General features: G+C 41.8%; 3 protein-coding genes across 5 annotated transcripts in view; 1 reads left to right on the top strand and 2 right to left on the bottom strand.

Moving 5' to 3' along the window:
* Window positions 1-7,691, top strand: part of CCNH (cyclin H) — an 18,941-nt gene extending 11,250 nt beyond the window's left edge. Inside the window, exons 8-10 of one of the 3 annotated variants that reach the window (XM_034774225.1) lie at window positions 30-90; window positions 4,167-4,243; window positions 7,475-7,691. In XM_034774225.1, the coding sequence (XP_034630116.1) occupies window positions 30-90; window positions 4,167-4,220 (115 nt within the window). In that variant the 3' untranslated portion in view covers window positions 4,221-4,243; window positions 7,475-7,691. Of the gene's footprint in view, window positions 1-29; window positions 91-4,166; window positions 4,244-6,224; window positions 6,605-7,474 lie in introns of those variants that run through there. The other 2 variants (XM_034774226.1, XM_034774227.1) reach the window with 2 other exon arrangements.
* Window positions 7,692-12,146: 4,455 nt separating this feature from the next.
* LOC117879146 (DNA (cytosine-5)-methyltransferase 3B-like) lies at window positions 12,147-14,004 on the bottom strand. Its single transcript, XM_034774130.1, has 2 exons — window positions 13,192-14,004; window positions 12,147-12,208 (listed from the first exon to the last, which is right to left on the bottom strand). Exons 1-2 carry the CDS (start codon window positions 13,832-13,834, stop codon window positions 12,147-12,149), a joined length of 705 nt encoding a protein of 234 aa, XP_034630021.1. The 5' UTR covers window positions 13,835-14,004.
* A 13,536-nt stretch (window positions 14,005-27,540) lies between these two features.
* On the bottom strand, window positions 27,541-139,331 carry RASA1 (RAS p21 protein activator 1). The gene is made up of 25 exons (XM_034774895.1): window positions 138,589-139,331; window positions 107,997-108,149; window positions 102,991-103,126; window positions 101,957-102,027; window positions 97,383-97,500; window positions 89,651-89,682; window positions 87,487-87,539; window positions 86,396-86,546; window positions 69,720-69,798; window positions 68,699-68,819; window positions 66,186-66,342; window positions 63,446-63,533; window positions 60,545-60,622; window positions 57,942-58,099; window positions 57,534-57,610; window positions 47,301-47,473; window positions 46,833-46,992; window positions 46,472-46,614; window positions 45,542-45,657; window positions 44,131-44,217; window positions 42,080-42,147; window positions 39,200-39,288; window positions 34,493-34,570; window positions 32,570-32,704; window positions 27,541-28,538 (listed from the first exon to the last, which is right to left on the bottom strand). The coding sequence occupies exons 1-25, from the start codon at window positions 139,011-139,013 to the stop codon at window positions 28,455-28,457; spliced, it is 3,030 nt and encodes a 1,009-aa protein (XP_034630786.1). The 5' UTR covers window positions 139,014-139,331; the 3' UTR covers window positions 27,541-28,454.
* Window positions 139,332-144,179: the final 4,848 nt, after the last annotated feature.

Below are 144,179 nucleotides of genomic sequence, written 5' to 3'. Positions count from 1 at the left end.
TATCTTGTATTTTTCTTTGGGGGGGTTAGAAAGAAGAGGAAGGGCTATGAAGATGATGAATATATTACAAAGAAATCTAAAATGGATGAGGTTAGTGGACATGTTGCAGAAGCACTTTTCATATTTTCTCTAATAACAAATTTTATCATTCTTGTTAGTGAATACTGTTAAAACGTTTTGGAAACTTTCAGTAGTGAACATTTCACAAGCCAAGCAGTTCAAAAATGGCTATTTAGTATCTGGATGTTTTTACAGTAACAGTAAAAACATGTCTCCTAATTTCTTATACATTCTAGCTTATTTCCATCACAACCCCTTCTAGAAAGGGTTTGTGGCCATGAGGAATCTCTGTGATCTAAGTTAAAGTGGTAGTCTGAGAAGGGCTTGACATGGCTTTGTTGTCCACAGGGAGTTGGTGTACTGCTCTTCAACATCTCTCTCCTTTCAGTGTAATATGTTACCCTTTGGTTTTTGCTAGCCTTTACCCTGAGGAGTTTAGACCAAGCTCTGGCAAGAATTCTGGTTTGGTAACATTTTAATTTTTTCTTTACACTTGTGGCTTATGCTATTCTTTGAATGTCTGTCTCATAAATGTAACTGAACAATGCAATAGGAAGAACTACTTTATTCATATGTACAGTTTGAACCCAATAGGATGGAGTAGTTTATTAAACAGCTCCACCTTGGTTCTAATTACAGTAATTTGTGAGAAGCCAAGTACTGTTTTTCACTCTTAGGAAATCAGCTAATTTTCTAGATCTCACCTGTCCCCAAGATGGGAGCCAACACAAAGTAGATAAGTTTCTTAGGAATTCAGTCCAGAAAGTGGGTAGCAAAGAGTGTTGAATGAATGAAGTTCTAGTGGCTTGGAGTACAGAAGGAAAGTAAGGACATACTAAAGGCTAGCTTGTACTACCCTCATTCTTGCAATTTTTTTGTAAATTAGGATTAGGGATTTGGGTTTGTTATGGTAGCACTAAGGAATGGCCATATGGGAAAGTAATAGCAGAATGGAGGTAATTGGTCGTTACAAATAGGAGTTGTGGCTTTGTAGAATATATTCAGGGTAGGACCTTGGAAGGGTGTAAACCCTATTGGATAATGCTGCCCCATGCTAACAGATGGGGAAATCACTGCTCTTACTGGATTCTTGTAAGATTAAAGTCAGAAGGTGGAATGTATTCTGCTTCCACAGCAGTGAAAGGCTTAATTGGCTAGATTAAGTGGAATTGAAGAATTCAGTCATGGTTGAAAATTTAAAGCCTGTTGGGTGAGGTTGACAGTCAAGGTTGTATCCTATAACTAAAATACAGGGCCCTTTAGCGATGTCTGCACATGAACTGCTGTAGCAGTTCAAATGTAGACATTTACTACAGTGATGGGGAGGGTTCTCCCATTGCTGTAGTTAATCCCCCTCCCTGAAAGGTGGTAACTAGGTCAACAGGAAAATTCTTCCATTGACCTCATGCTGTCTATGTCAGGAGTTATGTGGACTTAAGGAGTGTCGTGGGTTTTTTTTGTTTTGTTGTAATATCACTTAGGAGTGTATTAAGGGGGTCTATCTACACTTTTAGTGTAGACCTGCCTCTGTTTCATATAGTTATTGACTCATAATGGAAGTTAAAGTGTCTTACCATATTTCATAAACTTGAGCTGTCATTAGTTGTCTCTTAATTTGAGAATTGCTGAAATTAGCCCATGATTTTAAAAAGTGAATGATTTTTAGTGTCCTAGCAAGACACCTTAGAGGAGCCTGGGTCTTGCTGAGCATCCACCCGTTGAAGGCAAGATGTCTTTAGTGGGGCTTCTGAAATTGCCAAACACTCCTGATGATCTTGGCCTTAATTTTCTAACAATATTCCTATACTAAAAACTGCAAAAATTTGTATATTTTTAAAAAGAGCCATTCCATAATGTTACACTTGTTTAAAACTTGTTTTATGGAACAATGGCGCTTGGTAAAATTTAAGATTTGGTGTCTTGTCTGTTTTTCACATGTGAAATTTTCTTGAAGAAAAGATGAGAAATGCAAAACAAAATATGAATTAACCAGATAGCTAAAAACCATTCTCTTGCTCTGTACCTGTTTAAAACCACGTCTTTAAGAAAACAGAGGCAATTACTACCAGAGAGAAATCACATTGATTCTTTTTTTTTCTGACCCATATAAGCTTATTGCTATGCTGTAACCACCACCTGATGGTAGACCTTTAAATAAGAGATCTGCTTCATGATTTCATATATCGCCTGCTTTTCTACTGCAGTGGGTCATGTTTACTTTTTTTGTTGTTTAAATCATAATGTACCCTAGAATACTGATAGCCACCAAGCCTTCAGGTCTAGGGAGGTGGTGCGTTGAGTGATTGTCCACATGTATTCTTCTACTCGTGTGCATGTGCCTCATGCACGTGAACAGATTTTATTTTATTTATTTGGCAGCAGTGTCTGTTGGGGCCATGCCTCTGTGCTGGATGACCCACTTCTAAAAAGGCAAAGAGGTGCTAGCAAGTTCTTTCAGATGGATTTGAATATCTTTACGTGTGCCAGTTCCTGAATCGCTGGTAGCAGTCGCAGTGCATGAAAGATCCAGGCAGCAGGGACCCCAAAAATAACTTTCAAGAGACATTTTTTAAAAAACTAGAGTATTTTTTCTTTCCAAATCAAGTATGCATTTGTGCATTGTAAATTACCAGGTGCTCTTGTCAGAGTAATTGGGATGAAGTGTTGGTTTTGATTGGAAAAACCCCTCAACACATGGATGAAGTGAAGTCCATTGTATCTGAGGGGCAATTGGTAGCTTGTACATCGTTGCAGGTGCCATTATGTGTGTTGGAGACTGCAGGTCATTCAGTGGCCTCTTCCATTGCTATGAACAGGGATTCATGGTTACAGTCTCTAGAAATCCTTAAGGAAGTCCAGACAATTGAGGACCTCGTATTTGAAAGTTGTGACCTCTTTAATGCAAGAACGGATGAAGCCCTGCACTCTCTGAAAGATTCAAGAGCCACTCTCCATTCCTTAGTTTATATGCCAGTCTTCAGGAGAAAGCAGGCTAGGTCACAATACTACTCCAGACAAAAGACATGTTGTTGTTAGTCCACAAAGATCATAGGAGCTGCAGAGAAAGAAGCAGAGGTTCAAATGCAGAAAACCCTCTGCGGCATTCTCATTTACTGAACTGCCTGCATCAACCTCATGGCATCAAATTTGACTTGCTGACTGCCATATAGAGTTTCTGGAGAATCAGTACCCTTCCTTCAGTTTTTGAGCACTAGAATCTATGACACTAGTGCTGGGTCTTGGAGATCATAAGTGTGGGGTGGTATTCCATTCAATTTTCCAGTTTCTTCCAATCCTCCACTTTTTTCACATCCCTCTTCAGGGACCCCTCATAAGATTCTGCTAAAGCAAGAAATGTACTCTCTTCTAAATCTCAGAAGTAGAAGTGTCCTTGGAGTTCAGTAGGAAGATGTCTTACTCCCATTTTTTTTCTAATCCTGAAGAAGTAGGGCTAGTATCTAATTTAATTAATTCTAGATTTGAGCTGTCTCCGCAAATTCATCCATTGTTTCACATTCAGGATGGCAACCCCATGTCTCTCTAATCCATTCATTAGATCCAAGACAGGTTTGTAGCTCTTGACTTACAAGATGTGTATTTTCATGTATCAATTCACTTGCCACACAAAGACCTCATAGTCCAAGTGGGAGCATCTCACTACCAGTAGCGTCCTTACCCTTTGCACTGCTGAGAGACCAAGATATTCAAATTCTTGGCAGTCATGGCAGCTCACCTGAGGCAGCAAGGGATCCAGGTATAGCCTTACCCTGATGACTAGCTAATTCTAGGATGATCACTGCAATAGGTGAACAATTCTGTCTTTTCATCGCACTGGGATTCAGGATCAACGAAGTCCCAGTTATGGTTGCCAACCCAAAGAATAGATTGCAGAGGGCCTGTGTTAGATTACAGATCAGCAAGAGCTTACGGCAAGAGAGGATCCAGACCATAGTGGACCTCACCCACCATTTGTAGGCTCACCTACAGCCATCTTTGAGTGTGCCACAGACTCTTGGGTCATGTGGCTTCCTGCACTTGTTATACAGAATGCCAGACTCCATTTATGTTCCTTGCAAGCCTGTTTGAAATCTGTATCTACCCAACAGACATTGCCAAGGCATGAGGATGCAGGTTCCCTGAGAAGAACTCTCCATTGTTAAGTTGGTGGAAGGATCCTTTCCAGGTATGCAAAGGAATACTGTTTTCTCCACTTCTGCCTAGCAAGGTGCTGGCAACAGATGCCTCCATGTTAGGACGCAGAGCTCACCTAGAGCACCTACAAAACCAAGCCTTCAGAAATCCCAGAGACTCCCCTTCATAAGCATTCTAGAGGTCATAGCTATTCATCTGTTTTCAGAATTTCTTCTTAGGTTACATAAACGAACAATCCAGGTGATGATTGACACGTATCAGTGTTCTCTCAAGAGAGAGAGCAAGAAGCTACTCAGGGCTAGAGCTGTTGCATTGATCATCAAAGCAGTAGCTCTCTGTCTAACCAGGCTTGCAGAATGTCTGACCTAACAGACCACCACCTCAGCAAGTAATTAGCATACTAGTATGAATGGACTAATTTTATTCTGCAGAATATCTTCTGTGGGTAGTGGATACCAGTCAGTAGACCTGTTTACTATAAACCAGAACAAATGCTAAATATTTGGCTCAATGTGGGGATAAGAGGGGGTTTGAGCCCAAACTCCCTGTCAGATGCTTTCCTTATCTCATGGACTCTAGGGATAAATGGAATCAGTGGATAGTCACTCTCTAATACTGAGAGTCTAAACAGAACAGTAATGATCATGTTTTAACTTCAGTTTGGCCCAGGCAGTTCTGATATGTGCACCTAATAAACTTATCATCTGGGCCTCCAATAACATTACCTGTCTCACCTGATGTGATCTCAGAGTGGAGGTTGCATCTTCCATCTGATAACATACATGCTGGCTTAACTACCCTGAAGCAAGCTGTTCAGCTGAAGTTTAGAATATATTGATGCAGAGCAGAAAAGACTATGCGGCCCAAATGGAGGAGGAAGTTGGGCAGGTCAACACTACCGGTCTCCCAAAATAGAAGATACTGGGGCTTCTATCCCTAAAGCAGTCATGGCAGTCTACTGCTGAACATAGATTTATGGAGTTGATATTCTCTGCACGTCTTCCTATTCAGGGTTACACCATTCTCCTCTGCTCCTACTAGATCAGCTCAGACCAGATGATGAGTGATCTCTTCTGGCCTTACTAAGGAATCTAGATTTCTCAAGGGCCTCATTCATGGGTTCCCCTCCCCCTTCTCTTCCCCCCTCCACCCCCACCACCCGTGTGAGTTCTCCCATCTTCCTAACACCTTAATATAATTTCAGCTGGGTTAATAGGAGCCCTTAGCAACTTGCCCTATACTGTCTATGAAAACAGCCTTTTTTAGAAGCTATAACATCAGCTCACCGGGCTCATCCACCATATGTGGTGGTCTACAAAGACACTGATCCTCAGGCCTTACCAAAAATCTCAATTTCATTTAAATTTGATGCTTCATCTGCCACTTTTTCCCCCACACTGCTCCAACCACTGGGAAGCTAAACTGCACATCCTTGACAGAACAAAACCTTTAGTGCAGGGGTGGGCAAACTTTTTGGCCCGAGGGTCACATTGGGGTTGCAAAACTGTATGGAAGGCTGGGTAGGGAAGGCTGTGCCTCCCCAAACAGCCTGGCCCCTGCCCTGTAGCCTCCCAGGCCCGCAGGCTGTAATTTGCCCACCTCTGCTTTAGGAGCTCCTTGATACAGGTAGGGTGAATAGTCAGTCTTTTGGGTGGATATTGTCTGACCTAATGGGCATTTAATTATATTGCATCATACTCTGAGTTAGCTAGATTAGATCCATCCATGCAGCTTAGAGCCTATTCCACCTGGGCTCAGGAATCTTCTGCAGCTTTTCTTGGAGAGCATAACAATTTCAAAACTTGCAGAGCAGCTACAAGGGGATCAGTGTACGCTTTCACCCAGTGTTACTTGAGGACTGAGTATCTGATGCCCGTTTTACCAGTTATTTAATTAGGATTTCTAGCACCCACCTCCGACTGAGGTTGCTGCTTGATAGTCACTATAAGTGCAATACATGTGGACGATAACTCACAAAGAATGGTTACATACATTTACTGTAATTCTTAAAGGTGTTGTCCACAAGGATTCTACTGCCTGCCTTCTTTCCCTGATTCTACAGTCCTTGATGGAGTCCTGGTCAAGTTGGATTCTGAATTGGCAAAGGAACGGGGAGAAAGTTGAGTCCACTTTGCCTTTTATGTCCTTAGTGAGAGAGAGAGAGGATATCCAGGGTACAGGGACAGTCCCAATGGACACTGTTGATCAAAATAATCTGATCTCAGGAGTAGGCATACCACATGTGGACACCACCATCAAAACCCCTAGAATTACTGTGAGAGTAAGTATTCATTCTTCCTTTGCTGTGCTTCTAGATGTTGTACTATTCACATACTGTGTTGTACAGAATATGAATACTAACAAAAGTAGCCTCTGGGTGTGTAAAACTAGTTCTACACAGTGACAAGAGTGAGTTACACCTTTTTCTGAGGTTGTGGGCATGGTTCAGTATCTTAAAAGGATATAAATTGTTGTAAAAGAAACCCTTCGTGTTTAAAAGTACGTTTCCACTTGGTTTTGTGATGTAACAGTTCATCTATGCCATCTAGTCATTGCTTTGTTTATATTTAAACATCAAATTACTACTCCATGTGCTTTGAGAGGTATCACATAGCTACCCCTGTAGTATTTGGAGTCTTTATAGTAGAGCATATACAGTAAAAGCTTTAGTATGTGCCATGTTGGGGGGATTGGGAGGTGCCAGGAAGTAAAAAAATTCCAATTAAGAGGGAGGGAGTTTGGGTGCAGGAGGGGACTCGGGGCAGAGGTGCCAGATCTGGGTGGTGAGATGTCCCCGCTGCTCCTAGGCAGAGCTGGCTCCGCAGTTCCCATTGTCCAGGAACCTCAGCCAATGGGAGCTGTGGGGGGCGATACCTGCGGGCGGAGGCATTGGACAGAGCAGTCTAGCCATGCATCTGCCTAGGAGCAGCAGGGACATCTTCTGGAAGCCGCCCAAGGCAAGTGCTGCCCTGATCCAGCCCCCCTCCTGCACCCAAACTCCCTTCCAGAGCCTGTGCCCTGAACCCCTCGTGGCCATTCCTCCACCTATGAGCAGCAGGGACATGTCGCCACTTCCGGGGAGCCAGGTATGGAGCCTGCTGGCCCTGCACCTGCTGGCCTATAAATTGGACTTTCAGTGATCAGAAATACTGGTTTGTAGAGCTTTCCAGGTGATAAAGTGCTGGATAACACAGCTTTTACTGTACTGTGTATGCTTGTAATAAAGAGATTCAACTTGATTCTTTCTTCCCACTCATTTTAGGAAGAATGGACTGATGATGACCTTGTAGATTCACTATAATTTTAAAAGAAGATGGCACCTGTCAGAACTTCAGGAACTACTTGTCATCCACCTACTGCATCATGTTGGATTCTCATTTGTAAAAACTTTCTCTAACAACTTATGTTAGGTTCCCAGTTTGTCATGGGCTACAGAAGAACTGCCTCTTTATAATAAGTTGATTTGTATTTTATTTAAATGACTCGTCACATACATGATTTTTCTATATATTTACATTTTTGAAAGAGCGTTCTAGAATCAGACATGCACTTTCCTGAAGAGAGATTTTCATGCTTAACTTTTAATCTTGCATGAGCTTTTAATGCATTAACACTTGATGGCAAGTGGGCGATAAAGTATATGCCATGTCTTCTTCTGATTGGCAGCATTACCTGTCAGTTTCTCAGGATCACTAGAAAATCAGAAGTGTACCTCCCAATGATGTGCAAGAAAGACCTGTAAAGTCAGGGAAATTGGGCCAATGTCATAGGATACCTACAAGTGCACGTGGTCAATTTCTGACAAGTCAGAATACTGAATTCATAAACTAAACATTTTCCAAAGCTGCCCTGGAACTCTGCCTGACAAGCTGCTGGAAAGCCTAGTGGGCTGCTGCAGCATGAAACGCTAGCTCCCCTGCAGGTCCACTGGGTATACTGATAGAACCTAAAAACACTGGCTCATCCAGCTCCTGTGCAAGGGACCTTTAAGATGCAGGCTCTATTGCCTTTCAGAGAACTTAGGAATTTGGTTTTGCTCCATGTTGGAACAAACTCAAAATTCTAGAAGAGCAGTACCTTTTTTTGCATACTTAAAGATAACTTATCAGTCTAATGTCACCATTGATGCACCATACCCTTGTTGAAAAGCAGCAGCACTAAGTGGCCTTTAAGGGTTCAGATACTTATCAACTCAGGTGTACCATGAAACCTGGTTTATTTTAAAAAGAGCCCATGGAGAAATTTGGCAATAGAAAATGGACCATCATGAAATAACTTTTTGAAGGGGGAAACCTTACCCTCCCTTTCAGTTATGGAGCACATAGCTCAGGCCTTTAACTAAAGTCAGGGCAAATATTTATAAATACAGCAGTGCTACAGCTGCTTCAGTGCAAACCCTGAGCATAGACAAAGTAAACCAATGACATGCTGTTCAGGATACCTAGAACTGTCAGCCTCTCTACCTCCCCAAATTTCATGGGGTACTCTTAGGGTCACAACACCTTGTCTTGCTTTCAGGTAGAGGTAAGCTGTACTGGTCCACATAGAAGAGCTTTGTCTACAAGAAGTCTGCATGGATTCCTTTTTGGAGGCTGAAGCCAAGCTATAGTGCTTTGAACTATGGGGAGGCCAAAGTGTAGCTGACACATACCAGGCCTAGCCTATTTTTGTGAAGTCAAATTGGCACAACTACAGGGCACACTATACTTTAGACCTCCTTTGTCCCTCTCAAGTGCACCATTCAGATGATAGGCCTAGCTCCCTTTACCTCATGGGAGAGGAAGGAGGTGAAAGTCATACCATTCAACATATCTGGCACCTGTAAGACCTTTTCCTCCTATGACCAGCAGCTGATGAATGCTTTAAGAAGATATTAAAGTCACTAATTCACTCAAAAATACATAACAATCAGACAAGGGTTAAAGCAAAGGCATATACATACATTTCCCCTTACCTAAACCTTTCTGACAAACTAAGTATTCAGCTGTTACCTCCATCTCTGGGCTAGGAAAAGCATATTGCTCTCATTCACTCTCTCCTGTGTGTTAGAAAACATAATCCCACCTATCAATACACCAGGACAAGGTCTAAATTAGCTGTTACTACTCAAGAAAGATCTTGAAGTCTTTGGATAGTACTCTGAAAAAATCTGCTCAATGCTAATGAGACAAAATATAATGCCTCTATATCGGGTGGGCAATAATTTTTGGGTGTGGGGGGCACTCCATGAATTTTGGTAAGTTGTCACAGGCCACACATTTCTACTATATTCATGGAGGTGGTGTGGGGTCTAGGAGGGAGTTTGGTGCAGGAGGGGGGTCTGAGCTGGGGTGCAGGGTCTGGGAGGGGATTCTGACCTGGGGCAGAGGGCTGGAGTGTGGGAGGGGGTGTAGGCTCTGGCCAGGAGGCGCTTACCACAGGCGGCTACTGGCTGGCAGCATGCTCAGGCAGGCTGCCTGCATGCCGTGGCCCCATGCCACTTCTGGAAGTGGCCAGCTGCTGGCACCATGGCACATCTCTGCACGCCCCTAGGAGGGGATGGGGGCAGCAGGTCTCTATGCACTGCCCTCCCCTGCAAGCACCACTCCTGTGAGGACAGTGCTGGGGGCAGCGCGCAGAGACATGCCAATAGCAGCCAGTGCTGGAGGCAGCAGCGTGAAGCCACAGCAGGCAAGCAGCCTGCCTGAGCACCCAGCTATGCCGTCGGACTTTTAGCAGCCCAGAGATCGCGAGGGGGCAGCCAGAGAGCCAAGCAGACCAGACAGAAATGTTAGATGGGTCGGATCTGGTCCGCTGGCTGTATTTTGCCCACTCTTGCTCTATATGAATCCATGGTACACCCACATCTTGAATACTGTGTGCAGTTCTGGTTGCCCCATGTCAAAAAGGATACATTAGAATTGCAAAAAGTAGAGAGAAGGGCAATAAAGAAAGATTAGGGGTATGGAATACCTTCCGTATGAGGTGAGATTAAAAAGACTGACTGGGATTGTTCATCTTAGAAAAGAGATGAACAAAGGGAGATATGATAGAAGTCTATAAAATCATGAATGGTGTGAAGAAAGTAAGTGTTATTTACTTCTTCACATAACACGAGAATCACCCAAAGCAGTTAACAGGCAGCAGGTTTAAAACAAATAAGGATGTTCTTCACACAACACATGGTTAACCTGTGGAACTCATTGCAGAGATGTTGTGAAAGACAAAAGTATAACTGGGTTCAAAAAGAATTAGATAAGTTCATGGAGGATAGGTCCATTAATGACTATAAGCCAAGACTCGGGGACACAACCCCATGTTCTTGTTGTCCCTAAAGCTTTGACTGCCAGATGTGACTAGGTGATGGATGGATCACTTGATAAACTGCCCTGTTGTGTTCATTTCCTCTGAAGCATTTGGCACTGGACACGGTGAGAAGACAGGGTACTGGGCTAGATGGACCATCAGTCTGACTCAGTATGGCCATTCTTATGTTCAAACAGGTAAACTAAGGTGAACCTGGTTAATAAAAACCCAACTCCCTTATTCTCTGCACAAGTAAAAAGACTCTATTAAGCCCCATTGCAACACACTGCAATCTGTTTGGAGTTGTAGGTTCTAATGGCAGATGACTTCTAAAATAGACCACTAGCTACCTGTGAAGACACCAAATCCATGTCTATGGATTTCCACCCTGTCAGAATCTAGACTTATCCAGCTCTTTCCCCTTTACATCCTTCACTAACTCCTCCCTCAACTATCCATCTGTCTCCCTTTCCTGTTGTTACCTCAAAAATCGGTAACAGATAAGTAAGATTAAGGTGCGGACCCAGATTAATATCTCTATTACTTTTAAAACCCATAAGGTAAGTAAAAACAATCCAGTGTAAAGATAGATTTACTAAGATTTATTAAAATTAAACAAATTAACAAAGGCAACAGAATAATAGCTCAGAGGTTTGACCCCAAAAGGGCATAAAGACCGGCTCCCTTCTACCCTTGGCAAGCTATGGGAACTCCTTTACTTGCAGAAAATGACTTTCACTGGCAACTCAGATGGAAAAGCAGACAGCTGGTTGTGACTGCAGACTACTACAGTTGCTGGATTCCAGACCTGTAACTGCCTTAGATAGGATGACAGGAGGGACACGGACTGAAGCTGGATCAGGATACCCCACGATGGTCTTCGGGTAGGTAGCTTGTGAAGAATCTGCCTGTCAATGGGTGCACATAAGTTCTAGGGAAGGGCTGCCTCTGTGGTGGACAGCTCCTGATGCTGAACGTGCTGGCCTTAAATAGACTTGGGCACGTGACCTTTTCCCGCACTTTTCTTAAAAGACCTAACCAAAAGGACGCACAAAATGGAGTCCAAACAACAATTTAACTATGATCGTTGACCCATAAGTTTCACAAAACAGTACATAAGCAGCACAGTATATAAATCAGAAAAATACATAAATTCTAATAAACTCCACATTTCCCCTTCTTGACGGTAAGAAGAGATACACCCTCTTTGCCATCACAACCCAACCACTCTGATTTCATACATAATGATATTTATACCAACTTAAATGGAACAATGAATTTGTTGGATTTCACTCGTTTCTTAATCCAGACAGTTAAACATACCAGATATGTAATAATGACCATTTGAACAATCAAAATCACTACAAAAACAGGGTGCAATAATATATGCCACACTTCGTTATAATCCGCAGACCCTCCAAATAAGTTTTCCCCACCAGTGATTTGATGCAGTATCACTCTGAATTCTTTTAAGAACTCCTTTGATTTGGTCTGAGGCATGATGTAACAAATAACCTCATAAGCATGACCTCTTTTCCTCCCCTTTGAATTTGCCTTAAATGGTATTTCATTTCTGGATGGTGCATAAGATATTTTAAGGCTGATATATTCACTCTTAAGTGAATTGGTTCAAGATGTTCATATAGGATTTAATGTGTCTGTATGGTTTGCACGGTTACTTTGTGAAGAGTGAAATTCACATCACATCCCACTATGGAAAACATTGAACATAGGACAGATGTTTATGAATGGGTTGTGGGGAATTTTGTGGTAAACAATAACAACAAACTCACTGCACCAACTGCGAATACAAATACAACTGTCATCCACTAACACCATACTGGAATGATTAAAATCAGACAGATGCATTTTATACTGGCATTTACCCTCCTTCGAATTAAGACACACATGAGAAAGCTCGATGACTTCTGAGCTACATGTATATCTCAGCCCCTTTTTTTCCAATGCATGATTGCAGGTTAACAGTGTGGTATTCACTATCCTTCTGATGGACCCATTTGCTGAGTTCCATTGGAAGCAATACAGGGTATGTCTACACTACGAAATTAGGTTGATTTTATAGAAGACAATTTTTAGAAATCGATTTTATACGGTTAATTGCGTATGTCTCCACTAAGCGCATTAAGTCAGCGGAGTGCGTCCCTCACTACCGTGGCTAGCATTGACTTATGGAGCGGTGCACTGTGGGTAGCTATCTCTCAGTTCCAGCAGTCTCCACTGCCCATTGGAATTCTGGGTTAAACTCCCAATGCCTGATGGGTCAAAAACATTGTTGTGGGTGGTTTTGGGTACATGTTGTCAGTCGCCCCTCCCTCTGTGAAAGCAACGGCAGACAATCGTTTCGCGCCTTTTTTTCCTGAGTTACCCGTGCATATGCCATACCACAGCAAGCATGGAGTCCGCTCAGCTCACCGTCACCACTGCTGTTGTGGGCAAGTCTACTGTGGGGGCTGCTGTGATCCAAGTAGCCAATGCAACCACTGATGTTCTGTTATCAAGGGTAGTGACTCTGGGAAATGTGTGGGCCTTTTTAGATTTTAGGTGCATCATATTCCTGTCCTTTGTTGCTGGTGAAGAAGTCTTGCAGCTGTACATTCCAGTCCCATCAGCGCTGTAACACCCCATAGCACTTCTGTGGTTGACACATGTAACAGCTCCAGGGCTCTTGCTCTTTTGCTTTGGCCGAGGTACCTTGCCCTACCAGGACCTCCAAGCATTCGACACAGAAGCACCTGCAGCAGCTGGCATTGCTACACAGCAGCAGCTCCTTGCCTTCGCAGCAGACGGTGCAGTGGGACAGGTACCCGTCCTCGTCGTACATGTAGAAAAGCTCTAGGAATCGATCCCTGCAAGTCTGGCAAAGGCTCCCCTCAAACAGCAGGTGGAAAGTAGCTGGGTTTTTTCTCCCGCATGATAAACAACTGTCTTCAAGGCTCCTGTTGTTGTTTGTGACTTCGGAAACCACCCGCTTCTTGCTGCTGTTGCAGAAGTTAGTCTTTAGCTGCTTGGCCGGGGGTTCTGGAAACGTCTTCCCTGCCCGGCTCCTAGCAACCTCCAGGACATGGTGTACGGCTCGTTGATAGGAGACCAGCTTATTAAACGTGGGGTGGTTGAAATGCTGCCTAAAAGCCATCAGACCTACCAGCTTGTCTGCTGAAACCTCGGAGAACTTCCCGTCCCCAAACCATTGCACCCAGCGCATTCCGGAGATTGCCTGACATTTGGACGTGACTCTGTAGGAGACTGATTGCAAGCCACTAGGAGAAGCCCTTGATCTTCCCCCACATGAACTCCCCAATTCCAAAATCTTTCCCATCCTGGTATTCCATCACTTCCCCTGCAACTCTGCTCTCCTGCTAGCCAGCGATGAACTCGGAGGATCTGTTCTGGTCCTCCTGGGTGCTGCTGGCAGACATGGTACTGCTGCTCTGGGAGGCCTCCTTGGAATTCTCCTTAGTGAGGTCGATCAGGGCGCCTGGACAGACATGGCCATCCTCCTCTTAAGAGCACCAAATGGGAGCCAGAGACTCCAGGTCATTCTCTCCTTTAAGTTTCATCTCATGGAGATTCAGTCCTGCCTGGAATATCACGCAAGCTGGAGGCTTCTGCCTCAGGCTGCCCTCTCAGTCAGCAGCACCGCACGGTCGCGCCTACCCCTTGCTCCCATGGCTCATGAAGCCTGGGCAGTAGTAAGGAGCAGTTCAACTATAGGCTGAGCAAGTGCAGAATAGTGGTAGAATGTGCCTTTGGACGTTTAAAAGCTCGCTGGCGCTGTTTGCTGACTAGGTCAGACCTCAGCGCAACCAACATTCCCATTGTTATTGTTGCTTGCTGTGTGCTCCATAATATCTGTGAGAGTAAGGGGGAGACATTTATGGTGGGGTGGGAGGTTGAGACAAATCGCCTGGCATCCGATTTTGAGCAGCCAGACACCAGGGCGATTAGAAGAGCACAGCAAGGTGCGCTGCGCATCAGAGAGGCTTTGAAAACCAGTTTTATGACTGGCCAGGCTTCGGTGTGATAGTTGTGTGTGTTTCTCCTTGATGCAAACCTGCTCCCTTTGTTTATTTTGAAGGAGGGAGGGTGGTTGGCTTACAGGGAATTAAAATAAAGTAACTATTGTTTTGAAACCATGCATTCTTTCTTTATTAATTAAAAAAAAAAAAAAGGTAACAGACAAGGTAGCCCGGGTGGGGTGGGGGATGAGGGAAGGACAAGGTCACATTGCTTATTGTAGCCACACTAAAAATCAAACTGTTTGAATGACTGCCTTCTGTGGCTTGGGCCATCCTCTGCAGTGGAGTGGCTGGGTGCCCAGAGCCTCTCCCCCACCCCTGTGTTCTTGGGCATCTGGGTGAGGAGGATATGGAACATGGGAAGGAGGGCACGTGGTTATACAGTGGATGCAGTGGGGGTCTGTGCTCTTGTTGGCTTTCCTGCAGCTCCAACAGATGCGTCATCATGTCTGTTTGCTCCCCCATCGCGTCCTGCCTCCGTTCTTCATGCTCACTTAATTCTTTCCTGGCCTCTACCACTGAATGCCTCCAGGCATTAAGCTGTACCCTATCAGTGAGGGAGGACTGCATGAGCTCGGAAAACATGTCATCGCAAATGCATTTTTTTCGCCTTCTAATCTGTGATGACCTCAGGGACGGAGATGATAGGGGGAGCGTAGAAACATTTGCACCTGGGGGGAGATAAAAAGGGAGAATAAAATTTAAGATGATGCATTTCTGAGAACAAAAGGGAGACTCTTTCACAGTGAATCAAGCAATTCACAGCAGACAGCACATGTGCTTTAGGTACTAGGTCGCATTTTGCCTTTTATATTGAGTGCCTGCCGGTATGGTGACACAACACACACGGCTGGGCAACAGAATTCCCCTCCCCCCCCCCCGCCGTGTGGCTATTCTCTAGGATGATCCCTTTTAGCCAAGCGCAAACAGCCCAGCATGAACGGGGTCCTTTTACTGTTCCCTTACAAAAATTCCCCTATTTCAACCAGGTGACCATGAATGATATCAGTCTACTGAGGCGAACACAGAACGATATAGACCAAATGTTGCTTGAATGCAACCAAAACCCAGGACCATTCGCTGCCATGCTTTGTGCTGCAATGATTCCAGAATAATTGCTACTGGCTTGGCATGGTAAAGTGTCCTACCGTGGAGGACGAAATAAGGCAGCTCTCCCCAGAAACCTTCTGCAAAGGCTTTCAGAGTACATCCAAGAGAGCTTCATGGAGGATTCCCGCTCCATCCCCAGACATGTGAACAGACTTTTCCAGTAGCTGTACTGGCCATGAATGCATCCCAATTCTTCAGGGCAAATCGAACATTAAACACTATTGCTTTTAAACCCTGTAGTGTACTTACAAATGTGCACTCACCAGAGGTGCCTTCTCTGGCTTCAGGGTCGGGGATCCTGCCTTGGGAGCGTATTGGCTCCAAGGTGATGAAAAGGTCCTGGCTGCCAGGGAGAATGATTCACAGCTTGCTTGCTGTGCATTCTCCTCCTCCTCATCCACAAAATCCTCCTCCCTCTTGCGTGAGACTCCCTCCTTGCAGGTGTCTACAGACAGTGGTGGGATAGTGGTAGGGTCCCCCCTCTAGAATGTCATGCAGCTGATCATAGAAGCGGCATGTATGGAGCTCTGACCGGGAGCGACTGTTTGCCTCCTTTGTCTTTTGGTAGGCTTGCCTGAGCTCCTTAACTTTCACGTGGCACTGGTGTGTGTCCCTGTTGTAGCCTCTGTCCAACATGCCCTGTGAGATTTTGGCAAATATATTTACATTTCTTCTTTTTGATTGGAGTTCGGCCTGCACAGATGCTTCTCCCCATAGAGCAATCAGATCCAGTGTCTCCCTTTCACTCCATGCTGGAGCTCATTTGTGATTCTGGGGGGACTGCATGGTCACATGTGCTGCTGAGTGCTGCGGAGTTTGCCACACTGACCAAACAGGAAATGAAATTCAAAAGTTCCTGGGGTTTTTCCTGTGTACCTGGCTAGTGCATCGGAGTTCAAAGTGCTGTCCAGAGCGGTCACAATGGAGCACTCTGGGATAGGTCCCGGAGGCCAATACCGTCGATTTGTGTCCACACTACCCCAAATTCGACCCAGCAAGGTCGATTTTAGCGTTACTCACCTCATCAGGGAGGAGTACAAGTTGATTTTAAGAGCTCTTTAGGTTGACGGAACGGGGTTGGTTGTGTGGACACAGCCATTTTTAAATTGACCTAACGCAGCTAAATTCGACCTCACCCTTTAGTGTAGACCAGAAAGATGCAATTTCGTGTCCCAAAGCCCCTATCTTACTTGCCAGGACCTGGTCGTCGATGGTGTTAAGGATGCCCACCCCTCCTACAATCTTGGCTAGGGTATCTCTTATTTCTTTCAGGGGGAGTGTTTCGGGGTATTACTCCATGTATCCATGCATCCCATCCTGCTATCAAGGGTGCAGTGTATGAAAAATATTGCCAATTAACTAAAGACATGGAAATTTGGAGAGGCATTACTTTTTTCAATGAATACACTGGGTTTATAATCAACAGCCTTTTTACATCATGCTTAACAATCACAGGACTGATGGGGTTTGCATATGGTTTAGGAATCATCAGGACCTCAGCACACTTTCTAACCCCAAACCGTTTGCACACCAGACACATGTATCATTCAATTTTACATACACAGTCACATTTCTAACACATTTAACAAGAAAAGTTATGTTCTTTTGGTGAACACAGAACACATTCGTAGCACTGCTATCAGAGGTAGAGCATGATTTAGTACAGTTAAAACATTTAATATTTATCTGATAGTGGGATGACGGGGTATATAGATGCGCTTTAACACATCTTTTATAAAGGTGTTGGATCCCATGTAGAGCTTTAGCTTCCCAGGTTTTGTTTGAGAGGGAATATCAGTTTGGATATGAAAACCTTTGGAAGCTTCCCATAACTCTGGTGTTTTAGAACATTCTTCCAGAAAGGCGTCACCAAATAACCATGCGCATTTACTAGTAACTTTCCTTATGAATTTAATCTGTCCCTCTTCATCAATTATGGGATCGTGTGTTTTATTGTTCTCAGTAAATGCTACTAATATTTTATTTCTGGTTTCTTCTTTCCAAACCAGATAGCAATAACTCTCTCTCTCTCTCTCTCTCTCTCTCTCTCACACACGCACACACACACACACACACACACACACACACACACACACACACACACACACACACACACACACACAGAAATTGAGTTCCTCAACTCAGGATTAGGAAACTCAAAATCTATTCCCCAAATGGTTCATCCTCCCAGATTGATTCTTGGGTTTTGTTTACATGGCAATACCAGTGCTCATTTTGATTAACAATTAAAGTAATTACAAATTTTTAAAACGTAGAACACAATGCTATATACAACATTTTTCCTAGCAGACTAGTGGTATCCTGAAATAGAGGAAACAGAAACACAGGTTAGCATTCACCGATTAGCTTTAGCTATCACCTTTCCACTTTTTAAGATGTGTGGAGTGGAACCACTTAAGAATCCTCTTTTTACCATTCTTAATTTCTACCTAATAGGTAGTCAGACTAGCCTTGTTGGTGATTACAATGGAACCCACCCAACGAGGACTTAGTGAATGGTACTTTTCTGAAAAGAATCTGTAAAGGACTTTGTCTCCAATCTGCCACTCAATAAATTTCAGGTTTGAATTTAATATTTTATCTATCTGACAGATATTGTATTTGAATTGGGCAGCAATCTCTCTTTGTGCATTACTGAGGAACTGGAGCAATTGGCTGATGTACTGATCCACCTGTATATGGGGTTGATATTAATCAGGTGGGACCCCTCCTAGCCACCATAACTCCGGGGTTCTCATGAGTCTCCCTGTCATTATCTCATGGGGGATATACCCATGAGATACAACAGATAATCTAACTGCTATGAACACAAAAGGCAACCTTCTGTCCCAATTTTTGCCAGAACTCTCAACGATCTTTCTGAGGGCAGTCTTACTAGTCCTGTTCGTATGCTCCACTAGTCCAGAGCTCTGGGGGTGGCCTGCTGCCTAATATTTAGAGCCAAACAAATGTTCTTAACCAGGTCCCCCACAAAATGAGGCCCCTGATTGAAGTCGATAACCTTTGGGAGGCTGAATCTGGAAAACGTTTGCTCTAATAAGATATGTGTGGTGGTTACAGCTGTGTTATTCCTAGCTGGATAGGCTCCCACCCACTTAGAGAATGGATCCACTACGACTAAGCAGTACCAGTTTCCCTGTCCAGAGCGTGGCAAGAGCCAATGTAATCTATTTGTAGATAGTGCCATGGTTCCCCGATTGGCTGGTGTAATAGTGGACCCACCCTTCACAGTTCGATGGTCTGGATTGTTCTCGGCGCATGGTAGGCAGTTCCAAATGTGCTGTTCTGTAGCCTTAGTCACCTCTGGCCACCATCCGAATATCAGGATCCTTTTAACAGTCTTCTTGACCCCGAAATGTCCCTGTTGATGGGTTAGTACGATCAGTCCCTTTCTGAGGCATTTGGGGATGACTAGAACTGGAATGTTGTCCTTGGCATCATTCTTACTGGCCATGATGAGTTCATTCCCAGTAGGTTCATCACTTCCTCGTCCTGTTTCTGTAGCTCTATTATGTCCAATTGTCTTTGTACTTCTGCGGGTTGTAACTTATACATGATGTCCTTCGATTTCTCCCAGAGTCTCTCAGGACCCATAAGGGCCACTTGTTTTGCTAGGATGTCTACTTTGTTATTTAGCATGGAGATTTCAGCCATGCTTTTCCTGTGTGCTCTTACTTTAAATAAATAGGTCTGTCCTGTCCTGGCTTCAGACAATCTCCATGCATGCACAAAATATTTAGCATGTGCAACCGGCTTGTTATCATCTGAGGTCATGTCTCTAGCTATCCAGACTGTCATCCAATCGAGGAGAGCTCTAATGACCCAATCCGAGTCAAAACATATGATGATGTCGGATTTCTAATATGCTGCATCATGGGCCACTACTACTGCCACAATCTCTGCTGCTTGGGCAGAATGAAGGCTTGCCCTGTTGATGATAACTACCCATATGTCTTGACCCACCTTCTTAGCTTTTTCAAAGGAGACCTCCAGCTGAAAAGGGGATTTGATAGTTTCTACCTCCTCCTGCAGCAGTAGGCATTCATGCTCTTCACCCTGTGTGAGCAGAGTGAATGGGACCGTTGATAGGGTCATTACCTTATCCACCTGCACCTTTCTATTGAGGTGCAGGTGGATAAGGTATGGAGGCCCTGCTTTCGTTAACATTTCTAGACAAGACAATGTATGGACATATGCGTTGTCCATAGCACCACTGGGTCCATCCTGATAAGATATTCCCAATGTTTCAGGGACCAGATAAAAGCCAAACTCTCTCTCTCATAGGGCGAGTACCTCTTTTCAATCTCAGACAGATGTTTTGATCCATAGGCTACAGGCTTAAGACTTGCACCACTCTGTTGTAGCAAGACAACGCTCAGCCCTTGTCCCATAGTGGTGAGTTGCAGATGAAATGGCTTTTTAGGATGCGGGTATGCGAGCACAGGGGCTTGTACAAAAGCTTGTTTACGTTTACAAATAGCTTCTTGCTCTCAGTCTCCCCAGATCCAATCTTGTCCTTTTCTGAGCAGGGCACAGAGGGGTTGAGCAATCTCCACGTACCCATCTATAAAGTCTCTTGAGAATCCCATAAGGCATAAAAAGGACCTCAAAGGAGTGATATCACGCAGAGCTGACAACTTGCAGATAAGCACTATTCTACTTGCGTCTGATCGGTGTCCGTGTATTACTAGTTCTACTCCGAAATAAGTCACTTGCTGTTTTAACAACTGTGCCTTCTGTGAACTGATGAGAAATCCAGTCTCTTGAACGACCGTCAAATACCGCATCTAAGACTTTTAGATTTTCTTCTCTTGATTTTGTGGCTACAATGTCATCCACATAACTGATGACCTTGTCTTATGGCTCAAGTGTTTCCACATTCTTGTCACATTTCTATGACAAAGCGAGGGTGCATTGTGGTATCCTTGTGAATGTTAACTGCTGATTATCATATGTGAATGTGAATTTGTACCATACATCACGATGCAACCGGCCATATTGGAGCATTATAGACACTGGCAGTTTCGACAAGGACTCCTTGTTCTTTTAACGAGACAATGGTACTCCGGATCCCCCTCCTGGGCTGCTTGCGAATATTTGTACTGTCTCTGTGGCCTCAGCTCTGGATCCTCTACCATGATTTCTGTTTGGATCTTACCACAGTTCAACTTGTTCTTAGCAAAGACGTGGGGATATTTGCTGGTGACCTGAGCTAGATCTTCTCCCATGAAGGAATCCCAATCTCGGTTGGAGCTTTCAAAGTGTCCACACGGTGTGAGGCAGACACTGTAAATCTTCCTTCCCCTGGATTAACATCTGATTTGGGATGTCCACAATCATATTCAATTTCTTCAGTATATCTACCTCCAGGATGCCATGCCCATCTAGCCTCTGCATCCCAAAGGTGGCCTCCATCATTAATGTTCCTATTATATACAGGTTGTGTTTTGAGAAGGGAACTGTCTCTCTGACATTATAGCCTTCTAGCACCTTGATCTCTTGGATGGGAAGCTTTTTGATTAGTGGAGCTGCCCTGGTAGAGACTATCGACATTGTGGCACCAATGTCTAGCAGCATTGTTTGCTGTATTTTACCAAACTCCCCTACCAGGCAGATGTCCACCACTGGTCTCCCCATTTGTCGTTAATAGGTGCCACATATGAAGGGGGAGGGAGAGTTTGGCACCCTCATAAGGAGTTTTGCATCTCCCTTGGTCTCGGAGGAGTCACTGCATTTGCTGTTGAATTGTCTCCCTCGTACTTAGACAACCTCCTAAACAGCTCCTGTGTGGGAAGGTGATCGATTTGATCTCAGGCTTCATATTTTAAGAGCCTTTTCCACAGGACTGATCTAAATTCCTTCATTTCATTTGCAGCAGCTCGATTGTAATTGGAATCTCGAGTGTTGGCTGAATCATTATTCCCTTTTCCTTTGAATTCACTGACCTTCTTACTGTCAGCACCTTTGATTGCAGCTACTTTTTTCTTGTTCCCAGAGCCAGGGTAAGCATTGTGTTGTAATTCATAAGTTTCCTGAGCTCAGATTTCTAATTCTTTGAGGCTAGTTACCCTGGGGTTAGCTGGTCCCATAGTTATTCTCTGTGCTCATAGTACACCTTGCACTAACAGCTCCCTGAATTCAGGGGTGTCATATGTTGCCACTCCATTTATGACTGGTGACATTCCAGTAAGCCAATATAACAAATGCTTTCTAGCATGACATTTCTCTGGTCTTTCATTTAATTTCTGTCTGTCAGAGTACATTTTACCCAAGAGATTCTCATGGGATAGTGTAGTTTGGTTACTGCTATGTAGATATCTATCAATTCATCTACATTAGCTAGCTAGACTTCACTTGGCAGAGCCCCAACATCTTCCCCATTCATGCACTCTCTTATCAGGGTGACAGTGTCCTCTTTGCTGATACCGGCTACGCTGCTAATTTTCACAAGCCAGTCCAGGACATTTTCTTTAATAAGGGGTCCCATGTTCTTACCCATTGCCCTAACTTGTTCTGGCCCTAGTGCACGAATTTCATAGCATGTTTCAGGTGCTTTGTTGGGCCCATACCACTGTGGTGGTAACTGGTGCATTTGGAGGATATTTCCTCCCCTCCTCCTCTACCTGAGATCTCATGACCTCTTTGAGGCAGATGGCAGAGTATAGCTATCACTGTAATCCGGAAGTGCTATTTCCCTTTCACACTCATACCCCCTTAAGGCATCAGTATGGATGGCACTTATAACCCCTTGTCCCCTTGTGATCTTTTCAGTTTCTCTTTTAACATGTGTATTCTATGATCTCACAGAGTATGATTCCCAGTAGTCTTTGACTTTTGTCACCTCCTTCATCAGCCCTCTTATTGCAGCCTGGGAATCTTAATTTCTTTGCCAGTATGTAATTTTCTTTTTATTAAATTTCCATTTCATTCTTTGATTTGTTCTTCTAATTGGTTTATCTGCAGTGCTTGATTTAATGTTAGAGCTGATGTGGTTTCTAACTCAGCTTCCTCACCATTTACTTGTCCTTGAGCTTTGGAAGCAGACTCTTGGTGGAGTTTCACCTGTTCGTCTAGCTCTTTAGCTACCATTACTAGACCGTATAAGGCGGCTCTTTTCTTGGTTTTCTTACTAGGGGAGGGCTGAGAGATCACAAATCTCTCCCATGTTTACATTTACCCAATGCATTTTCCCCTGAAAATAAGTTCTTTTCCCATGGGTTCTGATTTTTCCCAAATAAAGTTGACACAAAATTCAAGGGAGTTTTTATTAATCTGCCTTGTCCATCCGGTTGATCCAAAAACCTTTACTGCCATCTTACCCTGTCAGCTGATGTCTTACCCACAAAAATGTTCAGCTTATCACAGAGAGACCAGAGCCTTTCTATTCCTCTGATAGCTCTCGATTTCCGAGCCTATCCATGCCCACCAGGCCGGAGTGGCTGGTGCCCTTTCCTGTCCGCTGGGCTTACAAAGCCAGCACGTGTCTTGCACTCACCGGGCTGTCACAGCCAGAGTGCTGATACAACAGAGCTCACCGTCAGCACTGGCTCGTTGCTCTCACCAGGCTTCCTTGGAACTAGAACCGGCAGCGTTCACCGGGCCACAAAGGCCAGAGTCTGCCAATCTTGCTGGGTCCATTGAGCCGGGGCTTTACTGTGCTTCCTGAACCTTCTGGCCGATGCGGGTACACAGAGCAGATTCTGAGGCATCTCTCAGCACCTCCCACAAAGTCTGTGTGTCAGCGGCCGAGCAGAAATGGCACTCCCCTGCAGGTCAATGGACCTTTTTTTCTCTCAAACCTTTCCTGAGCAGACAATAATGTAAAGAATGGACAACTTAAGAGGGGGCTCTGAGTGGCAGTTAAAAGCGGCAGTTTTAGACAGGGTTTTAAACTGGGTCCTGCTGTGGTCACCATAACTGTTACCTCAAAACTCTGTAACAGATAAGTAAGACTAAGGTTCGGACCCGAATAAATATCTCCATCACTTTTTAAAACTCATGAGGTAAGTAAAAATAACCCAGTGTATTGATAGATTTACTAAGATTTATTAAAATTAAACAAATTAACGAAGGCAACAGAATAATAGCTCAGAGGTTTGACCCAAAAGGGCTTAAAGACCGGCTCCCTTCTACCCTTGGCAAGCTATGGGAACTCCTTTACTTGCAGGAAATGACTTTCACTGGCAACTCAGATGGAAAGGCAGACAGCTGGTTGTGACTGCAGACTACTGCGGCAGTTGCTGGATTCCAGACCTGTAACTGCCTTAGATGGGATGACAAGAGGGACACAGACTGAAGGTGGATCAGGATACCCTGCGATGGTCTTCAGGTAGGTATCTCGTGAAGACTCTTGCCTCTCAATGTGCGCGCAGAACTAGGCATTGTCTGCCTCTGTGGTGGACAGCCCCAAATGCTGAACGCGCTGGCCTTAAATAAACTTGGGCATGTGACCTTTTCCCGCACTTTTCTTCCTGCCATTGGGAGAAAAGGCGTCAAAGACCCAACCAAAAGGACGCACAAAATGGAGTCCAAACAACAACTTGACCATGACCATGGACCCATAAACTTCACAAAGCAGTACATAAACAGCACAGTATATAAATCAGAATAATACATAAATTCTAACAAACCCCACACTATCACCTACCAAAAACTGACATCTTATTTGGCAAAAGAAATGAGCTTCAGACAGCGCTAGCTCTTTCAGCTATCAACTTCCAGTTCATTTAGACATGGCCTGCATCCTACCATTATCACATTAACATGAATGACTACTTCACGTTTAACTTTACACCTTGCTTACTGAAAGTCCATACTCTCAAAAAAAGTTCTCCAATCTTACCTGTTCAGATATTGGTACATGCTTTCTTACTTGTACATGCAGATTAAGCTAATTTTTCACTAGAATATTGTTTTAAGGCCACACATCCCTATTTACCTTCCTGATCTATTCTCTGAAGCTGTCCAACTTGCTCCTGTCCTAGAAGATCTTCTGCTGTAGGTACTCCAGTTACCTGGCTTAATATCTGCCGAGTCCCTCCTACCACACTGATGTCCTCTACCCCTCAAAAATGAAAGGAAAATGGCAGCATCCAGTAGCTCTACCAGTTTTTCGGTAACACTGCTACCATCTCTCTACCCATCTGTTTCCTCTTCTCTCCCACTCCCTCGCCCATGTTCCCCCTCCCTCATTCTGGAATAATGGTGTTATAACTAGACTTGGAAGGATTAGATTTTTAGCGATGAACGTCAGTTAACATCAATTCCACCATACACAGACTGAAAAAAAGTTTCCAATGAAGATAATCAAAATTTAAGAAAGAAAAACGCTGCTTGAGAAGGTAAAGTTTGATTTAAGGATATTTACTTTATATAGTTTGCCATGTGAGGGTGACAATTTATGTTTTAATAGTTAAGGCTTTAAATTTTTGAATCTCACTGTCATTACTTATTATCTGACATCCCCATAACTTCCTTCAACTGTGAACAATTACATAGATAAATACATAAGATGTGCTTAAAAATAAAGTCAAAATTATAAAAAATAAAAATAAAATGTTGCCAAGTCCAGTGATGTTTGACTGTCTTTCCGATCAATTGTGTTTGTCAATTCATCTCAAGACTCAGCTTAGAGGACTATTTAATTGTTACACAAACAGAATAGTTTTGAATACAAATGCTGGAAATATCCATTTTTGTTGCATTATAGGGAGATATTTCGTACTTTAGTTTCAACATGAAGAATTCTCACAAGTATAAAAAATTAATCATGTAATTAAAAAAATTAATTGCATGATTGATCGCGCTGTTAAACAATAGAATACCATTTATTTAAATATTTTTGGATGTTTTCCATATTTTCAAATATATTGATTTCAATTTCAACACAGAATACAAAGTGCACAGTGCTCACTTTATATTTATTTTTATTATAAATAGTTGTACTGTAAAAATAAAAATAGTATTTTTCAATTCACTTAATAGAAGTACTGCAGTGCAATCTCTATCATGAAAGTTGAACTTACAAATGTACAATTATGTACAAAAAATAACTGCATTCGAAAATAAAATGTCTAACTTTACAGCCTGAAAGTCCATTCAGTCCTACTTCTTGTTCAGCCAATCACTCAGACAAAATGTTGTTTACATGTGCAGGAGTTAATGCTGACCGCTTCTTGTTTACAATGTCACCTGAAAGTGAGAACAAGTATTCACATGGCACTGTTGTAGCTAGTGTTGCAAGATATTTACGTGCCAGATGCACTAAAGAGTCATATGTCCCTTCGTGCTTCCACCACCATTCCAGAAGAGAGACATCCATGCTTATGATGGGTTCTGCTTGACAATGATCCAAAGCAGTGCAGACCAACATATGTTCATTTTCATTACCTGAGTTAGATGACACCAGCAAGGTTGATTTTCTTTTTTGATGGTTCGGGTTCTATAGTTTCTGCATTGGAGTGTTGCTCTTTTAAGACTTCTGAAAGCATGCTCCACATCTTGTCCCTCTCAGATTCTGGAAGGCACTTCAGATTCTTAAACCTTGGAACAAGTGCTGTAGCTATTTTTAGAAATCTCACATTGGTACCTTCTTTGCCTTGTGTTAAATCTGCAGTGAAAGTGTTTTTAAAATGAACAACATGTGCTAGGTCATCATCCGAGACTTCTATAACATGAAATATATGGCAGAATGTGGGAACAGGGAAAAATTAGCGGGTGCTCCGCACCCACCAGCAGCCAAGCTCCCTCCTCCTCTTCCACCCCTCCAGCGTGCTGTGTCCCCACTCCTCCAGCGCTTCCCACTCCCCGCCCACCGCCTAACAGCTGTTTGGCAGTGCTTAGGACATTCCTGGAGGGAGGGGGAGGAGCGGATGCGGCACGCTCAGGGGTGGAGGTGGAGAAGAGGCAGGGTGGGGTCTTGGGGGAAGCGGGTGGAATGGGGGCGGGGCTGGGAAAAGGCAGGTGGGGCAGTGACTTTGGGGAAGGGCTGGAATGGGGGTGGAGTAGGGGCAGGGTCAAGCACCCACCGTGCAGAGGGGAAGTTGGCGCCTATGATGCGAATGTTCAGCATATCTGGAATGTAAATACCTTGCAATGCTGGCTACAAAAGTGCCATGGGAACGCCTGTTCTCACTTTCAGGCGACATTGTAAATAAGAAGCAGTCAGCATTATCTCCCATAAGTGTAAACAAACTTTTTTGTCTTAGCGATTGGCTGAACGAGACGAAGGACTGAGTGGACTTGTAAGCTCTAAAGTTTTACATTGTTTTGTTTTTGAGTGCAGTTATGTAACAAAAAAAAAATCTATATTTATAAGTTGCACTTTCATAATAAAGAAATTGCACTACAGTACTTCTATGAGATGAACTGCAAAATACTATTTCTTTTATCATTTTTACAGTGCAAGTATTTGTAATAAAAACAATACAAAGTGAGCACTGTACACTTTATATTCTGTGTTGTAATTGAAATCAATGTATTTGAAAATGTAGAAAAATATCCAAAAATATTTAATACATTTCAATTGGTATTCTATTGCTTAACAATAGGATTAAAACCGCGTTTAATCATGATTAATTTTTTTAATCAAGATTAATTAGAGTTAATCACATGAGTTAACTGAGATTAATCAAAAGTCCTAATAAAAAAACAACCATAAGCAAAAACACTGAAACTGAGTTGGTACATCGAAACTCCCACTTATCCTTTTGTGGCTGGATATCAGAGGAGAGTATGAAACAACAGCTGCTATTTTGAGGTCCCCTGCTAAAAATAGGCAAGATGAGTTTGAAATGTTCACTCTGAAGGTTTGCTTTGCATGTAAGTAGACTACAAAGAACAAGTTCACAAAACAAACTTCAAAAATTCAAATTTATCCAGTTGTCAGAGATTCTAACTACAAATTGATTTTATTTGAAAAACTGATTTTTGAAACACTTAAAAAGTATTTTCCAACAGTTATAGAAATCATGTCTGACTTACATTACACAACACTCCAACCACGCTATACTTTATAAAAGGGTTTAATGAATGCATGCATGTCTGATACAATGATCAATAAATTTATTGAGTTCAAATTATTTACTGTTGTAAACATTTTACAAAAGCATTGTGATTTATCTGGATATACAATCCTTGATGGAAGAATTATTCAAATAGACAGAATCAATGGCACATTAAAAAATAAAGCTGACGAGACCCATTCTGCATATTCTCTTTCAACATAATTCCAGCAAGAGAAACAGCATGGTATAAAAAGTGTACAGCAAAAGATTGTTCCTACGATAATGTCAAATTCTTGAAACTGTAAATACAAATTAAAGTGGTTGAACAGTCAAAGTCATAATTGTAACCAGTCAAATTACAGTAAGAAACGTTTTCAATCCAGTTATACGTAGCTGTCAAAATAATGTGTTTTGTTCCTTGTCAGTTGACTATAAATTCTTTTCCAGACAGCAAAACTTTGGCAAGGTGTTGAAAATGACTTTTAAAGTTCAAGACACAGTCACAGCATTTTCTTTGTGGAAGGTGATCTGTACATCAAGGCTCAGAGGTTGTGAAAATTGGTTCCATGTGGAAAAAAGTGCAAACATCCTGCACAGATAGCTTAAAAAGCTGCTGGTAGAAATATTCCCCAACAGAATCTTTGTTTTCTTTTTGCATAGTTCACACATCACTGGGAATGTGAAAAAGGTGTGCTATTTTTGGCAAGAGCAAGAAGGAAGTGATATTGTGTGAGTTGCCATGTTGGGCATGCTGGATCCATGAAGAAGTCTAGGTAGAAGGCTGCTACCTGATGTTATTAGACACTGAATACTGATTTTGTTTTTGCTGAAGCAGTTCTGTAATAGCTAGAAGCTTCTTTAAGACATGCTGTAGAAAGAAAGTCAATAATAGTAATATTATGCACAAATAATTAGGAAAATATCACATCAGGAAACCAAATTTTCTAGATACATTTCTATGTAAACTTCTTCATGAGACTTGCTTTTATACATTAGTGTGCACAGCCTTCTATTACACAGTTTAAAGTAAAATGAAAGAACTGATCCGACTCCTTGGTCTTTAAAGCAATGCCCTGAGCTGAAATGTGACTGTAAAAATAACATTTGACGTAGAGAGAGAAATACACCAACAGTCTAAATTTAAAATGTTTATTTATTTTTTTTTAATTACAAACTTAAGCTCGGATATAAAAGTCGAGTTCTCTCCTTCTCAAACATCAGTGAAAAGGATTTTTTACGCTAAGATGAGTTCTTAGTTACCTCACAGATAAGAACAGAATTTGGACAGGCAACTGAAACAATGCACATAAAGGATAAAATACAGTTTACTCTTTTGGGGGTTGGCTCCACAGGATTAACAGATGTAAAGACTGAATTTAGTTACTAAAATAACCAGATGCAACTGGAGCAATTATGCAGAAAAGGTGCAATTTTTACATATTCACTTTTCAGGGTAGAATTGTAGGTTACTACGGCAGAAAGTGGTCTGTAGCACTTAACTGAAAAGTCCTCAACTGCCTCATGCTGTGGTTCTCAAGTGCCAGGTCTTTTCCTTCCCCACCAGAAATAGGGGTTTAGAAAATTTTCCTTAAAGGAATTAAACTTCACTTACAGGAATACACACATATCAAAAAAGCTACAATAGCACATCCACAACCCTCAAATACTTCAGATTCTCTCCAAAAAGGTGTTTTAGTTTATTTTATGCTGCTTAAAGTAGTGTTCAAGAACAGGTGTCAAACTGACAACCATGTCCCCATGTCTATAGCCACACACACACACACACACACACACACACACACACCAACACCATTTTAATGAAAGCTTCCCCAATCCCGCCTTATTAGTCATAAGACTGAGACCTCCAGTCCTATCTGGATCACCCTAAATAAGGCCATTGGACTATAACCTATGGACTAATTCTGAAAGAACTCTTTGCAACTACAAAGCTCACCATCTCTACTATAAATGTGATCTCATGTCTGTACGTATATTTATCTTTTAACCAATACACTCTCACTTTTCTTTTTTAATACATTTTAGTTTAGTTAATAAGAATTGGCTGTAAGCATGTATTTGGGTAAGATCTGAAGTATTCGTTAACCTGGGAGATAATGTGTCCAATCGTTTGGGATCGGTAAACTTTCTTATATGATGAATAAGATTTTCAGTAATCCTCATCATATTTGACTTGGGTGTCTGGGGTGGAGGCCTAAGGCTAGGTTGCTTTAAGGGAAGTGTGTTGTTGGTCTCTGGGTAACCAGTAAGGTATTATAGAAGCTGTTTTTTGCTGGTTTGGTAAATCTAAGTTTTGAAATATTCACCAGCTTTGGGGATTGTCTGCCCCATTCTTTGCAGCTTTGTAACTTCAGCGTCACTCCCTGGTACCCCGGTCATAGCTGGCTATACACGTTAGTCAATATAGTGGATTGACTGAGTGACTTTTCTCATAGGCCACTGAAATTTGGTTTTAACCTGGACTGGATTTGAACTAGTGATATGGAAGTGAAGTATTTTCCAATTGTCTTTCACTAACAGCTTATATAGGGCACGAGAAGGCAGTACTTGGACTAATTAAATTACACTTTTCTGTACACTCCACTATAGCAGCCAGCAATACTTGTTTCATACAGTGTAGTAACTAGAATTGCCTAGTGGGGGAACTCTAACAATAAAAAGATTGCTCTTTGCAGTTAGTAGTCCAAAGACTAATACTGCTTGTTATCTGTGAAATTTGAGATGGCTCAGGGCAGTGAAAGTTAAAATGAATATTATATTATAATTATATTATTATTAGGGCTGTCAAGCAATTAAAAAAATTAATCATGATTAATTGCACTGTTAAACAATAATAGAATACCATTTAAATATTTTTGGATGTTTTCTACGTTTTCAAATTTATTGATTTCAATTACAACATAGAATACAAAGTGTACAGTGCTCACTTTATATTTATTTTTATTACAAGTATTTGCACTGTAAAAAAACAAAAGAAATTGTATTTTTCAATTCACCAAATACAAGTAGTGTAGTGCAATCTCTATCACGAAAGTTGAATTTACAAATGTGGAATTATGTACAAAAAACCCTGCATTCAAAAACAAACGTAAAATTTTACAGCCTTCAAGTCCACTCAGTCCTACTTCTTGTTCAGCCACTCGCTCAGACAAACAAGTTTGTTTACATTTGCAGGAGATAATGCTGCCTGCTTCTTGTTTACAATGTCACCTGAAAGCGAGAACAGGCGTTCTCGTGGCACTGTTGTAGCTGGCGTCGCAAGATATTCACGTGGCAGATGCGCTAAAGATTCATACGTCCCTTCATGCTTCAACCACCACTCCAGGGGACACACGTCCAAGCTATTGAGGAGTTCTGCTCGATAACAATTCAAAGCAGTGCAGACTGACGCATGTTCATTTTCTTTATCTGAGTCAAATGCCACCAACAGAAGGTTGATTTTCTTTTTTGGCGGTTTGGGTTCTGTAGTTTCCGCATTGAAGTGTTGCTCTAAAAGCATGCTCCACACCTCGTCCCTCTCAGATTTTGGAAGGCACTTCAGATTCTTAAACCTTAAACCTGTAGCTATCTCTAGAAATCGCACATTGGTACCTTTTTTGCGTTTTGTGAAATCTGCAGTGAAAGAGTTCTTAAAATGAACAACATGTGGTGGGCCATCATCCGAGACTGCTATAACACGAAATATATGGCAGAATGCATCTAAAATAGAGCAGGGGACATCCAATTCTCCCCCCTAGGAATTCAGTCACAAGTTTAATTAACGCATAATTTTTTTAATGAACGTCATCAGCATGGAAGCATGGCCTCTGGAATGGTGGTTGAAGCATGAAGTGGCATACAAATGTTTAGCATATCTGGCACGTAAATTCCTACAAAAGTGCCTATTCTCACTTTCTGGTGATGTAAATAATAAGAGGGCAGCATTATCTCCTGTAAACAAACTTTGTTTGTTTGTCTTAGCAATTGGATGAACAAAAAGTAGGACTGAGTGGACCTGTAGGCTCTGAACTTTTACACTGTTTTGTTTTTGAGTGCAGTTATGTAACCAAAAAAAAAAAAAAAATCTACATTTGTAAGTTGCACTTTCACGACAAAGAGATTACACTAAAGTACTTGTATGAGGTGAATTTAAAATACTATTTCTTTTATTTTTACAGTGCAAATATTTGTAATAAAAATAATATACATTTTGATTTTAATTACAACACAGAATATATTTGAAAATGTAGAAAAACATCCAAAATATTTAATAAATTTCAATTGGTATTCTATTGTTTAACAGTGTAATTAAAACTGCAATTAATTTTTTTAATCGTAATTATTTTTTTTAGTTAATCACATGAGTTAACTGGGATTAATCAACAGCCCTAATTATTATAATTTATATTATATTATAAAGTTTAAGCAGAACAATTATTGAAGGTCCAGAGAGTTTTCTTACTGGAAAAGAAAAACTTGCATCTTTTGCTTTCAAAGATAATACAAACCAAGAAACTGAAATGAAATAGCAGTTGAAAAGATAACAAACAACATTCACTTTTCTAAATAGAAAAAAAAAAGCATATACCATATTAGTAGCCCTCAGAACCTATCAGAGAGGGAAAACTGGTTTCTGGTAAGCAGGCCTCCTCCAGGCACTTAAAAGACTTTTTGGTTTTGCTACAGAGCACTTCTAGCCATTTTGAGTGAACAGAACAGTATTTACCTTTAGAGCTACCTCATCCTCCTAACATTATACTGATGAAGTAACCTATCTAAAGCTATTTATCTTAACTCCTTAGTACAGAAATATCAAATAAGTATTATTAAATTTGCATCAGTGCTTAGTGTAAAAAATTTCAACTATCTGAGATGGGGGCTTTCTGCTATAACAACTCTTACCTGCATTACGCCTCGCTCATTACTGAGCGTCCGAAGCTCATCTGAATGTGCCACACAAATCTCATGTAAGGCTGCTAGATCACGAGACAAGTCAGTTCTAGAATGCTCTGTAGTGTCTGGAAGTTCAGGTACATTCTTTAACAAGAATGATAAAAGTGTGTTTAGAATTCAAAAGTATTCATAAAATAGCAAAGAAAGTTCCATTACACTTCTCTCCACTAATCAACTGTATTGTGCAACACATTACTTTCAATACTGCAGGCAGTTGCATCATAACATTCATCATATCATTCTCAGTTAGCCAAGCTTTCTACTCATGCTCTGATACCAATTATTTGCCCTCACTCCACCAATATTATTATTTAGCTCTTAAAAAAATATCTGAATGTAGTTAGAGCCTACTCCTATATTGCATCCCCTGTACTTAATTGGAATGGCCACTCCAGTGTTGCTGATCACTAATGCACCAATTTCTCTTTCAGCTGAAAGGAAAATGATCTGGTGTTGCCATCTAGGCTACCTCTTTGAATTGGCTAGCAAGGGATTCTCTGGGTGGCATTTTCATGCTCTCTACCTCTTCCCCTCAAGCTAGAGATGATGCATCCATTTATTTAATTTTCTATATTCAAAGATAGCAACAGCAAAAATGGGAGAGCAGAAATTAACTGGCAAGTTAATGAAAACAGTGGTGGACCAGTATACAGTAATCAGATACCATTAAAATAATAAATCAGTGACTCAGTAACCCTTGTAAATAGCAATTTCTATTGACTATGTATCAAAAAAATAGTAAGAAGTATCTTCCAAAGTTACTTATTTAGGCTCCAATTCATGACAGCATCCCTATTCAGCAAAGCATTTAGGCACAAATTTTCATGCTTTCCCGAATCAATCCTCTAAAACTGAGATTCCTGAAAAGTAAAGTCTTATACGCACTGCTACTCCTGTTATAGCATTTGCATGGTATTAAGTTACATTGTTTGATTTAAAGTATCAGGGGGTAGCCGTGTTAGTCTGTATCTACAANGGTGGGGGGTGTTTGTGGTTGGGTGGCCCTTTTACCTGCAAACCGGCATGGTGGGTTCAGATTATATGGGGTCCCAACCAGATCGCAGGGCTCCACGCACCTCTCCCACAGGCTCCAACCCAGCAAATGTTCTTGGACATTTTATGAGAATTATCATTGTTATTAAATGTGCATTGGCCCTTTTCCCTCCAATTCTTTCTTTCCCATCTCCATTAAAACAACAAGGAGTCTGGTGGCACCTTAAAGACTAACAGATTTATTTGGGCATAAGCTTTCGTGAGTAAAAACCTCACTTCTTCGGTTGCATCCGAATAAGTGAGGTTTTTACTCACGAAAGCTTATGCCCAAATAAATCTGTTAGTCTTTAAGGTGCCACCAGACTCCTTGTTGTTTTTGTTTGATTTAAAGTGATCTGTAAATCTCAATTCTCTTTAAACCTTGACAATTTAGAATAACGCATAGATTGTCTTAAATAGCCAGGTGAAGACAAACATTCAGCACCTTACTAACTTAAAATTCAACTTTTTTTCTTCTATTAGGGTCAGATTTGCTAACCTCCACAATGGATCCATGTTGCCATGTTACCTTACTCCTACAGATAAGAATAAGAGTTTTTTTTTTTTTAAATATGGTTTTGCAATATGTTGTTTTTGGTAAATCTTTGCACATTAAGTTAAGATCAGTGATCTGCCTTGTTTCTGAATATTGAGACCTTAAAGATAAGTTTTAAGTTAACAATATACCCTCTAACTAGGGCATTTGAGACAATACTCAGAAGTTGCTGGATTTCAGAGGTATTTAATGAGAACCTTTAAGATTTGTTATTACATTATTCTTTGATATGTATAAATCTATATAACTTCTAGCTTAGATTGTAAAATTTATAACACTCTTACCCCAAGTTCATCTAAAAACATGATCATGCGATGTTTGTTACTCTTGATAAATGGATTTACCCCCTCCATGTAAGGCTCCTAAAATTTAAAAAGTATTATTAGAATAAATAGAACCAATTCAATCATATGTACCTACTTACAATAAACATTCAATAGTTTATGGACCCTATGACTTTGCATATAATTTCAGAATGGATTGGGTTCACTTCCTATTTGTGCCTTAAATTCTCTAGTTGCTACTCAGGTCTGAACATTAAATAACTTTAATTTGCTGTTGCAGTTTTTGCACTCCAGATGTAGTCACAGAGTTTGCCTGTAGATATATGCTGGCTGTGCTATATATGTTTGGAATTATTCAATTCTGAAACATGTTTCAGGCAATACCTACAAAACACAACAGCAATAAGAAATGTTTCATATCTGGGGACTAAATATCTTCTTTTTGTCCTTTTAAAAATGGTTAAATTTCAGATTATGTTTTTGTGCTAAAACAAGGGTATATTTAAAAGGTCAAAACTGCTTGAAATCATCCTTCAACGTATTAAGGTCCACAGATCCATTACAATGGTATTTCAGACCATTTGCAGTTTGGGAACTGAATCAGAATGGTCAGTTGCTCGCAACAGGAGACTGTCCCATCCCTTGAAGATTCTTCCATTGTTTTTGGGGACCCTAGCAACTCAGCCAGACCTCTCTGCTGCAGAGCTTTCCTGAGAAAAATTCCAAACTTTATTGAAAGTGACTAACGATTTAGCTCAATAATATGTCTAATTCTCAGCTGTGTTCCAAGGTTGCATTTGCCTTTGGAGAGACTGTCCCCTCAGTGGCTTTTGCAGTGGCTAGTTGTGAGCTAGACCAGGAAAGCCAAAGGCAAAAAAGAAAGGTTTGTATTTCCTGCTTCATCCCCTTCTCGAGTGTCTCACTGGGGAGCTCAGATGGCTCTGTCCAATTTACTCCAACCTTCAGCCCAGTCTAGACAGGGTCACTTAGTTTCCTCCCCAGGCAGAAAAGGAGCTAGGTATGTTAGTGAGGCTGACTCTGTTGAGCAAAATGCAGGAGCAGCCTCAGCAAGCCAGTCCTCATGCTCCCTGGAAAGAAACAATAGAGGGATTGGGATTTTCTGCCACACCTAAAAGATAAGTAAACTATTTGGCTGTTGCTGCCTCTGCAAGTTGCCATACCCTAACTATCGGGCTATTGTTCCCAGCTGCTGCTGTGGGTCACCATGCTCTTAGGTCCAAGATATTTTTCCCAGCTTCTACGGCAGGTTACTATGCCTCAACTAGCTTTACCTTCTCCTCCAGCAGCTACCTGTGCAATGACAAGAGAGACAGCAACCCATATGCAGAAAAACAATCAGACAATTAGGAGCCTTTTGGCTGACTTTTTTTTTTCCTTTCTTTCTTTCTTTCTATATCCCTGGCCTCCATTTTATAAGGCCAGAAAGTTCCTCAGTGCACACCTGTCCATATTCAACCTGGTGTCACTATTAAAGGTGAAAGTGACTATCTTCCCTGTATTCAGGGACACAGTGTTTCTCAGAGGGGAGGTTTTTACATGAGAGAGTGTCTCCTTCACAGGCAGGGATCACCTGAGCCTCTTCTTTGGGCATGAAAATAAGTGGCCTCAAAACCAAACAGAGAAAACAAACAAACAAACAAAAGAACCATCATCTGATACACTAAGTTCCTCCCAAGCTTTCAGGAACAATGACAACATGGACGGACAATACTGTAAGCGTGGTCCCACTCAGCCTTAAATATTTCATAGACTAACAGCTTCAACCTGAAAAAGACAGTGGGATAACCAATCTACCTCATGTAGGTATGTAGGGTTCTGGGCCCTGAAGTCAGACCATAAGGTAAATCAGTTCCTAGCTCTCTTAGTGATACGATGGAACTTTATGGAAAACTGAAGGTATTCAGCATCACTGGAAAAGTTGATTTACAATCCTGGCTCTTGCCAATAATATAGAAATGAATACTGGTCATATAACAAGTTGAAGCAGTCCTGAAGTAAAACAAGAGTCAATATCACTCCACAAGTGGTAGCTAGAGTAAGTGTGTCTGCCATGCTGTCTCCCCTCCCTCCATTTGTGCTGCCTTGTAGAGTGTGAGGCTACATTAACAACAATATGTTAATCCTTGAATTAGCACTTGGCTGAGTCCTCATCATTTAGCCAGTAAAGCATTCCCTGGGAAATATCCCACCCTCTTATTTCACCACCTCAACCAAGCTTCACAATCATCATTGCTATGTACAGTATTAAATTGTTTGTTTAAAACTTATACTCTGTGTGTGTGTGTGTGTGTGTGTGTGTGTGTGTGTGTATGTATGTGTATATATATATATAATGACAAAGTTCCTCCTCTATCTTGGTGGGTCCTGCGCTTATTGGCGGATTTTCTTGCCTCAGAGATTCACCAGGTGGGTTGGGGAACAGCCCAGAGACCTTCCCCTCTGGAACAACCCACAGTCCAGGTCAATTGGGAGGAACCCGGGCCCGCCCTCTACTCCAGGTTCCAGCCCAGGGCCCTGTGGACTGCAGCTGTCTACAGTGCCTCCTGTAACAGCTGCATGACAGCTACATCTCCCTGGGCTACTTCCCCATGGCCTCCTCCAAATACCTTCCTTATTCTCACCACAGGACCTTCCTCCTGGTGTGTGATAACGCTTGTGCTCCTCAGTCCTCCAGCAGCACATCCTCTCACTCTCAGCTCCTTGCGCCTCTTGCTCCCAGCTCCTCACACTCGCCCTACAAACTGAAGTGAGCTCCTTTTAAAACCCAGGTACCCTGATTAGCCTGCCTTAATTGATTCTAGCAGCTTCTTCTTAATTGGCTCCAGGTATCCTAATTAGCCTGCCTGCCTGAACTGGTTCTAGCAGGTTCCTGATTACTCTAGTGCAGCCCCTGCTCTGGTCACTTAGGGAACAGAAAACTACTCATCCAGTGACCAGTATATTTGCCCTCTACTAGACTCCTGTACCCCACTGGTCTGGGTCTTTCACAATATAGTCTTTTGTCTGGTGAAAAAAGCTTCCCTGAAACTTAATCCCGCCCTCATTTACATTAATTCTTATGGGGAAATTGGATTCACTTAACATCTTTTCGTTTAAAGTCGCATTTTTCAGGAACATAACTACATTAAGTGAGGAATTACTGTATATGAAAGTATCCAAGCAAAAAGCTCAAGTCATTGTATTATAATGCAATTAGCACGCTCAAGAAAAGGAAGGGGTGTGTGTGTGTGTGTGTAACAAATCCCAACATTAACTGCTTCCTTAGGATCATGACATTAGAACCTCATTCTCATTACAGAACTGTCCAGACTGAAACTCTGCAGGAGGTATCATACTTTCTATCCAATACCATTAAACCTCCAATAGCTACTATCTCCAATCAGATGAGTTTTGAAGTCGGGAGCTTTCTTGGAGGCGATTCAGTATTGTGCTTTTAATTCAGACAAATAGTCCTCACAACTGTCATTACAGTCATTTACAAAGTAAATTTAAGAAATATTTTCCCTTCTGTCAAGTATAAAAAGCCAGTCTTTCGCAGCATTGAATCTCTGGACAGAGAAGGCATGTCTCCTGTGTTGAGATCTGCTAGGCAGCTACGTGGCCATCAATAAATAAATTCACCAACATTCTACTTATTGGTCAAGTCAATCTTTTAGCCAATGCCATTTATTGGCAGAAGGCTTCTCCGGACCTAGTATCCAGGGGGAGATGGAAAATATATAATATAACCTATTTTGGATGTCCATGTTTAAAAGATGATCCCACTTCCCAACCCTGAAGCACACTACTGTGAAAATCCCATTGTAATGGATCTGTAGACTTTAGTACAATAAAGTATAGGAAAATTTCTGTTCTCACCTCAAAAATTCCTTTCTTTGAGTAATAAAGTCCAAAGATCCAGTCTGCCCTGGAGCCAATTTGACATCCAGAGCAAACATGGAAATTGCCATACGAAGATGTGGGTCTGTTTTCATTAGGGAAAATGTCTCACATTCTGTAGTAGAAGCTGTCATGCCTTCTCCTCAAACTATAGTTAACACAATCTGTAATTTACGAAAGCATAGCTAATTATCCTAGCTGTGGAAATGGTCTCCAGTGAAGGGAACTTTAGCAGGCAGAGCACTCCTCTGCTGCCAGTGATGGACAAGATTGCTCCTGCCCCCACCGCCAGAAGCAGAAGGAAGGACAATTGTAATGGATCTGTAGACCTTAGCACAATTAAGAAAGGAAATGCTCACAGAACAGAAACCAAAAGAACCAACCAAAAGATGAATATAAGAAGCTTACATGAAACACTCCACTTCTCATGGGACTTATGATCGGAACATATCAAGAGGGAGACTTGCAGTCTCTCCCCCTAAATTTAGTTAAGATTTGTAGTGAGCACTTCTGGCATACACTATGCAAGCAAAGCTTTTTGTAAAAATCAGCACCTCCAGAAAGAAGGAAATTGATTTGCTTCTGAAATCATCTCAATGGAATCATTTGCTTGCTTTTGGGAACAAAGATTTTATACATCTGAAATATTTTATAACTGGGGTTAAGTTTTCATACCATGTGGACCAAACTAACATTACAATACACCTGATTAATTGGAGAATCATTGATTTTAGGACTTGTTTCACCTATGCTATATATAGCAGAAATTTTACATTCTTTAATTATAGTTTAACTACACATAGTCACCTTAGCTCCAAACTCAACCAGATTTGCTAAGTTCTGCACAGACTTGGCGACCAGCGTCAGTGTTCTTGCAGCAGTGGAAGAAGGAGAATCTGAGAGAAACACATATCATAGCTGATTTCAATTGAAACTACAATTAAAATCTTGTATGGTTAGTCACGCCAAAATATTAATTTTCTATTCAATACTCAAAGAGTGATCCTGGTATTACAACCAAAATAAAGATGCAGTTTTATTACAAACGGAGTTGCATAGGAACGGGGGCATGAAAGGAAATCAATGTGGCATTTTCACACCAGACTTCCTACAACAGTGGATAGTTTTTTCTACCTGTGGGAGGAAAATCCCACCATCCTTGGATACACTCCTCACATACTCAAATGAAAAAGCAGTGGTTTCTAAAAAGGCTGCTAGAGATGAACACTAAGGCTTTGTGTGTTAAGTAAAAAACAAAAAACTTCCATAAAAATTGGAAGTTTTCTTTACAGCAGGATGGTGCTTCATCATCAGATTAACGAATGTTTTTCAGTTCAAGAATATACCTAAAGAGAATGACGACACTGGAGCTCTTTATTTTACATCCACATGCAAGTGATCCTGCAGTGTCATGTAACTCTGGCTACTAATTTATATTTTAAATAAAAAAAGTACTAACCATGCCCATTTCCTTTCAATGGAAAAAAGAACACAAGCTAGACATCATATACCAACTTAATTTTTATCTGTCAATCTGTACAGTAAACATATACAGGCTAATCAAAAGGCAAGGATTCATGTGCTGAAGATATATCTCAAGCAGCTAGGATTTCTTTGTGCCCATCCCATTGCCAGAAATGGGACACGGTGAAAATGTTAGTACCAGGAGATGGTTATTAGTAGAGAGCCACCTCTGCTATAATTAAAGTTGAATATCACTTTGTTTAAATGGGACTATTCTAAAGGCTATTCTATATGACAATACTTATTCAGAGATTGTCATGTAATTTGCAGTACATCCTGGGGGTGCTGCAAAGTATTAGTGGTCCAAAGTTGGGGTCTCCTGAGCAAGGGATTCCTGATGTACTGTTCCCTAAAAAAAACTGTATTTTAAAATGAAATTCTTGTAGCTTTCCACACACATCTGGGGCTCAAATATGGCTCTAATCGTCCCACAGCTAATTTCAGTCAGTTGGCCTTTTTCTCAGCTAGTGCACAGTACTACTTGCTCTCTGCCTGCAGTCTGTTTTTTGGAAGTTTTGCCCCAAGACCAAAATTTCTAGTTTTTAAATTGCTCTAAAATCCATATGCAGAGTCTCATTTTACTTCAGAAATACTGTCAAAAAATTAGCATCGATTAAATAAGGGAAGATGAAAGACAGTTATAACATAATCATGTTTCCTGAACAACGGAACTCAGTGTGATCAAAAGAGATCAAGTCCCTAGATCATTTGGTCAAGTGTTCCCGATATTCAATCATCCTAACAGGAACTGTTCATAACATTTATTCTTTTGTTGTTGTTGCTGCTGCAGCAGAGTGAAGGGATGTAGTGGGAAGAGAGTTTAGAGTAGTGAAGGGGAATGAGGGGTGTATGTCAGAGCAGGGCACATGGAGGTTGAAAGGAGGGATTAGGATTGGGCAGAATACAGGAAGAGGGGTTTGGGGCTGCAATAAAGGGAAGGGGGATTGAGATAAATAGGGAGGGTGATAGGAGAGGGAGATTGGGAGGGAAGGCATGTGGTGGGAGTGCTTTAGGTATGGAAGACAATGAGTCCTTCTCCCTGACCTCCATGTATGAACTAGAATCAGGGGGTTCCCTGACTCACTGGCAGGAATGAACACCTCTCCCTGCACCCTCTTCCCATGGGTGAGCCAGGAACAGGGGTCTTGCCAACTCACGTGTTCTGTTCTAAAGTGTTCTGTAGCATTTGTAGAGTTGTAGTATGTGTGTTGTTGGTGGACTGAGGCACCACAGAAGGTTGCATCTTGGGGGTGGCATGTATCTCAAACTCCAAAAGCCAGGAAATTCAAAGCGCAAGTTTACTCACTCCCCACATTTTGGAAGGGAATGAGACAACTCTATGTTTCTGGGCATTTAATTATGAAACAAAATTAAAATACTATTTGAAGGCAAAACAAAAGTTTAAGTAATTTGTGATTGTTACTAGACCAGGGGTTCTCAAACTGTGGGTCGGGACCCCAAAGTGGGTCACCAGGACTGTCTTAGACTTGCTGGGGCCTGGGCCTGAGCCCCACCTCCCACAGCCTAAGCCTAAGCCCCACCGCCTGGCACCCAAGCCGAAGGCCGAGGGCTTCAGCTCTCAGAGGCGGGGCTCAGGCTACAGTCCCCTTACATGGTGCTCAAGCCTTAGGCTTTGGCCTCCCCACCTGGAGCGATGGGGCTGGGGCTTGGGCTTTGCCGCCACCCCTCTCCCCACCCAACCTGGGGCAGCAGGGCTCAGGCTGTGGTCTCCCCTCCTGGGGTCATGCAGTAATTTTTGTTGTCAGAAGGGAGTTGCGGTGCAATGAAGTTTGAGGATCCCTGTACTAGACCAATCATGTTCAGATCGAACAATATATCATTAAGAGAGTAGGGCATATTTTACAGGCTCTTAAAACGAGAGACTGTGGTTAAGCCAGAAACATAGACTTTATCATCTACTTCTGCTGTATAATAGAAATTTATACATGAGAATGATAACAAAAAGACCGATCCAGCCAATTAAAATAGTTTTTTGGCCAGTGTTCAAAGCCATGTAGCAAGATGAAACATTAAAGATATAATTCAGCAAGAATGGCCAATAGTCTGTCCTGAAAGATATAGTGAGTACAGTGACATATTAAGGTAACCCATTTCAACGATTGTACCATTACCACATATTCAAAGTCTGAAGTGCATAGTCACCTGAGATGATATTGAACATCCTTGGGTTCAGGATAGCAGGACAAATCAGTCGGAGAAAAACGAAGCCACTGAAAGGGGAGAAAAGTGTTTTATTCAATAATTAAGTTTTTGTATTTAGCGTAAAATTGTATATTCATTTAAGGTGGTGTGGAAAGAGTAATCTCTTTAAAACAGTTTAACTAGTCATTTTAGATGCTGTGAATATGTTTGTTAATTAAGAATATCTTGCTATTATCACACCTGCAGTGAAGACTGGTCTTGCTCTTATGCTGGGCCAGGTCTATGTCCTTGTGCATGGGTTTTTGAGCTCCCGATGCTTGTTTGGGGAAAACACATGACTAAGGCAGGCAGCACCTTCCAAAGTACAAAATGGCCTTTAGCCATGAAAGTCTGGCTTTCCAGTCCAATGCTGAGTATTTCAGCTCAGTATTGGTCAGTTCAGCACCCAAGTAAATCAGTAGTGGCATTGAGTGTTCTGGAACATTATCATCGGTGTACTCGGTCTTTCTTATGGCCATCACTGCTTCAACCACCAAACTTTCGTTTGGCGGATGGAAGAAATGCAGTGTTTCCCTCTCTACATTGTCAGATGACGCCCTACATTAAGTTGATTCTCCCTGGTCCACTTTGCAGCCCAAGATCTTAGGTCCAAGGTCAAACAACAGAGGAAAAATAGAGCTGCTAATCAAACCTACTAAGTCCTTAGACATTCCTCCCAAGGTATTCCTTCGTCCCTCTACTATTGGGTCCCTACTGATGCAGCCTAACTCCCCCCCCCCCCACACACACACCAGTTTTGGTTCTAGTTTTTCAACCACTCCGAATGTTTCTGCTATTGTCCATACCAATTTGTTTTTCTAAATTACAAGCAAGCAACTGAGCTCCTCTGAAACATAATGAACTGGCAAATCTGACAAGAACAAATGCTGCATTTCCTAGGACAGTTCTCTTTGCAGCAATATGGAAAAGGAATCCTTTTCCTAATGTCTCCCTTCAGCCCTACATTTCTCTGCCTTAAATCCCAGAGTTTAATAAAGAATGCAGCAGTAAAAAAGAGGTCTCGGTCAGAAGTATTAAAATGGATCTGAAAACACAGAACTTCCTTTAGATTTAAGTCAGCACTTAACAAACACGCAAATGGTTGAGATTTGTGACCTTTGCAGCCAGACTGAGATTTACACTTCTGCAGCCATCTGGCTAGCAAAGGACAGGGTACTGCGAACAGCTGCTTTCATATATTTTTTAATCAGAAGATAAGTAATCATTTTTCTTTCACATTCTAAACCACAGAGCTTTCCCCTTAAGTTTGCCATCTTGATCAGTTACCCCAAAGCACATTAAAGGTGATAATGTGTTAGCGCACAGGCAGAGAAATTAAACATCTGTGCAAAACTATTGTTGTGCCTGTTTTAACCCTTGGAGACAGTGGATTTTATACATCCTGATAAACAATCATTTGCCTGGCAGTTTAGAAAATGCCTTGTAAAATTTAAGCAATGACAAGACTATAATGAATCTGTGTGTTTGATTAAGAAACTATCTTTTGTATTTTACAATCATAAGCGGACCAGTCTTAAATAGACTGCACTGCATTACTACACAGCCTACTGAGAGGTAGTAAGTTAATTTTCTGATATTCACAAACATTAACACAATAGAATGATACTTTTCATATCCAGCTATAGGATATTTTCCTCTTTAAATACATGAAAAGGAAAGTAACACAACAATCTGAATGTACTTGCATTTTATTGCATTATTTGGAAGTTTTAAAATCCAATATTCAAGGCCATATTTGCCTCTTGCCTACACCATTTTACAACAGCATCGCTACAGTGACTTCATCTAAAATCAGGCCCTCAATCCTTAGCTTAAGCATTGTGCTTAGATATTACAATGGTCTTAGATAATGTTATGCATTACAGATGCTGAACTGGCATTGCAAGCCAAACTACCTAGCGTGCTAACAATGCGTGTCACTTCCTCAATATAAGACCTTTTCTTTCTGAACTTTTATAACATGCAAACAAATGAAATAACAAGCAGCTTACCTAACAACTCTGGTTCTCATTGTGGTATTGGTTGGCCACTTGTGTTGGACAGACTTCTGCAAACACCCATAAATATATCTCAATGTCCTGTCAAAATAGTAGAGTTAATAGCCTTGACACATTAAGCAATTTTAAATATTTATTTGCCATAATATATGGTAGGAACTGTGCACTTACAAATACCGTAGAAAGCCTTTCACCAACATAAGGTTTCCTTCTGTCTATACTTTGTATAGGTACTTCATCAGCATTTGTATCATTGCTTTCAAGTAGGGCTTCATTTTGTCAAAAAACAAATGGGATTGACTAAATACTCATTTTTTTAATTCTTATTTGTTTGTGTTTCCTGTCCATTAAAAAAAATTAATTATATGAAATGGTTTAATTTGGTGAATGGAACTTCCATTTAAATTCAATGGGACATACAGATTTGCTTAAAAGTAATCATATCAGGATGTTAGCCTTCTCCCAAGAAGAACACCTGAGAACAAAGTGTGGTGTCCCAGGCAAATACTTCCAGTCTGTTACCAAGATGGCAGCTGAAACTATAACTAATACAAAAGAAAAATTTCAGTGGTATCTGACCATGGATAAATACAGGACCCTGCTTATGATTTATTAATTGTTAGTGATGCAGTAAACTAATAAACTGATTAAAGAAGATAAAAAGCACATAATGCTGACAACTTTAGATAAGTTGATTTACAATTAAACCATGGAGTAAGTGCAGGGTTTTAAATTTGAAGTAGAACTTGTGTTATGACTATCTTGATTCTAAATTAGTAGTGTCAAAAGGCCAAAACTACACCTCTTATTTAAACTTTCAGCACTGGTGATCAGTACAGATGTTTTCATAGTAAAAGTGTCATCTCACCAGAGCCACAAAGTTTTTAGTGATGCCATAATGTCCCCTTTTTCAGCAGGAAGAGGTGGGAAAAAGGTTGTGTTCAATTCAGCCACTTTATAATTGGTCCCTAGTTTCTAGTCCCACCACAGCAGCCTGAGAATCCCTGTCTCCATGATGGGAACACACAATTTTGCCACTTGTATCCCTCCTCACCCCTAACCAGTTTTTTCCTTAATAGTTATGATGGTACTCTTCCTCAATAAGGAAGGAAGAAAAAAGTTACCACTGTTTAATAGCTAATTCATGCACAAGCTGGCAGGAGGCACTTGTGCAGCAAATAGAATTTAACCCTTAGCATATACTGTTTTGCTTTTTCCTGTCACGCAGAAGCAATGTGATATGTGCTCAGACACAGCCCCAAAAACTGAGGAAATTAATCTTACAAAATAATAGATGAGCAGAGGACATGCTGCTACACCAATTTTTGTAAGAAACAATGCTAGTTATGCAAAATGGAATTTCTGATTGAATTTGAACAGCTATTTATACAAAGCACTAACTTACGGAGGCAATATTTCTGCAGCCATGAATATTTTCTCCACCAATTCAGAAAGTATGCTTAGCAGATGAGTTAAGTTAGTGTTCACGTCTTCATTTTTTTCTAACTTTGAAGGATTTAGCTACAAAAAAGAAAAATCAGCAGGTTAAATGAAGTTTCTTTTCCAAAATACCAACAAACAGATTTAGACACCTACAAGATTAAACAAACATTACGATTTAAGGCATGGTGGTAAAGCGTTGTGCTGCCGTACATAAGCCTCAGGGCTGTGGAGCCTCTTGTGACTTATGCTTCAATGCTGGCAGGCAAACAAAAATGTGGCGAGGCAACACTCGAGTTCTAACAGTGTGTGCACAATGCTAAGTGTAAAAACATTCAATATTCATTTTTTTTAACTCAAAATTTATTTTAATTCATTGGGGATGGGTTCACTCATCCCTTTATATTTAAGTCACTGGGTGAAAAGAGGAAATTAGTAGGGTAGGTTTAAATAAACTTGCACTGATAAGCTAAAAATCAGTAAATAATTCAATGACGTTTTAAATAAAAAAACTTACTTCAAAAATCGACTAATCACTCCTTGAATTGACTGGAAATTCTCAAAATTAGGAGAGAGATGAGCTATCGCCTTAGAATAACCTATAATCTATTATGAAAGAACAATTGCTCCAATTTTTAAAAAAGTTCATAAAATTTACATTAAAAAGCAGAGCTGTGCACATTTTTCAAATACATTTTTAGGAAGAGTACCAAATATAGAAAAGATTTTCATGAGAAGTTCTATTTCTAATGTAATCAGAATTTAGTTTCAGAAAGATTAACATTCCCTTAAAGCTAGTAATTCAGACAAAATATGGAACTGAACAATCACTACCTAAATCTTTTCTTCAACTAAGCCAAGTGTTTCAGAACGTAAGATATATCCAAGTTCTCACCTCACAAGACTGCTTGCTTTCCATTATCTTTAAAATAGAGTCTTTCAGCGCATGATGAACAAAACTTGTTGCTGTAGCTTTCATATACTGTTCCATAAGGGTGCTTGCCAGCGTGGTAGCACGAAATAAGGTTGTAGCTTCATCTGAAGAAATAATATTTTGCCATTATGAAATAAATATGTAACTTCAATTCATTTTAAAGGATGAATGGAGGAGGAAGAAAAAAAATTTCCACATGCAAGTGTTATGCACACCTAATAGCTGGATTTACTCACAAAGTGGGAAAAATAGGTGCTGGACTATAATTTTCTCTCCAACATTTTAGTAAATGAAATTCAGAATTAACATATTTTTACTGTACCTTCCATGCTTATTTCCCTGTCATTTAGTGTCCGTAAGAGCAATGACTCAAGCTTTTCATGAAGAAAAATCTTCAGTAAAATGCCAGCCAGTAGTGTTCGGTCCTGTCCACATACATGTGATAAGGCATTGACTACATGCAGCTCCTTCTGTAGTATCAGCTAAAAAGAAAAATTAAACCTTGTAACATTAAGAATTCTAGTATATCACAGCTTCAGACAAACTGACAAGAAGAGCCTATTCCTGCGAAGATACCACTATATATTGCTTGGTGAGCAGTGCATTAACAATTTCATAAAGGGTGTATAATTAAGATCAGCCTTGAAATACCAAACACATTAGCCTTCATACGCTGTTAAACTGCCAGGCCTGACAATTACATTAATTTAATGGGTTATATTTGAAATGTTTTAATTTTGCATGTTAAATAACTTTCAAGGAAAATTAAACTGTCAAAGTAACTTAATACCTCTTTAAACTCACTGTACTCGTCTTCTGGCATGATTTTCTCCATAGAATATCGTGCTCGGACACGCAAAGATCCAGGTTCAATACCCTTTAATGGTATGTGGGAACTCAGCTGAAACCATTCATCTGTTGCATGTCCTTTCTGTAACCGGTTTAACTGACAACGCATAAACACTTAAAGAAAAACATTGTTCAGAGTAAGTTACTTGCAGCAAGGATGGCACTAGTATTAAATATAAAATATTAATAAGTGTACTTATTTCATTCACTGCATTTTACTATAAGTTTATGAATAAAACAAAAGTTAGAATTTCAAACTTCTACTCAGGCAATTTACACCTTTAATAAACCCCTGTAGATGGAGTCTAAGTAAGAGTAATACTTAGAATGTGTTACCAGTTCAAAGCACTATATAGACATTAACAAATTCATGCGTATCCATATAAAAGGGGGAGACAGAAAGGAGAAGTGAATTGCTCAAGGTTACACAGTGAATCAGCGAGAGTTAGAATTACAACTCTGGACCTCCTGATTCTCAACCCTGTGCTCATTCCTCCACACTGTTCAGTCTCACATTACCTTACTTAGTTGTTAGGAAGGACAAACTTTCTCAAAAACAAAATCAGCATAACACAATGGATGTCACACATCTAATCTTTATTATTTTTAGGATTAAATTAAAAATTCATTTAAAACCAGGCTGAGGTGCTAAAGTTAGAAAACTATATTTTTTAATAAAAGAAATAAGACACTTCACACTAAGTGTTTCTCTTCAGGTAACCATTGTGGCCCCCAGTTTCTATGATTTCATCCAGATTATTTACATCTATATCATAGTAATATCTTGTAACCCTAATCAAGGATCAGAGTCCCACCATGCTAAGCACTATAATCAGTGAAGACAAAGGGGTCCCTTCCCACATGTGTCTGACAGCCTAGGTGAATGTCAAAAGTCAGTCCAAGAATGGCAAAATCATTAAAAGGTGAAAGAATGAGTCTCTGTACAGTACCTAGCACAATGGCCTTGGTCCATGACTGGGGCTTTTAGGCACTATCTTAATATGAATAATAAATTATACCACCACCTAAGAAGTCATGCAAGGAACATAGCTAATCAATAGAACTAAAACAGAACAATGACCTTTACCAGTCCATCCACTGCTAGTCACACCCCGCAGCAACTAACTCCTTGACCTGGCAGCTTGGTAGAAAGATGCAGCACCTTTCCTATTGGCTGATTACTTCAAGAATGAGTGTTGGCTGTCCTGAAAAGGCAATTCCTCACTGACAGGCCTCAAGAGACACTAGGTGGAGGTAACATCCTACATAAACACTCCTGTGATGTTTTAAGAGGCATAGCCCAAGTTTCAAGTCATTTTGTCTGTCAGACTGCCTGGACCTTCCATGTAGGTGTCTGTTTCTTTTTCTCTCTCATTATGGGATGTCTATTTTTCCACTGTAAGCACCTCAGGAAACATACTTGTCATCTTACTTCTCTGCCAAACATCATGTATATAGATGGTGCTATGTAACGTAAGGAATAATAATAATCACAGGCCGTCAACTCGCCTCATTTTTGAAGCACTAGGTCTTTTAACATATCAAGGTAACAGGACAGAATACTATCACCTCCACTTTGGGACCTTCCAGTTGCAATGCTAGTATTCATTGGCCTTGATATGGGCTGATATGGAATAATCCATTTATCCAACTCAGGCAAGTAATGGATGAGATGTTTCATCTTCTAGTTGGCTAGTTGCCTGCTGCGAGCGTGAATGGGTTGATCTCTTTGAGCTAGGTAAGCACAATCCTCTATTTACATGAATCTTGGATTTTCAAGAATATTTTCTCCCCAAGTGCAGAGTCTAAATTTTAATGTCTTCACAAGTCATTTATGCAGTTTGGTTCAATATTAATTTTTTTGTTTTGCTGATGCATTATTATTGTCAGGTGAAGTGTACAGGCACATTACCTTACTTGATCGGAACAGTGAGGTAATAAGGCTTTACTCTGAAGTTTCTCATTTTTCTTTTGATTGTGGTAGAATTTCCAAGCTAGAACATCTCCCCAGCTCAAACTTTAAATACTACAGCCCTGATGCTTAGACTTAAAATCCAAGTGAACGACATGACAAGAGGGACTGCAGAGCAGTTGCTCTCTATCACAGAATATGTGTTAATTAGCTTTAAAGGAAAATAAACGTATCCTACCTAGCAACAATTGCTAAGAATGGTGCGATTTGTAGAGACCGTACTGGACACTGTACTGAACAACAGGCTACTTTTAGTCAAATGGAAATGTATTCCTTTCCAGTCTATCCTTTTATGATGAAACATTAACAGTTGATTTTTCTACACATAAAAATAGTGTATGCCATCTTCATCCAAGTGAAAACACAAGATGACAGTTATTTTGAATGATTTGTATATCTAGCTCTCTAAATAGTTCATCTGCTACTGAGCTTATTCCTGACCTGAAGTTACCATCTTTCGATGATAATCCTTGCCAAAAGCAATTATCACAGAGCATTGTAGCTTTCTGTGGGGAACAAGCAGAAGCAGATGAAGTTTAGCAACACATTTTATTTGTTTAGATTTTTAAAGCATCAATAAGGAACTCTTTACTTTTTTTTTTTTTTTTAAGCCAGCCATATGTTTACACACATACATATAGATTTTAAACACAAATTGGTGTCAGAAAAATACAGAAAATATGTATTGAACAAACAGAACTGTTCTCCAATCCAATGTTTTGCAAAATGATTTATGAATACACTACAGGCTCTTTAAATGCGAACATAATTATGAAATTGTGTGTAATGAATATTCATAATGTGCAAACTCCAAAAACAAACACTAAAATAAATATTAAAATGCTATTCTGAAACAACCCTTGTGTTTACACTCACCTTTTGACACATACTGTTGTGCCTTATGGCAAGAGAATTAAAACACTGAAAAAATTGCATCAGTTTCCTAGCCTTGTAACTTCCAATAGTTCAAGGTAAGGGGCCAGATCTTGGCCCCTCAGTCTGATTTCACTGCTGGAAAAACATTCTTAACTAGTTGACTGGGGAAAACACAAATGGAATAGAACCAGCAGTACATAACTGCTACACTCTAGCGTAGGGAGCATTTTAGTGGAATGACTGAGGGAAAGTGAGGTGATAAGAGCACCGCTGCCCCCAGTGATTCCTAGACTCCAGAATGGCTGCCTGGCAGCTTGGCACAAAGTGTGAGAGAGAGACTGAAAGCTTCTTTGGGAAAATACGTTTATACTGCACATAGTAAGTGCTTAATAAGGGGGAATTACTTAGTGGTAATGTGAGGTAAGATAGTCTCCTATTCTCCATCCTAAATAAAAGCACAAGTATGCTATAAGAGACCACCTACCAGGAAGCAAAAAAGACTGTCAATCATCCTGTCTTACATAAGGAGAGGTTCTACTCACCTCTCTGAGGTTAGATACTTCCTCCTTTCCCTAAAAAGAGGGAAGAGAAGACTACAGAAAACCAAATTACCTTTAAAGAAGTTTCACATGTTGAGAGTCATCCCTTCAGCAGTTCGCCTAGCAGTCAGGGATATGGTCTGGGTAAAGAATACCCTGTCAGTTACTGATAAGACTATCATCCTTTTCTGTGAGAGGAGATATATACGGGAAAAGGGCAATATAGAAAATTATCTCTACTAGAGGAGAGAAAGGGGAAAGTGGCTTATAGGTGATTTGAGTTATGGGACAGAATTCACTGGAGTCAGAATTTTTTTGCTTTTATTTCTCACAAATAGCTGCTCTTTATCATGGAGGACAGCAGCCTGTTGGAATAGTGAGAAAAGTAACATCATATCCATGCTCTAAGAGACAGTGTGGAAATGCCACCTTACCTGTTGGGTGGGCCTCAAAGGAGACATCCAAAGATTCCTCCAGAAGGTGAATTATAGCATTCACAACTCAGGTAATCTATTATTGCCCGAACAACATTGCTAAGGTCCAAAAAAGGACCTTGAACATCAACTCAAAGTGGGTACCTGTGATTTCCTGAGAGACTCAGAGAAGCATTCACCTAGTTGTCACAGAAATCAGGAGCAAAGCCATAGACTCAGTGGGAAGTGAAGACTTTTAATTGAGGGTCACCCCCTGGGAATCTACCATAGAGACATCTGCCTCTGGAACAAAACAAGGGTACCACCTAAAGAATAGGGTGATATTTAATATCCATCATGGATCTGACAAGAACAAATCATGCCAAACCAACCTAATTTCCATCTTTGACAGGGTTACTGGCCTAGTGGATGGGGGGAAAGCAGAAAAATTATATATCTTGAATTTAATAAGGCTTTTGACACAGTCCCACATGACATCTCATAAGCAAATTAGGGAAATGTGGTTTAGATGAAATTAGTATAAGGTGAGTGCACAACTGGTTGAAAAACCATATTCAAAAAGTAGCTATCAGTGGTTCACTGTCAAACTTGGAGGACATAATTAGTGGAGTCTAACAGGAATCTGTCCTAGGTCCAATATTAAACATTTTCATTAATTACTTGGATAATGGAGTGGAGAATATGCTTATAAAATTTGAGGATAACACCTAGGTAGGAAGGGTTGCAAGCACTCTAGAGGATAGGATTAGAATTCAAAATGATCTTGATAAATCGGACAATTGTTCTGAAAACAACAAGATTCAATAGAAGAAATTCAATAAAGACAAATGCAAAATACTACACTTAGGAAAAAAATGTTAAATGCACAAATACAAAATGGGAATAACTGGCTAGGCAGTAGTAACTGCTGAAAAGGACTTGGGGGTTACAGTGGATTACAAACTGCCAACAATATGATATAGTTGTGAAAAAGGCTAATATTCTGGGGTATATTAACAGGTATATCATCAAACACAGGAAATAACTGTTCCATTCTACTCAGCACTGGTTAGGCTTCAGCTGGAGTATGATGTCCAGTTTGGGGCCCATACTTTAAGATAAAGACAAACTGAAGAGAGTCCAGAGGAGGAGAACAAAAATGATAAAAGGTTTAGAAAACCTAACCAATGAGGAAAGGTTAATACAATTGGGCAAGTTTAGGGGGACCTGATGACAGCCTTCAAATACATTAAGGACTGGTATAAAGATGATGGAGATCTATTGTCCTCCATGCCCTCTGAAGGTAGTACAAAAAGTAACAGGCTTAATCTGCAGCAAGGGAGATTTAGGTTAGATATTAGGAAAAACTTTTTAACTACAGGGCAATTTTGCACTGGAATAGGTAGGTTACCAAAGGAGGTTGTGAAATCCCCTTTATTGAAGGTTTTTAAGAACGGACTAGACAAACATCTGTCCGGGATTGTCTAAGTTTACTCGGTCCTGTTTCAGCACAGTGGGATGGACTGAATGACCTCTCAAGGTCCCTTCCAGACCTACATTTCTATAAGCCTATTTATCTTAGCTTCTAACTACCTTGTCAGACTCCTCTCCTGGTTAACTACCTACAAAACAGCTTCATTTAAGAGGAACAGCCTTCCAGGAAGAGTCTGTTTTAAACTGATGGAAAAGGGAGGTAGTAAGTTTCCAGACCAAAGAAGCTAGAGTTCTATAAAGCCTCAGTGGGTCAGCTAACTTAGAAGGAAGACCCCGCCCCCTCAATGCATTAAAAGTTCCATCATACACTTTAAACAGCACTGTGTTAAAGCACAATAGGGAACTTTTAGTGAGTATCAGCAGGATCTAGAAATCACCACCCCACACACACGTATTGTGCATGGCCATACCATGTATGGTCTAGACAGTATTTGGTCCTGCCATGCGGGCAGGGGACTGGACTCGATGACCTCTCGAGGTCCCTTCCAGTCCTATAATCTATGAATCTATGAATCTAAGCCTGCAGAAAATTCCTTACCATTGTATGAGTATGCACCTTGAGATATTTGTACAAGTCCAAAGTTTCCTGAAACCTAGCTTGAGTAAATAGGACCTCGCTATGATGGAGCTGAGAATCACGCCTATGAATTCGAGCTCTGCACATGGAGAAGAGCTGACTTGTCCTTATTGATCAACAGGCCAAACAAAAGTGAACAAAAGAGGGACTAGATCTCTTGATGGTTATCTCCACTTAATGTATGGATCACCCTGCAACTACAAGTCATTCAGATGAATGCCTGCCTAGATGCCGGCCTCCCTAAGATGGGCTGTAATCACTTCCATGCAATTTGTGAAGACTTGAGGAGCTGCAGACAAGCTGAAGGGAAGGAGTGTAAATTGATAACGAACATTTGCCATAACAAACCTTACAGATGTCCTGTGATCTTGGTGAATGGCCACATGGAAGTAAGCATCCTTTAAGTTGAGGGCAGCATACCAGTCATTCGAATCTAGGGCCGGAATGACAGATGCTAGGGTAACCATCCTTACCTTACTTCCTCCTGTGCCACTGGGCAGCCCAGTTCTTCCACTGATTATAGTCTTCGCTAGTTGTACTTCTTCCTAGGTGATGCCAGCACATTCGACACCCTCTGTCAGTGTCTTCTCCAGTTCTTCCTTGGCCTTCCTCACTCTCTCTTTCCACCCTCATTACCTAATTCAATGCTTGCTTTGCGTGTCTCCTGTCTTCCATATGCTGTACATGTCCCAACTATCTGAGCCTTCTTTCTTTGACAATATTTTTAACATGTTCTGCTCTGTCAGCTCCCTTAGTCTTATTTATTTTGTCTTTCCATGAAATGTGTAGTATCTCCTTCAGCAATCTGTGATGGGCAGCCTCCAATCACCTTTTGTTGTCCACTGAATATGCCAAGTCTCTGCTCCATACAGTGCTCAAAGCTAAGCTTTAGTTTGACGTGGAGACCTCTGCTTGACCAGATGTCCAACAGGGATGTCAACCCCTTCCAACAGGGTTTTTGCTGCTTCCTGTTCTACCTCTGAGGTAAAGGCAATCATTCCATTCCACATGATACTTAGTAAAGCAATGTCAGTCATGTGACTCATTTCTGCTAACCCATTTTACAATGTCCACAATACCTTTTGTTGCCCACTTCATCATTCATAGACTATCAGGGTTGGAAGGGACCTCAGGAAGTCATCTAGTCCAATCCCCTGCTCAAAGCAGGACCAATCCCCAACTAAATCATCCCAGCCAGAGCTTTGTCAAGCCTGACCTTAAAAACCTCTAAAGGAGGAGATTCCACCACCTTCCTAGGTAACCCATTCCAGTGCTTCACCACCACCTTTGCTAGGCAAAGAGGATTGATAACATACACCCTGGTCTAACTCCAGTCACAATATTGAACCACTCATCCAAGCCTGTACCTGATCTTACTGTGCATCTATTTTCATCATATAAATGCCTTACTACGTTGATTAGCTTGTCTGGTATCCTATAGCTTCTAGCAATATTCCACAAAGTCTCTTTGTGGATACTATCAAATGCTTTCTTAAAGTTGATAAAGTTGATTAAGACAGGCTTTTGCCAAGCAGTAGCTTTTTCAATGATCTGCAGAAGAGTGAATTGTTCACAACATGATATGCGTGGACAGAACCCAGCCTGTTATTCTTGTAATTTTTTTTCCACTATCTTCTTTGTTCTATTCAGCAGGAGGATAGCCAATACGTTTGCCCAGGATTGATGCAGTTTGAGATTTGTGGCACCTTTTGTATTGCTCTGGTGCTTTGTGGTTAGAATGGATACTGCTGATGGAACTGAGGCCAGAACTGCTTTCTCTTAGGGACTGGGGTATAAATACACAAGGTCCTTAGGGATAACCCAGAGTCTTTAAGAGAATGCAGAGTAGAGTCTGAAACCCTGCACACACTGAGAGACTGGGTTCCGAGGAGCAGTGCAGTGTAGCTTCTGTAAGGAGATGCCAAAGTCATACCTCTCTAAACTTTTTAGTCCTGGATTTAAATCCCCTGTAGATAGGCTATTTATGACTAACATGTCCATCTCCCAAACACTTTGGACAGAGGGAATAGGGATTGCTGATTGGCATAGCGTTATTACAGCCAGAACAGTGGGACTTAGGCATGCCCCATTACTGAACTTTGAAACAAAAACAAGTACTTTTTAAAAACAAGTATTACTAACAATAACTATACAAAAATGAACTATGTACAACAACAAATAAAGGAAACACTTCTCTTTTAGAGACACCGGGAAGAAAATGTGATAAGCCACACAAGCTCCGATGATTGACTACAGGTGGTGAGACGGAAATGAGGGAGGGTTGGGTGGCCCAGCCCCTTTATTCCTTCAGCTAGCAACACAAGCGTCCAGAGGGCGCATGCGCCGCCTCGACAGATAAGTTCTCTGGCTTCAGTGCACTAGGCATACATACGTGAAGTGGAATGGACATGTGTAATAATTCGAAGAACTAACCATTAGATTATAAACGCCTTGGGACAAGACCTTTAGGACGATACAATCCAATGCATTCTATATTGCTATTAACTTTCTGGAAAAGAAACAAAAAGGCAACTGATGAGCAGGCTGTGTGGACACCAAGGGGAAAGGAATGCGCTAGGATAGAGAGAGCTGCTATTGCATACAAAGGGGGCACTGGGCCTTAGGGTACCACTCCCAACTCTCAAAAGTGGCAGCTGAAATTGCTGTAGCATGTGAGCCCAAGAGTGGGATGAAGAGGGGCCCCGAATAGGGAAACACAGGAGAGAAGGCAGGCTCATAGGGTACTGAGGCTTTGTTAGAAACCACTGTCTCTTCATTCTCCAAAGAATGTTCACTTTTCCCTTTCCTGTTCCCTTTTCCTTCATCCCCTCCTATTCCCTCATAACCCCACAAGGAACAGCAAAGAACTGGAGAGACCAAAGCAAACTCCATACTGCCAGTCTTGGAGAGATCCAAAAGATCAAGAAAGTTAGCCTAAGTGGAGTCTCGCCTTTTATAGAACAGGATAAGATTGATAGCCTATTTCCTCTTGCTTGATGAGAGGGAATAGCATAATATAGTGTAATAGCCAGTCTAGGATACATCTGATGAGATACATAGTTCAAAAATATCTTTTGTCCAAAGTTATTGTCCATTTTATTGCAGTTGAGAATATATACTATTTCTAAAGCTTTAATATGTCAATAAGGTACTTCTAAGGAATGAATACAGTAATAATGTAGAGTAATTGCAGAAATGTATCTTATGTTGTGCGACTGTTTAAAATTATATTTTAAATTCACAATCTGTGTGTTAAGGCCTAAGATATTATAATCTATTAAAATCATTTAAATTAAATATAAAAAATAATATTAAGCAACATATATTTGTTGCCAGGTTTTAAATAAAGTCAAACCACTGAACTGGTGTAAGTCACTGGCTAAGTTCCTGGAATCAGAGTTTGTTGAAGGGCTAAACCAACTTTTGACAACAGTGGCCTCATCTGCAGGTGCAGAGAAATTTTTTATTTTTATTTTTTTTTGTGCATTTCATATTCAACTTGTTCCGCTGAATGTAAACCAATTTGGAGTTGAAAAAAGCAAGAAAGCTTATTTTCCTCTCCCAACATATGAATAGATGTGAGAGGATGAGATCTACTAGCTCTAAAATCTTGAAGAACATGGTGACCACACAATCAGTTCAAAAGTCACTTACTACAGATATTTCCTTTGCTTAATAAGTCACTTTTAAATGCAAAATGTTATGATAAATTTTATGATAAACATTTTTTCTTCTGTATCCAGCACTTTTAAGGTAGTTGTAATTTTTAAAAATTAAATCGTTTTTGAGAATTTTTAATCAAATCTGAATTTCCATCCCACTAGAGCTTGACACAAATCACAAATAAAAAGATAACCATCTAGTAAATAAGAAATGTACATTTCACCATTTTCTAACATCATAAAAAATGTAAAAGTAACTTACATTTATTCAGATTCTTAAAACTGCTTAAATAAAAGAGAGTGTGTACATATGGCATATCTACCCAGTTGGCAAAAAAAAGTATCTAAGAGCGTATTATATTTAGTTGCAATTCAACATATTTTAATAGCTAACAACCAATGAGAATCAATCTTTCTTCAGGAAAATACAAACTACCAATGCAAAACATGATAAAAATCAATTATTTAAATTGAGGTTTCCTGCTTGCTGATTTAAATCATTATTAAAATTGATTATTTAAATCAAAATATAAATCAAACCACCCTGGACAAGAGTGATAAAAGTTGTGCAAAGGGAAAACAACTTTGTTCTCTATTCCTGTAATATATATATATCTCTCTTTTACAGCAATAAGACTTACGTATATCTGGATCTTTACTTTTCTTTGTTTTGTTACTAAGGCTTATCTCAAATCTGTTGATATCAGGTGAAAGATCACTAGAGAAAAAATTAGAAAATCTTGATTAATATTGTACTCCTTTGGCATTTAAATTAAGAAGCTCAATTATACATTTTCTATTCTTTAGTTCCACCATCCAGAGAAAACTTTAGCAGCCATACAATTGCCGTTATATTACATTAAACAAACATATTTAGGATGCAACAGGAAAAACGTGTGGCTGAAAGAAGATTATGTATACGCAACTATCTAGCCAATTTTTAATTAGAAATCAAAATTTAGTGAATCATCATCAACACACTACCTATAAAGTGTTAAGAAATATCAAGTTTTTAAATGCTATTATAATTCAAAAAGACCAAAACTTACTCAAAGACAAATTCCTCTGACCATACAGGGTTCTGCCCTTCCCTGACATGCGTTTTTGCTACCTGGACACTGTTCAGGTAGATGTTACAATACGGATTAGTGAAGTGTTTTACTGGGAGCGTATGAGCTTCTTCAACATGTAAAATAAGGCTGCTGACCTGAAGAAAATATACAAGATTTAATCTCAACATACAAGAGGGTGAATTTTTTCAGCTCAAAAAAGCTTTTGTTTTAACATATAAGTGCCAGATACAAACTAAAATTTGTTGATCAAACCAAGACAATTACTTAAATAAAGGAAAAACAAAGAATAGGAAATAGTCCAGGAATAATAGCAAAATACTGTCAAAAGGCAGTAGCACAATAGCTTGTTAGAGGAGTAAGTGCGGATAAATTTAAAAAAGAATCACACTCAACCGTTCAGGTCACTGAATTTTTTTTCTTTTTCTCCTAATACATCATCTATTTTTTTGTTCTTTAAGACCATAATATTTATTAGGCATTAGACTTGCTTGTGCTGACTGCTACACCTGCATAGAGTCCTACTGAAGTCAACAGGATTCCAGATAAGCACTGGAGTTTGCACTAGCAAATCCAAATACAGAATCAGGATTTTAGACCCCAGTAGCACTGGGTGCTGTCCGTGGCCCCTGCTCCACGTGATTTATAATCTAAGATCCTGATTGCCATCAGAATACAAACAATAACTTGTAATTTCTTTCTTGAAACACAAACTCTCTCCATTTTCCAAAGGGAAAACAGTTCTATCTGCACTACAGATGCTCAAATTATAGTACCATTTGATGGTCATACTATCTTTAAATTGTGTTCTCATGGGACATTAAAAAATTTACTAAAACATGTGACGTTTGAACTCCTCTCATAGAACTTAGTTTGCATTGAGGACTATTTAGAGTACTACTAAGCACTCTTTGTTTTAAGCTTCATACTTGAAATCTATGGCCCAGTCCAACTCCCATTGGTATCAATGGGAATCAGATCAGATATTTATAGAGTAAACATAGCAAACACAATAGTAGACCAGGACTGTGATCCATCTGTGTTCAGTATCCCATCTCCAACAATAGCAGAAGGAGATACAATAAACCTGGAAACTAACAATTATGCAACAACAGGCCCATAGGAAAATTTCTTCTTAATTTCAGAGGATGGTTTAAGCCAAGAAACAAGTATTCAATGAATGCTACTATGCTCTTGACTTCATCAATATCCTGTATCAGTGAATTCTACATATTATTATATGTGGTGTAAACTGTATTTCTTTTTCAGTTCTAAATTAACTGTCTTTCAATTTCATCGATCTTTTCATGTTCTCGGATTGTGAGTGATGCTAACTGGCATAGAGAAATGGTAAATGGAAGTATCTGATTTATGATTTCTATACTTTTTATTATTTTGTATACCTTTATCATGTCCCCCTCCACTTACTTGTCTCCTCTCTAAACAGTCTTATTTTGTCCCACATCCTTTATATGGAAGTTTTTTTCTCTCTAAACATTCCTGTCACCACTCTTGGACCCTCCTCTCCCCCCATTATTTCTGATATACTATTTATCTTTTTTGACATACGGTGACCAGAACTAAACACAGTATTCTAGGTAAGTACCACTTATGTACAAAATAGCATACTCTTTTTAGGGAGGTTTTTGTCTATTCCTTACGCATCCTAATGTTTTCATTGCTTTTTTTTGTTGCTACTGAATAATGTTGGCCATGCCTTTTTCTGGCATTGTTACAGTTAATTTAGAGCTCACAACGAGTAGTTCAAATTATTCCTTCTAATGTGCATTACTTTGCATTTGACAACACTGAATTTTATTTGCTATCATGTTGTCCATTTACCTAGCTTAGTTAGGTCCTGCAAAAGTACCTCAATCTTCTCCGAGCTTAACGAATACCTAATTTTGTGTTGCCTGAAAAATGCTGCCACCTCACTGCTCACCCCCTCCCCCCCCTTTTTTTTCTCAGATAATTATAACATTCAACACCACCTTCCCTAACATGGAACCTTGTGGCACCTGACTGCCAACTTTCAGTTGTCAAGAAAATTAACATACCTAGTCTTTGTTTTCCATCCCTGAGCCAATTTCTTGCCCATGACAGTACTCTCACCCAATGAATGAAATGAATTAAGATGAAAAAAATGCTATTATGACTTATTATGTACTTGTCTCAAAGCTCAAGAGAACAGAAATATTAGTAGCACATGGCAGATGGCTGCATTCTAGATTTAACATTTAAAAACAAATGGCAAACACAAGGAGTAAACTTTTCAGAAGCACCTACAAGTCATTTTTAAAAATCGGACTTATGCACTTCTGAAAATGTTACCGAAGTTTATCTGGTGATCAGACCTTAGCGCTGAGCAACAAACCTAAAGCCTGCCCATAAAGTGTTTTATTCTATCATATATGGAAGCTGAAACCAATTCTTGAAGCGTAATTACCGCAGGTTTAACAAAATATTGCATCATGTGTACACACACACACACACACACAATTCAGTTTACAAAGGACTCAAAGTAAAACACTAAGATTGACCAATATAGTTTTAGAAAAACTACAATATCTATGCAACTTTACCTGACGTAGACGTTTATTAGATGTCCCAGGACTGGTTTTTCGTAAATTGCAAAATGTCTGCAGAGCTTTCATCCAGTCCTATAAAAGACACACAAGATTTCAAACCAAATGAAGTCTGATCATTCTTCTCAAAGAATGGTAGATATAAGTCTGACAAAATGTCTAACTATTCAAATATTTCATTTAGTCAATTTCTTGTTTTCACATATTATATTTTAAAAGTTATATGTAGTATTCCAAAATTGCTTATTTTGGAATGAAAGCTACGTTTATATCCATCATCTAAACTGCATAAAGCATTTGCAAATCAGGAGGATTTTCTCTTTTAGATATACCAAGCATTAATAATAGATATATAGTGTGACCTTTACCAATTTTCCACTCTAATGATACTGTATTAAATTACACATAGTATTTAGAATGAAGCAAAACATGGTTGCTTCTGAGTAAATAAAACTCACATGCCAAGTACAGTGCTCTAATTCTGACCCTCCCCCCAGTGTTTCAGTTTTGCAGACTCATTTCTAGCTGTAAATACTGCAAAGACAAAAAGAAGTTGATTGAAGAAAAAGAGTGAAGGTGACATCCACAGCCTCCTGTCCATCTGCCTCTGGCTGCTCAACCATAAAAATTGCCCTAAAGAGGCAAACAGGGATTCCCTTTGCAGAGGGATATCTATGGGAGGTATAAAGACACCATAGCTGGCTCTAAACCACGTGTTCCTGGTCTCCGTCAGAGTGGGGTGCTAGAGAGGGCAGTCGTCAGCAGCTTAATGGCCCTTTTCCCTAGGCCTACGTAGGGGTAAGTGCCTTGGCTAGCTTGGGTCAGCTGGCTCAGGCTGAATAGATATTTGGGCTTGGGCTGGAGCCCAAGCTCTGGGACACTCCTCCCTCATAAGGTCTCAGAGTCTGGATTCCAGCCCGAGCCCAAATATCTACACAGCAATTTTTCAGCTCCTCGTCAGCCCGGGCTAGCCATGGGCTTTTTATCCCTGTGTAGACATACCCTGCAATGGGCAAGAGTTGGAGAAGCCCTCAGACTGCTCTAACTTGTGCTGGGGACCAGTTTGGTTCCCCGACAGTCCAAGGATTGCAAGTGAAAAGTATGCAGGCCTTTGCGTCCCATCTCCTCAAGCTGTGCTGAACTCTGTTCCAGTGCAGCTAGGGATTGAACCTTTAGACTAACAGTCAATCTGCATAATTAGATATCACAAGTAGATATTTGTTAACTACATCTCAGTGCAATACAATACTGCCATTAAAAAAGTTGGTTCAATTTTTTTACCCTTCAATTATTTTTCATATGTTTAAAATATTGACATATAATATGGGCAGACGTAATTGTCATAATACTCAGTTTAAAGTACACTGCAGCTGGTCTCAAGTAAACAAGTTTGCTAATCAATTTCTTTTTGTGTAAAAACGTTCCATAATGCAAAAGACTTTCAGACTACAGCTCCACAGGAAGATTTAATAACTTTCTCATTGTAAGTAGGGCCAACCACAGCCGCTGAAGTACCTTAATTATTATACACAATATTTCTGTGGGGCTAAAGAGGACATAATTTACCTTTACTTTTCTAGATCTATTAAATACAGTCCTTCAGACCTTTCCCAGTCATAGGAGAACCTCTCCAACTTCAATGCCACAACATACATTCTACTCCTCATGGCAGTGGGACATTGTGATCAAGCTTGGAAATGGAAATTTGCATGTGGCTAGAGTTCATTTTATTCATAAAGCATCTTTCTAAAGATTAATATTCTTAATTTTATATCATATCCACATATATAAATAAGAGAACTTTGGAAACTGCTGAAAAGGAAAATTAAATGTCTTAGTCCTACAAGTAAACTCTCTTTCCCAGGGTAAATTACAGATGTTAAATTTACAAACACTGCAGCTGAATAAAGTGGGATGGGAAGGAGGTAGTGGAGTACCACCATACTTTGTCAAAATTTAGGGGTAGGGTTTTTTTTTTTTTTTTTTTTGGCCTTTTTAGACTTGTTAGCATTATTGTAGGATATGGAATATAGAAAAATATTTTAAAATGGTGCAAGAACAACAACAAACAAAAACAAAGTTAACTGCCACAGCACTATAAGGAGGAGTACACACAACAAGGTTTTGAGTCACATTAAACTAAAGAAAGTAAACAGAAGAACTGTATAAAGTACATCACTGCTGGCAGCAGTAATTAATTCTGTTGCAGGGTTGATTTCACTTTTTGATAGGTAACAAGGGAGTGAAAGACCCATATTTTGGAGACTTGAGATAAGAATCCCCTTTGCCTTCCCTAAGCCTCACTTGTCACCTCTTCCCTCTCCCTTTAGCACATTAATTCCTGGCTCCCAGGCATTATCCCTGAAAGGCCAAGAGAGGAGACAATGGTTCTGTCCTACTGCTACTACCTCTTTCTGTTATCTCTGAGACAATCTGCAGCACTGGGGATCCAGAGAAAAAACACACCTGGCATTACAGGGATAATAGTACTCCATAAGATCCAGCCACCGACACACAAGAGGGGTTGGGGTGGGGCGAAGAGGGCCAGCACTCAAGTCCTTTCCCACCAAGCGGAGCTGCTTTTCTGAAAGGACGCGAGTATGAAATTGCTAACCCAGGCAGAGAGGGGGTGATCCTGCAATAAGAACCATGCAGCTGGACTCCTGTGCCCACAAAATTCTCAATGTAGAATCTAGGCCTAAGTCTGTAGGGAAACTATTGACCCATGGGTTTGAAAAGTTATTACAATGGACAGGGCTTTAAAAAAAGCTTTATATACTGGTCACTGTCTATATGTAGCATACTTGTTTCCTACTACAAACTTTAATTCCATTAAGTATCAAAACACTCATAGCTTATTTAAAAATTTGCATTCTTTTATATGCCAAAGCGTCTTACCTGTGCTTGTTCTGGAGTTTCTCCTGCAAAGTAAAAGATGTAATGTTCTTCACTAAAGTGCTGAACTACTATCTGAAAACAGTTTGGCCTTTAAAACAAACAAACAAACAAGAGTTTTAGTAACAAAGAGTAATATCTTCAGACTACTGACCAACTGCTTTGCTTGCTGATCTCTGGCAAAATACAAATATTTTTGGAAAATCTGAGCCAACACAGTTCAGTTGTTTGAATACAAACAGCATTAAAAACACAATCATTTTTTCTTCAAAAATATTCATCTTTTTTGGACAGCTGTAGCACTGAAGTGTGTGGGGATAGGAAGCTGAATTTTCACAAAGATAGAAGAAAAATACTTTTTGAGCATTTAAGTGAAAACATGTTTTGATTTCACTGAGTTTTAAGCCTTTAAAAAAAATCGTACTTCACCTGTGTGCAGTACAACTAATATGCTTTAGAACATTTAAGAAACCTTTAGGACAAAGATAGATTATACTGCACTGCACACATGCAGACGGGAATGCCTTTTCTATATAGCACAAAATATGGTGATGTCATCTTGTAAGGTAAAAGAAGCACGCTAAGATTCACTCATGTGGAATTGTCCCCTATGAACATTTTAATGCTGCATGAGATATGGTGCAATGTTGGTGTCTAGTCAAGTAGTTCCACATTATGGAGTTTCTTTCCACTTTCAAAAATCTTAGCAAGTTATGTTAAGCAAGAAAATGCTAGGTTGCATGTACAGCCTTTACTCTGATGCTATAGTACATGCACATCAATTCATTACAATGTATGTATATGACTACTCACACATTCTCAATTATAGTATCATACAACTTTTTTGACAGCTTTAAATACACCTGAACAAACTTCTTTATTCTTGTATACTTGCACTATTTTCTTTGTCACAATGGTCCAGTTTTTCTCTGATAGACTTTTGATAGCAAAGTTATTTTCTATTTAAAGAATGTGTTTAATAATTTAGGCAAAATAGTATCCTGACCCTACACAACCCTATAAGAGGATACATCTGCCCTCTACCCCACCTCATGTGTGGTCATGTAGCTGCTACTCCATTTGGGGCTGAAGTGCAAGGGTTCCAGGAAAGAAGGGGCTACACACCAAATACTCACCAGGTGAGCAAGTGGTCAGGGAAGGGACAAAGCTATGTTTCCTCTTGCACTCCAATCATCAGCCAGTGGAGCTGGCTCGGTAAAGGAGGAGTAAGCTGCATCCCACTACCACCCAGAACAAGAGAACAGCAGGGAAGGAATCATGACTGAGTCTGAATCCCTTCTTCATGACCTCCTGGTGTGACTCAGTTGTGTGTTGTTCCTTACTCAGAGCCAAGCTGTAAGGCACAGTCTAGACCATACACAGCAGCCGTGCATTATCCAATTTAATTTCAACCAGCAGCAGTGTTCAGCAGTTCAGGAGGCAGCTTCAGTTAACTATGCAACTAGTTTAGTTACAAATGTAGGTGGGCTATACATGCCAGCAAGTTTTCACTATTACTATGCAATACTTCTGTCTATTTATATGGCCCTCATCCCAGTGTTATCTGAATGCTTCCTAATTACTTAAAAATAGAATTAACAACCAGATGGAGCAAAGACATCAGAGCTTTATTATTTAAGGAGGACTGGAACTAAGTGTCAGCGATTCTTTCAACAGATATCTTCTCACTGAGTCTCTGCTATTCTCTTACTTAGGGATATTAATGTGGAGGTTTTCCAGAAGGCTCCTCTCTTTTTTTTGGTCATGGAAATGCCAATAATTTCAGCAGACTTGCGTCTAGCAATTTTTCAAAAATGTGAAAAAAAGTCCATTTGATTTAAGTGAATTTTTACATTCAGGTTGCAAAAACTCTTATTTTAATGGATTATGTTATGGTTATGTATCTATTCTTATTTGGTGTAAGCAACTAGTTATAACAGAGAATGGTTTTGAAAAGCTTTTTTAATAACGGATTAACAAAAAAGGTACTAAGAATCATTTCTTGCTATTTACAAATTCAATTTAAAAATTCCACTCTCAATTCTTAACCTTTTTACTACTGACCACCACTATGATCTCCACAACCTCCTGTGAGTAGCAGACTTTGGCCACAAATAGTTCACTGGGCCTTTACTATGTATGTGACTCAATATTGCATGCGTTCTCTGCATCATGTACCTGGTATGTTAAAACAAAAGCAAAGCTGATTGTTCTTTTTGATCTCTTCCTAGTGATTATCGTCTTTCCCAAAAATGGTTTATATCAATTATCCATTCTGCTTTAATATTGGTTTAACATCAGAAGAGCTTTTCTACTTGAACATTAAAACTCAATGGAATAGTTTTTAACCATCTTAACTTTCAGCTGATATCTAAGCAAAAGAGGGCTCATTTCGTTGCAATTTCAACAAGGTTTGGTCTCTATCCAAAATTTTATAATATGACATACGTTATTCAATTACCATTTTAATGAATGCAGTGTGCTCTATTTTTGATGGGTGGAACACACAGTGTGCTCAATGTTGAGTTAATATATTAATCTAAAAGCCTGAGTGGTTATCCTGCCTATTACTTCAAACTAGAAACTTCTGATACTTTAAGAGTTCTAACATTTCCAACATGTTTAATTTATTGCCCTGTTGAAAGAGAAGTATATGGAAATAAATGAAGTTATGCACCTATAAAATTGTAATATTTAAACAGTGTACAACTGCAGACATGGGAACTGAAAGCTACTATCTTACCTGCCAAACAGACTGTCATGAACTCCATAGACAGAACACACACTGAGATCTATTAAACCTTTGGGCTTTGTAGCTCGCTTTTCACTTTCAAAATAAATAAGCTGGGCGTCATTCCCCTCTAAAATAAAGTACAAATTCTTCCATCGCTTTCCTTTGCCTGGAGAAAAACAAACAAAAGCAGTTAAAAGTCCTGTTAACATATTGTAATCTTTTGCAGAATTTTTCCTAGGTCTTAATTAACACTACAGGTAAAAACTGAAGAGGGCAATTTCAAATTGCCAGATTTCAAAACAGAACAATAAACAGTTTAAACATTTAGTACAATCTTTTCTTGCAAATTAAGTTAGTGTATCTTAGTACAGGAAAAGCTCTGTTATCTGCATGTTGAGGGAATGGGGAGTGCCAGTTAGTCAAAAATTCTGGTTAACTACACATGAGTTATATTTACCAATGGAGGGAGGGAGTTTGGGTGCGGGAGGGGGCTCAGGGCTGGGGCACGGGAGAGGGTGCAAGGCACGGGCTCTGGAAGGGAGTTTTGGTGTGGGAAGGGTTTTGGGGTGCCGGATCCAGGCATGCTCACCGCGGGTTGCTCCCCACAAGCGGTGATGACATGTGCCTGCTGCTCCTAGGCGAAGGTGCGGCCAGGCAGCTATGTGCGCTGACTCCGCCCCCACGGTTCCCAGCCAATGGGAGCTGCAGAGCCAGTGCTCGGGGAAGGGTGGGAGCAACACACGGAGCCCCTGTGGCCGTTCCTCCACCTAGGAGCAGCAGGGACATGTCGTCACTTCCGGGGAGCCACGCAGAGCCAGGCAGGGAACCTGCCGGACCCACACCAACCAAACTTTCAATGGCCCGGTCAGCACTGCTGACCGGAGCCGACAGGTTCCTTTTTGACCAGGTGTTCCAGTCAAAAACCGGACACCTGGAAACTCTATTGAAGATTTGTATTGGGAGATAGCAGAAATGTCAATTTCTAGAGCTTTCCGATTGGTAAAGTGCCAGATAACACAGCTTTTACTGTATACAGACTGTATCTAAAAGGGCTCAAATTTGCACAATAGTAAATCCAAACTACACTTTTGGTCTCAATCATGTAATCAGATATGTTCAAATTGACCCCTGTGCAGTTTAAGAGACTTCAGTAGGACTCAGCAAAGCCATAAGGGCTGCCTGCATAAAGTCCCGTACATGTCAATGGACAAAGAGGCCCGTCTTTCAAGATACAATTAGATCTGAACAGTTTGCAAACTAAGGCACTGTCCCTGCAAACAATTCAATTTAATGCAGTGCTTTGATTGAAAATACAAAATAAAGATAAATAAAAAAGTACTGGACTCTGGACACACTACAACCATTCAGAAACTAGGTATTATATTATGTAGCTTGCTCCATGAAGTGCTGTTTATGGCGAAGGTCTCTGAAAAGCTGCATTATTTTCTTGAGAAAATAAATGCTGCACCTCTTTAATTTGTCCCTCACCAAGGCACAAAGGACAGCACATGTAGGGGCCCCACACAGGGGAACAAAGGGCTAAAGAGCAGCTCTGGGCTCACAAGTCCCACGCAGCCGCACCTGCTGGGCATGCTCGCAATGGAGGCAGAGTTCAAAAGGGAAGGGTTCAGCTCAGTCAGAGCAGACAGAGCAAGGGAACAGTCCTACACTGATAGCTCCTGCAGAGGCTGCAGGATCACCAGACCCTGCTGCAGAGCTATCGAAGGCCCCATGAAGAACAGGAATGGAGAGTTGCAATTGAAGAAGAGCCTTTGGACTACTGTCAGTGAGAACCACCCCGGGAGTTCATAAGCTGACTCCGTTTGTGATTTTGGATGGGGCTGAGAACATAGTAACCAATGTCCAGGGAGCAGGATTGGTGGTGTCTGCCCTCTAGGCCGCATAGCCAACTGGCCAGTCATAGGGCACTGGGTTGGAACCCGGTGAAGCAGGGAGGGCTCGGATTCCCTTACCACAGGCCAGCACAGGCTGGGCAGAACGCCCATGGATTCTCGCCACTTGGCGGCACTGCTGGGCTCAGATGTCGTACCCCACAACAGGAATAGACACCCCATATGACACACAGCGCTTAAAGTCTGGATATCACTGGTACCTAGCACGGGACTGACTAACATTTGAAACAATAACAGCAAACAAAAAAACAAAAAAACCTATTTATTGGGTACTTTTAATGAATAATTGACTATTTACAAGGCAGGAAGAGAGATAACTAGCTAACTATGCACAAGAAACTGAGAAAAAAACTCTATATTCCTATTTATCTATCCAGAGATCACAATAGCCCTTCTGGCCACAGCATCGCACTCAGAGCTCATGTTCAGCTGATTATCCACTGTGACCCCCAAATCTCCTTTCAGATTCCCTGCCTGACCAGTATAGAGACCCCTATGCTGTACATGCAGTCTGCTTTCTTTGAGTAATTTTGAACAAGTTATCAAAATATAAGAATGTAATTTAATTTTCAGGAATCTGCTTTATACTTAGAAGTAAAATGTTCTCACTTTTTTTCAGAAGATACCCTTTTTTGACAATATTTTTATAAAAAGCATCCTTTGTTTTTCGACGAATTGTATTATAGATTTCTTTTCCATCCACTGTATCATTAAGCACTTGTTCTTGATGCTGGTAAAGAAAAATAATAGCCATCAGTATTTTTCAGTTCAGAAATATCAGATTGATTATAATGCTGAAAATGGAAATATTCTTTATTTTCAAATATCTCTTGTAATCTTATGCTACTTAATAAAAGGACTGATCGGTTTTCGTGATGTCATTTCTAATAACATACCCTCTGTATATTTTCCTACATTTATATCACATCACACTTGGTTAGTGTGGAATAGTTTATGTGGTTTATTCTGAGAGATGGAAAATAAAAATTGACCTGCTCCTACTTGCTAAAGAACACACATGGAGTGTGCCCGTCTCATTATGTATGCATAGAGAAATAGAAAAAAGGATACACAGTTTAGTTATTTCCCATACAGAGAGTGTTTTCTCAAAGTTTACATTAGATAACCTTTTAAAACTTTTTCACTACTGCATGTCTTTTATTAAGGACATTGTGCCTCGATACTTCAGGGAGAAATCTAAAGAAGCCTTGCAGTGAAAAAACAAGGTGCACAGGTCAAAATTAAAAAGCTTCAACAGGTCTGGGTGAGGAAGATTGCACAGTTCTTCTCTACAATGCATCTGCTTCATAATATGGCTATTCTGACCCTCATTTCACAGAAAATAAAGAAACTTAAATTCAGGGTAAATGAAACAGATGTGAGACTAGGACAGTGGAGAAAAAAGCCAGAACAGCTAAGCCAGAAAGTATGTTAAATATATTGGACAGTACATAACCTAAGAGAAAATATTAGTTTTTATCTTTACTCTGATATTATTATTGTCTCTGCCATTTGTAACAGACTGTTCTAACTAAATTATAAATTAGTTGATATCAGTTAGACCAAGTACTGTCTTCACTCTAAAAACCCCACACTCTTTAGAAATATTATGTGGCATTAAATGTCTCACCTGCATTGGGACAGGGTCTTTTAGGTAATATCCTTCAACAATTTGTTCTTTTCTGTAGTGCTCAATGATATCAGCAATACTGTTCAAATAAAAAATTATAAACTTTGAATAAGTTTTTTTTTGCTATAAATCTTTTTTCCAACATAAAATTCACACATTAAATTTCTCACATAAATCTAATAAAATCACATGCTAAGAAAGGCGATCTCACTTGTATCAGCCAGAATACAGGAGTCAGTAATTACATATTTGAGTTCTGCTAATAAAAAACATATGAATCCTAAACTAATCTTACAATCTTACAGAGTTTAAAACTGTTGCTCAAAAGGCTAGCTGATGAGGACATAGAAAACTCAATGATCAAGTAAGGGCAAATACATTCCCAGCCAGGCTCAAAATTGTTATTTTATCAACAATAATTTTCCAAGTCTCATCATCACTAGGGAAGGGGAAGGGGAGACATTTCACTGTGCAAAGCAATTTCTTTCTAGGGGGGCGGGAATGTCAAATAGAAAAGGTCTGTAACACAGATTACACAGCTCATACTTAGAAGTCACTGAGCAATCATGTTAAATTAAATACTCGTCAGCAGAACTCCTCTACAGGGATGCTTGCATTCTAATTACCAGAGGGAATCAGGTTGAAATTGTATTTTGAAGGATCTAGGATTGGGAGGTGGCAATAGATGAAAACTAAAATTCAACATATTTCTTTGACTTTCTTTTACTTATTTATGCATAGTTCTTATTGAAATATCCTTGATTTAAGTTAGAGTGCAATGACGAACAATATGTAGGGATTCTTAGCACACTCTATTATACAGAATATCAACCTGAAAATAAAAACAGTTAAATAATTAAACACGAAATACATGAGCAAACATATTTTAATAAATATTATTAGTTGGAAGTACACCTCTACTCCAATATAACGCGACACGATATAACACGAATTCGGATACAACGCGGTAAAGCAGCGCTCCGGAGGGAGGGGGGGCGGGGCTGTGCGCTCCGGCGGATTAAAGCAAATTTCACCCTATAACGCAGTAAGATTTTTTGGCTCCCAAGGACAGCATTATAATGGGGTAGAGGTGTATGTGAAAATACATTCATCAGGGCATATGTGATGGAATCTTTGGCCAGAGTTACACTTGCCAATGTAAATTGTGCACAAGGCTCTCAGATGAATGGATTAGGTAGAAGAATTTAAACAGAATATGTGTAAGGTTTCATGCGCTAGTTTGTGCATTGTTTATTTCAGAGTCATTAAGTGTCTTCATTTGGTATTGTGAGTTTGATATTTCAAGAGTGAATGGAATGCATTTTGTGTACTTGATGCTTAAGGGTATTTCCCACCAAATTGCTTAGTATGGATTACGTTTTTATTTTAAAGGTCATCTCAAGGGACCTTTCTGGCACTACTACTAACCCCTGTAGCCCTCTAGGTGCAAACTGGCAGGGGTCCCTGTGTCACAGCTGACTTATTAAAAATATCACTGTTCACTTTTTATTAAGATGAAATATAGCAAAAATATTTTCTGCACTCCAGAAATGACATTTTAAATTTAAATTAATAGAGATATCCTATCTCCTAGAACTGGAAGGGATCTTGAAAGGTCATTGAGTCCAGCCCCCTGCCTTCACTAGCAGGACCAAGTACTGATTTTGCCCCAGATCCCTAAGTGGCCCCCTCAAGGACTGAACTCACAACCCTGGGTTTAGCAGGCCAATGCTCAAACCACTGAGCTATCCCTCCCCTTTTACCATCATCTCACTGACTATGATAAGATTATTATGCACTATTCTGTGTTGAGCTGCAGTAATCAGCATCCCTTATCATGAAAGCAACAATGAATAAAGCAGCTTGGCAAAATTCTACTCGCCCACTCACCCAGATTCAGTAACTGACAGGCCACTAATATTTTTTTCTCTCATTGTTGTAAAAGTTGGCAAGTAGATTTTGTGCTAAGGCTGATAAATTCTCATTAGAATTTTGCAAGCTGAAGTGTTATGTGAAAAGAAACTGACACTTACTGTAACTATGGTTCTTCAAGATGTGATGCAGACATGTATTCCACGAAAGTGTGTGTGGGCCCAGCGCACCAGAGCTGGAAACTTTTGCCTAGCAGTACCCGTAAAGGGACAGCAACTCACGCCTTGAGGCTGTGGCACCTCCATTTGCTATATGAGGCGGCGGCACCCCAACCCACCTCAGTTCCTTCTCATTGAAAGCCCAGGAGGAGACTTTGATGCAGAGGGGACAGAGGGTGGGTCGTGGAATACATGTCTGCATCACATCTCAAAGAACCACAATTACAGTAAGTGTTTCTTCTTCTTCTTCTTCAAGTAGATGCAGACGTATATTCCACTTAGGTAACTCACAAGCAGTACCCCATCCAGGAGGTGGGGCTCGGAGTCTACTGAAATAGGGATTGCAGGACTGCCCTTCCAAGGCCTGCATCCACTCTGCAAAATGCGGAATAGCATAGTGGTCCATAAACGTATCTATGGACAACCATGTTGCCTCCCTGCATACATCTAGTATAGAAATGTCACTGAGGAAGCTATCGACATTGCTTTCACTCTTGCAGAGTGAGCCTGTATCCACTGAGGAGGTGTAGCTGAACCTCTCTCATGCGCTGTTTGATACAGGATGTCTGTGCAGAGATTGCTTGCCCCTTCATGCAGTCCACATATGACATGAACGGGCTAGGTGAAGCACGAAATGATTTAGTCCTGTCTAGATAAAAGGCTAGACATCGCCTGACATCCAGAATATGGAGGCACTTTTCTTCCGGGGAAGAGTGCGGCTTTGGGAAAAACACAGGTAAAACGCCTGTTTCAGATGAAACTGAGAGACCACCTTGGATTAAAAACTTTGGGTGTGGTTGCAGCATTACCTTGTCCTTGGCTGACCTGCCTTACACACAGTCCTCCATTAGGGCATGCAACTCACATACCTTTCTCGCAGATATGATAGTTATCAGGAATGCAGTTTTCTGAGACAGGCCGCAAGGGACTTGAACGGAGGGCCATTAAAACAGTAAAAACATGTTTAGGTTCCACAGGGGAAAGGACAGTTACCTGTTCCGTAACTGGCGTTCTTCGAGATGTGTTGCTCCTGTCTATTCCACAGTAGGTGTGCGTGCTCGCCACGTGCACCAGTGCCGGAAGTATTTCCCTTAGCAGTATCCGTAGTGGGGGAGCACCGCTGCGACCCCTGGCGTGGCGCCTCTATATCACGCTATAAGGGGAGCTGCGCACTCCCCCCACCCTCGGTTCCTTCTTGCCAGACAATTCTGACAGAGGGGAAGGAGGGCGGGATGTGGAATAGACAGGAGCAACACATCTCGAAGAACGCCAGTTACGGAACAGGTAACTGTCCTTTCTTCTTCGAGTGATTGCTCCTGTGTATTCCACAGTAGGTGACTCCAAGCTATATCTGATGGAGGTGGGTAGTAGTTTAAAGGTTATCAGGACATAGTACCGCCCTACCAAACCCGGCGACATCCCGTGCTTGGGAGACAATCGCATAGTGTGAGGAAAAGGTGTGGACAGAGGACCACGTGACAGCCCTACATATGTCCTAGATAGGGATATGGGCTACATAGGCGGTCGACGAGGCCTGTGCTCTCGTAGAATGCGCCTTTACGATAGGTGGCGGGGGAACCGCTAAGTTGTAACATGTGCGTATGCACGAGGTGATCCAGCGGGAAAGGCGCTGGGTGGAGACTGGTTGCCCTCTCAGACGCTCGGCCGATGCAACGAACAGTTGCGAGGATTTCCTGAATGGCCTGGTACGGTCCAAGTAAAAGGCAAGCGCCCTACACACTTCTAGCGTGTGTAGGCGGCATTCCTCGTTAGAGGAATGGGGCTTAGGACAGAGTACCGGTAGGAAAATGTCCTGTTCCATATGGAAGGCGGAGACCACCTTGGGGAGAAACGCAGGGTGTGGGCAAAGCTGGACCTTATTCCTATGGAAGACCGTATATGGGGGTTCCGAGGTCAAGGCCCTAAGCTCCAAGACCCGACGGACTGAGGTGATAGCCACCAAGAATGCTACTTTCCATGACAGGTGGGACCAGGAGTACGTGGCCAAGGGTTCAAAGGGAGGGCCCGTGAGGCGTGACAGCACTAGATTCAGAACCCATTGCGGGACTGGGTCCTTGGCGTATGGAAAAGTACGATCTAGTCCCTTTAAAAAGCGGGAGGTCATCTCATGGGAAAACACCGAGTGACCCTGTACTGGAGGGTGAAAGGCTGAAATGGCCGCTAAATGTACCCTGACAGAGGCCGGAGCTAAACCTTGGGTCCTAAGGGACAGGAGGTAATTTAGAACAAGTTGGAGGGATGCGGATGACGGGGAGTCACCCCACTCCGTCGCCCACCTAGAAAACCTAAACCATTTGGCCAGGTAGGTCTGTCGTGTAGACGGTTTTCTGATCTCCAGCAGAATTCTTCTGACATCCTCCGAACACCTTCCCTCCTCCTCGTTTAACCATGGAGCAACCATGCTGTCAAGTGAAGCGTGGCTAGGTTGGGATGGAGAAGGCATCCCTTCTGCTAGGAGAGGAGATCCGGGCGGAATGGCAGCTAACAATTGCAGGAGGGTCCCATACCAATCCTGGTGGGCCCAATCCGGGGCTATGAGGCTGACCCTCGACCTGTCCGCCTTTACTTTCTGTAGGACCTTGCCTATCAGTGGGAACGGTGGAAAGGCATAGAAAAGTTGGTCTGACCACCGTATGAGGAATGCGTCCGAGATTGCCCCCCTTTCTGCCCCTGCCCTGGAGCAGAACTGGGCAGTAGCAAAGAGATCTATCTGGGGAGCTCCCCACTCTCGGAAGAGTTGCTGGGTGACCTCCCAGTGGAGTGACCACTCGTATTGGTGGGAGAAAACCCTGCTGAGGCGATCGGCTCGCATATTGCGCGTGCCGGGTAGGTGAAAACCCTTCAGAGAGATGTCTTGGGCTATACAAAATTCCCATAGGTCCAGGGCTTCCTGGCACAAGGCCGAGGAGCGCGTGCCCCCTTGCCTATTGATGTAATACATCACAGTCGTATTGTCCGTGAGGACTCTGACCATCTTTCCCCATAGGTGCAAGTCTGAATGCTATGCACGCCAGGTGCACCGGCCTGAGTTCCCTGACGTTTATGTGCATGGACAATTCCGAGGTCGACCATCTGCCCTGGGTTTGGAAGCTCCCCGCATGGGCTCCCCACCCCAGGTCCGAGATGTCCAAAACTAGATCTAGTGAGGGAGAGGTCTCTCGGAAGAGGATCCTTTGTAACATGTTGCCCAGGAGGGACTACGATTGCAGGTCGGCCACTACGTTAGGAGGTACCGTGACCACCTTGTCCAGGCCGTCCCTGGCCTGTGAATATTGGGAGGCCAGCCAGAGTTGGAGGGACCTCATTCTCAGCCTGGCATGTCACACCATCAAGGTGCATGTGGCCACGTGGCCCAGGAGTTGAAGGCACACCCTTGCCGTCATCACAGGGAAGGCCTTGACTGAGGCCATGAGACTTTTGAGCATCTCGAACCTGTCCGGGGGAAGAGAGGCCGTGGCTGCCACCGAGTCTAGATGCGCTCCTATGAAGTGTATGCGCTGAACTGGCACTAACATGGACTTGTCCTTGTTTACCACTAGGCCTAGACTCTCGCAAGTGGCCAGCAGGAATTCCATCTGTGCCTGCATCTGGGACCGAGACTTACCCTTGAGCACCCAGTCGTCCAGGTAGGGGAAAATTTGCAGCCCGATCCTCCTGAGGTAGGCTGCCACTACTGCCATGCATTTGGTAAAAACCCCGGGGGCCATGGAGAGGCCAAAGGGAGAACCGTAAACTGGTAGTGGTCCAGGAAGCGAAGGAAGTACCTGTGACCTTCGAAAATATGGATGTGGAAATAAGCATCCTGGAGGTCCAGGGCTGCGAACCAATCCCCCAGGTCTAGGGATGGAATAATAGAGGCCAGAGAAACCATGCGGAACTTGTAAAGAACCATAAACTGGTTGAGGCTCCGCAGGTCGAGGATGGGCCTGAGCCTGCCTTTTGCCTTTGGAATCAGGAAATACCGGGAGTAAAAACCCCAGCCCTGGAATTCCCGAGGCACCTTCTCCACTGTGCCCAGGGTGAGGAGGCGCGTCACCTCCTGGTCTAGGAGGACGTGCTCTGGGTCCTCGGGGATCTCCGGGGGCGGGTGGTGGTGGAGGGGCGGCGAAGCGAACTGCAACATGTAGCCCCTGGAAATGGTGCTGAGGACCCACTGGTCTGACGTTATACTGGACCATTGCACTCGGAAGGCAGATAAACGGTTGCAGTACACAAATTTTATTAACTGGGGGGTTCGCCTGGCAACAGGCCCGGTGGCCCCCCGCAAAGAGTCAAAAGCATCTCTTCCCCTGACTTTTGCCCTTGGAGGGCCCAGGTCGCGGGGCCCGAGCAGGATTGGCACTGGGACCTACGTCTCTGCTTCCTCGGCCTCTTAGGTGGGGGCTCGTATCTGCCCCTAGTTGGAGGAGCCGAGGTCTGTGGCCTGGGTTTGTCCTTAGGTGGTGGAACATAAAGGCCCAGAGTTTGCAGGGTGGTGCAGGAGTCCTTCATCCTGTGTAGACGGGTGTCTGTCTGATCCGCAAACAGGGCTTCCTGTCGAAAGGCAAGGCCTGCATGAGGGACTGGGACTCCACGGACAGCCCTGACAGCGAGAGCCACGACGTCCTGCACATGGCAACAGCGGAAGCCATAGAACAGGCAGCTGTATCTGCCGCGTTCGAAGCTGCTTAGAGGGCCGCTTTTGCCACTGCCGCCCCCTCATCGACCAAAGCTCTGAACTCCCTCTTGTCCTTTTCCTGAAGGAGAGGTTCGAACTTTGGCAGGGACCCCCACAAGTTAAAATCATAGCGGCTCAGGAGGGCTTGATGATTAGCCACCCTGAGCTGGAAGCTCGCCAATGAATAAACCTTTCTGCCGAAGGTATCCAGTCGTCTGGCTGGATACCTTTATCTTTGGGGGTGGGCGCGGGTTGGTCATGTCTCTCTCGGTGGTTTACTGACTCCACCACCAGACAGTTGGGTACTGGATGAGAGTTCAAATATTCGTGCCCCTTTGCTGCCACAAAGTACTTTCTCTCCACCTTTTTTGAAATAGGCGCCAAGGACGCCGAGATTTGCCAAAGCGACGTGGAGATATTGGCCACCCCTTGGTGGAGAGGTAGGGCCACACGGCCCGGTGCCGAGGAGGACAAGACGTTGAACAATGTGTCCGATGGCTCCTCCACCTCTTCAGCCTGGACCTGGAGATTGGAGGCGACCCGCCTAAGGAGCTCCTGGTGAGCCTTAAAATCTTCCTGTAAGGCGGGTGGTGGCACCGCAATGGATTCCTCCGGTGCCGGTGAAGGGACCAGATCTGCCCCCAGGGCATCGGGCGGTACCAGTGGTTCAACCCCTGAGTCCGAGTCCGGGTGCAGTACCGCTGCCTTGGTGCCGGTTGACTTCTCCCGGTGTCGAGGCTGGGATGTTGAGTGCACCTGCGATGCCCCAGCCATCAAACGGGGTCTCGCCGTTGCCGGCGATTGGGGCCAAGATGCCCACTGACACCATTGCCTTTGCCAGTGCCCCACTTAGGGACTTAGTGGAGCCACTTGACCGTGCAGGGTGACGCGGCCTAGGGATGGGCGGCTGGGTGCTGAGGCCGACGAGCGCACGGTGCCGAACAAGTGACGGGAGCGTGCATGGCCGCGTTGGTGCCAGCCTCGAGATTTAGATCTCAACAAGGAAGACCCTGTACCCATCAGAGGTACTGCTTCCAGACTCACCATGGCGACCGTGGCTATAATGGCTAGGTGCCGGTGACGGCCGAGGGGTGCTTCGTGAACGACGCCTGCCGGAGCGATCACTCGAGTCTGAACGTTGATGCCGATGGCGTCGAGACCTGCTTCTATAACTCCTGTAGGAAGAAGAGCGTCGACGCCTCCTGCCTCGGTGCCTGCGACCCCTCTTGGTAGCGGAGGACCCTCGGGACTCCCTCTCAGGTGAGTCGGCCAACGGCATGGGCGTCTGACGCGGGCTACGAGATGGCCTCGCAGAACAGGTAGGCACCTCATCCTCAGAGCGGGGGCAATGCCGAACCGGGGAGGGTCGATGAGCTCCCAGCGGCGGCCTCCTTCTGGAGCGAGGGCCCATCTCGGGCGGTGCACTCAGCACTGGAAGGGCGAGGATATCACACGCTGCCTATGCTGTCTCCGTCGATGGTATCCTCGCCACAGGGGAGGCACGTGCAGACGGGACCGGACTACTCCGCTCAGCACGAGTCGAAGTTCTGGGTCCCCAGGGGGATCCTGGGCTGCCCAACTCAGGTGCGGCCTCACCCCTGTCCTTTTCTCAGCGCCGCTAAGTCTTCCCTTGCTTCTTAACGGGGGAGCGGTGCCAACTAGTTGATGGGGTTTTGCTCGTATGGATGATGCGCCCGGCGCCGGATAGGGTCGGCGTGCCGGGGCCAATGCCAACTCCATTAGTAAGACCCAGAGATGGATATCTCGTTCACGTTTCGTTCTTTGAACGACCTGCAGATTTTACAACGCTCACTTGTGTGAGTCTCTCCCAGACAGCGAAGACACTGATGTGTGGATCACTTCTGGGCATAGAACTGCAACAGGAGTCACACGACTTGAAGCCTGGGGCATGGGGCATGCCCCGAGCCAGGCAAGTAACTAGAAATTTGGACTACTAAGAAGAGTTGTACTACTAAGGTTTGCAGTGCTGCAGTAGAGCTGGAGCACTAAGTTCCAACTACCTTCACTGGCAGCAAGAAGGAACTGAGGGTTGGGGGAGTGTGCAGCTCCCCTTATAGCGCGATATAGAGGCGCCACTCCAGGGGTTGCAGCAGTGCTCCCCCACTATGGGTACTGCTAAGGGAAAAACTTCCGGCACTGGTGCACGTGGCAAGCACGCACACTTACTGTGGAATACACAGAAGCAATCACTCGAAAAACTGGTTCTTGGACTGGCGGATGTAAATGAAGAAGCCCTTTCAGAAATCTCATCACCCTAACATTGGAAAAACTGATTTCCTTTGAATAGGGGAAAGAAATGCTGATACTGCTGCCAAATGCACTCAGAGAACTGAGCGCAAGGCTTGATTTCTGAAGATGTAAGAGGTAGTCCAAGATATCCTGGATGGAGAACCCAGTTGGCCAAGGACCACACTGAGAAACGATTCCATTTTGCTAAGTAGGCTGTCCTAGTGGAGGACTTCTTACTGTTGAGTAGGACTTGTTGGACAGCCTCCAAGCACAGCTCTTCCTCTTCATGCTGCAGCCATGCCATAAGGTGCAGGGAGCTGATCACAGGATGGAGGGTGTGGCCATGGTTCTGAATGAGCAGGTCAGGATGGAGAGAAAGTGGTATGGGAGGTTGAACCGACAGAGCAAGGAGATCTGAGAAATAGCATTGCCTCAGCTACGCTGGAGCAATGAGAATGAGCTTGGCCCAATCCACCTTGATCTTGAGGATGACCTGAGGAATGACCAGAATAGGGGGAAAGGTGTACAGAAGGGTCAACTGCCAGATGCAGTGGAAGACATTGGAAAGGGAGCCCAAGTAGAGGCCCTCTCAAGAGAAGAATAGGTGACAATTTGTTTTCCCTCATCGCAAACAGGTCAATCGCAGGGATACCCCGTGTTGCAAAGACAACCTGGAGGGCGCTTGCCTTCAGGGTCCACTGGTGCCTCAGGAAGAAAACCCTGCTGAGATAGTCTGCAAGATGATTTTGTGCCTCCAGAAAGTCGACTGTACCGGAGAGATGTCTTCTTCAATCCAGAATTGCCACAGGTTGATCGCCTCTAGGCAGAGTAACCTGGAATGCTCTCCCTCTTGTTGGGACACAAAGTATATTGTGGTGGTATTGTCAGTGAGTATATGAACCACTGAGTGTCTGATACAGTCCTGGAAGGCATGACATGCATTGTGATGCCTCGAGATATGGAATGAGGCTTCCTGGTCCAACAACAGGCCCTGCACCCTCATCTAGTCCAATAGGACATCCACTAGAGTGACCATGTGGAATCTTATGTACTTGATGAATTTGTTGAGGTTGACAATGGAAACATTCGGGCAACTGGTCCTCAAATTTAGACACGGCTGGCCAATTGAGGAAATCATACTTGGACAGCAAAGCTTGTTGACTCTCGATCCTAATCTGTAGGGATAATGAGGTATAGATCTTTCTGACCAGAAGAGAGTCTCTGTCCTTGGGGGTAGACTTGAACCTACCCTGCCAGGCCCTGTTGTTCACTGCCATTATCACTGGGAATTCAGGGCTGGATAGGAATAGAACCCTTCAAATCTCTGCTTTGGGAACAAAGTAGCACTTTTCCATGTGCTTAGACAATGGTGGTACCGAGGCTGGTGTACTCAACAGGGCTCTCGCTGGCTTGAGGAGCACATCACTGACTGGGAGGGCCACTCTCCCAGAGATGGCAGGCTGTAGAATATCCACCAGTTTGTGTGGCAGCCGGAGTTCTCCCTTCGGGTACATCTCCCTGGGAGTGAGAGACAGTTTTGACTCAGCCAAGACCCTTATCCTCATCAACGGATGATGCTGTGCTGCCTGGTTTGTCCTCTCCTTCTATTCTGGGGGACTTTAAGGTGTACCAAGACCTTTTACCCTATGTAGCCACATCTCCAGAAATCCAAGCAGAGTTTCTCCAGGAGGGGCTGCCAAAGGTGCGAGCCTTGCATGTCCTGGACCAGCAGCGAGGACGACACAGAAAGGCAGACCAGGTCTGCTGCAGCCTGGTACGTTGACACAGCAGATGCAGTCAGTACTGGCATCGCCCTCATTAGTACTGGAATCAACGGACACTTGAAAGCTAGAACTGGGGTCAATGGTATGGGGTTTCTGTCCTTCCCACTCAGTACCGGGGAAGGGTCAGATCCAGGCCATCCTAAAAGCTGAAACCAGTCCTAAGCCAGTCCTGGGGGAGGCAGGAGTCACCGTGCAACCTGGAGAGGTCCTGATTGGTTTTATGAGACCTCTTCCTCAGCGCCCACAATAGAGAATGGCTCCTTTGCCTTTTTGGAGAGGTGCCTGCCCCATAACAAGCCTCAGCAGTGATCTCCGAGCCCGAGGATGATCTTCAGCCCAAGGAGGGCCTCAGTATCAGGTCAGACTGCCTGGCCTGTTCAAGCAGCTGCTATTTGAGGCGAAGGTTCCAGGCCACCTGAGTCTACTTCTTGAACGATCTACAGATCAAATGCTTTTTAAGGTGGGCCTCACCAAGACAAAGCAAGCACCATGTGCGGGGGTCACTGTTGGGGATCGCCCCTCCACAGGAAGGCCAATGTTTAAACCCCAGTGAGGGCATCACTGTGAAACAGTGTCAACTAACACTATCTACTAGCGATATACAATAAACTAGGATAACACTAAATGGAAGGTTGTGAGACTACAACCACAGAGCTCTGACTCCAGCCAGGGCAGTGAGCAGGAACTGAGAGTGGGGGAATCAGGGTGGCACCACCTCATATAACTAGGGGAGGGGGCACAGCCACAAGACCCACGCGCCACCCCTCTACAGGTACTTCTAGGCAAAAGGCTCTGGGGCTCCATTGTACTGGGCGCGCACACATCTATGTGGAATACATGTCTGCATCTACTCAAAGAAGAACTTGTTTTATTTCCTAATGCTACTTGAAGATAGTCTCTTAACTACAGTGTTGAGTAGCATTATCATACAAAGACTATTTTATTTATCTACATAGATGTAGAGATTCTTTTACAGGTAACACAAACTCGACTCACTCAGACCAACATATATTTACCATATCATTAAAGCAGACAAATACAATGGAATGAGCAACCAAGACACTGACAATTTATAAATGCACATGTCTGAAGAGATCAGGATACGGGAATCTGAGTTTACAGGTGGTCTAAGTTACTTAATGAGTAAACGAACTAAATGTGACTGGGAAATGGATTATGAACCATCACACGCTACAAGACATTGATCAGGTCTGGGGGACAAAATGAACACTAATATTTCTCCAACAGCAGTTAGTAAAGCAAACACTGATGAAACTGAAATATACCAGAAAAAGTACAAATAAGGAGATAATAAAATTAAATCAGTAAGTGACTGGTAAAAACTTACCAGGTGAGAAGTACTATACAAAAATGTGAAGACTGTACTATAAAAACCTGAAGAATTAGAAAAGGTTTATAAGAGAGTTTATAAAGGATTCTGGGATCACAGCTGCATGGAGAGGTAAAGAAGGTTTTTATTCATTACAAAAATATTAACAAATTATTACCAAGATACATAAAATATTGAGTGACACAGAAAGGGATTGCCAAAAGCTTGTTGACAGAGGGTTATTTGGGAGGGTGAAGGTGCATAAGAAGTCCTTCCCTCTTCCCACACATTTTTAAAAAACAGAACAAACATTAAGAAAAATTATGCTGTCTTTTTTGAGCAAAGAAACGTGAAAAGTAATTGGGGGATATTACAAAGAAATTTTGAATGCTGACCACATTCCCTCTCCAGTAATCTCAGAATTTCTATTCTGCAAGATATTTTATGATGCACTGATATGACTGGAACAATTCATCTATGGCAGCAAGAAAAGTACTTCTGCAACAGTCAATATTTTATACTTGTGGGATACAAAGTAAGTTTACAAAGAAAGACATATATGCTTTCCTTAACTCCATATGCAGATTCTGCTCCTATGTTATTATGCAGCAGGAGTAACTTTGTCACCACAGAACATATTCAGATACCCAAGAGTGGAGAGCTGAAAGAAGCATGGCAGGCTATTTTAGTGGGCCTAAAGTGAAAATTTATGTATAAATGAAAGTAGAATGTTCTTGATGTGTTCCTTTACTTTAATGTAAGTTCTACTGCTCAAAAGATAACTGAAATATTCATGTAGAGATTGCTGTACTCTCACCAACCTCACTATCAGTTCAATTTTTATTAAAATGAATTTAGGCAGTTTTAGTTCTTATCACTAAGTTTCCCTTTTTCTTTCCTTTTACAGCTCAAGTAGTTTCATACATTATATTCCGAGCACAGAGTAGAGCCAGAAGCATATAGCACCTCGGAAAGCAGCACTTGAATAGCAACAATCAAAGAGAGATAAGGAGTGGAGGAAAAAGAGCACCAGTGTCCTCCCCACCTCATTAGTCAGCTGCTATCCTGAGTGAAGGGGGGGAAAGCATATTTTCCCACTCCATCCACTCATAAGTGAAAGACGGATGCTCATCAGAAGATAGCGAAGCTTCTCTGCTGCTATGATGTCTTCATCTCACCTACAAAGACTGCAGAAGTTGTTGGGGCTGCATGTGCTCTCCTCCTGGTGGCACTTTGAGCTACCACTAGAATAGAAACCAAGCCATTCTCTCCTCAAGATCCTAACAGGAACGTGAATTTGATCTCTCCTCCAGTGGGTGAAAAATTGGGCTGAGGAAGATACAACTGAGGTTTTTGTATAACAGCAGATCAAACATTTGCTGAAAGAACAGAGGAAATCCCAACCCTGGCAGATGCTACAAATTCTGCAGCATAACAGAAGAGAGTCCAGCAGAAAGACTGCTCCTTACTCCCTCTCAGCCTGGCTGCTTCTGCAATAAGCAACACACATATCTGGCTTTATTTTTGGAGGGGGAAGGGGTGAAGATATACATAGAGAGACTGTTTTTTCCCCTGCCTCAGAGTACTACATTCCTGAGTCGCACATAAATATTCTTTTTCCATCCACCACCCATATCACCTTTGGGTTGCTGCTGGAGTTTTAAACAGCACCAGATTGTTGTTTAGGCAAGTTCTGGTGCTTCCAGTCCCACCTCTTGACAACAAAGTGCCAAAATAATAAGTGAGGAAAAATTAAAATCTCATTTTGGTTTTCCTGGCTAAATTACAACTAATTTTTTTAAATGACCAAGTTTACTCATTAACTCACCATGACCCTGACTTTGCAATGCATTAAGGCATAATACAGATCACCTTTAAAATGGATCTTTTTTGCATACACTTGACAGACGTGGCAAACCAACAAATATAAAATGTTAAAGATCAAACTGCCTTACAGTTGTAGAACTGAGGGCTATTTTTGAAATATATATTAAAGTACTAGTAACAAAACAAATACTTCAGTGAAAAGAAGAGCCCCTAGATGATCTTTAACATATCCCGACAGTAAATTAATTCAAAGACATGAGACCTCTTAAAAATATTTGCATTTAAGTGAAAATAGTGATTGTGAAAGGGTTCTCAGATCTGGGAGAGATGTATCCAGGATTTGTACAAATCTCTCAATTTCTTCCTATACAACATATCTAAAATGCAACCCTTCCTCTCTGTCCTAAGAGCTAAAACATCCATTCACACATTGATTACCTCATATTACACCATGCCCCCACTGTTCCACCAACTATGCCAGGCTCAATGCCCCATTTGTTGTCTTTTCATTCATCTGAAAGTATCTACATTCACATAATGGAGCGTAAAGTGGATCCAGTAGTGGAAATTCAGAGCTTTCTGATTTAGTGATAAAGTATTGCCAAAAAAGCAACTATGTAAGTTATCTGAAATTGCATAAACCCAGTGAGAGTAATTATGTTTTTAATTAGTTAATTAATTACTTCTGCACCTCCCTTGGCAGAGATTTTAGTTGGAAGATTCAAGTGTCATACCCCTAATAAACCAGAAAACTACAGAATGGGCAAAAGAGACTTTACCTTCACAAAAGGCTGAAATTGCAGCTAGCTGAATTTTCAATGAGGATGTCTGGAGGCCAGACTGATTAATGTAGAAGGTACTCAAGCATCTTGTGTATGGGATTTGCATAAGGATCCAATTGTTTAGCCTCACACGATCTTCCACTTGAAGTCATATGATCGTCCACTGAACTTCTCAGCTAGGAGAACTTGATACTTTCTCAGACACACCAGCTACTGGATCTCTACCCACTCAGAAGCCAAGCTGGAAGCGAGAGAAATGCTAGGTTGGGATGGAGAAGAATGCCCTGGTTCTGGGTGATCAGATCTGACAAATTCCCAAATTTATGGGAGAAGCAGTGACCATCTCCACTGGAAGAGGGAGCTAAACTTGCTGCTGCTAAAGAGGTGTTGAAACTCAAAACCACTACATTCTTGAGTTTAATAGGACCTTGGAAATAAGATGTATTGAGAATAGATATATATCAGCAGCTTCCCACTGTGAAGGATGAATGCATCTAATTTTGTCATTTCCATTCTTTTAGTACAGATTACTATCACTTTCCTGTTTATGCCAGTGACAAAACAGATCCATCCTGAGTTTCTTCACTCCAGGGAGAGCTGATCAGTACTTTCTGACCCAGACTTCAATCATGTGTCCAATATAAGAAATCTAGTGATTTTTAAATTTTTTTAATCATGAGGCTATTTTCTCCCTCATGTAAATATCACCCCCACATTTTAACCATTCACACATTTCCTTTATATATCACTGCTAGTTTTATTGTCCTTTGTTCCATCTTATATGTCAACATAGCATTCTCTTAACTTATAATAAGTCATAGAATCATAGAAATGTAGGGCTGGAAGGGACCATGAGGTCATCTAGTCCAGCTCCCCTGCACTGAGGCAGGACCAAGTATACCTAAACCATCCCTGAAAGGTGTTTGTCCAGTCTGTTCTTAAAAACCTCCAATGACCAGGATTCCACAATTTCCCTTTGAAGCCTATTCCAATACTTAACTACCCTTATAGTTAAACAATTTTTCCTAACATCTAACCTAAATCTCCTTTGATGCAGAGTAAACCAACTACTTCTTGCCCTATCTTCAGCGGACATATAGTCCAATTGATCACCATCCTCGATACAACAGCCCTTAACATATTTGAAGACTTATCAGGTCCCCCGCTCAGTTGTCTTTTCTCAAGACTAAACATGCCCAGTTTTGTTTTTTTCCTCATAGATCAGGTTTTATAAAACCTTGTAGCTCCCCCTGGAATGCTCTCCAGTTTATCCACAGCTTTCTTAAAGTGTGGCACCCAAAACTAGAACAATATGCAGCTGAGGCCTCCCCAGTGCCAAGTAAAGTGAACAAATTACCACTGGTATCTTACATACAACACTCCTGTTAATACATCTCAGAATGATATTAGCCTTTTTTTTTTTCTTTTGCAACTGCATCACATTGTTGTCTCATATTCAATTTGTGATCCACTATAACCCCCAGATTATTTTCTGCAGAACTACTGCCTAGCCAGTTATTCCCCATTTTGTATTTGTGGATTTGACTTTCTCTTCTTAAGTCAGTATTTTGTATTTGTCTTTATTGAATTCCATCTTGTTGATTTCAGATCAATTCTCTATTTTGTCACGATCATTTTGAAGTCATATGATCCACAATTTCTATCAGGAGAAACCAGTTTATGGAAGAAAATGTCAGATACTTTAAAAATAAACACCAAATAATTATGCTTTGTTTAGGATTACGAAAGTGTTTAAAACTTTTCAGTCTTTTTATGTAGCCACTAACCAGGTTAGATAAATTCTTAATATTAACATAAGCATATTTTATTTTAAAACAGATCATATTTATATATACACACCAATAATAAACATTGACAGATTACACTTTTTTTAAACATATATAGAAAAACTAAGTAGAACTGTTAGTAGTTTACCTGTTATAGTACCTTCCTCCCATCATAAACTGATTGTTTGGAGTAGGGCATATTTTGAAACGTTGAATATTTTCACTGGTCCGAAAATAGAGTGAATAATCACCAGGCGTATTATCAGAGGGCCTCACAAGAAAGCTGCACACTTGACCAACTGAAACAATATTAGGATTATTAATAAAGTGCCCAACGCTATTATTTTTCCTTCACAGTACAATCAAAGGGCATTTTCCAAATTTCACTGGATACAAATATGAATTGGAATTTGGAACAAATATGTGTATATTTAGTTTGGAATCCAGACATTTGCTAATTTATTTTGCCCTCTTTAAGCTCCCAATGTAGCAAGTAGCCAACTTCACATACAGATTCATAGATTCCAAGGCTAGAAGGGACCACTGTGATCATCTACTAGTCTGCCCTCCTGTTTAACACAGGCCATAGAACTTCCCCAAAATAATTCCTAGACCATAGCTTTTAGAAAAATAGCCAATCTTGATTTAAAAATTGTCAGTGATGAAGACACTCCACTCAGAAGAGAAAAAACATTCTGACAACATGCTAATATAGATTCCAACAATTAAAAATAGTTTTGATCTAATAAAATATTCAAATGGTAAATACTACTTTGGAGTTTATTTCACCATTTTAAACTTTCTGCTTTACCTATGTTTGAAAGCCTGATATTTTAAATCCTGAAGAAACATTGTCCTCCAATAGAAAAAACAAAATTTACACTATTTATGACACTACCTTCCATATAGTCTTATTCAGATTACTAAATTATAGCTTTTATTAATAGCAAATATTTAAAGTATTTATTACTCAACAAGTAGTGATTAGCTGTTATAATAAAAGTTATTTGACCCGCTGTGTTTGATTGTCTAATACTTTTTTAAAAAAATTATATTAATTATAATGTTTAACTCTTGTAACGTATTATTTGCATTATGGTGATGAAAGTCAGGATCTGGAGCTCATTGTGCTGGGTCCTATTCACACAAAGACAGAGTCCTGCTTTAAAGATTTTACAATCTAATGTATATAGAGTATTATTCTGTGTTGCCTTAACCCCAGCAATGAAAGACAAATACCTGTCATCAGCAAATTGTAAGCCTCTTGTTTGGAGATCTTCCCATGGAACCATCTTAACAAAAGATGAAGAGAACAAATAAAAAAGCAAGATTATCAGCAGTCTCTTTTTGGTTCTGTTGGCCTTCAAGGCTCTGGCTTCTATGAATTAATCTTTAATTAAAGACCTAGTAGGTGGAGTAATTCAATGGAACATAAAATTATGTTACACAAATATCCAGTTCTTTGACAGAATATTTAAACATCTAAAATTAACTGTGAATAAAATTAAATATTTGAAGTAGACATCAAAGTACAAAAGTTTTAGCTATATAAGCTGTCATGTACAAAGTGTATATACTAGATAGATTCAAATAATTACCAGAAAAATTATCTATTGTGATCTATGGCACTTTAACTAATTCTGAATGTAAATGCCCTATCATTACTCTTCATAAGGGGCAAAATACCCAGACAAAGTAGCTGGAGTTGTGCTGTGAATTTCCACAGGAGCTGGGGAAAGGAATTCTCAACCCAAGCTGCAGAAGGGAAGAAAGGCAGCGAAGAAGCGCCAGAGTCACTACTCCAATCTCATAGCTAAAGTAGCCTGTTCAGCCCTGTGTGTGGTGGAGCCATGCCATGACAAATCCCGAGGCTTCAGTCCAGCCTCAAATAACTTATACTCGTAGCTCTGCTGGGTGTCCTCATGTAACAAATGTAAAGTCCATGTATTCATGTCTGAATACTGGTGATGTCATAGCAGAATTTTTGGAAGAATTCTCAATCCATCTCTAACTTAACATACTCAGCAGATGATCTCTCAATGATCTGCCACACACAATCTGCCATCTTCTTGATGGTCACCCCTACTATAATGACCACCCTTCCATGATAACTTTCAGGCAGTGTAGTATACCCCCACCTTTCCTATCCTTTCCATACACATGGCATTTCCAGTACCCATATAGGTGGGAAACAGGATTTGTCTTCTTGCTTGACAAAGACTTACATTTCTAATGTACAAATAAGCAAGTGATTTTCTTTTTCAAGCACCTCAATAGACCTTATCCATCAAAAGAAAATAAGCTCAATTTTTATTTTCCTTTCCAGGTCACGTTTAAAGGACAGTCTCCTGGTGCTTGAACACTTGAAGGACTGTCCAGAGGACCCTCTGAGCAGCAAGCTCATTAGACATGTGGTCTGTAGGTGGTGAGGCTTGAAGCAACTTCCAGGAATGGTGCAGGGGATAATCTCAATAAATGAAGATGATGCAATTAATGAGGCTGTGTTACACCAAACTGGGTGGAAGAACTGCCAGTAGAGTTCAGTGGACTGCAATCCCACAGCAGCAATTCTCTCTCCCCACCCAACATACCTGGAAGTGCTTTCGATCACCAGCCTTTCAGAGATTGTGAAGCTGGTAATACTGGAGGTAGGAGACAGCAACAATGGTGAAAAAAGATCCTAAAGCCAATCAAGTGAATAAGTAGCAGGAAATTCAGCTGAAATACTTAGTTGCCACTCATCTTTTTTCATTGCAAGTGGTTCTACAGATGACAGATGCTACTTTCTGGTCACCAAATCGTGTATGTTATGATTCCATGATTTTCATGCTTCTTAATAAAAATACATATTGATGACTTAACGTTTTGGGATTTTTGGATATAATTGTTAATAGATGAAGCAATTTCAATGAGAAACTTGAGTGCTACAATGTTAAAATCTCATCATTATGGGAAGCTAATAGAGATCACCAACATCAATATATTGGTGATTAAAGTACCAGATCAGTGAATTCAGAACTTTAATTCTTCAAGTGATGGTAAAACTAAAAGATTTTAGAGTTAGATTGGTTTTACAAGAGGTCAGCTCTAGTACATCAATTTCTATAATCAAACAGTAACCCATGTTGCATATTCTGGGTGAAATTCACCACCATCCACAGGGCTCATCCAAGATTTATCCATCACGAAAACCTATTGACACTATCCATAAGTAGCACAAAAGACCAATGTAGAAGCCCACTAGACAGAGGAGAGTATCAACCTTAGCAATTAGTAGAGGGAAAACATGAGGCCAGAAAGAACAGTTAGATTCACCTTTTCAAAGGCAGATAACTTCATAGCTGAAATTTACAAATAGTTTATTCCACAATATTTGTTTTTCTTTAAGAACAAAAACCCTTACATTTTGCCTTCATGTGGGTCTTCTTCACGTCCCTAATGAGAAAATTAACACAGTAAGTGCATGATGCAACAGTCCACGTAATCAATTATATGAAGTTTATTTTCTAAGTTTTTAGCTTTTCTATAGAGGTCAATAATGCTACAAAATAATTCATTTATATTCAAGAAATCATATATTTTTGAACTAAAGGGCTTATTACATAATTCTATGAAAGAGGCTTACTATTTGGTCTACCCTATTTGGGTAGAGAAAGCATATGCCAAAAGCACGCTTTTTAAAAAAAATAAAAATAAAAAAAAATTGAGGGCAACTTTCTTACAATGATCAAAGGATTTATTTATTTTTGTGCTTCTTTCCCAAATCCCTGTTTACATGAAGGAAATTCACCCCCCTGTAACTACACTGATCAAGTTACACTGGTACAAACCCCTTATGTAGATGAGCTATACTAGAATTAAGTGGGGTTTACACCAGTGCACCTTACATAAGTATGTATTAAACCCCACTACATGCCTATGTAGTACAGTATTAATGGTTTCCAGAACTCAAAATTAGTAGTAGTTTTGGTACAAGCAAACATGACTTGATAACATTTATGTGCAAACAAAGTATAAATCAGCAATATATACATATACACACACACACACACACACACACACACACACATGTTGCTTTAGAACAGGGCTGGGCAAACTTTTTGGCCCGAGGGCCACATCTGGGAATAGAAATTGTATGGCAGGCCATGAATGCTCAGAAAATTGGGGTTGGGGTGCAGGAGGGGGTGCGGGCTTTGGTTGGGGGTGCAGGCTCTGGGGTGGGACCAAAAATGAGTTCAGGGTGCAGGAGGGGACTCCAGGCTGGGGAGTGTGTGTGGGGGGCGAGGGGGGAGGAGTGAGTGCTCCAGCTGGGGTTGCGGGCTCTAGGGTGGAACTGGGGATGAGGAGTTTGGGGTGTAGGAGGGTGTTCTGGGCTGGGACCGAGTGGTTAGGAGGGCGGGAGAGAGATCAGGGCTGGGGCATGGGGAGAGGGTCAGGGATGCAGGCTCTGGGAGGCGCTTACCTCAAGCGGCTCCCAGAAGCAGCAGCATGTCCCTTCTCCAGCTCCTACGAGGAGGCATGGCCAGGCAGTTCCGCATGCTGCCCCATCCACAGGCACCGCCCCTGCAGCTCCCCCGGAAGGGGGCCATGCTGTGGCTTCTAGGAGCCGTATCGAGTGGCCCCGGACCCTGTGTCCCAGCTGGAGCACTGTAGTGGGGCTGTGCAGCTGCTTCTGGGAGCCACGTGGAAAGGCTCCCGACCTTGCTCCCTGGCTAGAGAGCCTGAGCAGCCCAAGCCCCAGACCCCGCTTCCCAGTAGGAGCTCGAGGGCCATCTTAAAACGGCTGGTAAGCTGTAGTTTACCCACCCCTGCTTTAGAAGGACCAGTTTCATAAAGCTGAAAAAAATTATGAGCCAAATCAGCTTGGAGACAGACTATAAACAGAAAATGTGACTGATAATTAGGAATCATTTAGAAACATTTTACTAGCTGCCCCAAAAGCCATAACTGAGACAGAAGGCAGCAAATGGGTTAAAAAACAACCTGGCTTAGAGGGAAAAGCGCTATGAAAAACAATATATAACAGATGGAAGCATGGGGAAGTTGACTATAATAAATAAAAAATCAGAAGCTAGCATTAGTAGAAAATTGATAAAGGAAGCAAAGGGACATAAGGAGAAATGACCGGCAGAATTAGGAACAATAAAGAGGGTTTTTTTTTTAGTATATTTGAACAAAAAGAATCCTAACAATGCTATTGGTCCATCACTAGGTACAAATGGTAGAATTGTAAGTAATAATGCAGAAAATGCAGAAGTGTTCAATACATATTTTTGTCCCTTATTTGGGGAAAAAGGGATGTTATAGTCATGAGAGGAGATGATGATGATGATGAAGAAACCATTCCAATGGTAACTCAGGAGGATGTTAAACAGCAGCTACTGAAGTTAAACATTTTATAATCAGCAAGTCCGGATAACTTGCATCCGAGAGTTTCAGAAGAGGTGCTCAAGGAGCTCACTGGATTGCTAATGTTGATTTTCGATAAGCCTTAGAACACGAGGGATGTTCTAGAAGAGTGGAATAAAGCTAATGTTGTGCCAATATTTAAAAATGATAAACTCAGGCAATTATAGACCTGTCAACCTAACATTCATTACAGGACAGATTATTGAGCAGCTGATAATAAGTATCCAAGAAGAGTAATATAATAAATGCCAATCAACATGGGTGTATGGAAAATAAACCTTGACAAGTTAACTTGCTATCTTCTTTTGATGAGATTTCAAATTTGGTTGATAAAGCTAATACTATTGATGTAATATATTTAGACTTCTGTAAGACATCTGAGTTGGTACTGCACAACATTTTGATTAAAAAACTAGAACACCACAAAAAACAAACATGGCATACATTGAATGGATTAAAAACAGTCGGTCTGGTCTTAAAATGTAATTTTAAATGGAGAATCATCAAGAAGGTACATTTCTAGCTGGGCTCCATAGCAATTAGTTCTTGGTCTTATGCTATTTAACTTTTTTATATTAATCAATAACCTGAATGGAAAAAAAATCATTATTGATTAAGTTTGCAGATGACAGACTGGTAAAGAATGAAGAGTACGGTTCAGTGATACTAAGTGATCCCGATCACTCTGTAAGCAGGGCACAAGCAAACAATATTCATTTTAATATATCTAAATGTAAAATCTACATCTGCATAGAATGTAGGCCATACATACAGCATGGGAGACTATCCTGGGAAGCAGTATCTCTGAAAAAAACTTGGAGGTCATGCTGACTAATTAGCTGAACATGAATTCCCAGTGTGATCCTGTGGTCAAAATGGCTAATGTGATCTTTGGATGGGGACTACTGAGTAGACATATTCTATTACCTCTGGTGTTGGCACGGTGAGAGCTCTAGTGGAACACTGTCCAGTTCTGATATCCACAATTCAAGAAAGACATTGAAAAATTGGAGAGGGTTCAGTAAAGAGCCACAAGACTGATTAGAGGATTGGAAAACATGCCTTATAGTGAAAGGCTCAAGGAGCGCACTCTATTTAGTTTATCAGAGATAAGGTTAAGGGATAATTTGATCAGTCTAAGTATCTTCAAGGAGGGCAGAAATTTGATGATAGAGGGCTCTTTAATCTAGCAGACGTTTGTGTAATAAGATTCAATGGCTAGAAGTTGAAGCTAGCCAAATTCAGGCTGGAAATAAGATGCATATTTTGAATAGTGATGGTAATTAACCAGTGAAAGAGTTTACCAAGGACTCTGATGGATTCACCATCTCCAACAATTTTTAAATCAAGACTTGATTTTTTTCTAAAATATGTGCTCTAGTTCAAACAGGAATTAATTCAGAGAAATTCTATGGCCTGTGTTACGCAGGAGGTGAGACTAGATGATCACAGTCATTCCTTCTGGCTTTAATCCATGACTCTTAATGCAGACTGGGCATAGGATTTGAAAGAGACAGCTAAAAACTACATACATTAATATAGTAGTACAGTAGATAATAGTAATGTGCATAATGCATCCACCCTGGGACAGTAAGAGATATTGCAGGATGGGCTAACATATTGCAGACTGTCAGAGTCTTCAAATCAGATGATGTGCTCCACCAGTTATCTACACAGTATCACTAAGCTGCTACAAGTTGTCCGATTTTTTGCACTGTGTTATAAATAGCTTCTCCTCCGACAATCTTGTACAAGGGAATTCCATTTTCCTTCTCAATTAGACTGTGTATGTGTTGATTTAATGCTTGTGAATAGTGTGGATTAACAGTTCTGAGGACTGAATTAGTCTACTGTAGTTATTCATGAAAAAGTACAGAAGCAGGAGCAGTACACAGTTCTTCACACCACATTGATAATATGCATCAAACTTGACCTGTTTACGTTACCTCCAAAAGTGAGAGATTAGTTCAGTGCCCATGCTTATTTATTCTTTACACACTACAGTGGGCTAACTGGCACCAATTCTTGGGTGATGACAGTTTTGGTGAAGCAGAGACTTGTCCACTCAAAAATGAACTGGAGTAAAAAATTCCCTTCAGATGGGACCAAAAAGAAAACTGAAATGGTAATTTTCAATTATTACTGACATGAGGTGGATCGACCTTATACCCTACACACAGAAGGCCAGAGCCCAGATTCTCCAGTACTGTCCATTCACTCTGAATTCTCAGATAGCAAGCAGCTACTGCTAGTGTACAGTTGGCAGAGACAGTGACGCTTCCCCCAGTCCCAGTGAAGAGACATGCAGAGTAGGGGTGGCTTGGTAGAACCAAACCAAGGGTGGTCCGCAGCAGAGCTCGATTAAACCAATTCTCCCCTGACATAAGGTGTCTCAGGGTCACTTGACTGCCCTAATTAATACCGGGGCCCGCATGGTTGATGTTGAATCAGGGAGCTTTAACGAACAACTTGACATGCCCTCTTGTCCCATCCCCCGTTCTGAATGGAACTCTCATGAGGGGGAGCCTTTGTACATATAAACTTCATCAATTTGGATGCGTCACTGACCGGGAGCTGCCGGAGGTAAGCCCATGCCCCAACCCTGCGTCCCAATCCCTTGCCCCAGCCCTAAACCGCCCCCCAACTCAGAGCCCCTTCTTGCACCCCAAACCCCTCATCCCCAGCCCAACCCCAGAGCCCTGACCCCCTCCCACACCCCTACCCTGCTCCGGTTTGAAAATCACTGCTCTAAACCCAGCTGTTCCTACAATACAAGAGACCCTGCCATTCATTGTAAGTATTTTGTGGGGCTTCCTGAAGTGCCACAATACCTTCCATTTTTCTAGTGAAGTATCCAAATTGATGAAGTTAATATGTACAAAGGCATCTTTTAAAAAGTTGAAGTCAAATCCTAGTGAGGTAAATAGAAAGAAGCATAAATACTGTCAAATTAAGTGTAAAAATGTAATAAGAAAAGCCAAAGAGGAGTTTGAAGAACAGCTAGCCAAAAACTCAAAAGGTAATAACAAAATGTTTTTTAAGTACACCAGAAGAATGAAGCCTGCTAAACAACCAGTGGGATCCCTGGATGATCGAGATACAAAAGGAGTGCTTAAAGACGATAAAGTCATGGAGGAGAAACTAAATGGATTCTTTGCTTCAGTCTTCCCAAATCTGAGCTGGCTTTTGTAGGTGACAAATCTGAGGAATTGTCACAGATTGAGGTGTCACTAGGGGAGATTTTGGAATTAATTGATAAACTTAACAGTAACAAGTCACCGGGACCAGATGGCATTCACCCAAGAGTTCGGAAAGAACTCAAATGTGAAATTGCGAAACTATTAACTATGGTTTGTAACCTGTTTTTTAAATTGGCTTCTGCACCCAATGACTGGAAGATAGCTAATGTAATGCCAATATTTTAAAAGGGTTCTAGAGGTGATCCCAGCAATTATAGACAGGTAAGTCTAACGTCAGTACTGGGCAAATTAGTTGAAACAAGAGTAAAGAATAAAATTGTCAGACACATAGAAGAACATAAATTGTTGGGCAAAAGTCAACATGGTGTCTCTACCGGGAAATCGTGTCTTACTAATCTATTAGAGTTCTTTGAAGGGGTCAACAAACATGTGGACAAGGGGGATCCAGTGGACATAGTGTAGTTAGATTTCCAGAAAATCTTTGACAAGGTCCCTCACCAAAAGGCTCTTATGTAAATTAAGTTGTCATGGGATGAGAAGGAAGGTCCTCTCATGGACTGAGAACTGGTTAAAAGACAGGGAACAAAGGGTAGGAATAAATGGTAAATTCTCAGAATGGAGAGGTGTAACTAGTGGTGTTACCCAAGGGTCAGTCCTAGGACCAATCCTATTCAACTTATTTATAAATGATCTGGAGAAAGGGTAAAAAGTGAGGTGGCAAAGTTTGCAGATGATACTAAACTGCTCAAGAGTTAAGACCAAAGCAGACTGTGAAGAACTTCAAAAAGATCTCACAAAACTAAGTGATTGGGCAACAAAATGGCAAAAGAAATTTAATGTGGATAAATGTAAAGTAATGCACATTGGAAAAAATAACCCCCACTATACGTACAATATGATGGGGGCTAATTTAGCTATAATGAATCAGGAAAGATCTTGGAGTCATTGTGGATAGTTCTCTGAAGACGTCCACGCAGTGTGCAGAGGCGGTCAAAAAAGCAAACAGGATGTTAGCAATCATTAAAAAGGGGATAGATAATAAGATGGAGAGTATCTTATTGCTCTTATATAAATCTATGGTACGCCCACATCTTGAATACTGTGTACAGATGTGGTGGTCTCATCTCAAAAAAGATATACTGGCATTAGAAAAGGTTCAGAGAAGGGCAACTAAAATGATTAGGGGTTTGGAACGGGTCCCATATGAGGAGAGATTAAAGAGGCTAGGACTTTTCAGCTTGGAAAAGAGAAGACTAAGGGGGGATATGATAGAGGTATATAAAATCATGAGTGGTATGGAGAAAGTAAATAAGGAAAAGTTATTTACTTGTTCCCATAATACAAGAACTAGGGGCCGCCAAATGAAATTAATGGGCAGCAGGTTTAAAACAAATAAAATAAGTAGTTCTTCACACAGCGCACAGTCAACTTATGGAACTCCTTGCCTGAGGAGGTTGTGAAGCCTAGGATTATAACAGTGTTTAAAAGAGAACTGGATAAATTCATGGAGGTTAAGTCCGTTAATGGCTATTAGCCAGGATGGGTAAGGAATAGTGTCCCTAGCCTCTGTTTGTCAGAGGGCGGAGATGGATGGCAGGAGAGAGATCACCTGTTAGGTTCATTTCTTCTGGGGCCCCTGGCATTGGCAGCTGTCAGTAGACAGGATACTGGGCTGGATGGACCTTTGGTCTGACCCAGTACGGCCATTCTTATGTTCTTAACCCAACGCCCCCTCCCACACCCTGAACCCCTCATCCCCGGCCCCACCTCACAGCCCTCATCCCTGCACCCCAAACCTCTGCCCAACCCTGAGCCCCTCCCACACCCCAAACCCCTCATCCCCAGCTCCGTTGGGTCATGGGCATCAATAATTTTCTTCAGCTGGGTCACCAGAAAAAAAGTTTGAAAACCACTGGTTTACAGAACTGTCTATGAACAAAGTCACAATGCCATTCATCTGTACAAAATTAGAATAAACTTATTTGCCAAGAACTAGTTTGGCCTTCATTATTTTCAATTTCAGACATGTGTCTTAAGGAGTTACTATATATCAGGGGTAGGCAACTTATGGCACGGGTGCCAAAGGCAGCATGCAAGCTGATTTTCAGTGGCACTCACACTGCCCAGGTCCTGGCCACCGGTCTGAGGGGCTCTGCATTTTAATTTAATTTTAAATGAAGCTTCTTAAACATTTTAAAAACCTTATTTACTTTACATACAACAACAGTTTAGTTATATATTATAGACGTATAGAAACAGACCTTCTAAAAACGTTAAAATGTATTACTGGCACGCAAAACCTTAAATTAGAGTGAATAAATGAAGACTCAGCACCCCACTTCTGAAAGGTTGCCAACCCCTGCTATATGTGTTGATAAATGGGAGATCTGATTATTACATTTTAAAAGAAAACTGAAAATACACCACAGTAGGAAGCTTGGCAGTTACACTACATATTGTGGCTCTTGTATATTAATACTTAGAGAATCTTAAGTGTTAGAACCGATTTACGTAGATAACACTTACCACTTCTTCTACCAGGTCTTCTACAATAAGGCCTTGTTCATCTGTCCGTAGATTTGTAACCCACATCCAACCGTCTTCCAATTCATTATGGACAATAAACATGTCTCCTTTAAGGAAACTGAAGAAAGCTACAGTAAGACTATTCAACTAGGACTGCAATCAAGGTGCAATAGTTTTGGCGAGGATAATAAATTGAACATAACTCAACCAAAATTTTCAAAACTTTAAAAGATGGCGGAAGCATAAAAAACACTGTATTTGCTATCCCAAGAGTGTATCACAAGTCAGTCTGTTTACACATCATGACATTAGCACCTGTTAGATACTGACACATTAGATTTATTTGGATTTCTAATACTTGTTAATTTCTGGAGACACTTTTAATGTTCTACTGAATTATGCAACACTAGCACCATATTACAATCAATGTTAAAGAGACAATATCCAATCAAATCAAATCCCAAATAAAAATAAGAAAAATCAAAGACAGACATACATGTATATACCAGTATCGTATTTATAAAAGAAAGTAGCAATTTTACCTAATTTCACAACATTGTAAACCCTACATATGAAGGGAGAGGTTTCTGGGACCCTGTATATGAAAGCAGGCCTTTTAGTTACTATAAATGCAGGTGCTAACGCCCTACAAAATGGTGCAGAGTACTGTAATTACCACTGGATCATGATGGTAGATGGACCTTGTCAGAAATATAATACAGGTTAGAGCATGCTTGAAAGCTTGTATTTACTACAGTTAATTCAAGTTATAACTCAAGTACTGTCCTAACTCACCTTCTCTTTCTAATATCCTGGGAACAAAATGGCTACAACACTGCAAACAACACTGGAAGATAATGAATTTTGCCATCTGAAATTGAAACTCCACAACATGAAACAAAAGAAAGCAAAACCTAAGGCAACATCTACTTCCTTAGAAAATGCCAAGAAACAAAACATTATCCCCAAAGGGCTCACCATCTATAACCCTCTGACCACTACATACAATTCCAAGTATGACAACGAGCTCTGCAGGAGGACTTCAAAAAAAACTGAGGAACCATCTCCTGCATCTCTCATACTCCAGAAGGGACCACCTCAAACACAAAATGATCACATATTCTCACATATTGGAAAGAAAAAAAGCAGGAAACCTACCTGGAGATCATGGAAGAAACCACCAAAAAAATCTATCAAAGAAACCTGAAGACAGCCTCCAAAACAAAAACAAAAAGTGGAACCAAGAACAACAACTCCGCTACAATCCACTGAACACCACTTCTGGAAGAAACCACAGCACCAGGACCCACACCATGTGAACTTCTACCCCACTACACCGTGATACCATACTAACATGTACAAAACTAGAAGAATTATTTTGCCAACTCCACTTCAAAAAATTCTTTCACACCACCACCCATAGCTACCACATTCCCACCAACAGCCATAAGATAAAAATTATCTGACTGGACACCCCACCACACACTTGATCATTGCACTGATTGCTTCAGGGGGAAAAAAAATAATATAAAATCCTTAAACATCATATCCACCACCATCTCTCCACTGACAAGAGGATAGTTATACAATTCCTGAAATCCAATCACAAAAAGCTAGTGATCAAACCAGAAGACAAAGGGGGTGCCATCATAGTTCTCAACTGTAATGACTACATTAACAAGGCCAACTGACAACTCTCCAACACCACCTCCTATAAAGAACTCAAAGACCTCACAACACATTTCACCCAGGAATTAAAAGCTGTCATCAAATCCTTCTCCAAACAACTACAAGGAAAACTGTACAACTTTATCTTAAACCCATCCCAGGGACCTTCTACATGCTTTCCAAGATACACAAATAAGGGAACCCAGGCAGACCCATCATATCTGGCCACGGTACTCTTACTGAAGGAATATCAGGAGTCAGAAACCAGAATCAAATCACTCACTACACAGAGGGCCAGTTTCCTCCAGGATACAATTGACTTCCTCCAGAAACTCAGCAACATTAACAACCTCCCTCAGACTAGCATCCCTGCCACCTCCCTGTACACCAATAACCCTCATAATGACTCCATCACTGCCTGCCTCAAAAATCTACAAGACAATGGACATCACACAGCTATCCACCCCAAACACATCACTAAACTCATCCATTTCCTCCTGACCCGTAACAATTTTATATTAAAAATAAACAGTTTGTCCAAATCATGGGAACAGCCAGGAGTACAAGGATGGCTCCCCAACATGCCAACCTCTTCATGGGCCACCTCGAAGAAGAATTTCTGGACAAATGTAGCATGAAACCAATCATATACCTGAGATACGTTGAGTGACATTTTCATCCTTGGACAAATGACCTACACACCCTCACAGACTTCCGCCACAACTTCAACAACCACCATCCATCCACCAAACTCTCTCTAGAACACTCCCACACCAGCATCAACTTTCTGCCCACCACAGTCAGCTTCGAAAATGAAACCATACAGACAACTATATACCAAAACCCATTGATCACCACACCTACCTTCACGGATCCAGTAATCACCCAAACATACCAAGAAATCGATTATCTACAACCAGACACACAAATACCACAGAATAGGCTCCAAGGATAAAGTCCAGGATACACACCTTAACACATTTAAAACTTCCTTCACCAAAAAGGACACTCCATCAGGGAAGTGAATCGCATCTCAAATACCTGCTTCGAAATGGGGGGGAGCGGGGAGGAACTCAGATCACATATTCCTACTTATCACCTATTACCCCACAGGGAGTATCACCAAACAATTACAACCTGTACTCAATGGGGACTACACCCTGAAAGAAATCTTACCTGAACCCCCTCTTCTGGCCTTCAAACAACCCCCCACAACCTTGCCAAGTTCATCATCAGAGGCAAGCTCCCCACAGACCAGTGACACCCCCTTTTATGTCATATGCAGAGGTGTTAACAAGCCACTTCACTTTGAATGGCCTCTTACAATATATTAACTATTTATAAACAATCTGCTTTAACATGGCTTGGTGGTCGCAGCAGAGCGCTGGGAGAGAGCTCTCCCAGCACTCTAAAAAACCCCACCTCCATGAGGGGCATAGCTACCAGCGCTGGTGCACTGTCTACACAGGCACTTTACAGCGCTGAAACTTGCTGTGCTCAGGGGGGTGTTTTTTCAGAGAAAGTTGCAGCGCTGTAAAGTGCAAGTATAGACAAGCCCTCAGTAAGGAGTCTCAACTCTACATTGAAGATATAGCCAAGTCAATGTCGCCTATGCTGAGTCCTGGAGCATAGGCTGTTGCCTCTGGAGTTTCTCCTCAGCATGCCTTTCAAAAGGAAGAGTCTTAACATTTCTATAGCTCTTATCACCCAAGTGCTTCCCATGTAAATTGGATATGCATGGCAAGGTCACTAGTGGATTTAATGGAATTTTCTATTCTTCCTCCTTACCTGGTGGAGGAAGTTCTACTTCCTATATACAATTATAGGTTTCCTCCTCTTCTATCAATCTGGTTGTGATAAAAAAGCTCTCTCAAAAAGACAGCTCTCATAACGTGCTCTACAGTGGTCAGACTGGATTAGTATGATCTGCACTGGAAACTCATTCCACTGATAAACCCCTCTCAAATAAGGATATTTTAACTCCAGCTCTCATACACTTTATTCTGATATTCACGAAACCTTTCTCCAGATATCAAAAGCAGATAGCAACAGCCAGAGTCTCAATGCAGTTAGCATGGTAAGTTGCACTCCCAGAAGACAACCCAAGAGTGTCCCTACCAGTGATTACCACCAAACATCAGGGTCCATTTAGTGGCTACTTCAGCCTTATAATGTCCTGTTCAAAATTAGGCTATGTCTACCCTAGAGACCTTACAGCAGCACAGCTGTACCGATGCAGCTGTGCCACTGTAAGGTTTTCTGTGTAGCCGTTCTATGCCGACGGGAGAGAGCTCTCCAATCAACATAATTAAACCATCCCCAATGAGCAGTGATAGCTATGTCAGCGGGAGAGCATCTCTCACAAACATAGTGCTGTCCACACAGGCGCTTCTGTCTACCTGTCAATGTAACTTCTGTCTGCCAGGGGAGTTTTTTCACACCCCTAACCAACAACAGTGCTAGTGTAGACATAGTTGAAATCAATGACGAATAAGGCTATCACCACCACCCTCCTCCCGCCAAACAGATTAATTGTTCTTGCTCAATTTTATATTTAAAAAAAAAAAAAAAAGTGCACACAGTTGGTCTTTGGATGAAGACCAAACCTAGAGAAATTAAACGTACACGTTGAAAGTTTCAGAAAGATACAGTGAGACTGACAACAGAGACCTAAAACAAACTAATAGCTCCCCTTATAATTAACATGTTTATTTGGTAAACATTAATACATATGCACTCAAAATAGAATGCTGCTACTTCTACAACTGATAAATAAGCCCTTAAGAAATCTGATTTTGACATCTAGGAGTAGGAAGACAGATGTAAACAAAAATGATTTGTACTCATTAGTACTGAAAAATGCTCCAGAATATCTTCACTGCTTCTGATCCTTTAATAAGACATACCTTATTTCATCTGTGTCTGGCACTTTAGTGTATGGCAGAATGGCTCGAACTCTCCTTCTGTCTTCCACTGGCTACAATTTAGGAGGGGAAAAATGTTTAATTCTTGCTCTCCCCTAAGTATAATTTCCCCCCAACATTGTTGCTAGTTTGAGGTGCAAAACTCGCAATGCTCAGCAAATACCCCTAACATTTAAGTTGTAATAGCTCAAGACTGATCAAGGTTAGACATGGGTGATGTACACCATTAGCTCAGGAGATTTCCAATTTGATTCTAGCCCTGGAATGTCCCAAAATACTGTATGTTAGAATTGTGACATTTTAATTAGTACAAATTGCCACGTATGTTTTTTATTATATAAAATTTACCAATAAGGGCAAACCCAGAAAATAAATAAGTTTGGATTATATGCTCACCATGTAGAAGGGTGGGCTCTCCACCTAAGTTGTGCCTTTTAGAGAGGTTTTTATTCAGGCCAAGATTTTTAAAAGTGACTAGTGATTTTGAGTGCCCTACTTCTGAGACACTGCAAAGGTGCTCAATTTTCAGAGAGCTCAATTCTTCAGCTGTAGACTGGATACTCTAAAATGTTGCCATTCTATTTTATCCAGTATTTCATATTAATATATAGTTACATTCTAATGGTGCCTCTTTCTACCTCTTTAATCGTCTTACCTCCATAAACTGTATGTTTTCTAATAATTTCTTCTTGGTCTATCTTGGGTTTCATACCATACTCATCACTATAGTGTTTGGATATCTCCATAATACATGAATATCTAAAGGTTTTTGTTGTAGTTTTTTAATTACAATATAAGATATGTAATATTTGGCACTTTCACCAGCAAAAATGCATCTATATAATGTATAAATCCTTATATATTTTGCTGTGAAGGGGAAAAGTGATTATAAAACTAGAAGAAACTTGCTACATTTTTCCTTTCACACTCTAAAATGATAAATATCAGACCAAACAGTGTTTTATTAAAAAGAAAATAAAGAAAAAACATGTTACTGTGAGGAAGTTATTACTTGCCTCAGGAGGTGCTACAGGGAAAAGCAATTTTTCCCCCTTAAGCAAACAAGACACGTGACTGTAATAACCTATTAGGTCTGAAAGCGAAGAAAATCGTCGTCCACCAATGTAATAATCTCCACACATGGCAATAATCCTGTTAGGAAAGAAACACTAAAGTTAATTTAAAAAAATATATATTTCTCTCTATAAATGTGCATGGATAACTTATAGAAAGGTTGGGAACCTAAAGTATTGATTTTTTAGCGTATTTGCTTTTGAAAGCAAACTATTTTCAAAGCATACACCTAACAAAATGCATTCTTTCACAGCTAAATATATATATGCCTTGACAAAGTAACTTCTAAGCAGGAGTGACAGAGCAGGGGCATAATAGTTTACAAACACTTGAAGCTTGAAAAAAAAAAAAAAAAAAGATGACTTGTTTAGGGTCAAAACAAGGAGGTAATAAGTTAGGAGTAAAGGGATGAAACAGGAAAATGTAAGATGAACGTCAAGAGGAGTTTTCTGACTATGAAAAATATTAAGTTACTAAGCAAAGCAGAAAGCTCCATTACTCTGAACATTTAAAACTGAGAGAGACATGTGTGTTTTAAAGAGCAAGTCTAAATCATAGAACTGGATCAGATGATCTAATAGGTGCTTTTCCTATAAAATGAAAACTTAGAATTGCAACTAGGATTCCAACAAAGTCTAATTTTGACAAACGTATCAAAATATTTCATTAACATGAAAGATCTTTAACTGTTGACCTGATCATACACCTGCAGAGCACTGAATATCTCATTTTTAATGATTTAGGCCTGGTCTACACTTGAAAGTTTTTGTGCTAAAAGTCAGCTTTTTGCACTGACGTCTACACTGACGAGCCACTTTTTGCACCAAAACTCCTCAGTTGCAACGCTGTAATAGAACCACCCCAATGAGAGTCGTAAGGCTTTTTGCAGTGAGGCTTTAATGCTGTAGTGCCAGTGTAAACGCCTTGATTGCTTTTATCACTGTAATTGACCTCCAGAGGTGTCCCACAATGCCTCAAGTGCCGGCTCTGCTTATTGTTTTGAACTCAGCAGACCTGCAGGCATGCACCCTTCCCCTTTCAAAGCTCTGTTCTGACTGCCAGAGCGTGCTGCTCTGCTCTGGGACACAAAGCAAATCATTAATGTGGAATGCTCTGTCTCCCACAATATGAACAGATGCAGGCAGGTGGGGTGGATGTGTGTGTGTGACAGCGAGAGAGATTCTGTGCTGTGCAGAGCCAGGGAGGTTAGGGTCTCCCTGTCTCAGGACTGGTTACTTCCTACGGCTGTCTGAATTTATGAAATAGCATGCCAACACACTTACTCTCCCCCAACACACGCTGTCTCCTCCCACACACTTGCTGTCTCACACTCTGCCCCCACACACTTTAACTGAAAAGCAGCTGACAATGGGATTGAGAAACCTGCATCATGTGATGCTGTACCTGCCCAAGAAGGCACTGCAAACCCTTCCCAAAGCACTCTGCAGCCAGCTGCATAGAGCTACCACAGTGCTCTGCTCTTTTTGTCATTGCAAGAGCTGCTAGTGTGGATGTGTTCCAAGGACACAAGGAGCTACAGCGGACAGACAACAGCAGTTTTAATTAAAGCACTTTAATAAAAGTGGTATAACTTTTGGCACAAAAACTTGCAAGTGTAGACATACCCTTAAATTGTTAGATTTACTGTGAATGTCAAGTATGCTTTAAAACTGTCAAAATGTGAACAATTTTTCCCTCTTGCTTGACTTTTGATTTATTTGGAAACATGCTAACAGATGTGATGACAAAAATAAATGTACAGAAATGAATGGTAATGTTTTAAGTTGAGAAAAATAAACCAGTAAAAATATAGCAGACAGTAAAATTCTGATACGATTGTTTATTTTGATATTTAAAACAATAAGCACAATTAATGAACTCGTATTACCTAAAAGTTAATTAAATTAAAAATGTGCTATGCCAAAGTTTTAACTTAATCCTCTAAATAACATGAGATACTTAGAGTGGAGGCAAAATCCTTCTTTTCCTGGGCTGTGTTTATCTACTTACATTTGCGTAATATTTTAAGTACCATGCACACTTAGATTGCTATACCAGGGAAAGTTAAGAGTGACAAGCTTAACTCTGAATTCCCTGTATCTGTGGTTTTAAATAAAACAATATTTTAAAACATTTTCCCTATACTTAATTTAATGGTCAATTGCACACAGAAAGATTTAATAAAAGCCAAGCAAGTGCAATATCAATAAAATCAGACATCCCAAACAATTGACTATGATTGCATAATTGCTGGTGTCAATTACAGTTGAAGTTTCCAGCTATACAAAAGTCAAATATCAATACTGAGAAACAGATTGATTATTCTTAGTCCGTAACATTTGTATGATAATGTGGTTGTAAAAATCCGACTGATCAAATCTTTTTTCGTTTGTTTTAAGTTATCAACATGACTGAATAACTCCTCTAGTTACAACACCCTAACAAGAAAGGGTAAGTTACTGTAATAACTAGTGTGTATTGGAAAGTAATAGGATCCAAAGTTTTTTATAAAAAAGTAACTGACTTTTTGGGGCTACCTGCTCCTATTTTAAAAGTTTATTGTAACTATAGGAGTATTCAAAGTTGACACCAATTAGGGACACACAAATAAATGGGGAGAAAGTTTATTGCAACTCACTGAAGAATGTCTGTGGCACAGGGATAAAAGAAAGGTCTAGAATATTTCTTCTAATCTTACTTTATAAAACACTTATAATACAAGAATATTATTACCCAATCAAATTGTGCAACCCGGCTGCTAAGTCAATGCAGAAAAAACATGAGTAATTAAATTTAACAAAAAAAGGGGCCAATACGAAGCAATATTGACAAGCTAGGAAGTAGAGTAATTTAACATCTGAAAAGTCAATTTAAATTTTTTACTTTCTACTTTCAAGCTGAAACGGAAATTAAAAGAATGGAAATATCTTAAAGATTTATTTACAAAATTAGATAGTGGAATCTGAGACGATAATATTTCAACGCTTGAAGACTAAGAACTACTTGCCATGCTCATTCTTTTTTTCAAAGCTAATGATCATTCCAGAAATCAAGTGAATAATTTGGGGAAATTTGTTTCTATTTTAGGTTAAACCTCCTCTCCCTCACAATCCCACACTGATTCTTGACTCTGCTGCTTTTCTGTTTCTTAACTTCTACCATTTTCTTTGCCTATGGTCTTGCACTTCAGATACGGGTTTATTGGGAAATTTTCCTGCTTAAGGATTTTTTATATTAGTCTATATACATGCCTATTAAACTGTTCCTCGAACAACAGATCAAAACAAGTCTTCTGACAACATCTATGTCTATCAGACTTTGGCTTTTGATAGAGTTGACCTTTTAACAAATATAAAATTTTAAATTCCAAGTAAAGAAGGATCATCCAGTCTCTGCAAGGCTGCAACAGCCAAAGATTGAATTTTGTAATGATGGTGGGCCTCAATCCATCACTACACTGGCTTGAATGAATTACCAGGAATTACCAGAACAGAGGACTGTAGAATTATGATCCCAGTCTTACACACCAGGAAGAGAAAGTTCTCCAAATCCCCAAAATACACTCATGAGGCTGACAGATTTCTGGGGTTTAGCATTGCCAATAGTGTCTTGACTGATAGACCTTGCTTCGGTTCTCCTGGTCAACGACAGGACCAAAAGTTTGTTACATTTAATTAGTTAAATACCAGATCTTCATAGAACAGCGGGCTTTGCCTCAGGAAATCCTCTACCGCAAAGAGCTTGTTCACACTGGCAAAAGACAAATTCATTAATTCTGGGAACCACAGCTTCCTCTCCTACTCAGAGGCTATAAGGAAATCTTCTGGAGAACTCTTCTCACCATGGCCCAGGGAGTGGATTAGGGGAGTGATGAACGGGAAAGATGTACTATAGATTAAAGATCCCATGGATTGCTTGTTCATCTGTTCTGCCTAACTTAGATTCCATGAACCTGAAGAACATCTGAAACCTGTCTTTCCTGAAGGCCATTAGCTCCACCTGTGGTTTGCTTCAGGCTTGACAGACTAGAATACTCTCAATCAGTTACTACTTTCTAGAGTTCAGCTGTGTCCTGTTCAAACAGTCTGCTGGTGAACTGCTTTCCCATTAGCTGTTAGCCTGAAGAGATTCAGCTTCCAAGATACCCACAGTTCTATTTTGCGGAGCCTGAACAATGTTATTCCATTGGCACACTATACATTGGCCAGCATTCAAGTTTACACACAGCAAGTCTCATTCATACTAACAAGAACAAATACATTCCTTAAAACTGTAATCCTAGCCATAACTTGGGACAGTGGCAAAGAAATGTTTTCACTCCTCAGCTCATAGAGAGCCTAATATCTAGTGCAATCCATTCCAACATGCATCAAATGCTGTTTCCATCAAACCCAGAAACCATTAGACACAACAGATTCCTTACTTTTTTCCCCTCTCCATTTTTCTCTTAAAACAAAAGATAAAATTAATTTGTGTTGGTACACTAAGAATATTGAATAATATGTAATATTAACTGCAATGACTGTCAGGGAACACATTCAGAACAATTCATTTTAAGTGACTCATTAACAAATAAGAGACCTCCCTAATGCTGCCGATAAGCCTATTTGCTACAATTCAAGATGTAAATTGTTTAATAGTAAGTTTTTCCATTTTGCAGCTCCATTTATTTCCTGATGCTTCTGTGTTCTGCTCTGGGTGCTGAAAAAGCTGATCAATGTAAAAAGTATTTTCAAGTAGTATACGTATTTTAAAACAATTAATGGAATGCAAGCAAATGAACACCAAAATATAGTCATGACGGGTATATATATTCTGAACCACCTTAACTGCTAGTTAAGATTGATTGTAATGCAAACATTTAAGTCTGTTTGTATATGTTATAAGGACTTCTGTATCTATATATACAGTAGCTATCACATTTTCAAATATGACAATAGGTACTCACCTAAAATGATTGACAACATTTGTTTTGCTAAGAAATGAAAGCACAAATGATCCTGGCCTCCGATCACTCTCTCGAATAAGGTAACTACCAGGTTTTCCGGCTTGCCGAAGACGTTCTTCTGCAATTGTTCTGTCAAGTTTTCCATGATACCACCTGAAAAAGAGTGTGAAATAAACAGGTGACTATAAAATAAAACTATCAATTCCAAAGTGTGGTCACAAGAAGAACATCTGGGGTATTGCAAGAGCTTTACTATAACACATTAAACATAAAACAACTGAACTCTGACATATCCAACTCTGATGGAAGTTTTCTGTTAAAATCATTGTTTATGAAGGCCCTTAAGTTCTGTCTATCACTACAGAAATTTAACATTCATTATTAGCTTAGCTCTTTTTAAAATGGTGATTTAATGCATCAATTTGCGTTTAACTGGATTGTTGGATTTCAGAATTCTCTTTTCAGCATGGTTTAATTCATTCATTTGCCCAAATCCATGCAATCTCAGACCTCATTGAAAGTTCCCTCTTAAAAACTCTCTAATTTAGTTCAAAATTAGAAAGAGGCATAAGATGCAAAGCAGGAGGAAGAAAGGGAAAGAAGATATCCAGAATCTGACATTTTGATTCAGATCCCTCTGTTCTGTAATGCTTGAAATCCAAGGAAGGATTCTGTTCTCAGCCAGAGACTTTGTGTAACAGTGAGGACACCTCTCCCTTAAGGCTGTGATTTGGGTGTTTTGCCACTAAGAGGAGCAGTACAGAATGTAATCCTCAGTATATCTTATTTCTGAAAATGTGAATCAATGAACTTTTTCCTTCCTTCCAGATAAAGGTTATCTGCAAAGGAAATAAAGGGATTGTGCCCCTTTTGGACTTTGTTATGTTAAAAAAAAAAATCAGATCTTTTTTAAAAAAAATCTGACATATTAACATTAATCAGAATTGTAGGTGTCTCAGAAGACCCCCTGCCCCAGCCCTGATTCCCCTCCTGCACCTCAAACCCTTCATCCCAACCCCCACCCCACAGCCCTCACCCACACCCAACCCCAATTTTGTGAGCATTCTTGTCCCGCCATACAATTTTCATACCCAGATGTGGCCCTCGGGCCAAAAAGTTTGCCCACCCCTGATATAAAGTGACTGAAGTGAACAAAAGGGTTGTTTTGGAAAGAAGGAAACACACTAAGTGAGAAGATTGGATAAGCAGTGAGGGGCAGAGCTGTACATTACAATAGAAGTTTTAAATTATAAAAGGAGGTTTCCCCTAACAGTCCTTTATAAAAGAGACTTGCCGACTTATTGAAAACATGAAATCCTTTAACAACAACGTTGTTTCTATATCATTTCTGTTTGGGAAAATGTTCAGAAACTGAACTAAAGGACTCAGTTAGAAATCATGGGCTCTACTGACAATCGTGAATGAAAGACTTACCTAAGGTAAGCTATTTCACACCTGTATCTCGGTTTATTAGTCTGTAGAATGCATATGATTGCTATTGAGATAGATATTTGTAAAACACTGATATCTTTAAATGAAATGTGCTGTACAAGTGCAAAGTTTTATTTCTCTTTCCTCATTAGTTAAATTTGGCAGAGAGCAGAATCATTTAGAGTTTATCTACTCCAGTTTATTCCCCACTTGAAATAATATTCCTGACATAATTAACTCTTCTAATAAATGGTTCTACTAATAAAGAAGAAGAAAACAAAATAATAGCAACTTCTCCATAAGAGATCAGGTTTTTTAGAATTGTAAATATATAATATCAATCTTCTATTTTACATTTCTATAAAACATACTCAAGTATCTCAAGTTTTGAACAAAATGGAAAGATTTTGTCCTCCATAGTAGGCATACCACTACTTTTGGTATATTCTAGATTATTTCCTCTGACTCTCAACAGGATATACTTATTTTCTCCCACATAACTATATTTTATTACATTTATTACCAGATGAGTGTAAGTGACTTAAATAAATACTTTATCACAATTTACCTCAGAACAAAAAATATGGTGCATTTAATTTAATTTCTTATGCCAGCAGTTAAATTCAATCAAAGCTACAAGAACATATCTTTTCTGTATTTGAGTTACTATCAGCTAACACATAAGCTTGTATTTTTCAGGTTAGTATGTATTCTTTCATTAAATTGTTGTTCCTATGAAAATATGCTCTGACATCTGTTTTATTTAACTAAAAACTGATAGCATAACAGAGTCCATGGCAATAGTATATCATCAGTATTCAGTAGTGATGGCAGAAAACAGTTCAAGTGAATATCCTCAGGAAACCGCTGCAGATAGCACACATCTTTAGAAAACAGGATACACACTGAAGATATCATTACAGTAGGCAAAATGCTTTTCAGGAAATAGCTGCATTCTTTTTCCAGAGAAAGTACAATTTTAAACTAGATAGCACTGCCCCATTCAGAGAGGACATGCAGAAGAATTATATTCAAAGTTTTTCATAAATCAGTCTAAAATTTTAAATATCAACCTCCTCTTGTCTTTCAATGTGCGTCTTAGGTGAAGAAATATACTAGTACATGGTGCACTGTATTGTCTCTCCAAACCAGTAAGTATTATAAAACAGTAAGAGATAATTGAGTTACAGGTGTTACATATGTTCAGAATCTTTTATAAGCACATCAAATGAACAGTTATGGGAATGCTCGATGTACCTTTAAAAAAGACAATAGCAATTTTCATTATTATACTTTTTTTTCCATTGAAAAAGGTACTCGCAAGAATCAGCTCAGTCTTTCTTGTCTATTCAAAATGATGACCAGTCTAAAACCATGTCACTGTAAAAGTAAAAGAGGAAAATTCACCTCAAAAGGCAAAAAATACATTTATTTGGATTTTTACAAAGGCAGGCCGAACCTGCCGCGTCAGCGGGTAAATAAACTGGCCCGGCCCACCAGGGTGCTTACCCTGGTGAGCCGCATGCCGAACGTTGCCGACCCCTGTTATACAGTATCGGTTTAATACATTCATAAAAAGAAACAACTGGTCCCCCGACTACATCACCTGCAGTTTCTGAATAAATTTAAGACGTAGCCCTACATAGAGAGCATTGCAGAAATCTAATCTTACTGAGACAAAAACAGATGGATAACCATTGCAAGATTCGCTTCTAAAAGAAACAGCTCCGTAGGTGAAAAAAGGCTTATATGATTGCAGCTTTAACCCAATTTCTGTGCTTATACAAAAACAGGTCATTTCAATCCTACTCTGTTTTATATCAATTTCCACTGACTTTCGTAGTGGCAGAGGAGATGCTGCTGCTCCTATGATTAATTTATTTCATGTAGTATTATAGGTGTTAGTCTACTTATGATACTACAGTTGGATGTGCAATTCTCCACTCCTTCCATGTCATGTTTTAATTCAAGGGAACATACTAACATAGAAATTGCCATACTGAATCACAACAATGGTCTATCTGGCCAGTATCCTGTCTCTGACAGTGGCCATTATCAGATGCTTCGCAGACAGGTGCAAGAAACCCTGCAACAGAAAGTTATGGAGTAACATGCCTAAAGGGATAACATTTCTTACTAACTCCCATTATTTAGACAATTCCTTAAACTCTTATGCCTGAAGATTTACACAACTTGTTTTTAAAAAGTACTTATTATTGTAACTTACTATCCATATTTTATCAATCCATTTTTTTATTCTGACACCCTTTCAGTCTCACATTCATCAGAGTTCCCCAGGCTAATTATGTGTTGTGTGAGAAAATATTTCCATTTATCAGTTTTAAATTTGCTCCCTATTAATTTGACTTCATTTAATCTCCCTCACAACAACACAAAAGCTGTTTTCTGAGGTTATTTGATACATTCTGTTTATGTCTTGCTTTTCAGCTTCCATTGTTTAGAGACATGCATCCCATCTGAAAATTATTATTGTCTCCTCAGGTAGTCTCCATGCCAAATCTAAGGAATGTAATTTCTTTATTTCTGACTTAAACAACTTTTTACTAGCTCTCTCTTTTTTAAATTTAGATTTAAAACATTTTAATACATTCTTTTCAGTCAACATCTTAAACTATTTTGCTATTTATGATCTATTATTAGCTTGGACAATTAAAATTAAGTTATTTTCATGCTCTATCACAATATAGTAGTGTTTATATTTAAACTCCCTGCTAGGGTATTTGTATCTCATAAAAAGCTGTCTCACAGAAAAAACATGAACTCTTCTTCTGTGCATATTAAGTTTTTAAAAGTTTATTTTTAATCAAACCGGATTTCTGAACCTAAACTGTACCTAGAAACATAAGATGAGCACAAATGTTTAAAATATGTATTACAAGCTATCACGTAGTATAACCAAATATGATTTCCTAAAAGTTCTGTACTATACTTATGTGCAAACATGGACTCTCAAAGTATATTTCACTCCAGTCTAGCTTTGTTTGACAAATTCATTGACTTGCTCTGGCACGTCAGCTCACTTGAAATAGTCACATGATTATTAGTTCCTGGCCTACTCCGGGATATTCTCATTCTTCCAAAGCATATAGCATCTCCTTCCAGGAGAAATCATGAAAACTTATTCCAAAACTTACAGTCACAAAATATAGAGGATAATGAAGCAGGAGAGATTAAACATGCAAACAAGAACAAAAACAATACAACTTAACTTTTCTCTCTTATCCCAGGGAGGGTTGTTGGGTGTGGATGGGAGAAGTACAAAACAGGGTTTTTTGTTTTTTTGTTTGTTTTTTTGTTTATTTGGGGGAGAGGAGGGGAGTGTGTGTGTGGGGGGGGGGGGAGGGGAGGGATTGTTATGGAGTTGGGGAGCGTTCCCCATGCAGACTCTGGCTGAACCCTAGCCTCTCCCATTTTGTCAGGCACATCTGTCTCTGTTCCCTTGTGTTGCTGCATACCCACTCTGCCACTCCCACTCCCCCCAGCCCCATGTGTCTCTGCACCCCATTCCCATTCAGCCCCAGCTCAATACTGTCACCCCGTTAGTCCTTCTGAACCCAAGTCTGTGACTCCCCCAACAACCCCATGTTCCCAGCTATATCCGCCCCCACGCCCATATCCTATGCCTCACCTGGCCCCATGGGCAGGGCCGGGCAGGGCATGGTGAGGAAGGCAGTCTCTGCTCCTTTCCTTTCCACATCTGGCTGCTCCAACCTATGACCCAGCTGCTCTTCTGATGCCACATCAGCCCCGATGGGCAAAAGGTGTAATTGCAGCGTGACCCCCCCCCCACAGCTGCCCTTTGGCCTGCCTGTCAGAATCAATTACTCTGCGGGGTAATATTCTTGGAAGACTTTATTTTATTAATGTTATATATTATTGTAGGCCAGCATTGTATGGATTATCTCCAGTGGAAGATGTGAGACTTGGAAGTTCAAAAGACTATACTGAAAGTGTGTCATACAACTACGGACTTTGGGGACAATAAGGGTATGTTTACACTGCAATGTAAGCCCAGAGTTTGTGGGACTCGAGCTCACAGATTTAGTGTTTGTAAACCAATGCTTGAATGGTCATAATGAGTATTAACCCTAGGTTTAGAATTTCTGGACCAGGATCTTACACCGGCACTCAGGCATCTACCCTGCACTACAAAGACCCAAGTCAAACCAGCCTATCCCAAGCTTTCTTACACCCTTCCCAGGTGTAACTTTTCTAGCCATTTGTTTGTGGAGAACTGTGGGAAAACCTGTCCGTCCTGCGACACTTTACAAGAAGTTGTCATAGCCCGCCAATACATCCTTCTGAGCTATCTTTTGGGTCTGCATACTCCTGGCAACCAGAGCCAGCAACATAGAGGAGTCACTATTTGAAGACCGTCCTGCTTGGGCTTTTACTTCTGTTTCAGGAAACAGACAGAGCATCCATGAGACACCGGAGGGATATTTGGCAGCATTTTAAGATATACTAAAGGCATCTGTTGGAGAATGACGACAACATAGATGTGGCAGGGCAGACTTGAACTGGCTGATGCTGCTCCCAACTCTCAGTATAACTGCTAATTCCTCCATGTAGACCAGCACTTCTGGAGCAGGGCCACAAGCACAAACTGGTGGGATCACATCATTATGCAGACCTGGGATGACCAGCAGTGGCTCCAGAATGTTCTCATGAAAAAAGCTACATTTCTGGAGCTCTGTAGGCAGCGTAATCTGACCCTCCAGCATCATGACACACACGAGGCCAGCTGTGCTGGTCCAGAAGCAGGTTGCTATGATCATCTGGAAGCTGGCAAGCTGAGACTGCTACACGTCCATTGCTAACCAGTTTGGTGTTGGAAAGTCAACTCTCAGTAAAGTGGTGGCGGAGGTTTCTGGGGTAATCAGATTTACCCAAAGGTGGAGTGCATAAACAATATCCCCGAAGTAATTACCGGGTTTAAGAGAACGGGGTTTCCAAACTGTGGCAGGGCCATTGATGGGACTCATCTGCCCAGCGTTTGCCGTCTTCAAGGAGCATGAATACATAAACCACAAAGGATACTACTCTATTGTTATGCAGGCCTTTGTGGACCACAAATGCAGATTTATGGACACCAACATGTACTGCACTGGAAAAGTTCACAATGCCAATGTTTTCCACTATCAGGCGCCTACTCTCATAGACAACCTGGGACACTATTCCGAACAAGTGACATTGTCCTAGAGTAACTGTCCCCACAATTATTCTAGGGGACCACATGTAATCCCTTTTGCCTTGTCTTCTGAAACCATATTCTAACCTCAGAGGCCCTGGCAAAAGAAGATTTAATTACATTCAGGAGGTGGAGAATGGTGGTTAAAAGCACATTTGGCACACTGAAATCTTGCTAGTACTGTTTAACGAACTGTTTGGATTCCAATGTCATCAAGGCTGTCCACATTATTGTGGTTTGCTGTGCTCGTCACAATCTTTGTGAATCCAAAGGTGAGTCATTTGCCCCCGAATGCACCTATAACAGTAAGTAACTGGTACACTCAGCCAGAAAGTGCACCTCTCACAGCTGGAATAGGATGCACACTGGCAACAGAAATCAGGGATGCTTTGTGCACCACATGATGGACTTGTATGAACCAATGGAAGGAGAATAGTACATTTACAGATGAAGTACTCTCGCAGGACTCTACGAATGGGGGTGGGTTGGATACTGTCAAATTGTAACTGTGGATGAGATGACTGCTTACACCATGGGGGAATGGTATTTCATGTGACATGAATTGTGGATTTTCATTATGGACTGATCTGAACAGATGCACTGAAAAAATGTGTTTGGCTACAACTTCCAAGTTGTGCTTTATTATTTCTTTATCTTTACTCTTCAAAATACACATTATATGATGCAATGCAGTGATGGTAGTAAATTTTTTAAATAAAATAAAAGCCTTTGTGAACATGGCCTTATTATGAAAAACAATATCAAGCACAGTTTAGCAGGCCAGCTGCCATCATGATGCCAAAACTCCAGTAATAAACCAACACCAAAACCAGTAATAAAGTGCATAACAAACATTGAACAGTGCAAAACAGAGAAACCAATGCAAATGAACAAATTCTCTACTTTTCCATGTCCCGTGGCCCCCGTTCTCTTTCACTTTCTAGCACGCTTAGCACACACTTGGTGCTGCTGCAGAGGGTACATTTGCCCTGTTCAGTTAGCATTCAATTCTGGTTGCACAGGCCACCCAACTGTGGTATTGTCCAATGCATTCTTGGTCTGCAGGACATGGTACCATGGAGGGGACTCAGGACATGGTGTCAGTGGAGCAGGAGCCTGAAATCCTGTGACCATTAGCGTAAGCAGTCTCTCGATCAGGTCTTTCTGCTGTGTTCCATCTTTGTCCCTTAGGCAACATTCCTGCTCCAGCAACTGCATTGCAAGTCTCTTCTTATGCTCTGCTGTCAATGCCTTTCCACTTGCCATGAATCTTTTCCCCTTTGGTACTGCACCTGTTTGTTGCCTCTGTCCAGGACGTCCACCACAAGCTCACCACTGAACACTTGGTCTGTGACCATTCAAAATCCCATGCTCCTGGTGCAGTGTGGCTGGGCTGCTGAGGTGAAGAGGCCTGAAAGCAGACAAAAAGTATATACTGTCTCATTACTTCAAAAAAGGTTCAATGCATCCTCAGAGAAAAGTGCCTGTGCAATCTCAAGACCACAGTTTTACTTTGAAGAACTCAGCCTGAATACAATCTTAGAGGAATGCTTCAGCTCCTCCCAGAAGCTCCATAGACACAACTGAGGACTTTTCTACACTTAAAACGCTACAGAAATGCTACAGCGGCACAGGTGTGCCACTGCAGCTGTGCCACTGTAGTGCTTCAGCATAGACACTACCTACACCGGCAGGAGAGATTCTCCCATCAGCATAGGTAATCCACCTCCCCAAGAGGCATTAGGGATAGACAACACCAAAGTACTAGCATGCATTCCACCATTAGTTGATACACACTGCTACAACAAAAATGGGATTTGGTCATAAACCAGAAATCTCTCCCTTTCGTATATTAACAACATGGACTCAGAACACTTACCAGGCTCCAGGGCTATTTCTGATTCTTGTTTCTTCTGCCAGTTCCATGGCAGGCTGCTCCTCCGGGGGTCAAACAGCTCCTCCAAGAATCCTCCTCAGGATCGGTGTGAGCACCAGAGTCACTTGCTAGTGTGATCTGGTGCCTGCTGACTCCCCTCCAATCCTATATTAGATTTGGGGTTCAGAAGGTAGCCATCCCAGCTGACTAAGCTATTGTGAACCACTTGGGGGTTCAGTGCTTATAACAGTACCCAGCTCCCAGCCAAAGTCTTTGTAAAAGAGGCAGGATGACAGGGAGTTCCCAGAGGTGTAGATCTCAAGATTGGCTTTCCAGTAGTCGCTCTTCAGACGCTTATGTTCCCTGCACAGGTCACCAATCCCTTGAATCCCCAACACTACCAACTTGTCTGCTATTTTTTGGTACACATGATTATTTCTGATACTCTTGCTGAATTCAAACTTCTTGTCACACCAGAGACTTACTAGAACGGACTGTGGTCTCGTGACTCGGTAGCAGCGATCTTGGTAAAGGACTTCTTGTTGGTGGCCATAGGCAATACAGGAGAATAAAATTTTACTCTTGAGCTTGCAGCTCAGAGTAAAATAGAAGGGTTAAATGCCAAGCAGCTGCACTTGAACCAGGAGTTGCTTCTGTTTCCTGGGAGTTAATTGGCTAGTCTTGGGATGGAAAGGATAGATACACTGGGATTGTGCAATAGCATTGACAGACTGTCAGGACACTAGTCTGGGGATCTGGGCCCCAGCTGTGTCCACACTGCAAAATGATGCATGGTGGACCCGAGTGACTGGAGTCCCATAGGGACTTGGGATCAGATCCACTCCCCTTGCCAGGTCCTATGACCCGAGTCCAGCGGGCTTACTGACTCGAGTCAGATAGATTTCTGCATAGATGGAAGCAGGGTTTGGGCTTGAGACTGAGTTTCAGTCCAAGCTCACATTGCAGTCTAGCCACACCCTAAGTGTTAGGAATTCCCAGGAAATCCACTTAAGGAGCTGTTAATGCAAATTCCCCAGTCTCGTTAAGCAAAAACCCAGTCTTTTGAAGCTACGCCCTGAGGAGAGAGTTATTGTCTGCTGATTTATTATTACACCAATGCCAAGATCAAAGGCCTGAGTTGTATAGAGAAATTTTTCATCTGCCCGGTTCTGTTCCGGTTCCGGATTGAAGATGGATGAACTTGCAACCTTGAAATCCCTGGTCAGGAGGGAGTAAGCCACTAGTTAGGAAGCAGAAAGCTAAAGTGGGTGCCTTTGGGGGACCATCCTGGGCAAATATATGACACCTCCATGCTATGGAGCAAGGGCCTGAAATTTGTCGGGGGGGTTGCTTTATGCCAGGGATGTCCTTTTTCTGTTTTGCACAAAAAACACACAAATTTGGCTGAAAACAAATCCTTGCAGTTTGCATGTGCTTAGTAGAGACTTATTAAAGTTCAGCTGGGAAGAGCCTGACTGCATTAGGAATGCTCCATCCCAGGGATGCAGGCTGAGTGGGACTTTCCCTGCAATTATTGCTAAGGACCACTGTACAAGTAGAGCTGAGAGAAGGAAGAATGAAAGAACAGGACAGACAATTCTCTCCTAGCTAGTGCCTAAGCAGCGTGGAGGAAGCCATCTGACTTGAATGCACAGGAAGTAACAGCCAGTTGGGGGGAGAGGAGAGGGGGAAGGATAGAGGGATAGATTGGGTGATGGAGCAGTGAAAAGAATGCTACTGGGATTCGGAGCTGGGTAGGGGGGTGTAGGAGAATTGGTGGAGTTGTGAAAATAATGTTTTGCGTGGCACTCAGATACAATTATGATGACCTCCATAGAAAAGCTTATGAGGAAATTAATAATTCTGTTTTCAGAGCAAGTTTCCAATGGTGTGCATAAAGCAAGCATGGGTCCACACATTGAACAGTGAGAATAAAACAAAATATTGAACAGCTGCTCATTCAATGAGCACTATCCATCCCGTGAATGAGGGAGTGGTCTTGTGGAAAAAAAAAAAGAGTATGTGATCATGTAATTCAAGAATGCATCATAATTAAGGCTCCATGTCTGTCAAGGAGGTCATGGATTCCATGACTTTCCGTGACCTCTGCAATGGCCGGTGCCCCTGAGGAGCCCCTGGGTCAGGTCCACTGGTCGCTGCTGGGGCAGTCTTGGGTCTACTCCTAAGGGCATTATGTGCCAAAAAAAAAAAAAAAAAAAAATTCTGCGCACAATATTTTAAAATTCTGCAAATTTTATTTGTGAAATATATGTGGAGGCTCCAGCAGAACATCGTGGAACACAGGCTGTACAGAGGTGGGAGATCACTCTGCAGCTTCCCCCCGGGACACGGGCTCAACAGTGAGGCTGCATCCAACCCTGATACAGGCCTGCCTCAGAAATACCCCAGCGCCCTGCCCCTCCATGCCAGGTGCAGGCAGGCAAGCAGGCTCAACAAGGCAGGTTCTGAGTGTGGAGAGGCTTAGTGTGGGGGGGATCCAGGGGTGGGATGAGAGGGTTCTGTGTGGGGGCAATCTGGGTGCGGACGCCTCAGTAGGGGATCTGGATGCACAGGGACTTGTTGGGAGTTTTTGGGTGCAATAGCAATGGGACTCTGCAGTGGGGTTCAGGTGAAGGTGGTTGGGGCTCAACGGGGGGGAATAGAGCTCATCAGGGGGGTCTGGGTGTGGGGGACTCAGTGGAGGTCAAGATGCTGGGGGCATGGGGTCCCAGGTGCAACTGGATGGGGCTTGGTGGGGTGGGAATCCAGGTGAGGGTGGCTCATCCGTGTAGTCCAGGTACAGGGGGAGTTGGGCTCATCAGGGGTTCTGAGTGCAGGGGGGGTAAGGCTCGGCAGGAGAGTCTGGGTATGGGGGGGCACTCAGGGCTGGGGTGCAAGACGGTGCTTACTTTGGCAGGGGGCTCCACGGAAGGGTGACAGCAACTCCCCTCCCTCAGCTTCTACATCCACGTGCTGCCTCTGCCTGCAGGCCCCGCCCCTGCAGCTCCCATTGGCTGTGGTTCTCAGTCAATGCGAGTGGCAGAACTGGGGCTTGGGGTGGAACAGAGGCAGCATGTGGAGCTAGGGTCACCACTTCCCAGGAGACGGGTAGGGGACTTGTCCTGCTTTGAGCAGGGGGCCAGACTAGATGACCTCCTGAGGTCCCTTCCAACGCTGATATTCTATGATTCTATGACCCTGCCCCACCAACCCCCTACCCCACCCCAACGGCGCCCCCCAGGGCCACGCCCACCACCCTAGCACCGTCAAGGCCCCCGCACCGGGCCGCCCTCCCCACCCCCAAGTTTTAGTCAGGGGTATATAGTAAATGTCATGTACAGGTCACAGGCCGTGAATTTTTGTTTACTACCCAGGACTGGTCCATGATTTTTACTAAAAATACCCGTGACAAAGCATAGCCTTAATCATAATGCATACAGAATGCTTGACTTTGCAACCTTTAACACAGTTTTTGTACTTGTAACCTTCTAGACAGGTTATCGAAATGGTTACTTTGTAAATGATAAGAAAGATGAGTAGTCACTACATGAACATACTTGAACCCCTTGTCTAAAAGGGCAACTTGAACTGTCAATAACTGCTGACCAGCTTGAACCTGAGTAACTGCCTGTGTACCCTTCTTGAAAGGCTGAAGTAGGCATATCAAAAGATGAAGAAAGTTCTAAATGAGTCCTGGATATGTGATTATATTTCCTAAGAATATCATGCAAACATTACTTTTGTTCAGGAATTTGAACTTTCTAAGTAGAGAATTAGGACCTATCCACACAGAGACTTTCTGCATGGCAACTCATGGTGTGAGACTACAGCACATTAACTGGCTGTGTTGACCCTGCTACTGCGCATTAAAAGTTTCATAGTGTGCTTTGATGTACTCCTGGTTGAGTGCATCAATGTGCACTACAGAACTTTTAATGCATGGTAGCAGGATCCACACGGCCAGTTAGTTTGCAGCAAGCTAGTGAGCTGTAGATTCACACCCTGGGGCTTGCCACACAGTAAGTCTCCGTATGGACAAGCCCTTCAATGAAGATCCTCTTTTTTTGGAAGCAGAAAGTATCAGAAGTAAAAACCTCTTGTCACAGAAAGTCTCCAGTTCAATTGCCACCCAGAATTAGAAGGGCTGCACTTCCCTCCCCCCCCCTCCCCCCACAGCTTCTTGGGAGGGGAAAATCTCTGAAAGAGAAATGGGGAAGGGTCAGAAGTAGAAATGTAACTAAGATTTGAGGTGAACAACACACAGCCCTTTTCCATAAATGTGTTGCTCCGCTGAACAATATCAAACCCTGTCTCAAGGATGCTATAGATGAATTCCACCTATAAAATGGCTGTGCAAAAACCCAGGCAATGGCTGCAGACCTAGCAACCTTTAATTTTCAAATATTTTTTAAAAACAGGTTGGGGTCTAGAAGAACAAATTAAGATCACTGATTGAACTTTTCAGGACAAAAACAGCTTCTTAGCCAAGAATTCCTATAGAGTCAAGGCCAATACCATAGAAGAAAGGGAAACTTTCCCTCATCGATTCAGCTGCTAACAGAGACAATTAACACCTGACGCACATCAGGAAAAGTACAACTTTCTACCCAGCTGATCTAGCTGTGCAATTCCTTATTCCCAAAAACTGACCTGACGGTATTGGATATCTAATGTTCTCAGGGCCTAACCACACTATATCAATACAGATAAAGCTGCACAACCTCCCCTAGTGTAGATGCAGTTATACAGCTCTGATGGTACTTTATACCAATATTGCTATCCCATACACAACATTATAGCTTATTCCTCTTCCTGTAAGGGCATAGCTACTCTAGAGAGTTTACAAAGGCACAACTGTATTTCTAACGTAGCCACTCTAAGCTGCGAGGAGAGATTTAGGCCTTGGCTACACTTGCGAGTTACAGCGCTGTAAAGCCTCCCCCAGCGCTGTAACTCACTCCCTGTCCACACTGGCAAGGCATTTGCAGCGATGTATCTCCGTGGTTGCAGAGCTGCATGTACTCCACCTCTCTGAGAGGAATAGTGTGTATTGCGCTGCCGCTGCAGCACCAGTGTGGCCGCCCAATGTGCTGTGAATGGCCTCCAGAATTATTCTGCAGTATCCCACAATGCCTGTTCTAGCCACTCTGATCATCAGTTCAAACTCTACTGCCCTGGCCTCAGGTAACCAACCATGTGACCCACCCTTTACATTCCCCGGAAATTTTAAAAATCCCCTTCCTGTTTGCTCAGCCCGGCGTGACGTGGTGTGCTATCAGCGAATCTTTCCAGGTGACCATGCCTCCACGCGCCAAGCGAGCCCCAGCATGGAGCAATGGCGAGTTGCTGGACCTCATCAGTGTTTGGGGGGAGGAAGCTATACAGTCCCAGCTGCGCTCCAGCTATAGGAATTACGATACCTTCGGGAAGGTATCAAAGGACATGATGGAAAGGGGCCATGACCGGGACACCCTGCAGTGCAGGATTAAAGTGAAGGAGCTCCGGAGTGTGTACCGCAAAGCCTGCGATGCAAACGGCCCCTCGGGTACTCCCCCCACGACCTGCCGATTCTACAAAGAGCTGGATGCGATACTTGGGGTTAACCCCACCTCCACTCCGAGCACCACCATGGACACTTCAGAGCCGGTGCGGGGGGAGGAGGAGGAAAACGGGAGTGATGGTGGTGGGCCGGATGGAGACATCCTGGAATCCCTGGAGCCATGCAGCCAGGAGCTCTTCTCGAGCCAGGAGGAAGGTAGCCAGTCGCAGCGGCCGGTACTTGGTGGAGGACAAACAGAAGAGCAGGTTCCTGGGAAGCGGCTTTTTTTTCGGGAAGGAATTTTTTCAATGCGGGCTCTTTGGGAGAGGAGGGTTAGGCGTGCATGCCTAGATGCGGAATAGTGCATTGATGTGGTTTATCACATCACAGTAATCGGCCTTGGTAATCTCCTCGAATGTCTCATCCAGAACGTGTGCAATGCGCTTGCGCAGGCTTATCGGGAGAGCCACCATGGTCCCTGTCCCAGCCAGGCTAACATGTCCGTGCCACTGTGCCGCGAGGGGTGGGGGGGCCATTACTGCACACAGGTAAGCTGCATATGGGCCAGGGCGGAAGCCGCATTGCAGTAGAAGACTCTCCCTTGCTTCCCAGGTCACCCTCAGCAGCGAGATATCGTCCAGGATGAACTCCTGTGGAAAATGTTGGGACAGTGTTCAGTGTAGGTGCCCCCTGAAGCTGTTGGCTCTCCCCAAGGCACAGAAACCCAGAGGACAGTGCAGCCCTGAAACTATCAGACCCCCTTACTCACCATTTTGAGGCTCCCATGGGATGTGTGTGCTCTGTTTCGGACGGGAAAATTATGCTATTGTGTAGACCCTGTGTGTTTTCTACTCCTTAAGTGCAGGGGGAATCATTATTCTGTCTGGTATAAACAATGCTGCCTCTGTTAAATGTTGCATTTTGCCTATACAGCAGCATCAACCTTGAGACCTCAGCCGTCCCTCTTATCGCCTGTTCAGAGACTGCAAAGACTCAGGAAGAGACCACGAAAAAGCAAAGACGACATGCTGCAAGAAGTCATGCGGCTATCTATTAAAGAGAAAGCACAGGACTGGAGGGAGAGAGAAAGCAGGATCCGCCAGGAAAACGCAGCGCACCGGCAGCAAAGCACAGAGCACCGGCAGCAAAGCACGGATCAGCTCATAAGCATCCTGGAGCGCCAAGCAGACGCTATCCAGGAGCTCGTAGCCATGCAGAAAGAGGAGCAGTAACGCAAATGCAAACACCCCCCCCCCTACAAGCCTTGTCCCAAAACTCTTTCCGTTGTGCCCCACTGTCACCTCCAACCCACTTTCCCCAACTTCCGTGTTCTTCACGCCACCCGCTGCCTCCAACACCAGTATCTTCACCACCCAGCCCTGAAAACCCTTACCCTCTGCACTCAACCCCCATCACCATGAAGTATAGCTATCCTGAAGTGCAGCACTCACTACACAGCACACCAGACAGGACATACGCAAATCTGTGATTGTACCGTTCCCCACTCCACCCCCTGGTTTCTTTTCAATAAATAATTTGTTCTTCTTTTCAATAAATGGATTCTTTGGCTTTGAAAACATTCTTTATTATTGCATAAAGTAAAAGACTCCTTAGCCCAGGAAATAAACAGGCACTGCAAGTCTGCTTAGCAGTCACTGATTCCTAAAGATTGGAACTACTCCACTTCACTCCCGTGCAGGGCACCAGATATCACTGCTGGTTTTCAGCCTCAAATTGCTCCCTCAAGGCATCCCTAATCCTTGCAGCCCCGCGCTGGGCCCCTGTAATAGCCCTACTCTCTGGCTGTACAAATTCAGCCTCCAGGTGCTGAACCTCAGAGGTCCATGCCTGAGTGAAGCTTTCACCCTTCCCTTCACAAATATTACGGAGGGCACAGCACGCGGATATAACCGCGGGGATGCTGTTTTCGGCCAAGTCCAGCTTCCCATACAGAGATCGCCAGCAGCCCTTTAAATGGCCAAAGGCACACTCCACAGTCATTTGGCACCGGCTCAGTCTGTAGTTGAACTGTTCCTTGCTGCTGTCAAGGCTCCCTGTGTAGGGTTTCATGAGCCACGGCATTAACAAGTAAGCGGGATCTCCAAGGATCACAATGGGCATTTCAACTTCCCCTACCGTGATCTTCCGCTCTGGGGAAAAATGTCCCGGTCTGCATCTTCCTGAACAGCCAAGTGTTCCGAAAGATGCGTGCGTCATGCACCTTTCCGGGCCAGCCTGTGTTAATGTCAATGAAACGCCCACGGTGATCCACAAGCGCCTGGAGAACCATAGAGAAATACCCCTTCCGATTAACGTACTCGGATCCTAGGTGGGGTGGTGCCAGAATAGGAACGTGCGTCCCATCTATCGCCCCTCCACAGTTAGGGAACCCCATTTGTGCAAAGCCATCCACTATTTCCTGCACGTTACCCAGAGTCACGGTTCTTCTGAGATTAATGGCCTTGCAAACTTGCATCAACGCGATTCCAACGGTCGACTTTCCCACTCCAAACTGGTTTGCGACCGACCGGTAGCTGTCTGGAGTTGCCAGCTTCCAGATTGCAATAGCCACCCACTTCTCCACTGGCAGGGCAGCTCTCAATCTCGTGTCCTTGCGCCGCAGGGTGGGGGCAAGCTCCTCACACAGTCCCATGAAAGTGGCTTTTCTCATCCGAAAGTTCTGCAGCCACTGCTCATCATCTCAGACTTCCATGACGATGTGATCCCACCACTCGGTGCTTGTTTCCCGAATCCAGAAGCGGCGTTCCACGGTGCTGAGCACGTCCGTGAATGCCACAAGCAATTTCGTGTCGTACAAGTTACGCGGCTCGATAGCATCATCGGACTCCTCACTCTCACTGTCACTTTGGATCTTAAGGAATAGTTTGACAACCAAACGTGATGTGCTGGCGAGATAAGTCAGCATACGCCTCAGCAGTTCGGGCTCCATTTCCCGCAGACAGATCGCGCTGCACAGAAACCGCTGAAAGATGGCGCCAAAGGTGAATGGAAACAAAGGGATTTCTGGGATGCGAAGTGATGCATCACAGGGCGTTGGGACAGGACCCAGAATGCCCCGCACCCACGCCCCCTTCCCACAACCCACGGCGCCAGAATGGGAAAAGGTGCTCTGTGGGATAGCTGTCCATAATGCACTGCTCCCAATAGCGCTGCAATTGCCGCAAATGTGGCCACGACAGTGTGCTGGGCAGCTGTCAGTGTGGACAGACTGCAGCGCTTTCCCTACTCAGCTGCACGAAGTCAAGTTTAACTCATAGCGCTGTACATCTGCAAGTGTAGCCAAGGCCTTATTCACCCCCCTGAATGACATCAGCTGTAGTGTAAACAAGCTCTAAGTCACCTTTATATAGATATAAAACTGCATCCACACTAGGGGGTTGTACTATACTTTTTTTATTACAGTAGAATTTTTTACAGTAGAACTTCAGATTTACAAACACCTCAGGAATGGAGGTTGTTCGTAATTCTGAAATGTTCATAATTCTGAACAAAACATTATGGTTGTTCTTTCAAAAGTTTACAACTGAATTTTGACTTAATACAGCATTGAAACTTTACTATGCAGAAGAAAAATGGTGCTTTTAACCATCTTAATTTAAATGGAACAAGCACAGAAAGTTTCCTTACCTTGTCAAAATTTTTTTTTTTAAACTTACCCTTTATTTGTTTAGTAGTTTACTTTTAACATAGTACTGAACCGCATTTGTGTTTTTTTTTGGGGGGGGGGGGGGGGGGGAGGAAAGGGTCTCTGCTGCTGCCTGATTGCCTATTTCCAGTTCCAAGTGAGGTGTGTGATTGACCGGTCAGGTAATAACTCTGGTGTTTGAAACTCTGAGGTTCTATTGTAGATTACAAAACCAAACCAAACAAAGCCAAACCCACACGTATCCCTAACTGTCTGTAGACCAGGTCTCAAAAGCTGCTGAAACTAGCTAGCAGCACAAGGTAAGATAAGAGTAACAACTCTAAGCCCCTCTTTGGGATCTGATGAAAGGAATTTGATTTCTTAGCCAATGATGGACCTGTGGCTGGATGCATTTTCTACAGGAAGTATAACCATAGCCTAAGGGGGAAACTACACTACAAGAGTTTAAGAGACTTCCTAAATTGGAAGCAGCAATTGAAGTTATCCCTTAGGAATGTATCTTTCTGTAGAGCAGTTTTCCTAAATATCCTACAATGGAAAGGATTAAAAATGTATATAGAAAACATGAGATTGTATAAAAATAGAGAGAAATGCTCACGCTTTGGAGCATCAAGCCAATTACTAACTTATAGGTCCAAGAAAGAGTACCTGGTGGAAAAATGGGTATCCTTTTTCCCCCCAGAGGCTGGGAAGAGGTGAGGGAAAGAGAAAAGGCATGATACACTGGAATCTGTTGGCTAGATAGGTGAGAAGCCCATTCTCTGGCAAATTTATTCAGCTGTGGCTTATGTATTATATATGAATTATCTTCACAAATATGTATTAAAAAACTACAGAGCACATAATCAAATTCTCTATTTACTATTTAGATCAAGTAAATGTTTGTTCTTCCACCAAAAACCTGCACATCGTTTTTTGAACTTTTCCCATCCTCAAATGCCACTCTATTTTTGTTTTTAGATTTGAAGCTTCCATTTTTACATTTTGTACCTCATCCTTTAAAAAAATTGTAGTTTTACATATTATTTAACTTCCTATCTTGCTTTCACTTTAAAAAAAAAACAGTAAGACAAGATAGTCTTGAACATGAAGTATATATTGATATCACATTTCTGTTGTAGTAAAGCAAATGAGGACTAAATGGCTCTGTGGATATAGGGAAAGCAGTGGACATGCTATATCTTGACTTTAGCAAAGCTTTTGATAGGGTCTCCCACACTATTCTTCCCAGCAAGTTAAAAAAGTATGGATTGGATGAATGGACTATAAGGTGGATAGAAAGCTGGCTAGATTAACAGGGGTAGTGATCAACGGCTCGATGTCTAGTTGGCAGCTGGTATCAAGCTGAGTACCCTTGGGGTCGGTTTTGTTCAACATCTTTATTAATGATCTGGATGATGGGTTGGATTGCACCCTCAGCAAGTTCACAGATGACACTAAGCTAGGGGGAGAGGTAGATACGCTGGAGGGTAGGGATAGGGTCCAGAGTGACCTAGACAAATTGGAGGATTGGGCCAAAAGAAATCTGAGGAGGTTCAACAAGGACAAGTGCAGAGTCCTGCACTTAGGACGGAAGAATCCCAGGCACCGCTACAGGCTGGGGACAGACTGGCTAAGCAGCAGTTCTGCAGAAAAGGACCTGGAGATTACAGTGGATGAGAAACTGGATATGAGTCAGCAATGTGCCCTTGTTGCCAAGAAGGCTAACGGTATATTGGGCTGTATTAGTAGGAACACTGCGAGCAGATCAAGGGAAGTGATTATTCCCCTCTCCTTTGGCACTGGTGAGGCCACATCTGGAGTATTGCATCCAGTTTTGGGCCCTTCACTACGGAAAGGAAGTGGACAAATTGGAGAGTGTTCAACAGAGGGCAACAAAAATGATCGGGGGCTGGGGCACATGACTTACAAGGAGAGGCTGAGGGAACTGGGCTTGTTTAGTTTGCAGAAGAGAAGAGTGATGGGAGATTTGATAGCAGCCTTCAACTATCTGAAGGGGGGTTCCAAAGAGGATGGAGCTAGGCTGTTCTCAGTGGTGGCAGATGACAGAACAAGGAGCAATGGTCTCAAGTTGCAGTGGGGGAGGTCTAGGTTGGATATTAGGAAACACTATTTCACTAGGAGGGTGCTGAAGCACTGGAATGGGTTACCTAGGGAGGTGATAGAATCTCCATCCTTAGAAGTTTTTAAGGCCCAGCTTGACAAAGCCCTGGCTGGGATGATTTAGTTGGTGCTGGTCCTGCTTTGAGCAGAGGGTTGGACTAGATGACCTCCTGAGGTCTCTTCCAACCCTAATCTTCTATGATTCTAAAGAACATCTTCACAAACATTCTACTTTGTAATTAGTTATAAATCATGAAACCTGGTCGTATTCATGCTGCCCCAGTTAATCTGGCCAAAAAACCATCCAGATTGACAATTTTAGAAAATTATGGATAACTTAAGTTATTGTACAAAAGCATGTTCTTCACACACATGTAATCTTAAAAAACTTGAGCACACAGATGTACAATTTTACAAAAATGAACAAAGTTTTCTTCTCTTTCCATTATACCCCAGGATCAGGTTTTGATAAGACAAAATACATTACTTAAGAAGAACAGAAAGGTACAATGAAAAACTTCATTTGTAGATATTTTTATCTGTTTACCACATCAATTTGCTAAAGAGAGGGAAAATAAACTTCACACACACTAAAAAGAGAAATTATATCATTTATTGTTTCTATACAGAAAAATCAATGTATGACATTAAGACTATTTCCTGGGACTTGCATTAAATTCTCCAGCATACATAAATGTAATTACCAAAAAGGTGATTTTATGCTCAAGAATTTTTGAGTGTATGGACACCAGCAATACTTCTACTGTAGAACTGCGCACACATTCTCTCACCCATGCTGCTGAAACAGACGGAAGTGCTACAGAATTTTGTAGCTGTTACTTATTACACTCATTTGATGAAACCTACACTTCACACTAAAATCAGATATAATAATGTTTCACTTCCACTTCCACTTTATTTAACATTCTCCCACACACTACAGTCTCATGTTTTAGCTGTTTTCTTCCCCATCTTTTATTATTTAATATTTTGTCTCAACAGGTAACAAAAAAAAAGTCAGTAAAGATATCAGTTTGGGATACGTTTTGAACACAATTTTATGACAAGCAATTTTATTCTATAAAGCTACTGGCGCTCTGTTCAAATTCAACACAAGCATCTTCTGATAATCACTATTCAAAAAATGTACCATATAAAAGTGAAAGTTTCTTTGCAAATACTGGAGCTTCTAAGTTTTACAGTGTTGATTTAAAGGTGTCAGTAGCAGAAGAACCTTGTCAGCTTTACTACTGCTATGCCAGTGTTAAATTGACCAAATTCTTGTAAATTCAATAGTACTGCTACAGAAAGCAACAGACTAGACAGCATCCTCCAAAACTATTGGAAACTCTTCTTTTCAAGGGAGATGGGGGACAGGAGGAGTGGAGGCAGCAGCAACAGAAGCAGCTTCAACAGGGCCAGGGAAGTGAGGAAAGCATTCTCCTTTTTTCAAAACCTCATCCCCATTACCCAGCAATAAAGAACAGAGTACGTATTTGCTATTGCCAGTTCTGCAGCAGAACAAGGAAAGATACCACACTCAGGTCAGTTTCACACTTGCTGTTCAAAGAGTTTATGACAGTGGCTCTCAAACTTTTTTTTACTGGTGACCCCTTTCTCATAGCAAGCCTCTGAGTGAGACCCCCCCTTATAAATATATAAAAAGTGGTTTTTAATTTAACACCATTATAAATGCTGGAGGCAAAGCGGGGTTTGGGGTGGAGATTGACAGCTCGCGACCCCCTATGTAATAACCTCGTGACCACAGAACCCCTGGTTTATGAAGACATGAAATTGATCCAATTCTTAGGAATTTCACTCAGGCTACAGTACATCTACACTACAGCACTTACCGCAGTACTGATTTCGCTGTGCCACTTTAGCACTTGGGGTGGAGATGCATGAGAGGCAGTAGCATGGCAGGAGAAGCTTTCCTGACATAGCACTGCCTACACCGGCGCTTAGGTTGATATAATTTATGTCACTCAGGGTTGTGGATTACTCACATCCCAAGCAATGTAAGTTATATCAAAGTAACCTGTAGCATAGACAAGGTCTCAGCTTTTTGAAGCAAGAGAATTTGGGGGTAAAAATAAACAGAAAATCCTTCTCTTCCCCTCCCTCCTTTTCCAACGTCCAGGAAAGTAGAGGTACGAAAGAGAAACTTTCCCCCTTTCTCCTAATAGCTGGTATGGGGTAAAGGAAGCTCCAAGCTAACCAAGAGGAACACACTTTCTCTCAGAAGAGTACATTTAAGGCATCCTAGTAAGAAGTGCAGAGCTTGTCCATGCTTCACTCCCCTACCCGTCTTCCTTTGCATTAGTTTCCATGTAAGTAGTACACTTATAAAGACCTCAAAGTAGGTTTACACTGCTGTTGGGAGCAAGCCTCTGAGCACAGGAAGACAGACTTTTCCAACCAAGCTCATGCTAGCATGCTAAAAATAGCAATGTGGATGTTGCAGCTGGGGTGGCAGCTCAGGATTTCAAGCCCACCTGACCCCCTTGGACTGAGCTTGGGTGGAGAGCCTGAGTCTCCACCAGAGCTGCAATGTTCACATTGCAATTTTTAGTACTCTAACTCCAGCTTTGCTAGCATGAGTCTGTTTACCTGTGCTGGATGGCTTGCTCCTAGATGCAGTATAGACATACACATAGATGTAACTATGCAGAGTGTTTGGTCTGCAGCAGCTTTATTACTGGTGACAATATACAAATGAGGAAGAATAGATTTTACCTTTAGATTCCAGGTTTAGTTTTCTTGACTAGAAGTTGGAAGATGCATCTTTATACTGGTAACATGAGAAAAAATATCTGGAAATTATAAATATATGAAGCCAAACAGTGTTCTGCATAGAAAGATATTTTTCAAAGTAGAATCTCACTGTAAGGTTCAATAACCCTCAAGGCTAGCAAAGAAGTTGTATATCAGCAGTTCCCCAAACAAGGTCTGTAGCATCTTTTCCAGTAATGCTTGGATACCAGGTTGCTAACTCCACCAGTTTAATTCAGCCCTCAACCAGGATGCTTGCAGAAGGAAACCGCTACTAGTGACTATTGTTACATAAAATATACTGCCTCCTACTCCAGACCCAAGAGTAACCATCACCAAGACCATCACCAGTAGTAACAAGAAGCACCCCCAACCTTTGATACATATGTAAAATATTTTATTAAAAGAATGAAAAGGTTACATTTACTGAACATGAGCAAACCACAATACACTCCCTCTATAAAAGGGATGAATTAGCTAGTGGGAAGTGGGAAAGGGTGGAGTTTGCAGTTGCAGTTGTCTTCAAACTAGTGGAATATTAGAATAACTTTGCTTTCCAAATTTTAATTGTGATCATGTTTTAAGAGGTTAACGTTTAATTTAGCTCTAAAAGAACAGTAATTAAATCTGTAATTTAGACCTGCTTTATTGTTATAAATTGATGTAGAATATTAATCCTTATTTTGTTTCTTATAAGTTACACTTTGAGTATGTCTACACCACGGGATTAATCCGAATGTATATAATTCGAATTTTGGAAACAGATTGTATAAAGTTGAATGTATGCGGCCACACTAAGAACATGAATTCGGCGGTGTGCGTCCATGTACCGGGGCTAGCGTCGATTTCCAGAGCGTTGCACTGTGGGTAGCTATCCCATAGTTCCCACAGTCTCCCCGCCCATTGGAATTCTGGCCCCGGTGCTTTGGAGATCATGTTGTTAATGGGGCAGGTTCTATCCGTGGAACGCCAATTCTGGGCCCGGGAAACAAGCACAGACTGGTGGGACCGCATAGTGTTGCAGGTGTGGGACGATTCCCAGTGGCTGCGAAACTTTCGCATGCGTAAGGGCACTTTCATGGAACTTTGTGACTTGCTGTCCCCTGCCCTGAAACGCCAGAATACCAAGATGAGAGCAGCCCTCACAGTTGAGAAGCGAGTGGCAATAGCCCTGTGGAAGCTTGCAACGCCAGACAGTTACCGGTCAGTCAGGAATCAATTTGGAGTGGGCAAATCTATTGTAGGGGCTGCTGTGATGCAAGTAGCCAAAGCAATCACTGAAGTGATGCTACGAAAGGTAGTGACTCTGGAAAATGTGCAGGTCATAGTGGATGGCTTTGCTGCAATGGGATTCCCTAACTGTGGTGCGGCGATAGATGGAAACCATATCCCTATCTTGGCACCGGAGCACCAGGGTATCCAGTACATAAACCGCAGGGGGTACTTTTCAATGGTGCTGCAAGCACTTGTGGATCACAAGGGACATTTCACCAACATCAACGTGGGCTGGGCGGGAAGGGTTCATGACGCTCGCGTCTTCAGGAACACTACTCTGTTTAAAGGGCTGCAGCAAGGGACTTACTTTCCGGACCAGAAAATAACCGTTGGGGATGTTGAAATGCCAATAGTTATTCTTGGGGACCCAGCCTACCCCTTAATGCCATGGCTCATGAAGCCATACACAGGCAGCCTGGACAAGAGTCAGGAGCTGTTCAACTACAGGCTGAGCAAGTGCAGAATGGTGGTAGAATGTGCATTTGGCCGTTTAAAAGGTCGCTGGCGATCAATACTGACTCGCTCACACCTCAGCCAAACCAATATCCCCATTGTTATTTCTGCTTGCTGTGTGCTCCACAATCTCTGTGAGAGTAAGGGGAAGACCTTTATGGCGGGATGGGAGGCTGAGGCAAATCGCCTGGCTGCTGATTACGCGCAGCCAGACACCTGGGCGATCAGAAGAGCACACCAGGAAGCGCTGTGCATCAGAGAAGCTTTGAAAACCAATTTCATGACTGGCCAGGCTACAGTGTGAAATTTCTGTTTGTTTCTCCTTCATGAAAACCCGCCCCCTTTATTGACTCATTCTCTGTAAGGAACCCACCCTCCCCCTTTCCCCAGCTTGCTTTCAAAGGAAATAAAGTCACTATCATTTAAAAAACATTTATTCTTTATTAATTGATTATAAAAAGAGGGAGAGAACCCAGGTGGGGTTTGGGAGGAGGATCCGCGGGAAGGAAAAGGCCACTAAAAAAAGGTTAAAAAAATGACAGCCTTTTGCTTGGGCTGTCCACTGGGGTGGAATGGGAGGGTGTACGGAGCCCTCCTCCCCCGCGTTCTTACACGTCTGGGTGAGGAGGCTATGGAACATGGTGAGCGGGGAGGGGGGTTATACAGCAGCTGTAGCGGCACTCTGTTATTCTGCTGCCGTTCCTGAAGCTCCACCAGACGCTGCAGCATGTCTGTTTGCTCACGCAGCAGCCCCAGCGTTGCATCCTGCCTCCTCTGATCTTCCTGCCGCCACCTCTCATCTCGAGCGTCTCTCCTCTCCTCACGTTGGTCCCTCCTGTCCCACATTGGTCTCTCCTGTCCTCATGTTCACTGGCTTCTTTCCTATATTTTGAAACAGTGTCCTTCCACTCATTCAGATGAGCTCTTTCACTGCAGGTGGATTCCATGATTTCTGCGAACATCTCGTCTCGCGATTTCTTTTTCCGACACCTTATCTGAGAGCCTTCGGGATGGAGGAGGGAGGCTTGAAAAATTTGCAGCTGCTGGAGGGAGGGAAAAAAGGAGAGAATTTTTTAAAAAGATACATTTTGCAGAACAATGCTTATACTCTTTCACGGTGACCAACACTATTCACATTACATAGCACATGTGATTTCTGTGCAAGGTCGCATTTTGCCTCTTAATATTGAGCGCCTGTGGCTTTGCTGCTAGAGATCACAGACGCAGGTCCGGGCAACAGAATTCGGCTTGCATGTGGCCATGGTAAGCCATTGTCTTTTGGCTTCTGCACCCTCCTTTCCCACATACCAAGCAAAGCCCGTTGAGTGCTGCGGTTTTCTTGTTAACCTTCAGCAGCAGAAAATAAACTAACCCCCCTCCCCCAATCCAATTCTCTGGATGATCGCTTTACCCCTCCCCCCACCACGTGGCTGGTATCAGGGAACGCGAAAAGCTCTGGGCCAATTCCGCCCCCGCTCCCTCTGTGCTTGGCTAACTGCAGGGAAGGATTTCTTTTCAGCCACAGGCAAACAGCCCAGTAGGAACGGCCACCTCTGTCCCCTTAATTAAATTCCAGTATTTCAACCAGGTTACCATGAGCGATATCACTCTCCTGAGGATTACACAGCGAGATAAAGAACGGATGTTGCTTGAATGCCAACAAACACCGGGACCATACACTGCCAGGCTTTGTCATGCAATGATACCAGATTACTTGCTGCAAGCATGGCGTGGTCAAGTGTCCTACCATGGAGGACGGAATAAGGCTGCACTGCCCAGAAACCTTGTGGCAAGGCTTTTGGAGTATCTCCAGGAGAGCTTCATGGGGATGTCCCTGGAGGATTTCTGCTCCATCCCCAGACACGTTAACAGACTCTTCCAGTAGCTGTACTGGCCACGAATGCATCCTAAGTCCTCAGGGCAAAGTAATCATTAAAAAATGCTTGCTTTTAAAACAAGTTTTATATTTTAAAAGGTAAACTCACCTGAGGTCCCTTCCATGGGGTCATGGTCTTGGACACTGGCTTGGAAGGGTACTTCAGTCAGGCTGAGAAAAAGATCCTGGCTGTTGGGGAGAACGGAGTGCTGGATGCTCTCCGTAAGCTCGTCCTCCTCCTCCTCCTCTTCCCCGTCCGCAGAATCCTCAGGTGTAGCTGATGAGATTATCCCCGCCTCGGAATCCACGGTCAGAGGTGGGGTAGTGGTGGCGGCCTTCTAGAACTCCATGCAGCTCAGCATAGAAGCGGCATATCCACGGCTCTGACCCGGAGCGACCGTTTGCCTCCTTTGTTTTTTGATAGGCTTGTCTGAGCTCTTTGACTTTCACGTGGCACTGATCTGAGTCCCTATTGTGGCCTCTCTCCAGCATGCCCTTGGAGATTTTTTCAAAAGTTTTGGCATTTCATCTTTTCGAACGAAGTTCTGCTAGCACTGAATCCTCTCCCCCTACTGCAATCAGATCCAGTACCTCCTGTACAGTCCATGCTGGTGCTCTTTTTCGATTATCGGCCTACATGGTTACCTGTGCTGATGAGCTCTCTATGGTCACCTGTGCTCTCCACGCTGGGCAAACAGGAAATAAAATTCAAATGATCGCGGGGCTTTTCCTGTCTTCCTGGCCAGTGCATCCGAGTTCAGATTGCTGTCCAGAGCAGTCACAATGATGCACTGTGGGATAGCTCCCGGAGGCCAATACCATCGCACTGCGGCCACACTAACCCTAATTCGAAATGACAATATCGATTTCGGCGCGACTCCGCTCGTCGGGGTGGAGCACAGAAATTGATTTTAAGAGCCCTTTATTTCGTAATAAATGGCTTCGTTGTGTGGACGGGTTCAGGGTTAATTCGATTTAACGCTGCTAAATCCGAAGTAAAGTCATAGTGTAGACCAGGCCTTAGAGAGATCAACTAATATTAAAGACATTATTTACTCAGAGCCTTACAATATACTGCTAAAGAAGAAACAACCCTTAGGAGCACATATTAAACCTTAGTCTCATAAGTGGTCAAGTCATAATTTATTGATTATCAGCAATAAAAGGCACTTTTGTTTGCACTCTACAAAAAAGGGTGGTGATGGTGCTGGGAAGGATACAAGGTACTGTCAACTTCAGCGACACCTAAAATTACTATAACAAAGATTGGAAATGGGTAAGTTTTCCTTAGTCTGTTTACTTTGTGTAAATTCAGTGTCACTGTTTTTTCCTGTACAATCACGTGATTTCCCATTTGTTTGGGTCTTTCACATGAACAGGAGAAAAAAATTAAAATACAGAAAAGGGATTCTAAAGTAACAAAAAACAAGTAGACAGAGGCAGGTGTAGTTCCCTGAAACAACTTCTCCTTCTGAAATTAACTAAATTTCCAACTAGTGATCTAATTTCATGCTTATAAGGAATATAAAAATGAGATTATGCAATATTTGAAGAGAACATTAAAGAATTTCTAGACATTAGAAGGAAAGACACCCAGCTACACAATCAAGCCTTGATCCAGCATAGACTTATTCATGTGCTTAACTTTAATCATGTGAATAGTCCCACTTACTAATGCAAGTAAAGTTCAGTATGTACTTAGGTGTTTGCAAGATTGGCGCCTTCTTAGTCTTTGAAAAGGATATATCTATAAAGTTACTGGTTTGCAGTAGACTAGACAACATGTCAGAATTAGTACATTGCTGTCATGCCCACAAATTTATCTTGTTCTGCGACAGAATTGTAGAAATTGGTTACATTTAATAAAGTGTTGGCAGTCACAATGAAATTTATTTTAGATTAGTGATTATTCAGAGCTCTAAATAGCCACCCAATCCCCCACCACAATAATTCCAAAAACAATAGGCACTTTCAAGTTATTTGCCTATACTGCCATTTGAGAAATATGTTTACAGCCGAAGAGAGGCAGTATTGTCTAGCAGACAAGGCAATGAACTGGGAGTCAGAAGTCTAGGTTCTCCTTCTACCAGTGACTTACTGTATGACCTTGGACAAGTCACTTCATGTCTCTGTGCCTTCATTTCCCTTCTCATCTTTTGTTCAATTTAGATTTTTTTTTTTTTTTAATCTCTTTGTGGCCAGGACTGTCTCTTACTATATGTTTTTACAGTTCTTAAAATAATGAGGCCCTAATCTTCAAGAACTGTTACAATCGATCAAAATCAATCAATAAATCATTGGAAAGACTGATAAGATTAAAAAACATGTTTTATATTAAACTCTATGCCCTCATTCTTGTACAATGGCTACGCCTTGTATATTTATGCCATTATCATCCTGAATCCTGGAAAAAGTCTAGAATTCATGTGGATCTTTAACTGTCTCTGATATCTGAGCTATTACAGGATGCAAAAGATTTTTTCCTCCTGTACTGGTACTAAACAAGAACCTCCACAGAAGTATATGCTAGTCTATTTTAGTTACTTTATTTAAAAAAACTCATTCAGTTCCTGTCAGGCAGAAGTACAGAAGGCTAGGATAAGGTATATTTTATAGCTATGCAAATTTCATTTTATCTTTATACACACAAAACAAGAGGCAGCTTTTGCATCTTTTCAGCATGAAATGGGTAAATGATTGTGGGGGAGAGGGGGAGTAGGAAATAGAGGAAGCCTCTGAAAGCCCTAAATTCACATGCACAGAACAAGGCAAGAAGAATTTTAAGTTAAACTCAAGAATGATAAATATTGTAGAAAGTGCAAAGAACACAATACTTTCATCTGATAAACTGTCAAGACTACGTTAGCACATTCTTGGATAAACATTACCAGCACCAATCTGAATGTTATTTTCCATTGTAAAATATACCTTTTATGCCTTATAGCTCTAATTTATCCAAAATATAAACATTCACCTTAACTTAGTTAATGCTTGATTCCTAAATACCAACTTAAAAAACATCAAACAATTTTATTTCTGGGACAATAAACAGACACACTTCAGTGTAATTGTCTGTCCTAATATAAACCTTGAAATTGCTTTATATAAACCTTTAGACACCTTACAAGTGGGTTATTAGTACCTCCTGATTTCTTCCATTTAGAGTTATCACTAATTGTACACACAAATGCTGCACACTAATGATGTGTGTGCAAGTATCAGATAATAGAATATATATAAAACACAACCATTGTCCTGGATAACAGGTAAGATTTCCCTTAATATTATCAACACTACAGGAATCCTTATTAAGCTAATGGAAGGACAAGCACAGTGAAATCTTACTGTAAAACACCTACTATTGCTGTTACTCAATTCCCAATATTTTTCAAACAATCCAATTAAACACAAACACCTTTAAAGTCAGCTGAACACCATGCTATTAAATTCATTGCTTACGAAAAATAAATACCAGTACTTTGAAATGCAAAGACATTTAATTACATCAACTTTAAAAAGGTACAATCTATACAATTTTCTGTGTGTAGTTATACACAGCATACATATGAAAGGTTTTCTTATGGTATAGCTATAGTCTCACAATGACTATTCACTACTACATTTTGGAAGAGTCTAAAAATGGATAACACGCTCCCAAAAAATTGACAAAGCTTCCTAAGGTCTAGTTTAATAATCATCTGAGCTTCCCATTCCTTTTGTAGTACTATTTACCATTTGTGAAGATTCACAGTGCTGCAATTAGTACTGAAAACACAAAAGACCAAATCAAATATCTAGCTGAGTGTTTGCCATACTGTTTTTTCTAGCTCCCTGGAGAATTTCTTTGTTCATTTTAAACATGAGACTCTAAAAACATCCAACTCTACTTGGGGAGCACAGGAACGTTTCAGACTTTCCAATGCTCTGGGTGTCTCTGAGCCTTAGACTGTCAGATGCCCGGACTGGACGACAGGGGATGGATCACCACAAGTGCCCTGTTCCGATCATTCCCTCTGAACCACCTGGTATTGGCCACTGTCAGAAGACAGGAGCGGACACTGGCCTAGCCTGACCATTGGTCTGACCCAGTATGGCCGTTCTTATGTGCTTCAGTCCATCCAAGTCAGCCGCTGTCCAGGCTGAGGATCCACCCCCGATGAAAACACAGCAGCCCTCAGCGCCAATATTTCAGCACTTTCCATGCAAGCAACTGACTAGGTCTATTTAAACGGGATCCCGGGGGCGAGTGCAAAACTTGCAGGGCCTGGCCGGAATTTGACACACACTTTCCACTGGGAAAGGGGGAGGGGAGCGAGAGTGGCCGCATAGCCGGCTCCCGTCCCCCTCGGAGGGGCAGCAAGCGGGGAACGGAGGGGTCAGTTACTCACTGGTTAGTCGGGGGCGCGGTGAGCGGGATGGCCACCTCCTCCTCTTCGTACTCCGGCCCGTCCAGCGAGTCTCCTTCATCCACGGTGCCCAGCCCCCCTACCAGCGGCAGCGGCGGGGGCGGCAGCGGAGGGAAGCCCCCAGGGGCCGGACCTCCTGTTGGGCCGGGTTCCTGCGGGGCAAGCGCCCCCCTGGGCATCTCCTGCTCCAGCCCGGCGGCCACCGCGCCGCCTGCCGCCGCCGGAGGGGCAGGCCCCGAGCCCCGGGCCAGGAGTCCCAGCGCCGGGCACAAAGGGGGGCCGGCGCCCGGGCTACCCGCGCCGGAGCCCTGCGGCCCCTTGCCCCGGCACAGGGCAGGGCAATGCCCCGGCTCCCCGGCGGCGCTCGCCGAGCCGCCCTCCTCGCCTGGAGCTTCGGCCGCCATCATGGTGAGCCTCGCCCCCTCCGCACGCCGGGGAGGAGGCGACCGAGGGGCCGAGACCCCCCGCCCCGCCCCAGCGGGGAGCGGAGCCGGGACTGGGACAAGCGAACTTCCCCAGCGGCGGCGGCTACGAACAATACCCGGCTGGGCGGGGGCTGGATTCAGGGCAGCGCGGCAGGGCCACGGCGCGGCTGCCTCATCCCCCTGCGGCCGGGACGGGAGCGGCTCCCGCGGAGACTCACCCCGCCCGCAGCGAGCGCAGCTTCGGAACGGGCACGGGCCAGGCTGGGCGGGGTGGGGGGGGGGAAGGCAGGGAGACTAGCGAGCGGCTCCCTTCACATTGCGCATGCGCGCCAGGGCCGCCCGCGAGGGGCTGGCTGAGCGCATGCGCGAGGGGCGCGCTAAGCTCCTGTGGTTCCGGCCGGCCCTGAGTCAGGGAGCAAGGTAAAAGCTGGATTCACCTGGAGCCTTGCAGGGACCGCGCATGGGGGAAAAGAAAGAGCTGGCGCTACCTGGAGCATGATGATTTTTGGCCCCCGGGTTACAACGTCAAAGGAGAGGACAAACCGAGCCGAGTCTACTGCACCCGACACATCCTGACCGTTTTGTTTCCAGACCACCAAGTTCTACTGCTTAAATAAAGAATATATGGAGCCATGAATCTCACCAGTGCGGCTCTGATGCACTCCAGTGCAACAGCGCCTCTAAAAAACAGTGCTAGGGCTTGGATCTTGTTAGATTCACTTGCCAGATGTGTGCTTTTGCATCGCTGTTGCACCAGCATACTGGGATCCGGTTTAGTCTAGGGAACTAAAAAAAGCTGCAGATGCACCATGTAAAACTGGGCGGCCAAACCTTAACCAGATATAACAGGATCCTGGAATCCAGTCAGAGTTTTCTTCTACAGCTTTCTTGTATTAGGATGTGTTGGGGTACAAATTTTGTTTGGTTTTGATTTGGTTTAGTTTTTATTTTCTTTGTGGAATAGTAGAACCAACTTGTTTTCTATTTTGATGGTACTGTTTCTGAGTTTGTGGCCTAAATTTGGCTGGATCTGACAGGAATCAGATCCAGGTTCTTGCAGTGGTGTTACTTTGGTATCCAGCTTTTTTTGTGCACTAGAACCTGCTAGACCTTAGTCCTTATTCCATTTTTTTCTAATATCTCTTAAGCATGGGAGGAGCACTGCACTTTCTATTTCTATACTGTCATGTCCATTCCTGTGTCTCTGAGCCATGCTCTGCAGAGCAGGGATTAGAGTGCTGATCAGAAGCATTTAAAGACTAAAGAACCTGCGTGGTGGTGTAGAACCTACTATATAAAACTGTTGTTGCTTATGTAGGATGATGGATGGAGATGCAGAATCATATACCCAAGCTAAAGAAGTGTTTGATTGGAATTGCATGCCTACAGAACAATAACAGTCTATATGTTCTATGGAGAAATCTACCCTTGCTAATTCACCTATCTTTTTTTTCTTCAAAATGTCATAAAAGTATGCAGATGATATTCCCACAGTAACAATAAAACACAACATACAAAAACCAGATACTATATATTTGTTTGGCTATTATGACCTAAACAGTGCAATGTTTTAAGAGTTGCATGAACAACTCATTTTATTATTAACAATAATTTATTTCTGTGTACATTTATGAAAATGTATCCTTTTCTATTATTATGGTCCTGACCCTCAAGCATTTATGCTTACTCTTAACGTCATGCCTATTAGTTGTTCCATTGACTTCAAGGGGACTAGTCACATGTATTAAGTTAAACACATATGTAAGTACTTACATGAACTGGACCTATGTGGCTAACATTGCCAGACAAAATAACCTTTTGACTTGCAAAATTAAAATAGCTGGCAAATAATAACATTTTGCCTCTTTGTCTCTACTTTTTTCTCTAGGCTGTTATGACTTTGTACATTCTCTTATTTGTTTATACTGGTATGTCTCAAATGTTCTCGTAAGGCATTTAAATATTCGGGTTTTCAGAGCTTTGCCCTCCCCAAAAGTATTACGTTAATTTTTCCTGAGGCCAGCAAAACAAATATCTGTTCATACCCCTACTTCTACAGTTTTCCAGCCCACATCTTTTTATCTGCTGAACTGAAGTTTCATACCTTGCCTTCTATATACAAAATTCTGCTCATAGTTACACTACTAAAATCAATGTAGTTACTCTGAATTCGTGCCAGCATCAATGAAAACAAAATTTGTCCTGAATTTAAAGCAGGGGTCGGCAGCCTTTTAGAAGTGGTGTGCCGAGTCTTCATTTATTCACTCTAATTTAAGGTTTTGTGTGCCAGTAATACATTTTAACATTTTTAGAAGGTCTCTTTCTATAAGTCTATAATATATAACTAAACTGTTGTATGTAAAGTAAATAAGGTTTTAAAAATGTTTAAGAAGCTTCATTTAAAATTAAATTAAAATGCAGAGCCCCCTGCACTGGTGGCCAGGGCCCAGGCAGTGTGAGTGCCACTGAAACTCAGCTCACGTGCCGCCTTTGGCGCTCATGCCATAGGTTGCCTACCCCAGTTTAAAGGATTATAACACATGTATACACTGCTGTGGTTCTGTTTCAAAAATTGCAGCCTCGGTGGCAATATTTTACACATCTGATTTCCACAGACACGTTTCATTAATAAACATGCAATTTCAAATACTCTTGAGTTGACTGTCTCTGTGAGCTTCTGTTTACTATTGTTTATTTTTCCTCACAGATTTTCAAATAAAATGATTTTAACACACTGTTGTTGCCTTTGTAGGAGTGATAAACACATTAATGCAACATAAATATTTACAGGATTCCTTTCTTTGGGACAATGGTTTCTAATACACCTCTATCCCGATATAACGCGACTCGATATAACACGAATTTGAATATAACGCAGTAAAGCAGTGCTCCAGGGGGGCGGGGCTGCTCACTTCAGCAGATCAAAGCAAGTTCGATATAACGCAGTTTCACCTATAACGCGGTAAGATTTTTTGGCTCCCGAGGACAGCGTTATATCGGGGTAGAGGTGTACTACATAAGGCCAGAGTTGCACCTACAGGGTCTGCAATGGCAGCTGAGCTGAGGATTCACCCCAGGGGAGAACAGAGGGCAGCTACAGCATTCCTTCATGGGTTTTGGAGGGGAAGGCAGCTATGTATTAGGCCAGGTCTCCACAAGAGGTGAGACGCTGTCTATGAGATTTGTTAAATAGGTGCATCTCAGAAACTGCCAATTCTGCCCTCTCAAGGCCAGACCTATATGTCTGATAGGTTGTGTTAGCTGTCCCAGCTCCTTTGGCAAAGCAAGGATTGAAGTTGGCTTGCACCACTGTGCTGCTGTTCCAGGTGGACTTTCCACCAATTGTATCTTGGGTTCTATTACACAAACTTTCACAGGGACAGACAGAGGCACTATTTGTATTAATGTATTTGGACCAAAAAAGAGGTGGACCCATATATGCTTGATGCCTGCCCGATGTTTACAAAAAATGCTTTTTTACTCAATATCTTGGACAAAATTATGTTGGGACCATTCAGCCCCCCCCCTCCTAGTGGTGTTATGGATGAAGAAAATTAGTTGATGAGTAAGTTAGACCTGCCCTGGGGTTAGTTTCCTGTAACATGTGTACTATTTTTCAGGGAGGGGGGGAACCTGTGGAATAACACACAGTTTTTTCAGTAATGGCTAGTGGGTCCAATGTACTCTAAACTTGGTCATACTGAAATTTCACATCACAGATAAAGTGGAAATTTTCTATTATTCCAGTTTCAATATGTTTTAGCTATATCTAGTCATATCTGACATGTTTTAGTTGTATTTGGTCAATCTGTGGGAAGGAGCAAAACATTTTTTATATTGAGCATGAATGTGTATCCCATATAAAGTATATTTGGCACACTTATTAATGCTCCTATTACTGGCCTCCATTATGAATCTTTTTAAATTATGTAAACATGATTAAAAAGTAAGCATTCCCACTCGGTAACTGGCAGTTCTCTTCCTCCCTTTAACAGACTCGGAACTCCTGTCACAGAGTCTGCAACACCCCTACATTCCGAATGATATTATTCACTCTCAAGCTTCTCTCAGACCCTAGAGTTTCAACACCCAGAAAGAGCAGGAACAAGAGAATTTTCAGTCCTGCTGCAGGGCTGTGATGTCCATGCATTAGGAAAATGAGTATTCCTTTGGTATTCAGTCTGTAGCCAAGTGAGGAAAGAGAAAACCACTTTCCTAAAACATGGACTTCGCAATTTTGCTAGTCCAAACAAGGAATGTGGGACTCTAAACCTCTTTTTTATAGACTTGCATTGTACATAGCAAATCCTTCTCCCCCAGGGACATACTGAAATCACATTTTGACACACAATCTTGGCTTGACAATTCTGAGTCTGAAATCTCTAGGCTAATTATTCAAGATGGAGGGTTCAAAACTCTCCCCTTCTTACAAACCTTCTTTACTTGACTTCAGTGGGATTAGGATTTAACCCAATGTATCTATTTTTTTCCATTTACATGGAACTATCATTTGTGACTTTTCTGAAACATCCCATTCTTGCCTTTGGTTGACATTCCTTCTGCTACACCTACTATTTGTTCATCTTGACAGATTTTTTGTTCAAAGCTTACTTGGCTAAAGTTTCTTTGAGAACTGTTTTTGCTAGGTGTAGAATTTCTGTGACTTATCAATTAAACCATGTTCATATCTTAACAATGTAATCAAACCTGACTTAGAAAGAGGAATTATTTGCCTCTAAGCTTATTTGCATCTTCTTCGTTTTAATGTAAAATATTTATAGTAATGTACATGTCATTACATTTAATCACGCCCCACATTACCATTACAATTTTAAAACACTGAATATTTGTAGGAGGTTTTTTGTTCTGCTACAGTTCTACTTGTAATCCATTTATTGTCCTCCAGAGACTCTAAATGATTGTTGGCACATGACTGTCCATGCATAATGTAGAATGTTTGAATAGTCAACTCAGGTAGTGTAAAAATACAGTATATCAGAAAATGAATTCTTCATGGGAAGCTATTTTAAGCTACAATATTTCATTCTCTCAGGTCTTTTAAATATGTAATGTAAATACAACAAAGCAGGCAGTCATTCTTACCATATCCAGGCTAAGTGCCTTAGCAATTTATCTGTGAAGGACTAC

This window comes from Trachemys scripta, chromosome 6 (assembly GCF_013100865.1).
Source record: "Trachemys scripta elegans isolate TJP31775 chromosome 6, CAS_Tse_1.0, whole genome shotgun sequence".
Taxonomy (NCBI): Eukaryota; Metazoa; Chordata; order Testudines; family Emydidae; genus Trachemys; species Trachemys scripta.
Note: the sequence above shows the minus strand (reverse complement) of the source record. Positions and strands in the feature narration are given on the sequence as shown.

Bases quoted from the DNA above. Each gene is read 5' to 3' on its own strand.
- LOC117879146 (XM_034774130.1), bottom strand. From the start codon at position 13,834: ATGGGAAAGATTTTGGAATTGGGGAGTTCATGTGGGGGAAGATCAAGG. The intron at 12,209-13,191 runs AAGAGCAAGAGC...TGTTTTCCATAG, and splicing joins AGGTACCTCGGCCAAAGCAA to TGGGATGTGATGTGAATTTC.
- RASA1 (XM_034774895.1), bottom strand. From the start codon at position 139,013: ATGATGGCGGCCGAAGCTCCAGGCGAGGAGGGCGGCTCGGCGAGCGCC. The intron at 108,150-138,588 runs GTGAGTAACTGA...ACTCTTTTTCAG, and splicing joins ACCGCGCCCCCGACTAACCA to GTGGTATCATGGAAAACTTG. The intron at 60,623-63,445 runs GTAAGACGCTTT...TGTCTTTTATAG, and splicing joins AAACTCCAGAACAAGCACAG to GACTGGATGAAAGCTCTGCA.